Source organism: Jatropha curcas, chromosome 6 (assembly GCF_041381405.1).
Source record: "Jatropha curcas cultivar XTBG-Jc1 chromosome 6, XTBG_Jcur_1.0, whole genome shotgun sequence".
NCBI lineage: Eukaryota > Viridiplantae > Streptophyta > Magnoliopsida > Malpighiales > Euphorbiaceae > Jatropha > Jatropha curcas.
Window position 1 is genome coordinate 26696923 of NC_143156.1, and position 112075 is coordinate 26808997.

Genomic DNA, 112075 nt, shown 5'->3' on the forward strand with positions numbered 1-112075 from the left:
TCGATCAGAACTTGTGAGTCATGTTTCCACCATAAAGCTTGGAACAATTTATTGTATTGGTTTTCTTCCTTTTCAACATCGTGTGAGTTCTGCAATATGAATATGGATATTGATTGGCACAGGAGTGGGAGATGATTAACGACTTGAGAGCAGACATGGCAAGACTTCAGCAAGGAATGAGCCACATGCAGAGGATGTTAGAGGCTTGCATGGACATGCAACTTGAGCTACAGCGCTCTGTCAGACAGGAAGTGTCTGCAGCTCTAAATCGATCAGCTGGTGAAAAAGGTTTGGAGATTTGGTGGTTTCCACCATTTGGCCATTCGGTTCCTTTTAGTTAGAGTTATGAGGTTTTGAGGATTATTTTCGTTCTAATTTTGATCATTCACCTTAAACCGTGCCATTGTTTTACAGGCTTGGGTGCCGAGTCATCTGAAGATGGATATAAATGGGGTCATGTAAGGAAAGGAACATGTTGCGTTTGTTGTGATAGCCATATTGATTCTTTACTGTACAGGTATCCCTCATTCTATCTTAACAAGGAGTGCATAATTGAATTGAATGGTATTTTGTTTTACTGATTAGTTTTTGTTCAAAATAAATATTATGCAGATGCGGTCACATGTGCACTTGTTCAAAATGTGCAAATGAATTAGTCCGAGGAGGTGGAAAGTGCCCATTGTGTCGAGCACCGATCATTGAAGTGATCCGAGCATACTCCATACTGTAGAGTGATCCAGATGAGATGGAGGGAAGCGAGAAGTTCCTCAGGATCTTATTTGTAGAGTGTCTAGTTGTTGCCAACAGTTTTTCTGATTATATGTGGGAATGTTATGCAATGTATAATTGGATTAACAAACGGCACCTCAATTCTTCATTCTTCCGTAAATAAAATGATGTTTTGTTAGAATATTTTTTACTTCATTCCCCTTTACCAATCACTAGTACAAGAAAGATAAAGGTAAGCATTATCTTTCCTCTCATAAGCATTTTTTTTTTTTTTTCCAATCTTCCAATTAAATCATCCATTTCAAAAGATTAAAGTGGACCAAGCTTGGATTCTGGGTGCTGAACGAGCTTTAGATTTGATCTCTCTGAAAACATTATCTTAGATCAGCTTTTTGATTGCAAGTAACATTCTAAATGGTTTAAAGGCTCGTTAGGATGTTTTCCAATGACTTGCTCTGAGGAGGAAACGATTAAAGAACCACAGAATCAATCAAACGGGAGAAAATTAAGGAACTCCTATTTAGAAATTCAATTAATTTTGAAACCGAATAAACAAACTAACATCAAATTTAATTGAAAAAGACAAAGCCCAACCTTTACATCCAGAAAACCCTAAATCCCCAAATTTCTACTGAAATCATTCTAAACCCTAACCCTAACCTTAACCCTAAGAGCTAGTAAATTTGGTCACGGCTTTGGTTCCTTCAGATACAGCATGCTTAGCAAGCTCACCAGGCAACACCAACCTAACGGCAGTCTGGATCTCGCGAGAAGTGATGGTTGGCTTCTTGTTATACCTAGCGAGCCTTGAAGATTCCTGTGCAAGCTTTTCAAATATATCATTGATAAAGCTGTTCATGATCCCCATAGCCTTACTGGAAATCCCGATATCAGGATGGACTTGCTTCAACACCTTGAATATGTATATCTTGTACGTCTCTACGCTCTTCTTCGCCTTCTTCTTCTTCTTATCGATCGCGCCGCCTTCTTTTGGCAGTTTCTTCTCTGCTCTTGGCTTCTTCTCCGCCGGCGCTTTTTCTGCCGGTTTCTTCTCCGCTGGCTTCTTCTCGGCCTTTGGCGCCATCAGGAATTTTTCTAAATCGTAAAAGAAAATCGGTGATGCAAAGTAATGAAGAGGTGAAAGATTGTGATTTTGCGATTGTGATTTTGCGATTGCTTATATAGAGGAAAGAGGTGAGAGGTGATTGGTTGGTTTTGAAGAGACACGGATTGATGCCATGGACGGTGGGTATTATTGGATGAAAATGGACGGTTAGATATGCGTAAATTAGAAAACTTTTGGGGCGGTCTTTAGGATTTTGGGGCTTCCCGGGTTATTTTTGAAGAGCGGGAATTTGGGTTTTGGTTTTGAACCCATAAGCCCAAATTTGAATTCGTTTGTAGTTGGGAATTTTGAATTTCGTAATGGTTAAAAAATAACCATAAATAAAATGGTTATAAAAAATATTAAATTAAAAAAATAATTTTGATAGCAATTATTTTTATGAAGTCAATGAAGTTCAAAATAATATAAATGTAAATCAACTAGATAGGAAAAAGCTCCAAAATGTAAAACGCAGTTGATGCAATCAATTGAAATTTCTATCAGTTATCAATCACTGATTAAATAGTTTATCAAACACATATAACATAGTTATTAAGTAGAAAATATGTATTACTTTGCTTTTAAAGTATTATGTGTATTTAGCCAATAGCTTTGCCAAAATAGTAAAATCAATCATTTTATAATTTCAACTCATTTTTTAAATTTGTGTCACAAGGTTTTAGATCATTAACGAGGAATCTAATATGTGGATTGTGGAATTTGTTTTATGAATGATTGAATAAGGATTTTAATTAGTAACTGATAAAAGCTTACTAAATTTATCAAATATATTATGAAATTTTTTCCTCTCAGTTATTGCTATTCGTATTTATTTATTATTGATTTTTTAAAATTAATGTTTTTATATAACACATTAAAATATAAAATACTCTCTCCGTCCCATTTTGTTTGCATGGTTTGACAGAACACACATATTAAGAATTTAGTCAACGAAAATTATTGTACTTTCTCAACCTTAACTCATTAAGATATAAATAAAAATTATTGATTTAATAAACAATCATAAAGGTTATTATGGAAAAAGTAATTATTTAAATGTACAAATTTAAAAACTTTACAAATATTTTGTGACATTTAAAAAATGAATCACAAGCAAACAAAATGGAACGGGGAGAGTAATATATTTTGTTCTTATATATATTGTTGGTGAAAATAATTATACAAGTAATTATCATTTTTATATTTCAACAGCGATGCAGCTGCAATTGAAATTTTATCGAATAATCAGTATCATTAGCTACCAATTATCACTTATAAACAATTAACTAGCATGTATAGTTGAAATTAAATAAACCCTTAAGTGCTAGTATAAAAGAATCCAGTTCAGAATACTAAGCATAACTTAGTAATAAATATATATACGATCTGACAATAAATCTAAGTTTGAATCTCCGTTCTCCGATCTGAAAAAAAGAACCTAGTTCATTAACATGTTGAAGTGTCGAACTCATCGGATTAGTTTAACAACCAAAATTGAACGACAGTCAGATGAATACCATAATTGTTAAGAAAAATATATTTAATGGTGTCAATTGATAAAATTAAAATAACTTATCATAATTTAAGAACCAGACAAAGTTCATATTTTTTCTATTAAGAATCCAATTTACCCTTTCTGTCATAAGTGCCAAACATTAATCCTAAGCAGAGGTTGGTTGATTTCTATAATTTTAGTTTAATTCTTTTTCAATATGATTTTTTTTTAAATGTATATAGTGTCTAATAATAATATTGAACATACTTTGATTTCTTTAATTTTTTTTTTTAGTTTTATTTTTATAACATTTAATTATGTAAATTTTTATTGTTCCATACAAAATTGCTGGAAAATAAATAGGATGAATTCCCATTTTTGGCATGGTTTTAATTTATGTGTTGTTCGGGTTATGTTGATTAGTTTTCATCTTACCTTAAAAGAGGTTTTCTTATCAATTATGAGCATTAGATTCCTTGGATGTATTAGAGAATGGCTCTTGGCTTGGGTTTAGTTTCACGAGAGTCCATTACCTGACTAATACCTGCTTGCCCTCGGAGGCAAATGGGCTGTCTGAGGGGGGTTTGCATTACAGAAAATCGAACTCATGATCTAAGCTACAACCCTGCAAGTGTTATTTGCCATTAAGCTACTCCATTCTCGATTATAAAAATAAACAAGCTACTCATATAACACACACACGCGCACACACGCACACACACATATATATATATGAACTAAATTAAATAACGAAATCTTATTCTGAAAATTCCATCTCATTTTAAATTCAAAGCCAGCCAAAGATGATCATAAAAAATAAAAAAAAATAAAAAAATTTAGAATTCCATAATAGACGAAAGGGAGAATTAACTCTTACATTGATCTGCCTTTAGGTGCTGAGCTGCTGATACACTAGAAACAATATTAATTTCTATAATATATTGCTATAGAAGCTATACATAATAATCTGTCAAGGCTGTTTTTCTCTTTCCATTCATTTTTGGAATAATGTCTATGAGTTACTGTCACCATAAGCAATATTAGATACTTTTTTTCTTGCTTCAAGATAAGACTAGCTATGGATGTTATTGTTATATTTGTTCAGTTGAATAGAACTTGGTGTTATGGGATCTACAAAAATTAAATTTGGTTGAAAAAATGTTACTTGGGAGGGCTATAGGCGTCGACCACCAGAAATCAGCTCCTTCCATTGCTAACTGCTCTGAGTTTTAGCACAAGTTGCTCACGCTCGGACTCGACCTCTGCACATTTAAGGCTCATGTGGAAATAGCTGTCTCGCAATTCTCTCAACTCTATCTCCATTGATGATAATTTACCCTCATTCAACAAGCTGAAAACAAGCACTTGTTACTGTTAGTGTTGCTAGACAGAGATCAAGAATGAGTTTATTTTTCTAAGAAAGGTAACAGTCTTTCAACAAGTTGTGTCAGAAAACATATTCCACAATCTTGAGAGTATTTTTGGAAGTCATCCAATTCCTTTGTTATCTGATAAACAAGAAATCAACCCCTCAGCTAATGTTTTGATTCCAGTTACTTACAAAAGTGATTTGGGGTTTCAGTTTCAATTCCAACTACAAGAAAACTGCAAGTTCACATTGATTTGCTCTAAACTTGGGAATGGAATGTAGTTTTGGTATTAGAATTCTATTTCTTGATTCGATTCACAAGGCATCCAAAATTTTTTTGTCGTATATTTTTTTTTTGGATTTATGTCGAAACAATATAATATTTTTAAGTATAATTCTTAAATATAATCAATAAATTCGATTTACATAGTTAATAAAGAATACACTTGGAATAAGATTCTTTTGATTTATATATGTATTTTCACTCTTATTTAATTTTCAAGGTAAGTCGAACATGCTCTGATATCTATCTATCTATCTATATATATATAGATTGTTTAACCTTGAGCAGTCATCAATGTTAAATGTGGAGCCAACTGTTTTAATATGTCCTGCTAATGTTATTTATACAAACTAATCTAACTAGACAGGTAAATATCTGATTAAGTGAAATGGTGTAAAAAGTGACATGAGCGCATGATTATGTAAGACATGAATATTTGTAAGATGTTTGCCCAAAAAAAAAAAAAAGTAAAGCGAACAAACAAACATTTTTGCTCACCTTTTAAGCTGTGTTTTATACATGTCATTTGCCTCCAAAGTCTCAGCTAGTTCATTTTCAAGTTGCTCGATTTTTAATGAAGGATCAATTCCCATAACCGTGGAACTTCCAGGAACAAATTTTGTTTCGATATCAACCTGAAACACAGAAGAAAGACAAAAGTTATACATAAAATTAATCAACCAAGTTTTGAGAATTCTGTGGGAGAATTCCTTTCCAAAACTATTTCATTCTCGTCCTTTGTTGAAAAAAATTGCAGCTAAAAATATAGAAAAATGAAAGGAATTAAAAGATGCAATATTAACAATCCTCAATTGAACGTGAGACGGAAAAAGCCCATACAGACCTGTGAAGAAGTGTTACTACTAATTGCATTGTCTTCAGAATAAACGTCAAGACTTGTGTCGCTGGAGTTTGGTGAATCCTGTTTTGCTGCTTTCCTCTTCTTCTTGAGCTCAGCTTCAAAAGCTTGTGTTCTCCTAAGGTACTCTTGCTTCTCTTCCTGAAGTTCTCTTATCTTCCTTTGTAATTCACTATTTGCTCTCTTAACCCGGGAAAGCTCATTTTTCAGCTCAGCATCCTCAGCTCCAAGTGCCTCTCTTGCAGTTAAATCCCCTTGAAGCCGCAAAACCTTTTCCTCAAGAGAAACTTTACTGCGTTTGCAGCTCTCTAATTCATAAACAGCCCTTTGCATATCAGAAATCATCTGTAGAAGTACCATTTTCTCGGCCTTCAGCTCTTCCTGATCTCCTGAGAGAATCTGATGTGAAACTTCAAGTCTTTGGTTTTCAAATTGGACCTCATCGAGGGATCTCTTGAGGGACAAAATTTCATCTTGAAATACTGCTGTTTTCTGCAATTGAACCCTAAGGCTGGAAATTTCTTCTTCTAGTTGTAGCCTCACATATGCTGAAGCCTTCAGTTTTAAATCAAGCCCCCGAACAATGTTTTTATGTTTTTCTTCATTGGATTTCACATCTTCCAACAATTCCAGTAGCTTTTCATGGTCTGCCATCAGAACATCCAGGTTTTGTTTGGAAGCTGAAAGTTCATCCATAAGTCCTAACAGCTTTGTTTCTGATTCCATTTGGAGGGTACTGAGATTACTCTCAGATAATTTAAGCTTTTGCTGGATTTCTTGTAGTGAAGCTTTGAGCATAGCTTTATCTGCACGTAGTTGAGATACTTCAATCATAGCTGCTGAACCAGTTCTTTCTTTTTCTTCAGGAGTTGCAGATATATATTCAGTAAGACGTGCGATCTCTCTGTGAAGATTCTCAGCTTCAACCTCCTTCTCCAAGTACATCTGATTCAGCAGGCTCTCTTCTGTAACGAGTTTTTCTCTATAAGTTTTGTTTTCTTGAAGAAGTGCATCTAGTTCTAAACCAAGGGCTTTCTCTTTTGTTGTGATTTCTTCCAGCATCAAAGCATATTTTCCTTCAAGAGATTCAATTTCCTTCAACACATCAGAAAATCCATTTCGTGATTCCCTCAGTTCTGCTTCCAAGATTGCACAATGCCCATGCAACTCCAATTTTTGCTTCCTTAACTCTATTATTGATTGCTGAAGCAAACTACACTCATCAATAAGGCTTTCAGCTGTCATTTGTAACTTTACATTTGCTATTTTCAGATATTCACACTCACTTTGAGTTTCTAACCACTGCTTTTGCATGCCTTGTAACTTTTGTTTTCCATCACTTTTTTGTGCTTCCAATTCACTTTTCAATCTATTTATCTCTTCCTGTAGATTTATAGCACTTGACTCCGAATTATGTAATTCCAAGCGGCTCGTCTCCCTCTCGTCAGTCAAATACCTCAATTGTGCTTCCAAGCCAGATATTCGTTCTGATAACCATACATTTTCTTTTTCTAGTTCAGACAAATGAGCTTCTACTTCACATTTGCTGCTTTCCAGCTCCAGTAACTTTGATGGAAGAGTATTTTCGGTAGGAAGATGGGAATTTATCGTGCTATTAAGAAACCTTGTCTCATTTTGTAATTCATCCAAGCCTGTAGATGTCATTATACTACTATTAATCACCATTGTTTCATTACAAGAATCATCCAAGCATGCAGATGTCTTAGCACCTTCCCTTATCATAACTTCCACGTCTTCCTCTAACTGCGTTCTTTCATTCTTAAGATTAGAAATCTGCGTTTCCAACTCCCTTTGGCAATTCCTTAGAGATTTCACCTGTTCTTCCGTCAACAAATTATCAGATTTAAGCTTCTCTATTTCAGATATCTTCTCCAATATCTCCTTACCCGAATCTGTAATTTCAGGTTTAAATTTCATTTGCAGATCTTGTCCCAGATTAGAAGTTCTCAAAGCATTTTCTTCTAAATTGCAAGTTTCCAATTTTTTCTGGACCTCACCACCATTTGCTTCTCTTGCACTGACTTTTCCATTTCGCTTCAGTTCAACTTCCAGTGTGCCAACTTTCGCTTCAAACAAATCCTTTAGCTGGACAAAGCTGTTCAAAATAGCAATAGCTAGATCTTTTTGGCTAAAAAAATCTGTAGCATTTGGAATCAATGTATTATAATGGTAATTTTCAGCAGTTGAAGGAAAATTAATATCATACTGTTGTTTTTTGGCATTGGATAGACACAACTGAATCTGTTCATGCAACTCGGACAGTGTTTTGGATATTTCAACAGCATCATCTGATTGAGAACTCTTGAATTCTGCCCTCATGTCAGCAAACTGGCCATTTTTCTGAGTTTCCTTTTCTTGGTAAGATACTAACTGTTGTTGTAGTGCAGCAATCTCAATTTCCTGCTCTTCTGCTCTGGCCTGACATTTACAAAGTTCATCATTAAGATAACATGTTTTGTCTTTGTAAGCTTGTAACTGAACCTCCAGGTCAGAACATTTTTTTTCAAGACCTATAAATTGGTTCTGCAATTTATCGGTGGACAGCCTTTCGATAAGCATTTCTTTCTCATTCAGCTCCTCTTCAAGCTTGCATATTTGGGATTTCATTTTGCTTACTGTAGATTCAGAGGTAGAGAGGGAGTCATTCTCCAGAAATCCATTTGATAAAGAATTAGAAGAGGCACCACACCCTGGAAGATCCCCTTTTGATTCTTTGAGCTTAAGTAGAAGTTCTATATTTTCATCTGTAAGCTCATTGCAATCTTTTTCAAGCTCCTCTATTCTCTGTTTCAGAACTTCAACTTCTTTCATCAGATTGTTATTGTCTGCATTTTCGAGACCATCAGCCTTGAGCGCCTCAGATAACCTTGCTTCCAAATTGATGATTTTTTCTTCTTTTACAGATAACTTATCTCTCCATTGTGCTTCAAAGTCCATTAGAGTTTGAGTCTTCAAACTTCTCTCATCCTCTAATTCACAAGTTTTTTCCTCTAGAGATTTTTCCAGAAACTGAATGGTACTCTCTAAATTCTTTGCTGATTCTCGCAACTTCTGTATCTCCAGTTCCAGGTCCCTCTCACCATCTGGTTCTAAACCTGAAGGTAAATTCACTAATTCATGTTCCACTTCCAGATATGAATCACAAGAGACTTTGCTTATATCCTTCACAGGAACTTCCTCGTTTGGCTTTATCTCCCCATTTTCTTCAAATCCAAGGCCATATTTCCCTAGGTTTTTGTCTTCAGATTGCATTTTTGAAAGATTAGCAATTTCTTTTTTCTGTTTTTCTATGGTATCTTCTAGTTCCTGAAGTATGGAAACCAGCTCAATGTTTGACTCTTGAGTTTTCTTTAGCTGTAGAGCCAAGTCAGCATTTGACTCTTTCTGGAACTTCACTTCATCTTCCAATTGTTTTTGAAGGTCGTCCATTTCTTTCGCCTGATAATTCAAAGTTTCAGCAGATTTTTGCTTCCCTATTGATTCCTCCAACAAGAACTTCATTTCTTCAATCTGCTGTTTCAAGCCATCACATTCTGTGCGTGATTCAGTGACCTCGATTTCTAGACTTTCCTGGCGGTTTAACTGATCTGATAAGTCCCTCCTCAATTTTTCCATATCAATCATTAACTTTCTAGCATTTTGTTCCCACATCCTCGCTTCTGCTCGAAGTTCTTCGATTGTAACTTCTGCAGCTTCTAGAAGGTCCTTAGATGAACCTGCATTTCGCAGAGGTGAAGAGGCAACAGAGCGATAAACTCGATTAGACTCATCCCTTTGATTCTGAAGGCTGCTTCGGGAGGTGGACACCTTTGAGTTAAAGGATGAGAGATTCGATTTAGAAGAATCATTAAAAGAATAAGATCCATAAGGATAACTATTCTGGGAGTCAGTTGAATCTTGTCTTCCAATGTGGTTGTTTGCAATGCTGGTCGAGTTATTTCGCGGAGAATCCCTTCCCAGTGAACCCTCCATTGATTCAAAGCTATAACGTGAGCCAGATGCTGAGAAACTGAAATCCTGTGGCAACAAAGAGAAGTATGTTTTTAGTTGCCAGTAAGTGCATGTAAAAACTATCAGAATAGTTTGAACATAGTTGGAATAAGGATGCAACAAAATAATAAAGCATGAATAAATCTTTTTAAATGCACTGAAGAAAATTCTTTAACCATCTTTCTCCAAGTACCAATGTCATATACTAATATCTCCTCCCCAAACAGAGAATCAAAAACATATTTAAGTTATTGCTGACTGAATCATTTAACAATAGAAACATCCATTCAGAAGCCCAAAGCTGAGAATAAGTTTCCTGATTCTTAAACTACCAGATATCTTTAGAGCCTGAGCAAAGCCGAAGTCCTGATTGGCTGGTATAGCTTATGGTATCATGACTTTATAAGGCAGGCTCATAGAATCTGCAAAAAGTAAGGCACTTAAAGAAAGGGCTCATAATCCAATATATGGCTAAGAATATATAGCCAAATGGTTTATAGACAAATACCAGTAGCCATATGGTTGAATGTAGAACGCCAATTGTCCCATTTACTCATTAAAAATAAACTTGCGTCTAATAAATAAACATATAGTTTTTCATCTTTTATTTAGGTATTCATCATCTATTCTTGAGCTTCAAAAATCAAATTCAAGAAAGTCATGAAATAAATTTAAAAGAACAACAACACAAATTCACTAGCACAATTCTATAAAAGGTGAATTATAATATATGGGATGACATTACTGTCCATGTGGTTGGCTGCAGATGGTCACCTAATAAACTAAATTGTACAGATTACAATTACAGTATAAGAACTTGAGTTAATGCAAGTGTACCTTGCTATGTAGTTCTCCTCCACTAGATGAACTATCCAAATGGTTACTAGAAGAGGATCCCACACTTTTAGTCAATGAACTATCAGATACATCTGATTTGCTTTCCACATCATCATAGTCAACATTCTCATCCTCCATGTATGAACCTGTGTCTTCCCACTGCTCCTCCCTTTAAAAAAAGTGACTTTATCTCTTTCAGAACAATTGAAACCCAGTGGTATAAACCTGAAATTTTTTAATTGAACCACAAACCTGAATTTCGGTCTTGGTGTTAGGCACTGAATTTTAACCTGCAAGTTAGAGATCAGTTAGTAGCAAAGAACTCCATCTATGCAAACAAAAGGATGGGTACTCTACGAACAACAGTATTTTGGTGGAAGGTTAATCTGGCGTGTCATTTTGGATGCTTGGAGACAACTTGGCTTATGCGTTGAGAAGTAACAAAGGACATCTATACTCTAATTTCGTCGTGATTTTGATAGTGGATAACATACCAAATTCTTTTGCAGTAATATTTTTCAAAGTGCTAGAGTGGACAAAAGATATATGTCTATTTCTCCATGTTGATAGTGGTGTTGGAAAGATATGTGAGATAGGTTAAGGATAGTTGGGCGAGGAAATCTAATAAACTTTGAGAGATTGTTAAGATTTTTGCATGTAGTACTAGGTGACAGAACTAAGAGGAAAACTTTGCTTTTCAATATATTACTATAGTGTAAATGTATATGCATTATAAGACCAAGACAACGACTTGATAAGATTTACAATAGCAAAAATGATAACGTTTCTATTTACATGATTAGCTACAAAAGCTAACCAGATATACCTACATAAACTGACCAGATATGAATTACTTAACAGTAAGGACAATTATGGAGCAAGTGTCACACCCTTCTCCCTGACTCCAGCTTAAATTAATCACCCTTGAGATCTGAACAGTTTTTTGACAAATTCCATGCCTCTCTTTATCATAAATAGTGATCGAAAAAGTACGAGAATAATGAAGGTTTCTTTTAAAGTGTATGCCAAAAGGGTTATGAGAATAAGGCATAGGTTATGACTTAATCTAGAGTCAGAACACCTTTCTATATAAATTGTGCTCGATGAAAAAGAGACTGATAAAATAATTTGTATTGCATGATATTTTGTAAACTCTGGCATCATCAGTGTTGTCTACCTATTGCAAGAACTTGATTGATGACTCACTTGTAAGATGGTCCCATGGTTGCACTTCTTCAGTGGTAATGAAACAGGAATAGCAGTTTTTGAACTCCTGTAGCTTGCCAAATTAACAGTAGCCTCTCCCAGGATGCTAGATTTAGTTGATCCCTACAAAATCAGGGAATTCATACCAAATCAGATCTCAACCATAAATTAAAATTCAAAAAGAAATTTCTTCCTTTCATTTAGTTATTGCCATTGAGCTAGTAGCCTAGCGGTCAAGTGCCTGCCTTGTAGTGCAGGAAGTCAGGGATTAAACCCTGACAGGCTCAATCCCATTTAAGTACTTCGAAAGCACCAAAGAAAGGAATATTTAACACAAACATATCACGTCACCATGGAAACAACAAGCTTGAACAAGCATTCTTCAATTTCTTTTGAAGCATCACGTTGGGACATCCAAATAGATTCAGACAAAGCCTCTGTCCATTGACAGTTTCCATTTCTTACTGATGCTTTCCCTGATTTGGTGAGAGCTTTCCCTGTTTCTACAGAAATTAAAGACACATAGAGCCTGTCCCATCCTTTTGGTACCTGCCATTGCCAAAATCATAATGCAGAAAACATTGAGAAAACATCAAACCTTCAACTTTCGCGTCATAATGAAAATGCAGAACAACTTGGGCATTGAAAGGGGCAACAACTGTGCGAGATTTATTACCATCATCTTTTGGTTACTAGCCCATGATAGAGTAAAGACACACTATAAAGAGACAACAATCCAAAAAAATCAGAATGCAATAAATAAAATTGTCAAAAAATTAATTAAAAAAAATCCAGAAATAGGCGATATAAAACCCAAAGATTTGAACATATTCCTCAAGCAAATTATTGGAGGGTGTAAATTAAAAATGTACCCTCTGCTTAGATATTTTCAAAATCCATGCCCAAACAAGTTCTCAACCCATTAATCAATGTAATATAACTTAGTCAAAGAGTTTCATTTAAAAACAAAATCTGAATCTTCCCATTTCAAATACTATCTATCCAAACCCAATCTACAAAATTTCTGAATGGTCCTTACATATCATTGATCTTGCTTACTAAAGATTCACTAGAATTTACTAAGTATAAATCTACCATTGCAATTTACTAGAATTTGTTGGAACAAACTTTAAAAAGAAAGTTTCAAGAGACAAGCATTACTTAAAAATTAATGAAACAGATTATATATATAAAAAAATAAACATGAGAGTGTGTTGTGGCTATAGACGAGAGAGATACCTGAAGAAGCTGGAAATTGGAGAACTTGAAACTGAGTTTTTCTCCAGATTTCTCAGACTTAAGCTTACCGTGTAACCTGAACATTTCCTTTTCTCTTCTCTTCTCCTCTTCCGTTTTTAGCTTTTCGTCTTTCAATTCCTGGTAAATAATATGAACTTCATTTCCTATTGTTCTCCGCCATTAGAAGACAATCTCACATCACATGCCAAGGGAGAGAGACAGAGAAAATGAATTGTGTAATGGGGAGCTTCAGCTGTTACTTATCGTTGTTGGTTAGAGTTAGATATAATATATTACTAAATATTTTAATTCAATCCCATTCGAGTTTTCGCTTCAGTTAGAGTCCTTGAATGCTGTATATTTATACTTTCCTCCCCCAATTTATGTAATCTTTTAAGCTTTTTCCCTTACATTAAATTCTCTGACTGGGAAGGAATGTCATGTCTCAATTAGTACTAGATTAAATTGTATTAAATTGTTTATATTTTGATTTAATGGGATTTAATCAACTTTATTTTCTTTCTATGTGCCTACACAATTTAAATTTTTTTTTTTAAAAAAAATAACAAACCTATTTTTATGAGAAGCAGGGTGTAATGCAGAGGAAAGCATAATAAAAACATCCTATAATAATAACCAGCATTTAATTAATAATATATAAAGATTTAATAAAAAAATTATGAATATAAAGATACACATTTTGACAATTTATAGATTTATAACAAAAATATTTTACGAGAATCCAACTCAAAGGCATGTCGCCATGAAAAAAGATATATATAAACTAATAAAAAATTTAAAATACTTTCAATTAAATTAAATGTGAATTCATAAATTAGACGAAAATATACATATAAATAAAAAGCGAACAAGTGTTATTTATAATTTGGTTCGAAAATTTATTAACAATTAAATTCAACTCAATTGATCAAACCTTGATCATTCCTACGAAGCAATCAAGAAACTATCATAATATTTTTTAAGTTTATAAAAAATGAAATTAGTTTTATTACCTAAAAAAGAAAATTATTAGTATAATCATGGGAAATTTAAAAAAAAAAAAAAAAAAAGAGATTGAGACTGTGGAAGAGACAAGCAAATGGCGGTGGGAGAAGGAATCTTAAAATGTAAACATAAATAAAAATACAACCAAGCATTTGCATAATTGAATGTGAAGGTATAAACTCAGAAAATCACGTTCACTTGTTCCCTCCTATGCTTTCCGTCTTAAACCCCACCACACATCACCAATTTAACCTGCTACGCCTACTCGCTTCTACGCTTTTTTCTTTCTCTTTTTCTTTTTATTTAATGACAACGCAAATAGCTCCAACAAGATCGTCATCCAAGAAATAATTTATCTAAATAGAAGGCTTAATCAAAATCTTCAAACATAAAATTTCATGTACGGCCTCATTTGGAAAAGCCAAGATGTTTTTCAATTTTATGTTGGCACCCCATATTTCTTCTAATTCTTGTTTGTTTCCACAATGACAATGTTTTACTAATTGGTCCTTAGATTATGTCAATTGAACAACTTGATCAAAATTTTTTTTTACCAAATCAATCCTTGAACTTTTAGTTTTGGGTCAGTTCAGTCTAATACTAAATCCACAACATAAATTCTAAGTAATTACACATAAATTCAATGCAATAAATTGTGGATAAACAAAAGAAAAAAAAAAAAACATTTTATCATAATAGACGGATTGATATTTCACTTTGGAACTTTTAGAGTTTTTAATTTGAATATAGCAAAATAAAGTATAAGCATTTTGGTAAAAGAAATTTAATTCGACACTTTTTGTGGAATTATTTGAAAATTCTGAGGGAAATTGATTTAATTTTTTTTTTTTATAAATGAATTAAAAATAATTGAAATTAAAAGTTACAACTCCAATCAATTTTAGGCACCCATTTCTACCATTCTACAAAAAAAGTATGGAGAGAGAGAGAGAGAGGCAAGAGGCAAATAAAAAAATCAGCCGACAGCGAGAGGAAAAGGAGCAGATACAGAGAGTCAGAGAGAGAGGAGGATGAGCGATAAAAGAAAGAAGAAGAGGGAAATGGAGAAGAAAAGAGGAGTTGAGAGAAAAGATAAAGAGTGGGCTTTTTGGTAAGAAATTTAAATTGTATACGTTTGCGGGATGCATCTAAAGTTTCATTCTTGAATTTTGTAGAATTTAATTTAATTATATATAATTTTATATAACTGAATTTGTAAGAATTGAAATTAAAGGTGGCAAAATTTAGGGGTGAGAACGTGTGTGCTTCGGTGCGGTTTGAAAAAATTATTCAAACCAAACCAGAAATTATTATTTTTAATTCAAATTAAATCAAATGTAATAAATCGGTTTGATACGGTTTAATTTGCATTTGATGTCATTAAAATAATTTGATAAATTTCGTTAATTTTAACTAAACAAAATAATGAAATGGGATTTAGTTTGATTTGATTTTGATACACTTATTAATTTTTTTTAATAAGGATAATTCATTCATTTATAAAGAGGGATATATAGAGATTAAACTTGTATAAATCAATTCACAAAGCATCTTAAAAATAAAGATACTCTACTAAACCCTAACACCAAAATAACAGAAAAAAAAACATAAACAATAATCGAAAAATAAGGGTGTCAGTGATGGCCGCTGCCTCTTAATTCAATTTTTTCTTTTTAAATTTACTTATTACATAACTTTTGAAAAAATATTATTTTGTCTCTTCTATCTTCAATCTAGCTCCATCCTTAAATAAAAGAAAATAATTCACAACCATCACTATCATCACTGTTGGATCTTGAGAGGTATTCTTAACCCCATATTAAAGCAAGCCATCGAAAAGAATATTGATGATAAATTAGTGCTTTATATTTTAAATCAATAGTAAATAAGTCATAACTCAACTAACCAATTAATATTATGTGGATACCTAATTAATTACCCATCACAATATTACCTACACCACCACCACCATCACCAATGTCACCATCTTTACCTCCTCCACTACCTAAACCATTAACCACTAGCATACTCCATCATCATCAGTCATCACCACCATCATCAAAAAATTTTATTTTTTATATTTTCTCTATAGTAAAGATATGAAAGTCCAAAAATAATAAGTTAGTAGGAAAAAAATTTTTTGACTTTAAATTAATACATGAAGATCCATATTTTTAAAAACTAACTATAATGTACTTAACTTATGATTCCGTTAATATATTGATGATTTATGTTAACATACTGACTATATTTTAAAGTATGATTCCTTTTTTTTAAGGGTTTATTGCTAATTAAAGATATGATATTTAATTTTATTTGGTTAGAGAATTTTTACAATGTAGATCTTCAACCAATGTAGCCTAATAATGCAACATATTTCTATGCTATTAACACATAGTAACGAGAAATCATCTGTATACATTATATGCTGCAGTTTTTGAAAAAACAATATAAGTATAAAAAATTTAGGTAAATTATTATCGTTCCATTCAATTAAAGAACTAGTTGTTACAATGTAAAAATTTATTTCTTTTATCAAAATCAATCCTAAACAAAAAATTTAATATCATCTTTTTATTTTTAATTTTAATTTTATTATTCAAAAGAATATAAATAGTTTTTTTGGTATTAATATAAATAATTTTTTTAGTTCTATGTATGTATGATCTTTATCTTTAAGAGTATTTGTAATCCTTGTTAATGAATTATATTTCTCAAAAATGAAAATTGAAAGAATTGAGAAAAGCTGAATGATTCTTTACGTTCCCAGTTGGAAAAAGTGAGAAGCAAAAGAAAATTGACATTTGACCCATAAGTTAATTTAATATTAATTCTTGTTCCAGGTTACAGGACCAAAGAACTTTGACCACACAATGAAAAAGTCTCACCCACCCTAGTTTTATTGTATTAGCTTTCCAAATTTCAAAACTTTTTACCAAAAAAAAAAAAAAGTAATTATTATCATTATTATTACTCCCCTCCTAAAGTTGACTTGTGTCTTGCCGTTGACTTGAGTATAGAATTGTATGCCAAATTGAGAGTGCACAACTACTGTAATTATCACCCCCAACAGCAATTCATGTTGAATTATTTGAAAGTTCACTCCTAACTTAAGCAATGACCTAATTATATTTTAGATTCTTAAGTTTACAAAAATTGGTTGATTTCCAATAATAAATTATGGAAAATGAGCACACTTTTGAATGATTCACTTTCTATAAATTTCAATTAAGAAATTAATTCTCAAAAAATTTGAATATTAATTCTGAATTAATGAAATATTAATATTACTTAGATCAACTCTCGGATAAAAGTGAAATTCAAATGTAATTCTCATAACAATAGTAACTTTAAATTTTAAAACTCATTTTATAAGTAAAATTCATCTAGAGTATTAAAATAAGTCTTCAATGAAAGTGGAAGTTTGAATCTTCTTTGAAGCCTAAAATTCAACTCATTTTAGGTGCCTTCAACGGACCGTCAGGGAGTGTCTGCGTGTTGTTCTATAGAATAATTTAGGTTCACATGAGGACTTTAACTAAGACTTGAGTGCCAATTGACCACTCTATTGAAACGTTTACAGCTTAAATAAAAAATTAAAGGAAGACATATTTATAAGCACTTGAAAATAAATATATTATTAATCTTTTTTTAATATTATCAGAGCGCTTTACTATTTCATGGGTCTATCTGACACGGATTCGGATCAATTGGACCGGATGGTTTCGACAAAAATAAAATATTTTCCTTAATATTAACACTCATACAAAAACTAAATAAAGGACAAGGCCTTGAATTTATAAACCTCAATCCTGCTAGATTTAAACCTAACTTATTCTTAGTTAATAATCAAATGAAACTTAATCAATATATTAAATAATATATAAAACCATTAATAAGGTATTGGTTGAGGTGGTAAGTGACCTCAACTCTTGTAAGGGTAAGAAAATAAATTTAATTCTTAAGAAGCGCACTTTACTGGGAGGATTTTGAGAGAGATTACACTTCTCGGTTACACAATATATATATATAAAAGACTAAATCTGTGTATTAAATATTCTCATAATATCTTATTTGGAAATAATTATAAATTTGTTAGTACTTAGTAGAATATTGACAATCAAAATTGTAATACAAAATAATTCAAACTGGTCCTACCCCTTTTATTCCATAATTGTTCAAGAAATCATTTTATTTTATAATTATCATAATTTGTTGAATACTATTAATTATTTTCTTCATTTTCTTTTATCATATATAATTTTTAGGTCACTGGTAGACTTTATAAGTCTTGTTCAAAATTCATAATGTGGAAATTAAAATGCGTATAATGTTGAATCATAAATTTTTTATTTATATATTTTTAAAAAATTATAGAAGAAAAATGAATTTTAGGATTTGAATTTTCAAAATTTGAATTTGTTGATGAAAATTAAAATATTTTCAATTAAACAATTTATTATTATTTCATTTATCATGTTTAAAAAAACGTACGGTAGAGGAATGAAATAGGAGTTTCCTTTTCCTCATGATTTGTTTTAACGTAAGCTTAACAAGATAAATTAATTTATTATTTTTGTGGTTAAGCAATGGTGGAGCCAGACCCCAAAATAAAAGGCAAAATTTTTAAAAAATTGGAAAATCAAATAAAAAAAAAGGAGTAATTTTACTAGATTCAAGATTTGTTTTGCGACCACCAACCATTCAGCCACCTAAAATAGTCTAAGAGGCAAAACCTGAATGCTAGCTCTACAGAAAATTAGTTGAATAATTTTTATTGTCATAATAACTTGTTTTTACTATTTGAAATATTAAATAATTATACACACTAACGTATAGCTTATTCGTAAGTGCATTTACGATGACCTGTCAATTGATTCAAATTTAAATTTCTCTTCCACAATAATAAAAAATAATTATTAAAATAAATATATTTTAGTTGATAACTTTCTTTGACAATTAAAAAAAAGAAAAAGAAAGGAAAAACATAATTATAATACAAAACAAAGGAAGAAATAATAAAATTAAATACTTGAGAAGCATTATATTATGCAAAACAGTACATGCCATTTATTTTCCATGCAATTACATAATAAAGATTTTCTGAAGCTAAATATTTATTCTGTATCTATCACTTTCCAACAAATCAAATCTTTCCCAGCTATATACGTTATGTGTATATATATAAATATATATATGTATTGATATTAAATTTCTTCTGCTAAAAAGTCAAAATTAATGTCTAGACCTTTTATATATGGAAATGAATTTTCCTAGAATCGAGGAAGTTCTTGCTCTTGTGTTCACAAGATGTAATATACTCCATAAAACTTGCAAAGTCCGTATCCTTATAACGTCTTGGATTGTCTTCATTTATGAGTTTTGGCGACGGTCGAATTGTGCTACTAAAAGGTAAACTATGTAATGAAGCAATGGAGATTCTTGACTTTGAAGGATTTACAAGTACTCTGTGGACTACACTTTTGTATCTTCCATTGCTAAATATCTGAAAGAAAAAAGAAAAAAAAGACTATTATTTTTGTCTCATTATAATAATCTTTAACAGTAAATTGCTAATTATTATGCTTTAAAATATTACCACATGGTAAATTCAAGCGATGTTGGGATTAATTAGTGAAAGTCAATATCTTGAAGAGAGTTTTAAAATATAAACGCTTTTATTATTAAAGATATTAATCTTTCATCTAACTGTTAAATAAAAATAAAGAGGTAGTTTTAAAAGTAACCATAAAAAGGAACATGATAAGTTGTCAGCTTAAGATAAAATGCGTCAAATCACTCGTGAATTGCTCGAAATTCGATTCAAAACTCATTTCATAAACTTAACAAGTCGAGCTTGAACTTGCTTATAAAGCTCATTTAATAAATTATTCTAGAGTGGTGGAGTCAATATTTTGGGGAGGGTTTTAAGTATAAACATTTTTAGTCCTAAATAGATTAGTCGTTCGTCTAATTGTTAAACGAGTATAAAAAGATATATTTGAAGGTGCTAAAAAATTAATGCATAATTAGCTGTCAGCCAAAAGTAAAATAAGTCAAATCACTCGTGAGCTACTCGAATTCAGTTTAAAATTCATTCAATAAACTTAACAAATCGAACTTGAATAGCTAATTATAAAGATCCTTTAGTAAACTATCATGAACTCAAGCTTATATATACTTAAAATTGTAAATTAACATAAAGATTAAAGAACTAACCTCAAGATGATCACCCACATTAACAACAAATGAGTTAGGAATGGGTTCCACATTTACCCATTTCCCATGATGGTGAATTTGAAGACCCTTAACTAATTCATCTTGTAGAAGAAGTGTAAGAAAGCCATAATCAGAATGAGGTGGCATCCCAACAGTTAGCTCAGGTTCAGGGCATGAAGGGTAGCAATTCACCACCATTATTTGGCTCCCTTCTTTAAATTCTTTCAAAGAATTACCGTTTTTATCGGTCTCCATCAACCCTAAACTCTCTATCACTGCTTCCACAAGCATTAGATACAATGATTTTGTTTGCTTTGAGTAGTTAACCGCCGCTTCCCTGTTAATAATATTATAATCAACATTTGTTACAATTAAAGAAATACTCAATATATATACACATTTTATTATATGAGTAGATGAGCATAAAATAATTATAATTGAGTTTGAAATAAATTATTAGATATTAAAACAATGGTTTGATATTATTTTTTGTATTTAATATTTAATAAAAAATATATTTTTGTAAATTGTTCCATTAAGAATTTCAACATGTAAATTGTTCCATTTTTTCTGATAAATAATTTCAAATTTCAATTAAAATATTGCACGGCTTCTCTCAAAAAATGAGTCAATGGGACAAGTACAAGAGAGTGACCTTAGTCCTGAAGGGGAAGAAGGCCAAAAGGGAAGAGTTTCTGAAAGGGGATGACAATTAAGCTTCAGAAAATCTCTCCAGCAAAAGACTCTATCTTTGTTTTGGTTGAAACTGGTTCCACATCTTGCAGGTGATTGCATGTCTTTTGACATGTATTTTGATCTCTCCTCAAAAGAGAGCTCAAAAAATTTCCTTCCCATTTGAACCATGTTACCGATAGCTTCTCTTGAAATTCCATGGTTTATCAACTGCATAAGAAAACTAATAATTAGCAATAATTTACCAAGAGCAAGTTTATGTATTTGCCACCAGCAGAATACTTCACGTGATTATATTTTCAAATGAATTTTACTTGTAAGATCAAGAATTTAAAATCAAAAATTGTCAAAAATTGTCACTGTTGGAAAGATTTTAACTTGAACACCACCTTTGGCTCTCGGGTGATGAAATCAAAAAATGAAAGAATTAAAAAAAGACTAACCTGAAAAAATCCATATTCTTCACAGGCTTTGGAGAGGGAATTGAGAACTTGAACTCTATTAGGGCCATTTAATTGGGCAAAATCAAGAATGGGTAACTTGAGTTTTGGAAAACCATCTTCCTTATTTCTTGAAATAGGGCGATCTAAGATTGGCAAGATATATTTTGTAGGTACTTGTGTTATCCCTTTCTCACATAAATGCTTAACTCCTTTATGATAATCTTCTTCGTCATCATAATTAGATTGAAGTGGCACACCCATGGTAGAAGTAGAAGAGAATGTGAGTCGATAGGAATGTAAAGAGAAAGAGAAGAGGAGTGATAAGCTGATAGAGAATAATGAGAGAGAGAGGGTATATATAGGGAGTATGGAAGTGAAAAGTTTGGCGGAACACCGGCTCTGGTTTTGCAATAATAAGTCTAATGAACTGACTTTAATGGTTCTAATAATTTAATTTGAAATGGACTGAATCAAAAAAGACCATTGACTTGATTTAGTCAAAACAAGAGGCCGGTGGCCATCCAGTGAGGATATTAGCTTTCTGTATCGTTGCATGGCCCTCTCCAGCCTCTGATTTTGTATATATAAAATGGCAGGATTTAGACGTGAGAAATATAAGCCATCAATATCCTGCTAGAATATACTTAATTCAATTAATTATTTTAAAAATCACACACTTGCTAAACCACTAATAAAATCAAATTGAATAAATGGGATTGTGGAGTATTAATCATTCAATGTGCCCATGCCTTGTCTCACCTTCTTCTCTGTGGGTGAGTGTGGGCCTTTTGAGCGAAGGCTATGTCTGTCTTATTTGATAACAATAAGACATTAATTGATAGAAAGAGATGTCTGATTATCTTTGTTTTGCAAGAGAAGAAGTTATTAATAGTAATGTACTATTTCTGGACCTTTTAGAATATCTATTCAACGTATTTTGAACAATCTAGAAATTCTCAATTTCTATTTACCAACCAATTCTTCCTTCCCTTCCTTTCCTCTCGTGTGCCGATTAAGATGATCTAAACTGTTTGGCATGTGAAGATCCCTCTTTTGTCTTTTGTTTTCCATTCATTGCATGCTTTTATATATATTTATATCAATTTGTCATATCTATTTTGAGGATGAATCTCATTTTTCATGCATGGATTTTCAAGTCAGTTACTATCTTTTTTTTTCTCTTTGCTCACGTTTTTTAAAACCCATAAATTAAGTAGTGTCAACCATTTATATAATATAATCTAATAGCTATAGGTTAGGAAACACAAAATTTTAATTTCTTTTGTTTGACATTTTATAAATTATATAGCGTGGCCTTTGAAGATCATATAAATTAAAGTCTTCTTGATTTAAAAAAAAAAAAAAATTTAACAATTATCAATATGGCTCCATTGGAGATACATTAGGGCGATGTCATTGTACATGCGGTATTATATTTTAGTTTCATGTATAATAACCAGTTGCACGTATAATATTTTAGTTTCATCACCAACCACCATTTAATTTTTTAGTTGCATGTATAATAAATATTTTTCACTTGTATACAGAATTTATATTCTATAAATAATTTTTTTTATATAGTAAATTGTTATATATTCAAACACCATCTAAGTTAGAAGTTTAATGTACTGAGGGACGGAATTAAAAATCATAATTTATAAGGGGAAAGTAATCTTTGAATTTTCAAGAGAAAAAACTAAAGTTTAATAATAATTCTTTTGCGATTAAGGTGTTCATATAAGTAGAAGGTGAGCAAAATATCGATCAAACAAAAAATTTAACCCAACTGAATTCATGATTGGATTAATTTGTTCCCAAGAAGTTTTGATTGTTATTTTAAACGGTTTGAACCATAATATAGTTTATTTTCGGTTTGATTTTGCAAAGATTAATCAATTAAGTTTAAAAGTGAATCAATTTTAAAAACAATGTGAAACCAACTAAATCAAATAGTTTGATTCTAACATCAGTTTTGGTTCATATCAATTTCATTTCTAAAATTTTGATTTATTTTTTTTGCGTCTTGATTCAGTTCGACTTTAAATTGAACCAACCATTTGTACCCTCTATATAGAAAGTATCTAGCTATTGGCTTGGACTTAGATCTAAGCGTGTTGTACCTCCTTTATTATCTTTTTCTTTTATATGTTCTATTATTCAAAGTACGTAGCAATCTCGCACTTTTAATTATATCCATAAATATTTTAATGTATCAGAAAGACGTATTTACATCGATGGTAAATGTTTTAAAAATTTAGCAATGATAATTGGGGTCAACAGTATAAATAAATATAATTATTGTCAGCTACTAATTTAACTCCTTGCTTCAACCTTTACATATATATATTATTGTATATAATATAAAGTAATATGAACATTTTTAACATTAAAAAAAATGCATGTCAACTCTATAAAAGGAGAATCATTAAACAACCCCCTACTATATGAAATTTAAGTACCTATTTACTCTCACCCGCTTCAAACACTAAGCAAATGAATGTTGTATTTGCATATAATAATAATAATAATAATAATAATAATAATAATAATATCAACTCATGACCACCACATACCTGTCCCATATATGCATGCTGAGTTAATGCATCATCTAGTTGACATAAAATAAATAACAATATCTTTTTTTTATATTTATTTGTTTTGAATTTCGGATATATATATATATATATATATATATATATATATATATATATATATATATATATAATTTTTTTTTTTTTTTTTGAAATCATCCTTTTATATTATTTGACTTCATCACTTAATGGAGTGAGGTTGGAGTACTGAGACTTGATTAGCTATATATATAATCAGGTTTGTCATCAAATGTTGTATGATATACCCGATATTTTGTGGGGTCCCTCCGACATGTGGGACCCATACACATTTGAAAAGAAAAAAAAGAAAGAAGAGATTCAAATGTGTGGGATCCACACACGTTTGAACGAAGAAAAAAAATATAGGCACGTTTATTTTTTTTTAATGGAGAGTGCCAAAAAAAGAAAGAAAAGGGAAAAGTAGACGCGTGATTAACGCGTTCACTGTGTCCCCTTCTCCTTTTTATAGGAGAAGGATTTTCACTTCAAAGCGTACAAAAACAAAAGCATAAAAATACATAGAGTGTATAGAAAATTTTAGGAAAGGGTTCCTAAAATTGGGAAAGAGAGAAAAATAGTGAGGATTGAAATTTTTAGGGTTTTTTTTTTAAACACTTAGAGTACCACTATTTTTGTAATCTCTTTTGTACCTACTATTTTTAGTAGAAGAATTATTCGGAGTTTTTATCCCGTGGACGTAGCCCATAACAGTTGAAGGGTGAACCACGTAAATTTCGGTATTCTTATTTTTTCATCTGGCATTTACGGTAATTATTTAATTTTTACCGTGATTATTATTTCTGGTGGATTCGATCGTCAATATTCAATATTTAATTATTGGAGGTATATGTGATAATAGTAATTTTATTTTATTTTTACCACCGGTATTTTTTCATGGGCCCCACACGGGATTAGTTAGAATCCCAACACGATATGTTTTAATATATATATATATATATATATATATATAAGTCAAAACATAAATAAAATCTTTTTGTATTTTTTATAAAATTTTTTAGAATTTAAATTATTTCTTTACATTAGGGTGAGGCCAAAATGAAATTTTTATATATTTTTTAGTATAAAAAATATTTAAAATAATAACTAATTAAGTGAAATTATGCAGCAATTACTTAAGTGGGAAATTAAAGCAATTCTCATAATCTAGTACTCCCTTTATTCAGTTAAATTTAACATTTTTTCATTTATATAGAAATTAAGAAATTGGTTGAATTAGAAAAGAACAAAAAAGGATAATTGAGTAAATTTTTATCAATTTTCTAAACAATTAATGCTCACTTGTCGAAGATATGAGGAGACTTCAGAAAGGTTTTGTAGGTTAAACTTTTCTTAGGTCTATTATGGTGCAAGGTTTTGTACGTTATCTCTCTTTTGGGTACTCATTATCTTTCTCAGCCTTCGGAAAGAATGAACATATGGATTTTACATGATTTAGTAGAGACTTCATATCCAAATTTATCTTTGCAATTCTCAGAGCATAGCTCTCCTTTTCTCACCAGAATATTGTTTTTATTTTCTAAAGTGATAAGTTATCGGAATGGAAAGAGGTAGCCATTTTGAAATTTCAAAATGTGGCCTTTGATTATAGAATTTTTTTTTTTTTTTGGTAAATCACCTTGCATCCGACACAGTTGACTTACTCAAATTTGGTTTTTGTAGAGGCCCATTATGGGAAAGACCCTCTTAACTCAATTTTTTCTATTCATAATATAAAATTCGAATCTTGAACATTGCTTAAGAAATCCAGCCGTTCATTCTATTGGATCAACTGTTAATCGGTTATAGATATTTTTTTTATCATGCATTCCATTTGCAAGACAATAACAACCAGAAATATTGTGGAGAATTTTAGTTTTGTTATTACATAATTTATAATTAATATAATAATGAATGAAAAATATCTAAGACGGAGAAATGATGGACTTGGACCAACAATTATAGCAATTTCTATATTGAAACCCCTTTGGTGTTAGGTTTAGAGGGTTTGAAAGTGTTGAGCCCATTTTATAAACTATTTTCATGGGCTTGGGTTAGTTAATTAGATGGAAAGTGGTTAGATCTATTGATATGGATTTAACTTGGAAATTTCATCTTTTTTTATTCATTCAGCAGCGAACGAGCCGAAATATAACGGTAGACTATATAATAAGAATAAACTTTCTCTTGATTCTCTAAATTAGTGAAAATTGATAGTCAACTGATCTATTGGTATGGGTTCCTTGGCCTCAGCTTGTGTCTAAGAATTAGTGTTTTTTTCTATCTTTCTTTGGGGTTTTATTGTTTCTATTGTATTCAAAAATATTGCATAATCCATAATATAATGCAATTAATTATATTTTCAATGTAAATATTGCATTATTAATTACAGTTAAGGCTCTTTATTCTTTTTTGTAGAACTTTATCCTATTTGGGGCGTAATTACAGTTAATGCTCTTTATTCCTTCCTGTAAATGCGTTTAGCGAGGATTGAACCCGAAAACTCTTCTCGTATACCCAGTCACAAACCGTAGATATTGCACTAATATTTATAATTACATAAAACTATATTCTATTATGATTTACTAAATATAATTTTAGGGCAAAAGAATAAACAATATGTTATTAAACTTTGTGAATTAAGTGTGTTCTCATTGATTTTCTTACATTTAGTAAAAAATATAAAAAGTTAGAAATCTTGAATTCTGAGTTATTTTCGCGTGGATTTAGCCTCCTATGTGTCAAAAGAAAGCATGAGTTGGAACTTTTCCTTTTCATTGTCGTTTACGAATACGAGCGAAAGTTTTCTATAGTCGTGTAATATCTCAAACTAAAAGCCCAATGTAAGGCCGGGCTCTTAGGATTATGTTTCTTTTTTCCTTTCGAGGAAAGTGTGGCCCAAAAAAATAAAAAAAAAAATATTAGCATGAGATTCGAATTGATCCGCTTCCATGAATATTTGTCTATTTTCATAATAAATTTATTTTTGAGGAGCAATTGCCATCCCTCTCTATATATATCCAGTCCACTACCTTATCTTTTTGAAGCATACAAAGCAAAGAGCCTGGAGAGAGAGAGAGAGAGAGAGATGGGTTTCAATGAGAAGCAAGAAGCTTTGGTAAAGGAATCATGGGAAGTCATGAAGCAAAACATTCCTCAGCACAGCCTTCGGTTCTTCAGCAGGTAAATTTTTATTTTTATTTTTTTATAATTAATTAAATTTCAAGAAGATGTAAAATATATATTATTTAGCTATTTTGAGATAGATATAAGTAATGATTTTTTTTTTATATATATAATGAAATTAAAAAAAAAAAAAAACCTGCAGTATTTTAGAGATAGCACCTCCTGCAAAGGATATGTTCTCCTTTCTCAAAGACTCTGATGAGATTCCTCAGAATAATCCTAAGCTCAAAGTTCATGCTGTTAAGGTTTTCAAAATGGTCAGTCTTTTAACATTTTTTTCCATTCTTTTTCAAATTTTCATCCAACTGAATAATCTGAATTGAGTTAATTAGTTATACAAGAATTTCAATAAATTGTAAAAATTAAAAATATTTTAGGAGCTTTAGAGACTAATTTACGTATTAAACAATTGCTAATTGATTCAGTATAGACTATACTATTTAAAAGATGCTTGATCGCGTATTAATTGATCATAAAGTGCATATGCTATATCATATTTAATAAGATATGTATTTTTTTGAAGAAAATGATTCATATTTTTTTTTTAAATAAAAAAACTTATCACTATGAAAAATCATCCATGTGAGGCTGACATTATAAGACTTAAAAATTATTAGATTTTTCTTTGTTTTCTCCATTTACTTATATATATTGGGTATGTACACTTGATAAATTTAATAATAGCAATCAAACATAATTACGAGTATGCATTTTTATTTGACCTAATTTGAAAAAAACAAACATACAATTTAGATTTCTTATTAAAAATTATATATAATCATGTGAGTCAGCAATGACATTTTCTCCCTTTAAATAGACATGTGAGTCAGCAATTCAACTCCGGGAGAAGGGTGAGGTAGTGGTGGCTGATACTACTCTCAAATATTTAGGTTCAGTCCATCTCCAGAAAGGAGTTCTTGACCCTCATTTTGAGGTACTTAACTTGTATATAATCAATTTTTCTTATTAAAAATTATTAGTATTAGGTTTTGAATTTCTTTTATTATTATTATTATTATTATTATTATTATTAGGTAGTGAAAGAAGCACTGTTGAGGACAGTTAAAGAGGCTGTTGGAGAGAAATGGAGTGAGGAGATGGCTTCTGCTTGGTCTGAAGCCTATAATCAATTAGCTGCAGCCATAAAGGCTGAGATGAAAGAAGTTGCTCCTGCAACTGAGAAATCTTGAAACTTAATTTCATTATTCATAATTTATTTGGATATTTCATCTTATTTATTCTTAATAATTATGGCAAGAGAGAGTTGGTTTTGTGATTGTTATGATTGTTGAGATTAAGAAGCGGTTGCTCCCATATCCCAGCAGCCATGGGTTTCTGCATTTCGAAAATGTTTCTGCTTGTCTGTCAAGGATACATGATAAAATTGTTAAATTAGGAATGGGCCATAGAATGGCTTGGGACATTTATTTATCATTGTCTAAGTTGAGTAGCCCAAATATTACATAATGGGCCTCTCATTATAAAACTAGTTGCTGATGCCTCGAAAGCTAGCTTTCTTTTACTGGAAACGTTGAGCAGTTGATCTAACTTTTTGAATTTAGATAGAATGGTTCTTTACTTTCCTGTGAAATGTTTAATTAAGAAAAATGAATTAACTTATCACACAAAAATTAATTTTAATTTAAAACATGAACTTGTCAAATTAAACATTTCCATTCTACATCATAAATTGTTCTTTTGACTAATTCAATATCAATCCAATAATTTAAAAACATAACATATTCGTTTCAACATAAATAATTGAATGCAAATAGTTGAAAATATGAATTTAATAAAAAGGTAATTTTCCTCCCACTAAAGTGCATTTCTCAAGAAACAAATTTATGTTCTTATTTTTATAGGGGTTCAGATTGCTTACCGTCTAGACCAATCCCTTATCGATGAAAAGCCAAGTATTTTAATTTTTAAATATAAAATTGGAAGTGGATAGATGGTGGGATGATGATCCCTACATGCTAGCATAGAAGCAGACACTATTAAACCAAATCAATTATAGGATGGAGATTGGAGACCCAAAACTTTGACATGCAATGATCTTGCAAGTACGATTTCTTTTTATCCTCCAAATTCTATTATTCATATGTCATGCAACCAAAGATTTTCTTCTTGGCCTGTCTTGTTTCCTTTCCTCTTAATTAATTTATTACATTCCTTGCACTTTCCTCATCTTATAGAACATCTCCTAGTGTTGGGATTATACTAATTAAAAAGCTCAAATTAATAATTAATTATAAGGCTATAATATACTATGAGAATGGTTTAATTAAGTAGTAATTGCATTTGCTTTTTAGACTAATTTTTTTAAAATTTCTGTCTATTCTGGTTTTTTTATTTATTTTTTATATGCACCCAACCAATAATTGATTGTCATTTGAAAAAACTATCACTTTTTATTACTATTTTATCCATTTTTTCCCAATTGAAAAAATACTCCTACTTTTTTATTCATGCCAATTGTCATTATTAGATTTGTAGCTGTATACACTCGGTATAAGTAAGGTTTTTTTTTTTCTCCATACTATATATAATTTTTGCTAATTCTGGTTATTAAATTCTCGGAATATATACGTACAATCAATATAAATAAAATTTTTTCTGTAATATATTAAATTTTGAATTTAATTTTCGTGATTAACGGTGAAGGATAAGTTTCGATATATATAACTTCAACTTTGTGATGCGCCCTTGAATTCATTAGAGAAGGGGATGTAATTTCGATAAACACGCAAAATGCTTGAATTTTTTGTACCAATCAAAAAATAAATATAAATTATATATATAAAAAAATCTATTATCATGATTAATTTTCTGTTCTTATGATATTTGAGAAAAGTGTTTTGAGTGTTCAATCAAAATAGTGGCAATACAGTAAGTTTTACATCTTAGGTTAATTCATGATTGCTTGATGAGCTTTTTGTCTTAAGAAGTATCTACCAAATAACAACATTGGTAAAGTGAGCATCTCGAAGTCCGAGAAATGGGATTCTGAATACCAGAAACACACTTGATGAGTCACAACAGATTTTGACAGATAACGTTCTCGTCTTACCTCATAAGACAAAAGGGATGCGTTTCAGTGACAAAATGATGGATTTTGGGATCTCTTTTCTTCCACTTTTTTCAGATTTTCTTTTCCACATCGTCCCCTTTTCCCATCGTTTTTCTCTTTTCTTTTCTTTCGGCAATAAAGACTGCAAAAACATACCCATATGCGCAATGTAGAATGTGATATTATTCAGCCTTAACACTGCGTTTTTGGACGTTAGGCTTTTCCTTTTTAATTTTACGAATATAATATTAAAATGCCAAGCAATAAATTGACCATCTAAACCGATTGGATCAACACAAATAAGCTGCATTTTCAGTTCATAAAGTGACCATTTAACTAAAGAAAATAGATAAGTGTAAATGAATTGCATTCTCATACGAATTTTACTTGCGTTTTTAGAAAAACTTTATATATAATGTGTTCATTTAATTAAATAGGATAGATAAATGGAAATAAACTGCATTTCCAGGTGAAGTTTATCTATAAAGTGATCATTTTACTCAAAAATGATAGATTAATGGAAATAAATTGCATTTTAAACGAATTTTATTTGTATTTTAAGAAAAGCTTTATATATAATGTGTTCATTTAACTAAATAGGATAGATAAATGGAAATAAACTGCATTTGCACACAAATTTTACCTATAAAATGATCATTTAACTAAAAGAGATGGATTAGTGGAAATGAACTATATTTCTAGATAAACTTTACTTGTAAGATTAAGGAATTCAAAATCTGAAATCGTATCGGTGGGGTAACTTTATATAAATTATAGCACACTCTACCATAGTGTGAAAACACATGCAAATCAAATAAATAAAGTGATGATTTAATTTATAATATGGAGTAGGAAATATGCTAAAGAAAGATGTGATAATTAATACGAAGGACAGACCGTTTTTCTTTTTCATGATCTTATTCTCGTTCAAGATAGCTACACCAAGTATAAAAAGATTCTCCTTTTTGGTTGTCTAGACTTTAGAGCATAAGCATATATAGACCATATGGTAAAATATTAAAAATTGACAAATAAAATAATAAGTTGTTGGTGCTAGATTCCACTCATTTATGAACTTTGATTCTGATGCATCTAAACGTTTTGTCTTCAGATTGGAAAAATAAATTTGATGTGATGCATCTAAAAAATAAATTTATTTTACAAAATAATGTAAATTTTTTTTATTTAATTACATTAATTTTTTTTAAAAAAAAAATCTCTAATTTTGAAGTCTGGCTTCGCTTCTAATTATAGTGGTTTGCTTCATTTTAAATTTATAATTATATCATGCATAATATATGCTAATTTACTCTACATTAATGAATAATATATATTTAACTTTTTGATTTGACAACATGCTTTTTAATTAAAAAAAAAATAATTAAGATCTAGATGCTTTTCAATTTATTCCGTCAAAAAAACAAAATGGAAACAAAAGAGTAACTTAAGTTTTAAGCTCTCTCAAAAGCTTCACTTTTTCTTGATTAATTAATAATCAATGTCATAGAATTGAATAATTAAAACTAAGATCTAATCTATAATTCCTGTTCATGGCATCAATTATAACACGTAAAGGTCAAGGCAGCCAGCCACTATACGTATACATACATACACATGTATAATCAATTATTCCATGCTTTGAACCTAAGCTTGCATGGCATGGCATGGCCATGTGAGTTGGTTGAGAGCAACAGTGGCAAATAGGAGCGGACATTTTCATATGATGATTTATTTGTGGAATATTAGGCTTCTTCTTAATAATTAATTGTCTAGCCAATGTTGGAAATGGGTCATCTTTAGATGTAACTTTGCCCCCATAATTTAAATTTTGTACATCACCAATTACTTGCATTTCGATACTAATTTTTAGAAAATGATAATACAATTAATTCCATCCACATAATATTATAATGGCTAATAATTCTACTTTTTAATTAAGTATTTTTTTCTTATATATATTATTATATGCCTTTCATGTTGACCAATCAAAAAATATATAATCCATTCCACATGAAAGTTGTAATTAAAATGAATCCAAAAGTAGAATTTTAGGTAACTTATATATTATATATAAATTTAGGAGACAATTAGACGTTATTGCTAAATATAATTTTATTATATTACTGCAAAACATTCGTCAGTAAATACCAGTTGCCAGAAATGGGATGGACATGGCGGTGAAGGTTAGAGAGGTATCAGGCAAAAAGCCAAAATTTTGAGATAATAATAATAATAATATATATATTTAAGATAAGATTAGTATTTGATAATTTTTCCAACAACTTGACATTTAACTTTCCACCTAATATGAAAGCTATCTTCAGAAGCATTACTACGGTAGATTGAGATGCTTCTTAATTTCAATTCATGTGAACTTTTGTTGTTATGGATTTTTTTAGATGAAATTCCTTTTTTTTTTTTTTTTTTTTTTTTTTGGAGTATGGTAGTGATGAGCAAATTTATTAGTTGTGGATAATTAATTAGTTTTATTTTTTGTTTATAATTTTAAGTGTATTTTTTCGCAATGACTTCCTACATTCATTAATATTATTGGAAGACCCTCGAAAAAAATCAAATGATGGTTAATGAGAAAAAAAAATATTATTCTTATCAATTCAACTAATTCCATCGGATAAGGCATTGTTTTCTAACTTGTTACGATATAAGACATGTACATGTACAAACAATTTTAGTTGAGATATGACAAGATAGAATTAGCTATGTGTATGATCATGGTTTGAAAAGTGAGATGCTAAATTCTTATTTCTAGATGTGGATTGAGTTTCCTTTTCCATATTTCCTCACCAAATGTTTTTTTTTATCTTTTAAACTTTACTCACCAAATATTCAATTATCTATTTATTTTTTTTAATTTATTAAAAACCAATAGATCGAAATAATACTGCCGCCTATACTATAAGAGTACAGAGTAGTCCCCCACTTAATTTAATAAAATTTCTATAGTGAAAAAGACTTGAACTCAAGACTTCTTATTCCTCATAAAAGATCATTTATTTATTTAGTTTTATTGGGACCATATATATAATTTGACATATAGGTCATTAAGTGTATACAAATGAAATGCAAATGATCCCTTACCCAAGTGGTAAGGGTGATACCCAAATTCGATTCCTGATAATATAATATTTAATTCTTTCTTTTTAATGAATTGTATTGTTCTCAATGGATTTTATGGATTTTATATATTTTAATGGACTTTTAAATTGGTGTAACTACTTACGAATAATCTAGAGTATATAAAAATTCATTTGTATATAATATTAAATGAATAAAAAAGAAAAGCATATACAATTAATTTTGTTCGAAGGGACACATAATATTGTCAAATCATGATAAAAGACAAAAAGACATCACACATTCAACATTAGAAGCCATGACACACCACATTGCCTAATTTTGTGCTTATTGATAACTACAAACCCTTCTCTCTCTCTCTCTCTCTCTCTCTCTCATGCACATAAACGCAAATCATTTTAATGTTTAATTACTAATCCCAAAGCCGTGTAAAGCACTCAAAGCTAACATGTCAAACCATCTTAACAATAGTTAACTTAAGAACTAATAATAGTAATTTATTCTAAAATGACAAGATTGTGAATAACAAGACAAGCTACCAACCTCATCTACCATATCCTCATCTCCCTCAGCAAATCCTAGTTTTAGTCTCCTCATTGATTAAATATAATCACAATTAATTAAAACTATAATTGCACCTATACACCATACAAATTCATTAAATTCAAAACAATTACAATTACCCAAAATTCAATATCAAAAACAAATGCAAGAAATAAATTCTGGGTATATATCTAATTATTTGAATGGATTCAAATAATTCAGATTAATAAAACAATTATTAGATCGATCCATACAATCTGAAATTAAATTTCTGATATATCACAAAAAGAGAGAGAGAGAGAGAGAGAGAGAGAGAGAGAGAGAGACTGTATGCAGCTGCATACCTATAACAACATGTCTTGGCAGTTAAGCGTGTAATACATACATTTCCTTTTTTTAATGAACCATATTTCTTACAGAGCAATATCATCATAGCTTAAATTTAGAGTGGCAAACGAAAAAGGAAGGAGGAGAAGAAGAAGAAGTAAAAGGTAATTATATGCTGCCGTTTCATTTACAAGGGCATGCACCGTCTCTTTGGAGCAACCGAATCAAAACTTGACCGAAACAAAGATTCCACTTCTTGACTCTTCACGATCTGAAAGAAATCAAATTCTGATAACTTTCTTTTACAAGAAGGCATCCTTCTCGGTTTCCTTGGCGCCGGTGGACAAGATAAAACGGCAGGAATCTTGTGTTCCTCAGATGTCGGAGTTCGACATCCGTCATCACAGTCACTATCGCGGTTTCCATTTTCTCTTCGAATTTCGACGTCGTCGGATCCACTGCAAGATTGTAGGGTTTCAACCTTCGTAGAAGGAACTTGAATTCTCGGCGAACCTTGGCGTAATTCAAGATCAGCAGACATTATCAAGAATCAAGAACCAAGAAACAAGAAACAAGAATAAAAAATCAAGAACCAAGAACCAAGAAACAAGAAACAAGAAACAAGAATCAAGAATCAAGAATAAAAAAAAAGAGAGAGGGAGAGGGATGGGAAGGAAAAAAAAAAATATATGGTGTGTAAAGATTTGTAGGTATTTATGTGTAAGGAAGACAAAAGAGAAGATGAAGGCGTGTTTGGCAAGGTAAGAGAGAGGGGTTTGTTGGATACTTTTTTTTTTTTTTCCTCCTTGTATTCTTGCAATTGTATCTGGTAAGGAAAATGACATGGATGTATTAGTCTGAAAGGAAAAGGAAAATTGAGTAGAGAAGAGAAGAGTAACAGAGAATATAAATATATAAGGTTTTAATTTGTTTTCCTTTTTGTGAATTGCTGAGTTGGGAATTTATAAGCTTTTTTTTAGCTAAGCTCACATGACACTTGGCAAAGCAATTGGTTAAGATCTAGCTCTAGTTATATGCTTTTTTTTCAGAAATGCAGATTTGGAGGCATGTTACTGTCAAATATTTGCTTTTTAATTAATTATTATTATTAAGAAAAATATAATTAAGAAATTTCCTTAGTAATTATATATTATTATAAATAATTTTTTGATAATAAAGAGCGGTAGTATCTGCTAAAGTTTTTAATATACAGCTCATCAACTGGCTAAAACACCTTGGTTGCTTTTTGCTTAAGTGTGTCTTGTGAGCTAAAAGTTAATCATCCAACTAAGCAATCTTTTTTTATACTATAGTTTTTTTTTTTTTTAGAATGTAAATTAATTATTTTTTTTATATAGTGAAATATAATTTTTTCATAAATGTATATAATATCTCATCAACCATTTTCATTAAGAAATTTATAACCCATTTATTTTTTGTCAGAAAATAACCTCCCATTAGTAATTTTACCATTACTCTCACACACTTTTCCCCCTTTGTTAGTTAGCTATATTTAAGTGGCATGATTACCTTCTTATTTTAGCCATTTCATTTCATTTGCAATTAAAAATTTTCAGATTTAGTAGAAATATAAACTTAATTTTGCAATATCACTCTATGTATACAATTTTATTATAATTAATTTTGATCCTCGACGATTTATAATTCGAAAAACTTATTTTTATTTTGAAAACAATGAGCTAATGCCGCATCATCAAAATATGACCATTCTACTCCCTATATATGAAGTCGTGTTAATTTAATTTCAAATTGTTAGACCTGAAAAATTGAATTTGTTTGCTATAAAAGAACAATTACAGAAGCAAGAAGAAGTCACAATTAGAAAGTACACGTGTGACCTGTGGAAGGTTGAGAAAATTGAAGTGGGTTAAGTATGTTGGTTAAAGAGAAGGTAAGATTGTTGACAGGCCACGTGTCAGTGCTGGCTCGTCAATGATAAGTTAAGTTCAAAGACAGAGACACATAGGATAATAGTATTTTTTTTTTTTTTCAAAAAAAAAAAAAATTTCCGGATCTGATTTCCGGTTTCATGGACTAGTTCTACTTTTTCTAGATTCATATTCTGAACGTGACGTTTACGACGTTATTGGCAAAAAGAAGATAACTGTATTGATGGTAAATTACTGCTCCACGCGCTGCTTTCAACTGTGCAAGACATTCGCTTAAATATCTTCCATAATTTCTGTAAAAAATTATTAATTATTATTGGAGTAGCTAGATCTCAATCCTCTTGTATATTCTTGTCCGATAGGCTTGCAAGTGGAGTAGAATCACTCTCTATTAGCATATATTCGTGTCGAGTAGAACTTCAAATGGAGTAAAGCACTCTCTTTCAAATTAAAAAATGGTAAATTTATTGAAGTAGTTATCTCAATCGTCTTATATATTGGCGTGTATATTCATATATATTCGTGTTAGGTATGTCTACAAATCGGGTAAAACACCCTACTAAGTTTTAAATGGTTAGGCCTACGTATAAAAAAGATAAATTGTTCTCTACCAAATTTTAAAAGGAGAAGTCCATCTACAAATGGGCAGAGCACTTTCTATCAAGTTTTAAAAGGGTGAGCTCACAAATGAAAATTATCACGTTAGTAGAGTCGTCTCTTGTATGAATTCTGCAATACTTGGCCTGGATATAGTCGAAATCCAGTGGAATTTCAGATACTGGTGGCTATATACTAAGAAGAATGAGCTCACAAATGGGATAAAATGCTCTCTTACTGAATTTTGAAAGTATTCCATACTCAAGACTCAAATTCAAACCCTTAAAAACTATTATGAATAGAATGGTATTGCAAGAGTATAAGCCCCTCCCTTGGCTTGTCTCCTAACATAACGAATGAAAATATGTTAGAAATAGGTAGCGAGCTTTTCTGGACATACTCATCCTAATCCAATTCATTTAAAGGGATTTGAGTATTAATTAAATATGTATGAATCATATATGAATATCAAATTTATTATCTGTCATGGATTAGGTTTGATATAGATTTAAAGCTATTCAATATTTTAAACTCATTGTGTGTATGTTATTATTGTGAATTTTTAATTTATATTTAGATGTTTTGAATATAAATTAGTTTTTTTTCGATATTCTTTTATTTATATTAAATGGATTTAGTTCAAATAGTAAATAACCGTATTAATAGATTTATGACAAATATCGACAATGAAATGAATATCTTAAATGAAATTAGAATGAGTATGAATAATTTAAAATTACAGTGTTTTAGTAGCTTCATGAGTGCTTTAAATAGATTTAGAACAATAAAAGTGATGAAATTATTCGAAAGGATATTCCAAAAATTAACAGATACTCTTCCCGTTTCCATATGAAGTTAACTAAAGGTTCATATTATAAGATTTGAGACCACTTATGCTTTTATTTATAAAGATTGATTTATCTAGACTTCGTTTATGAGTCCATTCATGAGCCAAATTAATGAAAAGTTTTTTTTTTTTTTGTTGAAATTAGGTATTCCTAACGAGAAGAAAATGGTAAAAGTAAGAATAATTTTTAAAAAATTTTTATTTTTGTCGGTTTGGTCCATATATAGATTTGATCTAAACAAGTATGTTCCGTTTTCATATAATAATAATAATAATAATGTTTTTTACCTTAAATATTGAAAACGACTAATAATATCTCATCAAATAATAAAGCGGGTAATGAATTGGTAGTTAAATCTGGTGTACCTAAGCTAGCTAATCACTAATTCAACTCATTCATTTGTGTTTAGTACCATTAATAGCATGACTTCAATGAAATGACAATCTAACCTCATAAATCAATGCAATAAATAATTTTCTACACTTATTAACGCATGTGTTTCCTTTCCCCACCATAAGTTCCGAACCTTATTATCAAGATCTTAGTATTAGAAACCGCTTATTTCAGAATATATTTACATTTAAAATAATATTGTACATATATATAATAGATGATAATATATAAAATTAATTATACCTTTAATGATCATTTTTTTACATTTTAACAACAATTGTTATTAAAATTTTATTAAATAACCAATATGCATCACTAACAACTATGGTCTACCCCCCACCAACAATCAACAACATCTGTAACTACTACGTACAATGAAACCAAACAAGCCCTAATTATAAAAAGGAAAAAAAAAAAAAAAAAAGTCTCATTGAGCTTGCAATAAACTGCTTATTGGCTATGTTGAGAATTTTTAACTAGTAATTGGTTTGAGCAATCTTGATTAAGATTAAGTAATTAGAACCATATATATATTTATAGCTAAAGTTTCTTGATTTGAATCTTAGAAAATCTCATCCTTTGAACCTGAAATTTGAAGTTTCATACCTTATAATCTAAATGTTACTCAAATGCCTCCTAGCTTGTAGAATGTGCAAGAAACAATATACTGATTTACCAAACGGGCTCAGTTAAAATTATTTGATTATTTCCTTTTTTTTCAAAAAAAAAAATGATTAGTTTCCCACTCTCATGAAAAGCGCGTAGAGACAAATGTGAAATAAGAAATATGAAATAAGCATAGGATACCATGTTAGAGTGATGAATACACCAATCTACCAAAAGATTTTTGTGTTATAAATTAAGAATATGAGAATATGGATTTGGTTTTACCCATTACGTGATGAATCTTTCCACGTGAACTGTCTCCCTCACCCACTTCTGCATGCTTCGTTTGATTTTCACCTTCCCCCCCTAATTAATTATTATTTTCCTATCTATTTTAAACCCTTAATCCATAATATATCCTGATTCATGCAACATCCATTCCCGTTTTTTTCCATGTTCTTATCTCCATTTCATTAAAATAATTTTTTTATGCTAAGTTTGATTTTACATATCCAATCAATTATTGAATAACTTAGTTCATTGCATCTGTTTTATTTCATGCATATTGAAATAAAATTTATATACGTATTTCCACGTTTGAATTCTCATGATTCAATCAATCCATAATGTTCTTTTTTTTCTTTTATTAACTTATATACGTATTTCAACGTTTGAATTCTCGATAATATTCAAATAAAATTTTAATAACAATTTCGATTTCAAGTTTTAAATATCTAATAATACATGAAAGATTCATTAATTTCGCAATACAGTCTATCTTTACTAATAATAATAAGATAATAACAATAGCTTCAATAACGGAAACTTAGGTGGAATAAGATAATTGAGATATTTTGACCTACTCTGATGTGTTGACAAGTATCATTAGTGAAAATTGTGCAATTAAGTATAGTCATTTTTGCAATGATTGTCATTAACTCAAATGCAATCAGAGGTCAAAATACTTAATGTCATTCTCTGCTTTTTGCAGGCATTTCTTCTTGGGTGAATAAACAACAAACATCACATTACAATATTCAAATCTTTAACCTAATTAACCACCACTTTATTCCTTATGTCAAACATTGCTTAAGAATTTTAACCTTTTCTTGCTTTTTCTTTTTGTTATATAATAATACATAATATATTATTTTTTTGAATATTGTCTCTTAGAGGGAAACTACGTAAGAAGCCTAATTGAGCTTAATTAATTAATTAATTAATAGAAAGGAGAACAATTAAGTTAATCAAAAGTTCAAAACTGCAGTAGATCTGTTAGCTTTTTTTGTTTTTTACCGGTATTTTATTTCTCTTTAATTTCTTGCTTCAGACACAATTGCATTGCATGCACTATCGCTAATCTCATTTTATAAATGATTCTAAAGACATATTCTCCTAACATGACAGATCTAGAAAAAAATATATATAATAAAATATTGTGAGAAGGATCAATGATGTACTCGTTACAGTAGTAAGCAGTCTCAATTCTTATAAAGATTAAAACACAAGTTAACTAGGTATCAATTAGAATTGTAAGCAGCCTCAAATTTCGTGAAAGTGATAATGCAAATTTGATACTCGAGAAGCGCATTTTACTAGAAAGTAAAAAACTTTTACGTTTTATGCCTGTGTATTTTTATATGTGCATATACCGCTATTCTTTGTATCAAACTGACGTAATAATATTAAAATTTAAACATTTAATGGCTCACTAAAAATTTTACTATTTAAATCAATTTTGTTTTTCACTTTGTATATTATTCGAATTTGAATATTAATTCTACTTTTATATGCTTAATAAAGAAATGTTGTTGTGTTTTTAATCAATAATCAATAGATCATTGAAAGTAAAATGTATTCTTAGTAAAATTTTCTTATAAAAGCAACAATTTTGAAATTTGGAATTATCGTTATTAAGAAAATTTTGTCCGAACTTCATATTGGTCGAACATAAAGACAAATATAGTTTAAAAAAAAATAGTTGTTTAATCCAATTGATATATTTTGTTTGGAAATTTCGAAATTACCAAAAAAAAAGAGAGTAGTGATAGTATAGTAGTTGATGATTGCTTGGCCATTTAGCGAAAAAAGGGTAGCTGCTACAGCTGGAGACATTATTGGGCTATCATGTGGATGTTTATCAGTTTTGGTTTTTGGCTCTCTTGCACATGGCCCTAATTAACCATCTCCATCCAAAAGAAACAGTCATTTCAACAACCATCATAACCATACAATGTGTGAATCACACGGAACCTTCCCAAACAATAACTTTTAGCAATTTGATGTATACTTTTTTCTAAATTAAGTTGTTTTAGAGCTTATTTCGTAAAATTAATTATTTTACTAATTGTTAATTGTTTAACTAGTATTTCATTGATTATTTTAATGGTTTATAATCCATTTCTTCAAATTTTAAAAATTAATTAGTACTAAGCTATGTTACCGAATACTATAAATAATAAAAATTAATGTTTTGACTAAATTAACATGAAAAGTTATTGTCGAACATGCATTAATAGTTGTTAACGGATTAATTAGCGTTTCATCAAATGTTAAAAGGAATAAGCCTTTAAACTCTAAACATTAGTATAAACACTATATTATCGAAGAATAATAATAAAACACACTTAACAAATAACTGATTGTCATTTAGCAAAAATTTCACTATTTATTATTACTATTTTATTCTTTTTTCAATGGACAGAGACGCATTCTTATTTATATTAAATATTATTATTATTATTATTAAATTTGATCAATTATCATTATTAAATTTGATAAATGAATCATAAATGCAACAATTTCTATTCAATAAGTGACAATTTATAAAATCATAAATTTTACACGATTTAATATTACTATACAGTAAAATTGTTGATAATTTAATATTTAAACATTCAACATTATTGCCATGCCAATTGAACATGTTTAATTATTAAATGTTTGATTTAGAATTGTTATGACATGTAGTTTTGCTTCTTTTGGTGCATAAATTAATTTAATTCATTAAGTTTTTTTCGTTAACTAATATTTTGTTAACAAAATGGAGATTTACAAAGTGAAAAGCTAAAGCAATTACATATAATTTGCTATACTAAAAGCCCCATCAAAGGAAATATTCTAATAGAGATTGATTCAGAAACAATTTATATTGCCTCTCTTAACATTGAAACCTAGGTAAGTTTATACATTACTCGAGGAAACGAAGAACTGAAATGAACTACTTAACGGCCCTGCAAAAATTATAAACAACAGATTCAACAAAACTTCACTAGGACCAAAATTTTACGAAAGCATCTACAAACGACTTAATAGTTCCCCACAGCGGGTTAGTTTCTGCATGCTTCTTAGAATCTCCTTCCCAAGATTTACTGCCAATAATTCATGCAAAAGACTAATCAGTAAAACGTGTTCCGGTTGACAATTTAGAGGAAATTGAAGATTGGAGGTGAAGTTGTACATATACTTACAGATTAATTCTGTCTAATTTTGGATTGTTTGCTTTCTGAGAGCTGCCACTAGGTTGAACATTAGCTTTATTATTATTAGTAACCTCTTCTTGGGATACTGTCTCGCTGCTATTGATGCTGCCATAATTGCCATTTAGAGATCCAGTTTGGGTCCCATTTGGTGCATTGAAAACCTGCAAAAGAGTTAGTAGCTCAGCAATTATTCGAAGCCAAAATTTTGACAGTATAGACTTGGCCTTTATTTTCTGATTTGTCTGGTTAATACATTCACTCAAGTAAAAATATGTGACAAATTTCAAGCTTTACATGTCATAAAATTACCCCATTTCCTGCACCATGCATTACTTCCAGAGCTTGATTGAAATTTATAACTAAGCACAAGACAGATTGAGAGAATGCTTCATTGACCAACTGCTGTATAAGCTACTAAAGCCAAGAAAGCCGAACCCAAGTGATTATGGAAAAAGAGAGAGAGAGAGGGAAAAAAAAACACTCATTCGCCAAATATGTGCAAGTTAATGGTGAATCTTAAAAACTGCACACAGGCACTGCAAAAGGGTCGGGTCAGTTGTCGGGCATAAAAACAGCCTAACAGCAAACTTCCACTCGCCATAATATTAAGGCATTAATTCTTAGCATACCTACACAACTATCCAGCATATTATATGACCAACTACACAACAATTCTTTCAATATCTATCAAATAAGCACACTGATAGTCAGCAATGACAAGTACATTGAAGGGTTATGCGCATCACACTTGCACCAAACCGAGCAAAGTTGTTGATCATGTGTTTCGAAGTAGTCAACCAAAGCAATACATTGCAATCAAAAAACAAAATCCTAGAATGCATCTGTTTCCTGAGAAACTTTGATATTTTCATCCAATACACAATTCCTGTTCTGTTTTTCAATTTGGACACATGTTTGTATCATAATACCCAATAATAGCATTTGAATTTTTGATAGTTTACCAAATAATTAACTCAAAAAACTAAAAAGATTCTTTTTGCATTTAGCAAACATAAAATTAACACCTCATTAAATATCATGGACATCCAGGCTAACCTACGTAACCAAGATTTAAATCAGATCTTTAACTAGTTTTCACCAATTTAGTCGCTTCATCTTCCCTGTTATTTTCATATTTGATTTGCATATACTGAGTTAAGTCCACCTCCCCTCCCCACCCAAAAAAAAGACAAAAAAAAAAAAAAAAAAAAAAAAAGGGCCTTCTCATATAAGCCACACATACATACAAACTTACCTTAGTTTCAGCAATTGCCTTATCATTGTGGGATGATTTAACCTCAACGTCTATGGCAACCTGAGTATCATGCACTACACAATCCTTAGTAGCAATCAAATTTGAGCTTCCTGATGGCAGATCTGCTGCGGTTTCCAAGGCTTTCTCATTCACCAAACTGGAGCCTCCTTCCAATGAAGGACCTGCTAGTTTTTCCTCCTCTTTATCATCCACCAAACAGGAGTTATTTGACAAATTCATTCCATCTGGATTAGAAGCAACGGATCCTGGTCCCAGGGGTACCTTTTCAACATCTTTTTCTACTAAGGTTCCACTTAAATCCCTCAATGTGCTGAAAGTTTCATCCAAATTGTCAGGTAGCTGAGTAACAGGTCGTAATGGAAATGTTTCTACAATCACATCTGCCATTTGAGTTACTTCAGTCCTAGTTGCGGCTACTTCTTCCGCATTTTTCTTTGGTTCCTTTGCTTCACTTACTTCAGCCTTTGCAACATTTATTTCATCAAATTCTACATTTGTAACAATTACAGGTCTCCCATTAATGACTTGTTCATTGTCAAACCCCAGCTGTTCTGGCTTAGCATAATGCCTATCAGAAATTAAATATAGTTCTTCACCCGTATCAAGAAGTTGATCAGATTCAGAAGGGCTTCCATTTGTTGATATGGAAAAAGAACTTCCAGGATGTGTGGAAATTGTACCCAGTGGCGATTCCTCTAATAGCTGATCAGCATTCTGCTCAAATGGCAATGACTTAGCAGGACCCAACACTCTATTTTCTTGGATTATTTCTCGAACAATCTCTCTTACTGTGTAGAAAGACCCACCAACTTCCTTGTGCGTGAGCCTTAGAGAGGGGAAATTTCCATTGTTTAAACTCTGGTACCTGCAAGAAAGTCTTTTTATGACGTATGCAAGATGCATATTTGTCTATGATAACTTGGCCTATGGCAGCAGAGAAAGGCTAAGAAGAAGATTATCTGAAGAATGATCTCATATCACATGGTAAATCTATCGGCTGTTACTTTGCATTTCATAAACCTAATAATACGTATAATGAAGATACCATAGAGGTTTCTAATCTTTGAGTTATAAATTATTTCACTCTAGTATGCCAGTGAAAACATCCCTAGTGCACCTACGAAATTCTCTCTTTCCAGATCAAGAAACATGAACTCCATATAAACAAAACGAATTCCATGAAACATTCACCAAGCTCATTTACAACACAGTCAGAATCTATCTTCAAGCTGATTATATGCAAGCATATGACACAAGCAGACATGAGAGCAACTTCTAGAATGAGAGGCAAACAGAAGAAATTTTACATTCAATCTGTTATAAAATAGATGGGAACGAGGAATATCGGAATCAATTAGTGATGCAATGTAAGAGTAGCAACTATCTAGGGAACATATAGAATTAATTAACAGGAAGAATTTAACTAAAGAGAACCATGCAAATTACTTCTTTATGAAGGATTCAACCATTTCCTTCCTCTCCTCCTTTGAACGCCGAACGCGAGTTTTCCTTCCTGCAGACTCATTGCTCTTGGCAAGGGCATATGTTTGGCGAGCCCAGCCACCCTTTATAGCATGCATGATCCAAACACCCCCACCCCCTCTCAGCATGCACACCTGCATGTTGAAGGACTAAAATTAGAACGCCAAAACCAAAGACAAAACAAATCACTTTAAATCTAGATACTTTCATGCAATCAAACAGCCATGAACATTCCCAAATCCAAACAAAGCTGGGCAGCAATAATTTCATGAGTGAAACTAGCAACATCGAAAGATGGCTTCCCAGTAAATGAAACAATTATCATATGGGATAATCAAACTACATAGTCGACAAGACAAGTTTTCAAACTACATATATACCTCCATATCAAAAGTGCATATTGTTAGCAGATAGGGAACATCAAAAGTGCATACAAAAACATCAAAAAATTATCTCAAAATTCAAAGAGAAAACAAAAAATACTAAATGATTAATGACATCTAAGCCCATTTCTAAAAGAGAAATATAAGCAAAGGAAATGCATTCACACTCTCGTGCAGCCACACATACAAATATAGAAAGAGAGAGAAAGAGGTACTTTTTCTGGTTCCAAAAATAAGAAAAATAAATCGCAACCAAGGTAAATAATTGCGCAAAAGCCCAATTGCATAGCGATGTAAGCTTTTCCAATACCAAATGCTGAACCTTAAACAATTCACATGACACTTTCTTCCTCTTCCCTACTTCAAAATCAAACAGCGCAATAATTTAACCCAATAAGACCGCATATCCTCACTACCAGCAAATCCCAGACAGAAAGTGGTGGGAAAACACTGATAAACATAATAGAAGGGAAAACCAGAGAATTCCGATAAAATGTAAAAATTTCTAGTTAAAAAAAAAAAGAAGCAAAGAAAAAGAAGAGGTTGTACAACCCAAACACATGCATAAACATGACGATTGAGAAAATAAAAAATTAAAAAAAAAAAAAAAAGCAATCTGATTTTTTTTTTTTTTCTGAAATCCATGTTACATGCACAAGTAAGGAAGAAGACGAAATCTACCAAAAAAAAAAAAAGGATATATCGAGGGAGATGATACCTGATAATTCTTGAAGAACGAGTCAGAGAAGGAAGAGAATGGGCATAGCATATAGATATGGGTTTTGGAGCGACTTAAAACCCTAAGCACTAAGCAGTGTAATGTTCCAAACTGTAGATAGTAATATTTGTTTGCCAGCTTGTATTGTATGGTAAATTTAAAATTTAAAAATAAAATAAAATTCACGACCTAACTGGATTCGGGCCGGACTTCTTTATCCGAATTAAGCAAGCTAAGCATAAAATAATTTGCCGTAGGCCCAACATTGTCTTTTGTGTAATTTTGATTAGTTGAGAGTAAAGGTACAAAAGCGAAAACAACTCAATATTATATCATATGATTAGTTGAGAGTAAAGGTACGAAGACCAATTTGCCCCTGTTGGGTTGCATTGGTGGGCCTATTCTATTGGGCTCACTCATATTTGAAAAAGTTCAAAGAATAAGCAACAAATAAAATTTCATGGGTACTTTTATTTCTTTATTATTCATATTATATTTGGAAACATGGAGACCTATTTAATACTTGTTATTACAGTAAGATTATTTGGAGAAATTATATATAATTCATATTAAAAAGTTATATTAGAAAGTGAATATGTATATCATATTGATGAGATCCAATTTAAAACTATATAGTATTGCCATTATAATATATTTTCTATTTTAAAATATAATATAATTATGGATTAACAATTTCCTTCTTTGAAAGTTTGTAAATAGTAACCAAAAATTAATATTATAGTTCAGCAATATATTTACTAATATAATAAATTTTCAAACAATTATTAATAAAATTATTACACTTATAATATGATTAAAAAAATACACTTGTAGTAAAATAAAATAAGTTTGAATGGATTAGTAAATGACATTGTTCATTAGCCTATTAAACAAAGTATCTTATGAGCCTTCAAGATTTGTTTGTTCACGAGTTTACTAAACGAACTCATTCACGAATCTCATAAATGAAACAGTTCACGGGTATTATTAAGCCAAATTATCTCATGTTTAAACTTGATTCATTTATTTAAATATGTATAAAATTCTATATCAACTTGATTCATTTGAAAACCAAAATTAAATCGAACTGATTTATTATCCAGTTGAATTTCAAATAGTTCATAAATAATTTAATTTATTTGTAGTACTAAAATTTTACTTATTATAAGGATGTATAATTTATTTTTTTATATAAAATTTTTCATCTATGATTAAATATTATGAAAACAAATCAAATACATATGTCAAATTAAGTAAAATGTTTTATTAGTTTACTCCGATATTTCAAAATGACAGCAAGGAGTTACTAAGTAGTAGCTACAGAGTGCTCTCATGGAAGGCATTTCCAATAGCATTTCACTGTATTAATGAATAAATAAATAAATAAATAATATTTATAATAATTTTATTTTATCGTATTACGCATGTTGAAGTAATTAAAAATATTAATTATATTTAACATTAAACTTAAAAGCCATAATTTGCTTGCACTTGTTTATACAAAAAAATTATTTAAGGAGCGACTCTAATACAATTGAGTTAAACAAAAATTATTAATAGGAAAATTACTTTTTAAATTATAAAATTTAAGTCAAAGTAACCTAAAAAAAAAAAAACCAAACTAAGAAGTTAATTATCCAAATTTCTTTCAAACAAATCCAAAATTTTTAGCTCAACTTAAGTTTTATAATCAACATTATAAACAATAAAAAGGCCAATGTGACAATATATAAATTCCCAGCTTCTTTAAATTTTTATCTGAGATTGTATACAGCACATCAATTCTTCTTTAGGGATAAAATGTGAACCTTATTTCATTTTTATTTTACCTACATATGAAACTCGAGCGTTTGATTGATAATGCTAATATATTTGTATTCCAAACGACACAAAGATCCAATTAGTTGATTTTTAAATAAACATATATTAGTTTAAAAAAATTAAAAAACAAAAGAATAATTTGTAAATTTGTAATAGAATTTTTCGTACATTATTGATTTCTAATATTTTCTTTTAAACTTAGTTTTAATGTTTGAACTTTGAAGTTCAATTTCGATTTTTTTAACCCATCGTGCCAAACCTTCCAAATTGAATTAAATCATATTCATAGGTTTGATTAGTTTGAATATTTTTTTATTGTTTAAATATGCTAAATCAATTTTTTATTGTTGAGTGAATCCAAGTCATTCATATTAGATTATGCTTAAATCTGAAATCTTATTTATTTTTTTGTTTTCGTATATTTTTATAGTTCTATTAAAAACCCAGATGGATGAGAATCAGTCGTAAACACTTAGATAGCAATTTGTTTTAAAAAGTTTATTACATTCAACTACAAACTTTTTCCAGACACAAAAAAAAAAAAAAAAAAAATAATAATAATAATAATTCTTAATAGTTAATTATTATTTTTAAATAACTATAATTAAAATAATGGCACAAAATTATTAATTTGAAAAAAATAATTTTATTGATATAATTAAAATATAATATAAATACAAATTTGAGTTAAAGGAATCAGCAGCACTTCTCCTGTACCAAATACCTTTAGCCTGGAATTAGCTATCAGGCTATACATAAACATAAATCGGTTGAACCAAACACCTTCCAACATGTACCATCATTTATATAGATCTGAGGCTGCAAGTTCAAACCCAACTATTTTGATAAAAAATAATGGTGAATATGAAATTACCTACCTCTATTACCCAAAATTATATTATTCTTATGAACAAAATTGCCTCTATGTTGCCGTAAGAATGTACAATAATGAAAGAATACATGTTTTAGTACCTGGACCGAATAATTTGAATGGTGATAAAGAATGTCTACGAATGACGGATGCCATACTCTACGAGGATTGAAGTTTTCGTCAATGACCTTGGATTCTAATAAGCTGCGATATCAGGGGAAGCTATTTTTCTCCTCCCTCCATTTCACAAGTGTACATATTCAGCAGAAATGGGAAAATGATGACTCAATTTGTAACGAATTAGATTCCATCTGCGAGTTTCTTCTCCATTTCCTTAAGTTGAGCAAAAATACAGTTTAGTAGCTTCCTTAGGTGTCAAGCATTCCAAAATTGTGATGCTTCATAGGATGTCCAGATTTATAAAGCTTCTTATCACCCAAGCGGTTTCTGTTCATATTTGTTTTTATATCTTAAGTTGTGTTTCTCTTTCATTTTCCTCTTTTTGTCCATCTTCTGCCTGTATCTTTGTTCCCTCTCCCTTTCATAAATCCCTTGCCAATGCACTTCTCCAGTCAACGGCCACAACCATCTATCCCTTGGAGGGTCACCATCGTCTGCAGCCTCTGCAAGATCTTCATCTATAGCTTTCAACAATGTAAAATTGAAGTACTTTGCCCAGATAATTTCTTTTCGTAGTTCGACTGGGTGTTGCTCTTCTAAAGAACCATTTTGCGGATCTATGTAAACCATTTTTCGTGCACTGTGGTATGCCCAAACATTTACAAGGAGTTCTAATATCCGACAATAACAATGTTTTCCCTGTTGATTATTTAAACAAGAAAATTTAAAAATCCTTGCATTTACAGTCTATTTAGAATTGCTATTTGAACTGCAATTGAGAAAAACTTTGCCAAAATGTTTATAGGAATCCATCAAAAAAAGTGTTTAGGGTGAATTTTGGCATGTACTAATGATAAAGCACCAGAGTAGCAAACACACTTTCAAGCTGCTTTTTCCAATGACATCTAAAAGGATGCTTTTTGAAAAGAAGGTTCTAACTTGAATGCTAAACAGAATCTATAACATTCACTATAGGATTGGAGCACCTTACCTCAAGCTCTGAGGAGCTCAACAAACAAAAGTTTGCTTGGCTAGAATCGTTATGCAAGGCATCAAGGGAATCTACAAATATCCTGCAGTTCAAATATAAAAGTCAACATACAGTTACTAGAAATTGTTTTAGCTGAAAATAAGACTCTTTAGGACAATAGGACTGACCGTGCAAACATAATGAACTCTAGAAAGGAAGGGGTAGGCATAACCCAACTATGCATGGCAGACCAGTAGCTTCCATCTCCTGGCATTGGGGGAAGAGCGTCAACATGGGATGGTGGTAATGAATACATCCGCCGGAAGGCAGCTTCAAAAGCATTTCTATATGGCATTGAAGAAGCCAAAAAGCAGTCAACTCTACAGCACATTTCATTTTCATGTAATACAACAAATGCTAATAAACTAGGAATACCATAAACTACAAAACATGTCTGAGGATAATAATTATACAGCATATAAATTGCATCTGCACTATAATTTTGGATTTTTTTGCAAATGTCTCCTGAAGCAGGTCAAAAAAGCTTTCAAATTTATGATTTCAGCAACAAAAAACACAGTAAACTCTAATATAGCTGACTTCTAGTGGCATCCAAAAACTATACTTCTTTTGTTTTGGTATTAAACTGACTCAATATTGACAAGGCCAGACAGCAAAGGAGGCTACATATTCATAAAATTAACAACTGTAGCTCAATTGTAAGTGTCAAATTGTAAGGCATGAGATGAGAAGTATCTTGTACAAAATCATTGACATCCACAACTTGCACATAAGCAATAATGAGGCAGTAAGACCTTTCATACAAATAAACATCTATTTAATATGATGTACCTGCAGTTTCCTCCATTTAAGATGTCACACATGGACCAAAATGTTAGGTCATTATTACTTCCTGTAATTCCAACATCCGCATCCAAGTGTGCCCAGAAGTACATTACATCTCCTCTAGTTCCTCGTTGTATCTTTTCCTCCAAAGCCTTTTCAGCATTACTGGATAATGAAACCTGATGCGAGAAAAAGAGGCCAACTGAGTCAGCAATTTTGAAAATTCTAAAACCCTCTTCAGCATTACACATAAGGTAAGGTCAGTGTTCTTAAAGCACAATGGTAAACTGCATTGACTCTTTCTTGCCTTTTTCTGGGAGAGAAGGAGAGAAGGAAGAGTATTAATAACTGATGGGTTACTATACCATATACCAATTTGGTGGGTTGCTACCAAACAGAGCACAAGGAACATGTGTGATACAATTTGGTGGGTTGAGCAATTTTTGTTGATCCAAATTGAAGTTCATTATTGAAATTCAATGATGAGCCAATAACCACAGGTAAATTGGAAAGTAAAATACCACCAATTTTCAAAAAGGAAAAAAAAAAATTCCACCAGCACAAAAGATACCTTCCTACCAGCAGCACGCCATGATTGAAACCCTATCCAAGGTCTCTTGTGTATATTATCCACCTTGTTGGCAACAGAAAACATCCCTCCAATCTCACAGAGGATATTCCGATAGTAAGCATCACTCAAGATGGGAAGCCGGGCAACTGCATCCACGTCATCTGATCTTGATCTCCGTGCTCTTGTGGACTAACAGATACAGATTTAGCATGTGTAAAAAAAAAGTTGTCTACTGATAAAGTAGCCTGGCCAATTGTGTTAAGAAATTGCAAAACAGTAATAGTAATTGAATATTTTAGATCTAAAAACAAAAACAAACCATAGCACATGTATTTCTCTCCCTTATTTTCTCAACATTTTTTATTTTCATCAAAAGAATTGAACCACAGTTTAATCATACACCGAAGACAATTCACACACGCAAACACAGAAACTCAAACTGGTAATTACCAAAGTAACTATATTTAAATTTCAATATAAAAATTTCTTTCACCATGTAACTTGAAAGTTTTATTAAGAAATCAATATTTCAAAATAATACTATTTTATGATAAAACAAAATGGTTGAAATAACATTTGACATGAGATGCCAGTAACTTCATTTATTTGAATGGAAAAAAAAATAAAATAAAATGGTTATACTTTTGAAATTTAAATTTCTAGAAATAAAAATACTTTTTCACTTACAAAAGCAAATTTAAAAAGAATTTTGAATTCTCTTTTGGAACATATCAACAAATATTTATGATTTGGTTATCCTCAGACAAAGCAGGCTAACTGCCCAAACTGAGTTGATAGGTTTATCAGTTACCAGCCAGTCCAGCAAATTCAGGTCAGTTTCATAATGCTCTTATAACAAGAGGGAACTTGCCACCAGTTCCCAATAACAAGGTCTGACCAGCTGGTTTAGTCTAGTATGGTTGCCAAAACATGGGAGGAGGCAATTTAATAAACAAACTACTTAAAAGCATTAACCTGTGGCACAAAAATACATTCAAAGGAGGGACATGCAATGTCAGACACATATATCATGTAACGTCACACATACACATTCTAGACCATCTCTAATATGTCTAGGACATCAAATGATGTCCAATAAAAACTTTGAAGAGAGAAAAAAAAAAAAAAAAAGATGAACAGGCATGTCTTCTGTGGTCATCTTTGATATGTGTTTTTCAGCTGCTTCATATTTATGAAACAAGATGCATAACAAAGAGAGAGGGAGCAAAACTGCAGAACACTCTCTGACACGCACTATACAAGGAAAAGGTACTTTTAATTTTCAAGCATATATGACAATTTTTAATTGGCATAAACATAAACACATTTTATAAATGGGTTTCCTTTGGTGTTTTTACTATTATGAATAGTTCCTAGCTCCCTATGGAGCTGTTTTTCAATACGTGCAGAAATGACTTTCTTGTTATACGGCCCGATTTTAGTAAGAATGTTGACTCGTGTCTTAGTGTATCTCATAGCAATAATTTAGGATTTTTTTTAGTTTTCTATATTTGTAGTTTCCTATTTTAGGATTGTACAGTCTTGTTTGTAACAGATTAACAGAAAAATTATATTTTCTTCCTCTGTTGACAAAGGACATTGGAGGTTTTGATTCCGAATAAATTATTTGTCCATATACTTTTAAATGCTTTGCATGTTAAGTTAATAAAATAAACACATAACACACAAACACAAATTTCTTTTTCAATATGTCATGTCCTTATTTTCAAACAATCAATGTGTTTTACGTCTGTGTCACAATGTCTCTAACCAAAAAGCATACAAGACAGAATAAGAACTATAATTAACATTGACAAAAAAACCATAATGCATAAATAATATGTATATAGACAGAAGAAACTTACAAGACTTAAACCACGATACAAAGATCCATGGTGCAAAAATGGCCAGGCCCCTGCTCCATTATATATCTCATAAATGCATACTGGTTGGCCAGTCCTCTCGAGCTCTCCCTCATCTCTTTCGTTTGCTTCGAACTTAAGTTTCTCAGATCTTCTAGCATTGCGATACAAGTCATCCCAGACACCAGGGCTTTTATCCATTCTTTCTTGAAGCTGCAAATCAGTTAATAACTCTCCATTTTAGCACAGTGAAAGTCTGGAGTAACAAGGAAGTAGGCATTGACACATAGGACCTTAGATTGAACTGTACAACCAAGAAAATTGTGTACCTCCTCCATTTCTAGGCTCTCATATTCTTCAAAGCTATCTATCTCCCTTAAAACATCCCAATCTGATTCAGTTGGGAGATCTGGAACTAGAATTTCAGTTCCATTCGCAGAGATGTTAGTCGAATCAATAAGATTGGTCAACTCTTCCTCAAGAAAATAAACAACACTAGATCCTCCGTAAGAAGAATCCCTCCCATCCATGCCTAAAAAGTTGTCAGTTCCTTGGGCTATTTCCTTCCTAAATAAGTTCCACTCCCATTCCTTCTGTTGAAGCTTGGACAAAGGACCTGGCAATAAGGCATCTGATGGAAAGCTGAGTAAATTCTCCAACAGCCTTGCATAACCAGTTATACATTCTGATACAAACATGTTCCTAGCAAGCAGTCTTCCAGAGGAAGCAACAGTTTGAGCAAATCCAGAAAGTTTTCCATCTGATATTAAAAGAGAGAAAGCCCTCATCAAAGCTTCAGGGTTATGTTTTTGGAAAAGTAACCCATAAACTCCATCAATAAGCTGTAATTGCAGCAAATGCTTCTTTAGTGTTTAAAAAATATGAAAAAGAAAAAACAAAACAGAGAAATTCAGAGAAGCTAATTGTAATTTACCAGGAAACAATCAAAGACCAAAAGCTCTAATGGACTTACATATTTCTTCATTACAGGAACATCAGGAGCAACGACAAGAACTCCAAATGTCATTGCTCGGATGATTAAAGGAGGAAAACCTTGTTCATCTTGAGAAGAACCATAAATAACAATGTCGGCCATTAACAGTACACTATTGACATCACCATTCAAGCCATAGTGCCTCACAGAACCATGAAGAAGCCCCAAACGAGAAGCAACTCCCTATACAAAAGACATACATGAATTGACCATCATAAGATTAAACCTAGTCTAAAATGGAATTTTCAAACAAAAAAAAGTAGTTCTTAGTTCTGTTACTTTCATCTTTTTGAGACTGATTTTCAATAAATTTGTTCATTCTTAAGAATTTTTAGCAATTCCTCCAAAAAAAAAAAAAAAAATTCTTGAATGTTCATTGAGAAATTGAAAGTGCAAACATAATATTTCAGAAAACACCAGGTAGCAAGCACTAGAACTGATATGTTTTCATTATGAGAGTAAAACTCAGTTTTCATATGCTAATCTCTGATGAATTCATATCATGTACAAAGTTTCAGCTCCTGCCCTTGCCCAATCCCCATCCCCCCCCCCCCCCCCCCCCCCAACCAACCAAAAAAAAAATAGCACAACCACCAAACCACCACCTGTCAATGAGAAATTTACAACTAGCTTTCATGAAAAGTTCACTGCTTCATCTGATAAAAGGAGACACCTTTAAGCATGTAGAATGGAAAAGAGAAACTAGAAACATAATATTATACCAAGGAAGAACAACAGAACAAAGCAGTTTTCTACCTGCAAAGCATCACCATCAGTAGAATTACCACAGAGGAAAACAAATTTAACTGAATCCTCAGCGTCATGCCTCCTTGCATATTTTACTAGTAGAGGTCCTAGGGAATGCATGGCCAATGCATAGTCCCATGACAGCTCATCATAAAAGAAAGAACTCCCAACAACTAGAACCACCACATCATCATCAGTGAATCCATTTTGTGCTCTTAGTTGATGCTTGGCATGCGTCTTACTGTAGCTTTCAGCAGCCCACACATCCACTGGTGATCCAGGGATAACAAAGAAGTTTCCAGTGTCAAGCACACTATATAGCATCTATACAAGAAGGAACATAAATAAGATAAGATACAGCATAAGAACATATAATACAAGACTGACTAAAAATAAAGAGGAATATCAAGCCATAATTACCGGCAGAGTGAAATCTGGAAATACAATAACATTGGCTCTATTAAAATATCTTCTCCAATGAGACACAAGATACTCCCAGCCCATTTCCCTGTACACTGAAAGACGACTTGCAAGGGTATCCTCTTGGATTATCCATATAAGTGGTATTGAACAAAAGGGCTCCTGCATAAGGCTGCATAAATATAAAACTCACTAATCACAGCATCTCAAACTAAAGCAACAGATATACAGACCTTCATGTTTACACAAAAACCTAGCAAGAGAAAGATACTGATGAAAGCACTATCAAACAGTTGCACCTTAGTTTATCATCAAAATTTTCTGAACTCATTTCAGTTCACCTCTCCTTATGACTACCATTAAAATTTTGATAAAAAGACCAATCATATTTTAGTGGAATATATAAGGTATGTAAAGGTCATAATTTCACAAATAAACATAAGACTGCAAAATAGTTTCTTCATGCATAAAAATACCTTGATGCGCACAACCCAGATAATAGCAGGTTCTAAAACTAGAGAACATGAGAGACAACCCAGGCACAGTACATCAAGCTGAGTCATTCTAAAGAACATAATACCTCACTTTATGTCGGGTTATAGAAATTTTATTATGAGTGAGGAATTAGAATTCCACATTTGCTAGTCTCTTGTGTTTCGATATGACATACAAAGCAAAGGTGTCCAAAGCATGTAAAATCAATGCATTATTTAACCTCATGAAATCTAATTTGTTTGAAAGATATCAAAGAAAGTAGATTAGATATGTTCACAAGCAAACCAAACACAAACCAGACCATTTATCTAATAATGAACTCTTGAGTAAAACTATAAGCCTCAGTTGCTAAATAGAGTATCAAATCCACCTACCTTAAAATGGCCTCTTTGCCTTCAAGTGAATCAACAATAACTCCTTCAAAACTGTGTTATATGAACATGCTAATTAGCCATATCTAGGACTTTAATAAACAGAAATACTATCTTAAAAAACAAAAGTTCTTGACACAGACATATTTCTGAAACAAAAACCAAAAGGACAGATTAAGTTTAAGAAATACCATAATACATCAAAGAGAAACATACATTGACCAATCAATGCGGCCATATTCTTCTGGTTGTAAAATTGATATCTGACCACCAATTTGATCCCACACTGATTGTGCTTTCCCACTCTTTATGGCATAAATCTGTCAAAGGCATATGAGGTGCATAAGCTTTTCCAAACTAGCAGTTGAAACTACAGGAGTAAAATAACTGGTCCACACTCCTTCCCTCCATTTTCATGCCATGATTCTTTTTGAAAGGGAGCTAACTAGTTAAAGTGACGAAATGACAAATTTGTGTTTTTATTACAAATATCAGACCAACCATATAGAAAATAGCTGGAGGAATTCACCTTAAGCACATAACCAAGTTTTTGCAGATTCTTCATCACAGTAACCAACATCAATGATTGTGGACCTATCTTCATGTCTCCTAAGATCTGCCAACCATGCAAACAAGCATCATTAACGTAAAACATGTACAAACCACTTTTAAGAAAAATCAAAATATGTAAACACAAGCTTTTCATATGCAGGTGTATATCAGATGATCCAATGAACTCAACACTTTGTTTTTGAGTTCGACCACAGATTCCACTACGAAATCATTGAAAATGATGATAAATTACTGCATTGAAAAACATAAGCTGCTGCATTCTTGAATATTTCAGCACAAAAGACAAAAAACAGAATGAGTCAAATTCTTAGGACTTAAAATATCTCATAAATAAATCAACAATACATCATCACCACAACAAGACTATGGATTAGGCCATTTTATAGTTAATATATTCCAACAGGCACAAAAGAACAAAGGCATGCTTTATTCTCCTCCTTAGCAGAGGTTTAATTACAGAAGAAAATCTTAGACACTGCCTTAAACTTCATCCACTAGACAGCATGCTAATTCAATGTGGTGTAAAATTAGATTTGATCAACTTCTATGCTAAGTGAGAAACTAAGCATTTAAAAGATTAAGCTTGACCTAAGTTCAGCAATTATATTTCAAGGCAGTACCTCACAATTTGTTTCATTAGAAACTAATTCTCATTAATATATAATCTGATCCTTTTGTACAGAAAAAAGCACCGAATTCAAGGATAGTAAATGTAATATATCTCTGGAGACAGCACTGTTGACCATACAAGACATTCAAATCTGACCAACTAGCAAGTATAGTGCTCAATTAAATGGAATTCTATGACATCTAGAATTTCCCAAATTTCATCGCCTCTTATCTTTCAAAGATTCTACCCATGGTGACTCAGCTTCTTCAACATCATATCATATGCTCTTTATAATGTTTCTCAGTTCGATTTTTAGTAGGCCAGTAATGCTGCAAGTATGAGAGTTAAGTGGTTGCTTCCATATGTAAATATTATCGCATAATGCCTTCTTGAAAAAAGAATAAATAAAACAAAAATGCATTCCCCAGATGTTAACAAACCATTTGCATCCATTACCCCGAATAGCATTGGAAGAATCAGAGGCAGTCTTGGACAAGTATAGTATTTTCAAACAGCAGTGTTGTGTTTATTAGTTCATAAATCTTAGAAGAGCAGATTGAACTTAAAAGACAACTTTATCCTGATTCTCTAGTACTTGGATTTTCTTAAATGAGAAAGGGAAAAAAAGGGGGCAATGAGAATAGTTCAATTCTTTCTCTTCCAACTCCTTGGATAGATCAGAAATCAAAATCCCATGTTGTTAGATGCTACTTCCAGACTTCCAGTTCTTGAGAATCAGATAGGAAATAGACACTTACTTTTAATCTTTTTTCACGGACATAGTCAGTTATGGAATTAACAACACTCTACGACTGACTTCAGGCTACTTGTTAAGTCTTAAAATTTAAAAAAGAAATTATCAGATGCTTTCAATATATATCATATATCTCAAATAAATGATGGGTGATGGTCCCACCTTGAATTGCACTTTTGGGACCCACTACTTGTGACCAGAAGGAGAGTACCAGTATGGTAATATTTCTTCCTTAACTAAGATTGACATGAACCAACCAAAAAATTAGGATTGACTAATTAATAAAAATCAGATAGTCCTTTATGAACACAAATATATAAATAATAACAGTCTAGACGAGTGTTATTAGTTGCCAGACCCTATCAGTTTCTCTTTATTCTCCTTTAAAGCTATCAAGTGAAAATTAAAGGACAAACAACAGTCTTAGTTTCATGAATAAGTTTCCTCACCTGCAAAATTAGCAAGAAGTTCCTTCCTGTGCCCCACAACTAGACCAGTAGGAAACAGAGGATTCCCAATAGACATTGCTTATGCATTTAAAGCCCATCATGCTACTCATCTTTTAGCACATTTGAAATATCATAACAATTATAACTAGGATACCTATAAAATATTCCTACCTCTCCAACTGCGTTTCCCTTCATAGGAGGTAAGAATAAGGAAGATGTCTTAAAAGGCTAACACCTTTTTTGGTCATTATACTTTATTTGTTTTTCAATTAAATTGTAACACATTCTTTTAACAATGAAGTCCTTATAGTTTTAGAACTGGTTACCATCACTCATCAAACAGGATTATCCAATGAATGCCACCAAAAAATGTCAGATTCATTTGACTCACCACCATATTTCTTTTTTAAAAAAAAATAGTTCTACTACTTTTTAGAATGACAATTTCTTTCTTCTTTCTTTCCCTTTTTTTTTTTTTTCGGTTCCCCGCTACCAGTTTGACCTTTGTTCTTTTTCTTCTTTCCTTTTCAGAACCAGTTCTAACTCGCTACTTGCTTTCTTTAACAATTCAAAATTCAATATTATTTCTCTTTTTTTTAGGAGGGCGGAGGTGGAAGTGGGAGGAATAAGTAATCAATTATATTGCATGCCCAATAAAAAAATAATAATAAATAGAAACCAGAAAGCAACAGTTTCTGCAAAGAAAATTAATTATAACTAATAACAGCAGCATAACCAGTTATAGATAACTAAAATTCTAGGTGGATGTCCATGCTCAGAAAGCAATCTTTCAAGATTTTTTTCTTCCTGCAACACCTCCGTCAATTTATTTTGTAAATGTTGCAGGTTGTCTCCCACTTTTAAATATTATTTTGCCATGTTCCCTCCAAATGGTCGAGCTTTTTAACACAACGGAAGAGTTTAGGATAATTAGTTCTCAACATAAGGGGTTGAATATGGTCCAAACAATATAAAATATTCGGTATTAAAGAAAAAGGTTAATTATATTTATGGTGTCTAACCTTTTAATTTTTTTCTATTTTGGTGTCCAAATGGAAAAAAATTTGCAAGTAAGATTTTGAACTATTAAAAAGTGGCAATCAAGTGTATTTGGCTAGATTTTCTTGCCAGAAAATTAAAATGATCATTTTAATCAATAAATAATATCAAATATAAACATTCATTTAGTTGATCTCTCTTTTTCCAATTTTTTTAACTTTTTATTGTATTATATCTCTTCTCATAAAAAAAGTTTCAAAGTTCCTTTTAATTTACTTTTCATCCCAAAACAAAATAAGAGAGAGAGAGAGAAAGAGAGAGAGAGAGAAGAAAGAAAAGTAATAATCTAGAGAAATAAAAAAAAAAAAAAGTAAAACAATGGGGCAAAATAGTTCACTTTGATTTTTTGGTGAAGAATTCTAGCTAAATGAACTTGATTGTACAAAAAATATTAGTTCAGACACTTAAATGCAAGTTTTTTTCATCCAGACACCAAAATAGAAAAAATTAGAAAATTCAAACACCAAAAATATAATTAACCCTAAAGAAAATCTTAGAAATCAATTTCTGAATCAAAAGTGAAAATCCAATACATTTTCCAACTATTATGTATCCTTAACTAATAAACATACTTTACAAGAATTCTAAACAAAAAAAGGAAAAATCAAAAACTTCCTAATTAATCAACATAAAGAAGGAAAACTAAAAAGCTTCATAATATAACTTGGATGCACTTGCATCATTCTCCTCAGGTCAGAAAAGAACTCAAAACCGATGAGAAAAGTGTAGATGTATCAACAACAACAATAAAATCAATTCACCTAGAGTCCCTATTAAGAATAGCACCTGCTTACAGCTATTGTAAGAGCAAACAAAATCACAAGGCATTCAAATCATTCATCTTTTTCTTGGGCAAGCAAGGTTGGTTCAACACAAAAGGCTTTTACTTATCTCAATAAGCCTTCTACCAATTAGCATGTTGCTTGGAGATGTATTTCAACTCTATCTGGTAATCTGCTTGGTTAGCTAAAGCTGCGCTAGAAATGAGATTAATTGCATGGTTGATATCTCCTATTGCAGGGACTTTTTTTTGCAACTAAATGCCACCAATATCTAAAAGCAAATTCTTTTTTGAAGAACAATAATCTTTCATTGTTTTCTCATCTTCAACATTCCAGTCTTCCTATTGAATGACATTATTTTCTCCACGGACAGGTACTAGGTTAATTTCTTGCTCTTCATAATAGTAACCATGATAGATTGGTTCCATAACATCCTTGTTGCTACCTTCACCAAGTACTTCCTCCGTCCCAAAAAGATAGTCAATATTTCCTTTTTGGTTTCTCAAAATATAATCCACTTTCCTTTTTTGCATTATAGTTAATCCTTAAATTGTCTACTATACCCTTATTATAATTTATCTTATTTTCAATAACCCTCATTAATTCTTACTTATTATTCCAATATAATAATTGCTCATGTGTTATTTAAGATGATCATAACAAGGAAGTTATATGAATAAAATTATCCTTTAACTATAATAATTGTTATTTCTTAATCCGTGTGAAAATAGAAAGTGGACTGTCTTTTTAGGACAGAGGGAGTATTAAAGACAAGAAACTTCTTTCTCCTTTCACTCTTCTTAGGGTCATCAATTTGTTCTTCCCCAAGTGCTACTTCTTAGATCTATGGGATATTCATCAAAATCAAGAATTACAATGGAAACTTCTAAACTAAGATCAACTCTCACTAATAGCTCTTTTAATCTATTGCATTCAGATTATTCACGAATCATGGAATTATGAAACAAGCATACTCCTCAATGGGCATGTTTTTTTGCTTCAAACGATAGAACTTCTTATACAAATCCATCATATAACCAGAGCAGGCAAAATTGCTTTTGTAGCTTAGTTTTAGTGTGCTCTTAACTGCTGATTTTAGGCTTGCCTTGAGGGCACATTGCTCTTCAACTCTCTTCCACCTTTGAAGTGCACCTTCTGATTTTCAAGCATGGTTTTTCGTTCAAAGTAATTCTCTAGACTAGCTTCCCAATCTAAATATCCTCTGCATGTAATTTTTCATCATTATTAGCAACTCAAATCTTCACCAATCAAATCAAGAGAGTGTAGCAACTGCTCTCCCTAAGGACAATACAAATACATAAACTGATCTTCACTCTTTAAAATTCTGAATTGAAAGAGAAAATACAATATATAAACCAATTATTGTTGTCCTATTTATATACTGGTGAAGATAAATCCTAATTCTAGACTGAAACTATTCCTGATTAGTTAATTAACTTACTTTATCAGAATAAGAAACTTAGATAAAGAAGGAAAACTGAAAAACTTCCTAATTAATTAACCTACTTAATAGGAAAGAAATCCTAAATGAAGAAGGAACTCAAGAACTTCCAAATTAACATACTTTAAGGGAATTCTAAATAAAGATGGGAAACTAAAAACTTCCTACTTTAACTTGGATGCTCTGCATTATTTTTCATTTCCCTCAAATTTTTACAAACGAACAGCATCCACTGCTTTCTAATTCTCTCAGATTTTCTCATTATGGAGCCTTTGTATAAATTAGAGCTTACATGCATAACTAACATCAAACTTTAATTTAAGAATGGCACTTGACAGAACAACCTATTGCCTACAATTCTGTCTCTCTTCCAGTTTGTAGTCAAATAGTTTGCAACTTAAGTCTTCATTTAACGTTTCCATACCATATCATATCATCAGCAAATTTTTATTTCTAAGCGCGCGTATGTAGTGGATTTTCTTCACTTACAGCTAATAAAAAACTTCAATATCTTCTCAAAATTTTCTCAATTCTCTAATAATCCTTGCTTCCACTATTAATTTCCTTTAGAATCCCATTGAGGAACAACACCTTTTAACTAAAAAATGAGTTTCCATAAGCAACACTATGGAGTCAAATGTAGCCAAAACCAATTACATACAATGTCATAATTCAGATAAACCAATTCAAAACTAGGAATTAAAATAACTTACAATTGCGAGCCTCGGGGCCCGAAGCCCCACTCTAGCCCCTTGCAATCTGAGTTGATCAAGCCCATGACCCTCTGCAAGCTGCTCTGATCTTATCCCTGGAAAGAATTTCAATGTGCTCCCGAACCTCAAATCCTCTCTAAACGATTTCCGGTAATCACTCCACCCCTTAGTAGACAGTAATTCGGTGATCGAGCTTTGTAACACCATCGAAGCCATTGCAAAAGCAAAAGCAAAAACAGCAAAGGAAATCACAAAATAACGCAAATAAACGCCTCTGAACGGAAACCAAGAATATGAACCCTTGCGATTACTTCTATTACTCTTGCGTCCAGAGGAGCGATCTAAAGGGGATATGGTGGCTCTGTTTTGATCATTGGAAGTATTGTTGGTGTTGCTATGCGCAGTGTTTCGCTTAAATCGCACTCTGTCTCGGATCGAGTGATAACCTTGGTCATTGTTGTTATTCACATTGCCGCCATTAGTGCCACCATCGGCGGCAGATGTGGTGGCAGTGGTGGCGGTGGTGGTACCGGCTTCGTCGATTTCAGGAGGAATAGGACTTCGGCCCATAAGGAAGGGGATTTTCTCGGGAAAATGAGGAAAATTATTGAAGTGTTTAATCGGGACTATTTGCGAGAGTGAGCATAGAGCCTGCGCCCGCGTTTGTTCTTCTTTTGAGCTGTGTTCGTCAACTCGAACGAGAGTGATATGAAAATAGATTCTTTTTTTTTAATTAAGAAAAACTTTCATTATTTATTTATTAATTAATTTAGAGGTGTGGCGTATGCGAGTGAACAGTACTGACGCGCCAATTGGAGAAGTCCTACTAGCTAAGCTACGCCAGTTGCAATTGCGGTTCTTCAAAGAGTTATTTAATTTCTTACTTAAAAGTTTTTTTTTTTTTTTTTTTTCCAAACCGCGTGTATCTGAACTGTATTAACAAGAATCGACTAATCCGACTCGGTACTTAATTACAATTAAGGATTTCTCTTTGCATTTGTGTTTAATAAAGTCAAATTTAAAATCTTTTTTTACATGTTTAGTCTACCTTGCCAACTGAGCCTCAACTCCTATCTTACTTAAAAGAATTTTTATTAAAATCTAAGACACCTAATGGTATAATTGGATTTAGGGGTGGCCATATTACGATTTCGGGAACCGGAACTGTCGGTTCGAACCGATCCGAAACCTTAATCGGAACCGGGCCGAACTGAAACCAGAGATTTTTGGTTCGGTTCCGGTTCCAGATTTCTAGAACCGGAACTGGCGGTTCCAGAGAACCGGTCAGAATCGGACTGGAACCGCCGGTTCGAACCGGCGGTTCTAGCCATTATAAACTGTCAAGTTTGTTTTTTTTTTTTTTTTAAAATTTTGTTGTGAAATCTCTTAATTACCCCTCCCAATAGCCATAAAACAGCTAAAAAAAATAATAATTCAAGCCCTTTTTTTTTTAATTATGTTCAAACTTTTTTAAACAAAACATAAATTCAGTTGAAATTTTTTTAAAAAAAAAATAATTATGTTCAAGTCTTTAAAAAAATAAATTTAATTGAAGTATTTTTTTTTAATTTTTTAGGAGTATCTTTTAATTTTTTATGTTCAAATATATATTTTTTTTAACCGGTCTTCAAAATTTAAAATTTAAAATTATGTTCAAACTTTTTTAAACAAAAAATAAATTCAGTTGAAATTTTTTTAAAAAAAAATAATTATGTTCAAGTCTTTAAAAAAATAAATTTAATTGAAGTATTTTTTTGATTTTTTAGGCGTATCTTTTAATTTTTTATGTTCAAATTTTTTTTTTTAAAACCGGTCTTCAAAATTTAAAATTTAAAATTATGCGATTCGCCGGAAAACCGATTGGAACTGTTGGTTTGGTCACCATACCGAAACCGGAACTTTTCGGTTCGGTTCCGGTTCCATTTTCTTTAGAATCGGAACCGCTGGTTCCAGAACCGTAGCCACCCCTAATTGGATTTGAATATTCTAATTTTATAGATGTGATTAGACTGGAACATAGCTCCATCTATAATCAAATTAATGAAAATAAAAATTTTTATTGAAATCAAATATTTCTAATCATATATATGAATAATTTTAAAATATTTTTAAAATAATGTTTGTGATTAATATTTCTCAATTTCGATGTTAGTATTTTCTTCTATATTGCAAAAGAGACATAAGAATGAATTATATACTTTTTTTGTCTTCTTAAATATTTATCACATTTTAAAAAAATACTATGTTCCAAAATATTTGTTATGTGATTTCAAAAAATAATAAATTTTTTTCATGTTTATCATCTGTATATGACTTACAATTATTCCTTTAATTCTTAAAAACTTTAGCATTTCAATATATTAAATTAAGAGTAACATAATCAATTTATTTACTCAATAATTTATTATAATTTAAATAAATTTAATAATTTTTCAATGAACACAAATTTTAAAAGGGACAAAGATTTAGAAACAGAGAGAGTAAGTTTTACTGGCCCAAAACCATAAACCGAACCATCTTTTGCCATCATCATAAATGAGGGCTCCATGACCATGTGCCTCCTGTATATCCTCGATTAATGAAAAGGAAAGTATTTGCCCACCTTGACCTCTAACTAGGATTAATGGTTAATCAATGTCCAACACAACATCTAAAATCACGTGGTTTGTCATGGGAATGATAGGGAAAAGGAAGTCAAACCAATTTTTAATTTACTAAACTTGCAATTAAGAAAGTATTAATGAGATATTAAAGCAAAGATGTAATTTTTGGCCCAAGGAATAAGTAGTTTAAGAGCATCATTATTAGATATAGTTTTTTATCGGTAAAATAAATTTAATTTTATTAGAATTAAAATGGTTTTATTATATGGTCTAATTCATAATTTGCAGGTAGAAAATAATTCTTCATGACTTAATCCACCGACGCAGAGCATTGACCTCCATTCAAGTAAAATGGCTTTGCGGCATGTTGTAAGTGGGCAACCCATTTTATACATGCTTCCTTTGAGCTACTTGGAAGTTTGGTCAATTCAAGAAAGGTCAGATCATTGGAAGTTTAGTTTTTTAAATTTTAGTATAGACTTTCGTACCAGATTTTTGTACATGTTTTGAGACTTGAGACCAAACCTTTAGGCACTGAGACCAACCAAAATAGATTCAGTCATATCCAATGGCTTCTGTAACTTCATGTTCAATCTACATGGTTTATGCATTGCTATAGTTTAAGAATTTAATGCATGTTTATAGGGTTAATTATAATTTTAGTGTCTAAATTATGGAAAATGTTCTATTTTGATGTCTCAACGAAAACTTTTACAATCGGATGTTTGAATTCATTAAAAATTTTCAATCAAGTGTCTGTGGTTTACATGACATGCCGAATATACAATTAATCCGACGGCTAACATTTCAAGTAGGAATTTTTTCTGACTTAGAAAAATATGTTGAGTTGTCAACTGTAATTGGGCATTTTGAGTGAGATCCAGAAAATAAAAGTTACTAAAATAACATTGTCTTCTATCGTTCAAATTTATAAAAACCATGGGAAAGTTAGAGATATGAGAGAGATAGAATTCGTTGATAGACAAGGATTGAGGTTTTATTAGTGCTTTAGAACTCTACAATGCTGATAACTTTTTGATTTATTTGTATTGTATAAAAAAAAAATAAAAAATTTAAGGTTGCTATGCAGGCCAAATTACAGAGGAGGAAAAGTAAGAAGCAGCAGCAACAATATAGGTCGCCGACAGCGGCTGCGAACTACAAGGTGGACCCCCAGAAAGAGAAGCGGTTGAATCCTATTACTATTCGCAGGAGGAACCTTTTATTCCCAACTCTCTTTGCAAGGGCCAGATCATGTTCGATAATCCTGATGATTAGGTTCAAGTGTCCGATAATCCTGAAAAGATAGAATAGTTGATGTTGCTACAGAGCAGCCTACAAACAACGATAACAATATTTTCTTTCAAGCTTCAATTTGTTGTCTCTGTCTCTTTCTTTCAATAATTTTCAGATCTCTAACTTCAATTCGGTTGTTTTTGTAAATTTTAACAATAAAAGGAAATGTTATTTTAGTAATTCACTTTTTTGGGTTCCACTCAAAATAATCAATTTTAGGTTGACAACTCTTAACATATTTTTTTAAGTCAATAAAAATTCTAACGTGACGTATTAGCTACCGGATTAGTTATACTTACGACATATTTGCAAATGGTTTCAATTGAAATAGAACATTTTCTCTGGTTCAAACATTAAAATTATAATTAATTTTATAAATTCTTGTGCTCATATCTTCAATAAGGTGCCATTGGGCAAATGATTAATACAAACTATTTATGCACATGAATTGTAAATATTGTTTCTTATTGTTGACACACTTTAAATTTTTTTTTTACAAACAGCATCATTGTTTACCGAGAAACACGCTCATCATTATTTTAATTTACAATAAAAAATAATTGAATACAATAATTAATAAAATATAAAATTTATTTTCATGTATTCATGTTCTTTTCTATAAAATTTAGATAAACAATATTCATAAATCCCAAAAAAGAAATTGACAACAATTTACAAGATTTAGTTTTATTATGAAATAAGAAAATATCATTCAACAATAAAAACAATAATAATGATTTTGGTAGAAAATAATGATTTTCTATTAAAAAAGAAACAATATGTAAGCATCTTGTCTAACCAAATAAACATCTTATTAGTTCAATTTTAAAAGACAAGTTTACTTCATTATTTGTCTGAAAAAACAAAGCGAATGTTCAATTAACTTTTAATAAAACAAAACAGACGACTCCAAAGTGCCACTCCAAGCTCATAGGAAAGATTTATAGACATGGAATAACTCTTTATTGATATTTTATTACGTTTTGCAAACAATAATTTTCATGATCAATACATTTGCAAAACTTTCATGATCAATACAATAAGGTAAGCGAGAAAACTTGCTCATATAACATCTCATTACATCTTTACGTGCAGAGACCTGTATGCATATTCTTATCATTTTACTCCAAGTCGGGATAAGTTTCGAGAAATCGTCTTATTTTCAACTGTTCATCCTTCGTTATAACTGGATTATCACCAGTCAGCCTGCTTCGCACTGCCGAGTTAATAATGTCCACATCTTCACTCACAGCCTGGTTCAAGAGTAGAAAAAAAAAGCACCAAAATAACATTTTGTTCAGAAATGCAACACACGAGCACTCAACATAGGCTGATAAATGCAGGTACAATATTGATTATAAGACTTAAGAGGCAACTAAGGTGGATTTATAAATGCAGGTACATCTAGACTGATAAACCACTAAATATTTTTATGAGGGAAAATATTAATATTGAGGACAAATAGCATACTTTTAAAAATAAAAGGTTTTTTCATATTTATAAAATCCATATAATATAATACAATAAACTCTCTATATTTGAAGTCACAGAAAAATCAGAGAGGGTACCTAAACCTGGATACCCCACTAATGGTTGGCAGGTGGCTTTCCCCTTTGGGTTCACAGCAAGACAGGTTCCCCATTAGAACAGGGCAAAATTGACATCTCTAAGTGGATGTAGTTCAATGTTGGTTTTATAGAAAGCAGCAATCTTGCCAAAACTCATGTTACCAAAGTATTTTGTAACATTTGTCAGCTTTGAAAATTGGCAAACTGCCCATTTATTTGACTAATTGCATTTCATAGAACCTAGCTAATTCTGAAATGATATTTGTAGGCCAAAAATAAAAGAGAGAAAGAATCAAATAAATAAATAAAATAAAGGCACCTAGTTCTTATCCACCAGAACAACAGAGACCACTTTTCTCTTTAAAACTACCAAAGCAAATAATAATTGAAGATTGGTAAAGGGATTAGAAACTGAATTTTACTTGTACATAATTGTTGACATGCCCATCTTTGTTCGGGGAGGTCATAAGCTCATGTTCATTACACGTCCATTCACCATCAACTATGTATTTGTATTCATAGCATCCTTCCTGTTGGATCAAGAGTGAATTCCTTTCATGTTATTTATTTCATTTATAAAAGAGCACCTTGTATCATAGAAACTTAAAATATCTATATTCATATGAAAGTCCATCTCTGTGACTTGTAAGCACACTTCAGATATCCTCACTGATTTGGGCAGATCACATGGCATCTAAAGAGTTCTTAATGAGTCCATCTTGGTATTTTATTTGCTTTCTTTTTTTGAGAAGTTTTCTCTCATATTACAAATATATCTGGCCATGATAAAAACATATGTACTAAACATTTGAATACAAGATTCATGCAGTTGATATATTCTACAAAAAAGTAATGCTAAAAACAAGAACTTGACTTTAGAAGCATGAAATCTCTCATATTAGAGACTGGGTCCAAAAGTTCATAGTAAAGGTGCAACTAAAGGGAAATGCCAGAACACCAATTGTAAACATAGAACAATTTGAATAGAAAGAATGCAGAACCATGTGTAGAGCAGAAGATGTGAAACATAAAGGAAAAGTGCAGTCAAAAGAATAAAAGAAGAAAAAGTGAAACTTGAAGGCAAATTTCTTCCTTGAAAATTTGCAGCTTGCAAATGAAGTATTCTTGTTCACAAGAAAAGGAAAAACAGAAAAAATTAGAACAAAGAAAGACTTACCAGCAATTCTCTTTTGAGAGTCCACAAACCGTGTTCCTCGTCCAATTTTAAAGGTATTCTCTGGAAATAAAGAAATAATTAATATGGAAAAGAATAATAGAATGGTAAAGGATTTGAAGGACAAAGAAAACAAGCATCTATCTTATTCAGAAGAATATCCTATTCCAGTATCAGCATTCTCATTTCTTTATCCAGTAAAATTTCTTTTATTATAAAAAAAGGGTTTACTTTCCATGTGGAAAATAGGGTCCAAAGCAACAAATCAATCCTTCAAAAATAAAAATGAACAATCCTCATCATGATGCAAAATTGTGCGAATTAAATCATGATCTATTATTCCTCAACTGTAATTTATGCAGCCACAGCGCAGGCACTCCACTCATTCTAACTCACCCTCAAAGACACCACAGAAGTTACTGATAGTTACTAGTTAATGGATTCTAGGTTGAGGAGGTTAGCTGTAATTTATACAGCCACTGTGCAGGCATTCCACTCATTCTAACTCACACTCAAAGACACCATAGAAGTTACTGATAGTTACTAGTTAATGGATTCTAGGTTGAGGAGGTTAACCATGCCAGACATACTTTGAACTGGGATAGCTGAGAGACCTGCCCAACACATCTCCAGCTTTCTCATAGTTTCATCATTACTCATTTTTCCAACTAGCCAGACAGAGAACAATCAATTTCTTTGTACTGGAGTGTGACCACTTGGTTGGACATGTGGAACCACATGCTTTCTTACAAGCAGCATTTGTGAAACATGCAGGACATGCACTAGAGTGGCATTCACCTTTAACAAATATTATTATTTTAAAGTTGTCATATGTCAAACACGCAAAAATATGTATATATTATGCAACACAAGAAAAGCTCTCATACACAGAAAAGTACAGGAAATCAAGGTCTTTACATGGAAACTCATATGACATCTTGTTTTACTGAAGCAGTGAACTTTGTTGTCTAATGTCCAAGCAGGATCAATAGCATCCATAGGTTATCAGAGACAAGTTCACAAACTATTCTAACAATGCCACATTAAGTCACCCAGAAAGTGAATTCATACAACAATATTACCTGGCCCCATCCAATATCAAGCCCAGAAACTTCCACTGTAGAGCAGTTGTCATCTTTCCATGTCAGAGTAACAAGCTTCTTTCTGTGACCTGTCAGCTTTCAATAAGAGAATGCGATAAATCAGTTTGTATTGTGTAAAAATCACAAGGCAGAAAATGTTACATCATAAAGCTTGCAAAGAGAACAAAGCAGTTAGATGAAATCATCAAGTTATTTCTCGTACTAAAAATTTTCATTTTTTTTTTTTTTTTGCGCCATAGAGAACTCCCATAATTGATCAGTCACTGAATAGGCCACATGGATCTCTCTAAATCCATCAGCATTTGCTTTTGCACTGGCTCTCATTTCTTATTCTTGAACCAACTCAGTTATGCACCCGTAACAAATGAAACTATTGGAAATATCAAAATGGCAAAATAGTAAACAACAAATATATAGCATTTTGCCCGGAAAATAAAGTTACCATAAAGAAATGACTGGGAATTATGCTTATTTATTGAAATACTTTTAGGAAAATGAGGCTTATTTTTTTATGAAAATTTCATGAAAAAATAAGATTAAGATAAATTTTGCATCTTCCATGTGAAGGAATATCCATTTGTCCCAAGTTTTATAGATTATCCTCTAAGTTGCCCCCATCTCCACTGCTGAAATTCTTTCAGAAGAAACATTTTCCTTAAGCTTTGCTAACTCCCGCATAATTAGCCAAATGAAGAATTAGAGCATGAGGGAAAATGTGAATCACAACTGCCCAACTACTGTGTGATGTACGAAACCTACTTGTCTCAAAGTCTCTGAAAGTTAGGTTCCAAACAAAATGGAACAACAAATTATGATGTAATACATGTGTAACCGGTGAAGTTTGACAGCAATTTAAAATATAAAGGCCCTTTCAGACACCTCACCTAACAAATAATGCATTTCAAGTATGAAATGTGCGGCTGATTAAAAACAATCACAATTACAAGCTGTATAAAGTTTTTTTTTTTTTCTCTTTTAGAAAAGGTCTGTCATGAAAGTCATTCAAATGAACAAAGTGAGAGAGAGATAGAGAGAGAGAGAGACAGAGAGAGAGAGAGAGAGAGAGAGATCAAATGTGCAAAAGGACAACAATATTCAAGGATTTCACAACTCACTATGTCAGCAGTCGCACTTTTTATAGCATCGATCTTAGGGAAGCATGGGCGCTTGTTCTGCAAGAAAAAAATAAACAATAATAAACTAACTAAGATGCCAATTAGCTTCTCTGTACAATAGTTCTCTCTCATTTAATTGACTCAATCCTCTTCGTCACTATCTTCATAAATACCAAGTCATGAACACAAGATCTGACACTGAACGGGAATATAAATAAGAGTTCCATCATCTGTTGAGGGACTTTGCATGGATGAAACACGTCAGTTAACATGATTTGCAATTGGATGAACGGTATATCTAATTGTTTTAACATGTGCCTGTATTCTGCACACATGAAAATGCACAAATGGTAACTCTGGCAATAGTTTATTATATAATCTCATCCAAATTTAATACTGTTATAACATGTGAACTGATATCTCAATTAGTAAGCAAGAAAAGATCGACAACCGCCACATAAGCTGCCATCACCAAAGATAGACCATTGTTTTAAATACTGGATATTTTGACATCAACAAGATTTCAGAGTGTTCTGCAATTGTGTATCTCACATTGCAAATTGAAGTACGCAACCAACGCCAATTATTACAAGCTAATTACAGGACACAGAAAACTTATTGAACAAGATGTTACAATAAATTTAATTAGAAATCATCTGCTTCAGAGTAACATAGTCTTAAAATCTAATATTCCCGGATATTTGTAATTGCTTTAGGATGTTACCAATACATTATACATGTCACCTTCATTGAAGTTAAAAACTAGGTTAAAGGAAAGAAATAAAAAAGTTACCAGAAGCAAATCATGAGCATCACCAAGTTTGTAGCCCTGAACCCAGAACATGTATGCCACCTGTAATTCATAACAAACACTCAGTTCATTATCAAGGAGAAATTAATCAACTACACCATGAAAAAGTCAGAACATGTGAATTTAGCCTTATAGCACTCAGATAAGACCTAATAGTTGGTCATAAGGAGCAAGTAATCAAAAGATATTGGCTAAAAGTATTAGGCAAACTACAACATTTTTAACAAAGAAAACTGAAATGCATACCGCAACAGCCGGAGCTCTTCCTAGTCCAGCTGTGCAATGTATATATGTCACACCTCCATTTCGGTTTATTGCTTTGTACAATTTACTAACCACTGCCGGAAGCCGTATCCGTAAATCAAATGCATCAAAGTCCCTGCCATATCCAATATTAGTTACTGCATTAGAAGTCCTGTATCAAGTAAAAATTTGCACTCTACAGAAAAAGAGATGCACATGTATATCCATGCACACACCAACATTGTGCTCTTTAGCATGGTAACTTAAATTAATTGATCAGAAATTGAACTGAGTAGGAAGAATAATTTAAAGAGTAATTTCACAATAGAACAAAGGAATGGGAAAACAATGAACACTAGAACTTAATAAGACTAAAAAGGTGGAAAATGAATTACCACTCCTAACAAAGTCCCAAAAGGTGGCAAGGAGTGAAAACAACAATAACTCAAAATTGATAAAAATAAAAATACAAAATAAATAAATCATCACCAATTTTTCAGTGGAAAAAAGTTTTAATATCATCACCAATTTTACAGAGGAAAAAAGTTTTAACTGTAGAAATGAGTTTACTATCCGCCAATTTTTTCCTTGCTTATTGATTTAGTTAAGTGGTTGTGGAAAAACTGAAAGAAGAATATCACAATAGGAATGAAAAACACGGTGTTGTCATGACTTGCCTTATCTCTGCACGCAAGTGTTGAATGTCACTGCATTTCTTGGCATATTCTCGAATGGCATTGATATCTACCCCAAAATATCTGGGTATAATAGTCAAGGTATACTATTTTGTCACATGCTAAAAATTCTTGAGGACTCAAATTTCCAACAGTTACATATCAACCAAACAGAGACCATATAAAAGGAAGCAAACTTAGTGTTCTTTTTTTTTTTTTTTTGTGGCAAGTCTAATCTCAAATGGAACTTAAAGACGGTCATTTGGGATACTCCAAGTCCGGGTCCTGCTGCAAGCAATATATGGTTTTCACTCCTACTTCTCGAAGCTTGTCAACATCTTCAGGAGTCTAGCAATTAGGAAACAAATAAGAAATCAAAATAGAAAAATAAGAGATAATCATGAGCGAAAAGATTAATTCATAATTTATTTGAAAAATAATCACCTGCAGGCATGATCCTACAATTAAATCTGGAGAAATGAAGTTGTAGTTCATTCCTAGTTCATGCCTATAGGTCAAAACTGTACTAAAACAAAATAGGACAAATGATTAGTAGTGTTAAGGATAAAAAAAAAAAATGGTGATACACTTCAAATGAGAAGTCTTGAAAAGCATAACTATCAACCTAAACCATATAAATATTGAGAAATAAACCATATAAACATTAATCTCATGCATTTGTTGACACAGAAAAAAACCATGAAGGCCTGAGTATTATTCCCTCTATCAAACAGTAACTTTTCTTTGATCACATGAAACATTTACAGAACCACAAGCATCAAAAAAAAAAAAAAAAAAAAAAAAATCATTCAGATGCATACCCCAAGAATAGAACACATTTGACCCACCAATTCCTCGCACTTAAAAAGGGACCTAGGGAATTTTGGAATTACCAGCACCCATAGCTTCTGTCATGTTATGGCTATATGTCTCAGATTTTTCCGTGTCCTCCTTCAGATCAGCACCACTTGTGTCTGCACTAGCTGAAGAACCAGAAATTGCCTACAAACAACAACGTCAAATAATCTTTTCTTAGAAAAGATGCAGATTTATTGAAGTGGAACGGATACTGATTTCTTCAAATAAATTTTTTCCACGGAAAAAAAAAAAAACAGCTGCTTTAATTACCATAATTGCCTACCAACTGATCAAAACCAAATTGTAATCATGTAGGATTTCCAATTATGGCAGCATCTATATAACCATTTTTTTTCATTAAAACAACCAACAGACCAGCTAAAAGAATGAGCACTCTTATGTCAAATCCAGTGCAGAAAAATCTACATTGGTTGATTATGATGGAAAATTTAAAGAAACATAAACATTGTCTAAGAAAAGGTTATGGAATAGAACAAACAAAAGCGAAAATATTCCAGAAAATCTAATAAAGTAAGATATTTACTGAAAAGAGAATAATGGGGAAAAAAAATAACTACTTCAGAGTATCTAGTTTTCACTGCTTGAAAATAACAGCACATAATCCATCTAAAAAAAAGTGAGAAATGAGAATCAAACAACAGATATAGAAATTCCAAAACAAATTCAAAATCTGCAGATTCTTCAAAAGCTACCTTTACAGCCAAGCTTCGATACAGATCATTAAAATTCTTCATTGCCTGCGTAAAATCAGTAATCAACTTTTCAATAAAGCTAAATAAAACTAAATGTATATACACATAAAAACACAAGAATTGAATAAAAACTAGGGTAAGAGGATATCACCACCATATTAACAGGAACAGAAAAAGGAGGAGGATGAGAAGAAAGCTTTGTTTGGTGCCCTTTGAAGCCTTGCAGAGGCAAAGAAGAGGATCTGAAATTCCAACAGTAAATTACACAGTTGTTCAAATTTAAGGAAAAATAAACAAATTATGAGGATATAATTATAATGACCTTGGGAAATAATGAAGGCAATTCATTTGATGAAGAAGAAGAAGAAGAAGCAGAGAAGAGTGAAAAATATCTGAGAAAGTACTTTTCGATTGATTTGATTCTTTTTTCTTTTTATTTTTTCTGGGAGGGTGGGGCTTATATAGTTTTAGTGGGATGGGGATATAAAGGGGATCGCCTTTTGAAAGATTCTCCAAAATGCCATAATAGGAAACTTGTGGAAGATGCTTACTATAAGTGGGGCCCGCAGCACGGGATATTGAAGTGACGCACGTGAATTTTGGATCGGACTTTATTGAACCCGGAAATTAATGCAAAACTAGTCGGATTCATTCAATGGACGGAACGCGGAACTTCTATTGCTTAATTTGTTAAATTGATATCAAGACATGAGGTTTTGATTAGTAAGTGCATTTGGTTTAACTATTTATAAAATGTTTTTATTTTTTGTCTTTTTTTGTAAAAGTTGTCGATTCATAAAATGGTAGGTCTATTGACTATTTATAATAAGATCCTACTATCGATATTTTGTGATATATTTAAGGGATAATTATATTTTTATGAATTTTGTATTGATTGAGTGTATCAAATTAGGTGTTTTCGGCTAACTTGGCAATCCAGACTAGTGAACGTACAATCGTGGGATACGCTTTTTTTTTTTTTTTTTTTACACATGTCAACTGAAGAAAACTAGAGATGATCAAATGATTCAATCCGTTGGATATTCTCTTCAATTTGAATGGAGTGATAAAATTTGATCCGAATAGTGGTGAATCGGATAAGGAATATAGATTGGATACGATATAGCATTATGTGATCCGAATTCGATCAGTGAAAAATAATTTTATTTTTTCTTATATTTCTAAAATTGTTGATTATAATTATAGATGTGCAGTTATCTTTGTTTTTTCTCCTTCTTTCTTTTCCACTTATATTTTAAATTATTGTCTCCAACTCTTCACCATTTTCACATTTTTTTTAATCTCTACTTCAAACAAAAGAATATAAGTCGAACATTATGATGACTAGCATGATTTCTTTTGCGCTTAATAATTTTTAAAGTCTCTTCTAATTGTCATAGTATAAAATATTTCAATTACTGTTAAGATTTTTTTTTATTTTCAAGCACAATAAATAATATGAATTTTTATTAAATTCTTATTTTATTTTTTTTAAACATAATAAAAACGGATAATATTCGATCCGAACCAACCCGCTTCGATATTTGATCTAATCCGAATCCCAACTGAGCCGATATAAACATAGATACATAAATAATTTTTGTGGATCGAACGTAAATTTTATATAATCCGATCCGAATCCGATCTGATGAGAACAAAATGAGGTCCAAATTAACCAAAACTGATGTGGGCTTTATGAAAATTGTCTCTTTTTTTTTTTTTTTTTTCACCTTTCATTTATTATTGCCCAACAACTACATCACATAAACAATCTACCCTGTTAATCACAGGTCTCCGATCCAGCATCTAGTGGCCAAAATGGATTTCTCAGTCAATTTATTTCACTACCATTCAAAAAATAATAATATTTTGGAGAACAATCAAACGATCTTTTCCAATAATAATAATAAAATCTGATACAATAACTAAAATCTCTCTATATAAAAAGAATAAAATAATGCATCTTAATATATATATATATATATATATATATATATATATATATATATATATATATATATATATGGAAGCTGAAAAAAAAAAATTCAAGCCCTTCTCTTTGTTAAGCATTTAATTTTTCTTTCTTTAGAAAATTTTAAATTTTTCCTTTATTTTTTTTTTATTTTGATTGGTTGTTTCAATTTAATATTTAGTATATAGTATCGATAATTATTAACTTTTTTAAAATCTAATCTAATCTAATCATCTAACCTACTCTAACTTTATTTTTTAAATATTTGAGTTGTTTTAACTTTTAAATACCAATTTTTTCGTTAAATTTAATTTTAATGGTTTTTCTAATCTATATTTGCAGAGGGAACAATTAATTAAAGGGAACATGCAACTTTTCTATGTGGATCAGCAGCGTGCGGTGTATCTCTCATCTCTCAGAAATATGAACTATCCACCATTTTTTGTGTTGCATATTTTGACTAACGAGGGTTATTATTTCTCTTTGTTTGAACAGGTTCCAGGAGATGAACAGGTTATCAATGTGTAAGTGCTATGTAATTTACAGAGAATGATGCCTTTTTATGATATTCATATGGTTAATTTGTGATTATTATTTCACATCACACGTTATTTCTATGGTTGTTGTCAGGAACTAGAAGATCCCCCCATTTTGATATATATATATATATACTTCTATTTTTAGATTTATTCTTAAATTTTAAATAGATAACTAAGTACATTAACCATAAAAAATTACTTTCAATACTACATAAATGATTCTTTTTTCTCTTTTTCTCTCTCAATTAAGTGAAATTTCTCTCAATTAAAATTTTAATCATGGGATATTAATTTAATGTACATGCTTTTATGTGAAAAATAAAGTGTTTAATTAAAATTTTTCGTTTAGCAAATGACTAACAATTTATCTAACAAGAGGACATTCACGTTGAAGGATTCCCATTAAACATATTTAATTATTTTTACAGAGGCTTTTACAATAATTCGGTAATGTATGATAGTAAAACCAAGGATTCCGGAATAATTATTATAAACTGCAAGATCAAGTCATATATTTTGTAAAACCAAGGACTTAAAAATAATTTTTCCAAATCATAAATGAAAGTTAAAGGACAATTCCCATAAAGTTCACATTTTCTTGGAAAAAGATTGCTCTTTTTCTTTGTTCCATTTTCTTTTTTTTTTTTTTTTTTTTTTTAATTTTTGGGTTTTAGAATTTCTATGGACAGGAGTTGAGGTGTCTGATTAAATGGGGCTTTGTGTTAGCAACGGAGTCAAGGGTTATACTCGTAGCACAGGTACCCATTTATTCTTTTATGTTTTAGTGTTTAAGTTTTTATGTGTTTTCACAATTAGCTGTTACTGCTTTTCCTTGATTGAGATTGAAATCAGTCGCCTTCTTCTTAATTTTTACCCTAAAGATGCTTGAGCTGTTCTTTTTGTCTTTCCCTCGGTATTATTCACTCTATATGTTTGCTGTTGCTATGGCTTTCACGAATACACTTAATGCTCTTGACAAGAAATTTAAATTTTTAGATGTATTGTTACTTTTTGTAAATTTCAAGATAAATTTCTAAGGTATGTATTTCTATAGTTGATTATTTGATAATTTCCCTTGGATTCAATCAGAATTTGTGAAAATTTGTCAGTCTTTGGTGATGATTTAGAGTATTGGTGTCTGAGGAAAAGTGTGTTTATATAATTTAAATTATGAAGATATTCTTTGAGATTATGTATCATATTGATATTCTGCTCTTCAGGACCTATTTGACAAAAATTGATTATTCTAGTATGAGAGTTAGTAATTAGGCAATGAGAAGGATAATATTTTTAGAGTTTCCTTTCAGACAATTTTTATTTCATTAATTTATTGTCTTGTAGAATTGAATTCAAGAAATGTCAGAAGAGATGGGAAGAATCTTGGTTTTGAGTTTGAGATATTGCAGTCACCAAATTTAAAGAACTTTAGCTTCATTGAACTGAATATTGCCACTAGAAACTTCCGATCAGACAACGTACTGGGTGTAGATGCTTTTGGGCAAGTTTTCCTTGGGCGTATTGATGGCATGGCGATTGCTGTGAGGGGGTTTAACCAAAGGTTCCTTGGTCAGGAGGAATGGTTGGTCAGTTTTATGGTTTCAATTTCTTAAATTGGTTTTTCCAGCTATTTATGATAAATTTTTCTTTTCAATTCAGGGGCTACTTATTCGGTTGAGGTCCTTAATTAGAGGGAGTTCATACTTCTCTCTCAATTAGAGGGACCTTGGCAATACAAGATATATATGAAATGTGAATCCAGTTCTTCTCATTTACGTTAAATGCATTGCTATCTTTACACCGATAGTAGTGCTCAATCCATAGAAATAGCCATTGCCCATTAGGAATTTAGGATATCTAAAAAGTTCACAATATTTAGTATCAGTAAAATGATTATATTTTAGACCCCTTTTCGTGCCCAGTGTGTTTAAATTTTAAAAGATTGAGATGAGCTAAAAATAGTTGATTGTAGCGTTCTTTGGACATGAAGGCAGAGATCAACTATCTTGGAAAATTGCAGCATCCTAATCTTGTTAAGTTGATTGGTTACTGCTTTGAGGATGACCATCAGCTTTCGGTTTGTGAGTTTATGCTTTATGGCAGCGTGGAACAGTGGTTATTGGGTTGTGAGTTCCATGTTATCTTATTTGTATTAACTCGACTACTGCTTTTAGTTTATGCATAAACATGCTCAAACGTTAAGCGAATCTTGATATAGGGGGGTCTGGGATACATTCTTGGGACATTCGCATGAAAGTTGCTCTCGGTGCTGCAAAGGGGCTTGCATTTCTTCATAGTGCTGATGTGAATGTCATTCATGGGGACTTTAAGACTTCTCATATACTGCTTGATTCAGTATGTAATTTACCTACATTACCTGATCATTTTTTCACAATATATTTGAATTTAGGACTAACAATTAGTTGAGTATATCTGCATTTGTTGACCTACCTGCTACATTTGCTCCATATTTGTAGAACTTCAATGCAAAGCTTTCTGGTTTTGCTTTAGCTAGGGATGGGCCAACTGATGATGAGAGTTACGTCAGTAGTCCTTTCAGGGGTACTACTGGATATGCTGCACCAGAGCGTCTAACCACAGGTATCATTTTCATTTGTGGCTTCTCGTAACTCTGATTGATATTAGCTTGCTTGATATGCTTCAATTTTCTGGTTCAATGTACTTATTTTTACCATTTTCTCTATGCACTACAAATGTCATGTTTGAGCAATTTATTCTTCACTTGTTTGAGCATTAGAAGTGTTAAACATATCCCTAATCCTAGGAAATATAATCTGAGACTGCGCAAGGCAAAGGGGTGTTAGAGAGGACGAGCACGAGTGAAAGCTTCCGTTGATGGAGAGATATTGTGAGTAAAAACTGCATATCATCGATTCTTTTGAGGCATTACCATTGAAATATTTGCAAGTGAATCCTTTTTTTTTATTTTATGAAGGTTAATGAAGGATCAAAATTTGTCTAAAATTCGCAGGTTATAGTGTAGAGGGTAAAGGATAGTCGGCCTTGTATCAAAACACTCACCATATTAGCAAAATTGCCCACCATTCCTTCACGTTAAAGTTTGTGAGGAGAACAATCAAGTCTAACCTGATCAGAGAAACTTTATTTTTAATAATATATTTGTGTTACTCAACCTCTAAGTCTCACAGCATAGTTCAAAATAGGGTTAATAATATATGTAGTTATTAAGTTTTTTTTTTTTTTTTTTTTTTTTTTTTTTTTTTTTTTTTTTAATGGCTAAGTAGGAAAAATTTGAAATTAAGTACTACCTTTGTTCTATAATACTTGTAACGTTTGGAGTTTCAAGTCTCTTAATAAAATCATTAAATCTGTCTAAGTTACAATAAATTATTAAGTAAATTGACTGTATTATCCTTAATTTAATACTAATTCTCTAAAAAGATCATTAAATTGAAGTAATAATTATTGGTCATATACAAAGAGTGAACATAGAAAAAAGTATTTATTACATCTTGAAATCACAAACATGACAAGTATTTTAAAACAAACTATTTTTTTAAATGTGATAAGTATTATGGAACGGAGGTAGTATATGAATTAATAATGTTTGCACAATTAAGTGTATTTAGTTTGAATCTTAAAGGAAAATCAAAATGAACTATTACCCTATGATTTTGCTTTATTGATTTTTTTAAGATTATCATATTCCTTCTTCTTATTACACTCTCTCTCTCTCTCTCTCTTATATTATTTTCAAATTGAAAGAAAACTGGAAGAAATTTTTTTGACTTTTTTAGAAAGAGATATAAAATAGTAAAAAAAAGGAAAAAAAAAAAAAAAAGAGATGGATTGAATGTTTATGATTGATATCATTTATTAAGTAATAAGATGGTTATTTTAATTTTCCGATAATTCACTTGATTGCTACTTTTGGATAATTCAGACATTCATGATTGCTACTTTTGAATAATTCAAACATTCCATTAGAAATTTTTTTTCATTCAAACATCCAAATAAAAACCATTAAAAAGTTTAAGCACTGCAAATATAATTAACCCTTCACAATATTCTCTCCACGCTAATACTAATTATGTGGTTGTTAGACCAACTTATGGGGTTGTGGCTGTACTTTGCCTATGGTTTATGCAGTATAATACAACAATATTGTTATATTGTATATGGATTCTGGTCACTTACTAAATTTTGATATTGAACAGGCCGTTTAAATGCAAAGTGCGATGTATACAGCTTTGGAGTTGTACTTCTACAAATTTTATCCGGCAGACGAGCTATAGAGAGTTTAAATGCAAAGTGCGATGTATACAGCTTTGGAGTTGTACTTCTACAAATTTTATCCGGCAGACGAGCTATAGAGAGTACTGCGCTACCTAAGCACGAGTACATAGTGGAGTGGGTAAAGTCTTCCCTGACAAACAAAGACGGAATTTTCCGAGTTTTAGACGGACGTCTTGACGGCCAACACTTTATTAAAAGGGCTCGAAAGTTGGCTAACCTTGCACTTCATTGCTTAAATGATGAGCCGAATTTCAAGCCAGACATGGAAGAGGTGGTTACGGCATTAGAGTCGCTTCAAGAATCAAATTAAAGCATGTGTTTATCGGAGCAATGTACAGTTTCTGCTTTGCATTTTGCTTGTAATATTTATCACTTTGTTATTATTGGTATTATGACAATGTTACAGGCAATAATTTTCCTTTCAGTTGAGGGAGTAAAATTTTCTTACGGTGTTCTGTTCATACACTTTACAGTTTGAGGTTAACGGTATGTATTTAATACATCATAAAACAAATTTTGAAAAATTGGTTTTTCGCATTTTGCTTGTAATATTTATCACTTAGTTATTATTGGTATTATGACGATGTTCTAGGCAATAATTTTCCTTTCAGTTGATGTAGAAAAATTTTCTTAAAGTGTTCTGTTCATATACTTTACAATTTGAGTTTAACAGTATGTATTTAATACATCATAAAACAAATTTTGAAAAATTGATTTTTCGCATTTTTCATTTATTTCCCTACCACTTCTTGCAACTTAGATAAAAAATCAATCAATATAAAGTTTGAATTGAGATACTTCTTACATTCTCAAATACTTCTTTCCAAATATTTTTCAAGAAAAAAAAAAGTATTTTATTTTTCGAGAAGAAACGGTGAATCAAAATTTTGTTTTTGTTTTTGCTTTCTGCCTTTTTGTAGAGCTGAATGGTATGTAATTTAGTAAGGATTGTTGAAAATGAAAATGTTTCAAGACAAAGGTTGTATGACATGGATATGCTTCCCTTACTTCAATTTTGGCCTCTGTCATCAAATGTTCATGGATATTGGAACCAATCTGCTCATGAATAAACTCAAATGCTCAAAATCTATCTTCAATTTTTTCTAACAGTTCAATGCATCAAATTTTTCTGCCATGAAACAATAAAATTACAAAACAAACCTGAATGGGGTAGTTCAGTGGCAAAGAACCCTTGCGAGATTGATCACCATGACTTAGATCATGGATTCGATCTTTCGCAATGCAACCTCCCCTGGACCAACCCCTTTGTCTACGAGAGCAAGTGGAGAATAATCGTATCTGTAAACTGTTAAAACGGACATAAGCCTGCATACCTCGTTCAAGTTTCAAAGGAAAAAAAAACAAAATTACAAAACAGTTACAGAAAATAAAAATAAATTTTACGAATAAGAAACTGAATAACAAAACTACTTAGCAAAATGAAACACAACCTTTAAAGAATATGATTAGGCAAAAGGAACAAATCTCAAAATCATATATGCAACATATGAAGATTTAAAATTTTTAACAATAGCTTACATCAATACAATTATAAAACCATTTAGTCCAAGTAAATGTGCATTTTGCATAAGTAGCGGGAATCAATAGATTGTAAATAATCAATTATGTTCATATATATAAGCTATGCAAACAATTTTAAAATATCTAAATGCAAAAGTTTATTAAGGCTCATGCAAAAATTTGTAATTAGCAGACTCATAAATTTATTTTATAATTTAATTATAATAATCATCATCATCACCAAATTAAACGTCATCAATCCTAATTCATAACGAAAAAGCTCATTAAAATAATCCCATTTATATGTTTAGATTAAATTATTAGACAAAACTTGACAATTTTATTTGATTTCTCTCCCTTAAAAGTAAAGTTGAAATAAAAAGTATTTTCTTTAGTTGATTAAAAAATTGTAAAATCTTAAAAGAAAGATTATCTAATTGAATGACAACGAAATAAAAAGTTTATTTTAATTAATAATTTAAAAATAGAGGTCTTAATTTGTAAATTTCACCAAACTATAAAAATTAAAAGTAATTTACCTTATACAGCTTTATGAAATCTTTAATTGATTAAATCCAGTACAAGAAAATCAAATTATAAAATACTAGTCGTCGTCCTGCACTTCAAGTGGGGATTACATGATGTTTGAAAATAAAAATGCTATTTTTATTACAACAAATAATCACTTTTAATAATTCAAATATTAAATATATTATACTTACTAATTTCCAAATAAATAAAAAAAAAATTATTTTTTCGTAGATTCCTGCAAAATGATCAATATATTAACATATACGTACATAAATCAAGTTTATAATTAATCTTAAATTTTTTATTTTCTAGAAATATTTTAGTAGGTTTTAAAATAATTTTTATAAATATCAGTTATATTGAATTCATTTTGAATAAATAGTTTAAAATATGGGCATAAATCCAATAAAGATTAAAAACATAAAAAAAATTTCATTAAAGTTTGCTTTAATTTGAAATAGGTCAAGACATACTATTATCTCCATTCATAAAAGAAAATATACATATCAATTTAATCATACATTAGTTGATCATCGAGCAGTAAATATACTTTATAATTCATCATCATCATCACATTGATCAAGTTCAAATTTATTAAATGCCATGAAAATAGTTTTATATTCTTTGCAAGTAATCCATTTCTTTTTGTTGAAAGTATGATGTGATTTTTTTTTTTTATGGTTTCATTTATATTGAAATAAATGTTTATAAAAATTTCGTAAAAATAGGAAAGTAAAAAAAAAAAAAGAAAATGAAAGAGAAAATATTAATGAAATTATTAATTATTTATAATAAGAAAGTGAAAAAATTTTAAAATATGTGATATTATTATTTTTATTAATTATTTAAAAACTAAAAACATTAATGATATTAATTAATTCTCTATTAACAAATTATAAAATAAATTGATAAAATGATTTTTCATGTATAGGGTGTTGGAAGATATATCAGACGGTATAGTGGCACTGACTACAAAAGAAGGTAAAAAATTAACTTTATATAAAAATAATTTTTTAGCCGTTATATTTAAAATTACGTTTACATTAATAATAATTGTACTTGTCTCAAATATAAATTTACTATGCAGGTTCTCATTGCATGGACATATTATATGCAACAAAAGATGATCCAGAGTGGTTGGTCTTACAGAGGAACACAGCACTTGAGATTATAAGTGGATGGATATTAACTTACTATCAAGATCTCTTTGGAATTAATTAATTAATTATCTTTCTTTAATTCACATTCTTTTTATTTTTTTCCCCTTTTATTAGCATTTTATTAGAATTAGATTAATTAAATTATCAGTAGAATTCAGTTAGCTATAAATACTTTGGATTTTTCTTTTGTTTTTTTTTAATAAATTCGTGTCTTGTTAAAAGCCATTATTATTATTTTTTTAATTTTGTTTATTTTGGTGTTCTCTTTCATATTTCTTTTGGCTGGTATGTTTTTGTTTTGGCTTTTCTTGTAGATTTTTGTTTTCGTAGTATCATAGTTTTTTGTTTTTCTCTGTTTTTCTGGTGCTTTTAGAGGGTTAGAATGATCATATGCAGCGATGCTGTTTTTTTTTTTTTTTTTTTTCTCCCTATCGTCTCTTTTCGAAATCACTATTATATTTTCATTTTTGTTTTTAACATTTTGTTCAGAAATGCAACACATGAGCACTCAACATAGGCTGCAATATTGATTATAAGACTTAAGAGGCAACTAAGGTGGATTTATAAATGCAGGTACATCTAGACTGATAAACCACTAAATATTTTTATGAGGGAAAATATTAATATTGAGGACAAATAGCATACTTTTAAAAATAAAAGGTTTTTTCATATTTAGAAAATTCACATAATATAATACAATAAACTCTCTATATTTGAAGTCACAGAAAAATCAGAGAGGGTACCTAAACCTGGATACCCCACTAATGGTTGGCAGGTGGGTTTCCCCTTTGGGTTCACAGCAAGACAGGTTCCCCATTAGAACAAAAATTGACATCTCTAAGTGGATGTAGTTCAATGTCGGTTTTATAGTGCAGTCAAAAGAATAAAAGAAGAAAAAGTGAAACTTAAAGGCAATTTCTTCCTTGAAAATTTGAAGCTTGCAAATGAAGTATTCTTGTTCACAAGAAAAGGAAAAACAGAAAAAATTAGAAAAAAGAAAGACTTACCAGCAATTCTCTTTTGAGATTCCACAAACCGTGTTCCTCGTCCAATTTTAAAGGTGTTCCTCGTCCAATTTCTTTCTGGGAAATAAAGAAATAATTAATATGGAAAAGAATAATAGAATGGTAAAGGATTTGAAGGACAAAGAAAACAAGCATCTATCTTATTCAGAAGGATATCCTGTTCCTATATCAGCATTCTCATTTCTTTATCCAGCAAAATTTCTTTTACTATAAAAAAAGGGTTTACTTCCCATGTGGAAAAGTAGGTCCAAACCAACAAATCAATCCTTGCAAAATAAAAATGAACAATCCTCATCATGATGCAAAATTATGCGATTTAAATCATGATCTATTATTCCCCGGGCTCATATGGATTGATATTCCAAATTACATAAGGCAAAACAACTGCAGCAACCTTTGTATGTCTCCTAAAACAATCTTTCTCAACTTCCAGCCAATAAATAGCAAGAAAGTATGAAATGCTTGAGCTGGAGATTCCAGATTTTAAACAACATACAACTGCAATTTATGCAGCCACTGTGCAGGCACTCCACTCATTCTAACTCAACCTCAAAGACACCACAGAAGTTACTGATAGTTACTAGTTAATGGATTCTAGGTTGAGGAGGTTAGCTGTAATTTATACAGCCACTGTGCAGGCACTCCACTCATTCTAACTCACGCTCAAAGACACCACAGAAGTTACTGATAGTTACTAGTTAATGGATTCTAGGTTGAGGAGGTTAGCTGTAATTTATACAGCCACTGTGCAGGCACTCCACTCATTCTAACTCACCCTCAGAGACACCACAGAAGTTACTGATAGTTACTAGTTAATGGATTCTGGGTTGAGGAGGTTAACTGTGCCGGAACTTTCATCAACAATCCTTAATCTCCAGCATCTGATTTCAATAAGCAAGGATGAAGAAATAAATTATTTCTACATGACAAATCCAAAAACAGAAGGCTGAACACAGCTTCAAGTGGTGTGATTGAAAATGAAATGTTTATCAGACATAATGGGTCGGAAATGTCTGGATGTTATAAACATCAGATATTTCTGATGTCCAAGTTTTATACATTCAATTAAAAGCTGTGATATACATGCAAATGCCTTGTATGTATACTTGTTTATTTAAGGAAAGTATGTCCCATGGAAGTGCACCTTCACATGCATTTCACGTCTAACGTGCAAATTCATTCTGCACCGGGATAGCTGAGAGACCTGCCCAACACATCTCCAGCTTTCTCATAGTTCATCATTACTCATTTTTCCAACTAGCCAGACAGACAACAATCAATTTCTTTGAACTGGAGTGTCACCACTAGGTTGGACATGTGGAACCACATGCTTTCTTACAAGCAGCATTTGTGAAACATGCAGAACATGCACTAGAGTGGCATTCGCCTTTAACAAATATTATTATTTTAAAGTTATCATATGTCAAACACGCAAATATATGTATACATTATGCAACACAAGAAAAGCTCTCATACACAGAAAAGTACAGGAAATCAAGGTCTTTACATGGAAGCTCATATGACATCTTGTTTTACTGAAGCAGTGAACTTTGTTGTCTCATGTCCAAGCAGGATCAATAGCATCCATAGGTTATCAGAGACAAGTTCACAAACTATTCTAACAATGCCACATTAAGTCACCCAGAAAGTGAATTCATACAACAACATTACCTGGCCCCATCCAATATCAAGCCCAGAAACTTCCACTGTAGAGCAGTTGTCATCTTTCCATGTCAGAGTAACAAGCTTCTTTCTGTGACCTGTCAGCTTTCAATAAGAGAAATGCGATAAATCAGTTTGTATTGTGTAAAAATCAAGGCAGAAATGGTTACATCATAAAGCTTGCGAGGAGAACAAAGCAGTTAGATGAAATCATCAAGTTATTTCTCCTACTAAAGTTTCTTTTTTTTTTTTTTTCCATAGAGAACTCCCATAATTGATCAGTCACTGAATAGGCTACATGGATCTCTCTAAATCCATCAGCATTTGCTTTTGCACTGGCTCTCATTTCTTATTCTTGAACCAACTCAGTTATGCACCCGTAACAAATGAAACTATTGGAAATATCAAAATGGGCAAAATAGTAAACAACAAATATATAGCATTTTGCCTGGACAATAAAGTTACCATAAAGAAATGACTGGGAATTATGCTTATTTATTGAAATACTTTTAGGAAAATGAGGCTTATTTTTTTATGAAAATTTCATGAAAAAATAAGATTAAGATAAATTTTGCATCCTCCATGTGAAGGAATATCCATTTGTCCCAAGTTTCATAGATTATCCTCTAAGTTGCCCCCATCTCCACTGCTGAAATTCTTTCAGAAGAAACATTTTCCTTAAGCTTTGCTAACTCCCGCATAATTAGCCAAATGAAGAATTAGAGCATGAGGAAAAATGTGAATCACAACTGCCCAACTACTGTGTGATGTACGAAACCTACTTGTCTCAAACTCACTGAAAGTTAGGTTCGCAAACAAAATGGAACAACAAATTATGATGTAATACATGTGTAACTGGTGAAGTTTGGCATCAACTTGAAATATGAAGGCCCTTTCAGACACCTCACCTAACAAATAATGCATTTCAAGTATGATATGTGCGGCTGATTAAAAACAATCACAATTACAAGCTGTATAAAGTTTTTTTTTTTTTTTTTTTCCCTTTTAGAAAAGGTCTGTCATGAAAGTCATTCAAATGAACAAAGTGAGAGAGAGAGAGAGAGAGAGAGAGAGAGAGAGAGAGAGAGAGAGATCAAATGTGCAAAAGGACAACAATATTCAAGGATTTCACAACTCACTATGTCAGCAGTCGCACTTTTTATAGCATCTATCTTAGGGAAGCATGGGCGCTTGTTCTGCAAGAAAAAAAAAAAACAATAATAAGCTAACTAAGATGCCAATTAGCTTCTCTGTACAACAGTTCTCTCTCATTTAATTGACTCAATCCTCTTCGTCACTATCTTCATAAATACCAAGTCGTGAAAATGCACAAATGGGAACTCTGGCAATAGTTTATTATATAATCTCATCCAAATTTAAAACTGGTATAACATGTGAACTGATATCTCAATTAGTAAGCAAGAAAAGAACGACAACCACCACATAAGCTGCCATCACCAAAGATAGACCATTGTTTTAAATACCGGATATTTTGACATCAACAAGATTTCAGAGTGTTCTGCAATAGTGTATCTCACATTGCAAATTGAAGTACGCAACCAACGCCAATTATTACAAGCTAATTACAGGACACAGAAAACTTATTGAACAAGATGTTACAATAAATTTAATTAGAAATCATCTGCTTCAGAGTAACATTTAGTATTAAAATCTAATATTCCCGGATATTTGTAATTGCTTTAGGATGTTACCAATACATTATACATGTCACCTTCATTGAAGTTAAAAACTAGTTTAAAGGAAAGAAATTAAAAAGTTACCAGAAGCAAATCATGAGCATCACCAAGTTTGTAGCCCTGAACCCAGAACACGTATGCCACCTGTGATTCATAACAAGCACTCAGTTCATTATCAAGGAGAAATGAATCAACTATGCCATGAAAAAGTCAGAACATGTGAAATTTAACCTTATAGCACTCAGATAAGACCTAATAGTTGGTCATAAGGAGCAAGTAATCAAAAGATATTGGCTAAAAGTATTAGGCAAACTACAACATTTTTCACAAAGAAAACTGAAATGCATACTGCAACAGCCGGAGCTCTTCCTAGTCCAGCTGTGCAATGTATATATGTCACACTTCCATTTCGGTTTATTGCTTTGTACAATTTACTAACCACTGTGGAAGCCGTATCCGTAAATCAAATGCATCAAAGTCCCTGCCATATCCAATATTAGTTACTGCATTAGAGGTCCTGTATCAAGTAAAAATTTGCACTCTACAGAAAAAGAGATGCACATGTATATCCATGCACACACCACCATTGTGCTCTTTAGCATGGTAACTTAAATTAATTGATCAGAAATTCAACTGAGTAGGAAGAATAATTTAAAGAGTAATTTCACAATAGAACAAAGGAATGGGAGAACAATGAACACTAGAACTTAATAAGACTAAAAAGGTGGAAAATGAATTACCACTGCTAACAAAGTCCCAAAAGGTGGCAAGAAGTGATAACAACAATAACTCAAATTTGATAAAAATAAAAATACAAAATAAATAAATCATTACCAATTTTTCAGCTGAAAAAAGTTTTAATATCATCACCAATTTTACAGTGGAAAAAAGTTTTAACTGTAGAAATGAGTTTACTATCTGCTAATTTTATCCTTGCTTATTGATTTAGTCAAGTGGTTGTGGAAAAACTTAAAGAAGAATATCACAATTGGAATGAAAAACAAGGTGTTGTCATGACCTGCCTTATCTCTGCACGCAAGTGTTGACTGTCATTGCATTTCTTGGCATATTCTCGAATGGCATTGATATCTACCCCAAAATATCTGGGTATAATAGTAAAGGTATACTATTTTATCACATGCTAAAAATTCTTGAGGACTCAAATTTCCAACAGTTACATATCAACCAAACAGAGACCATATAAAAGGAAGCAAACTTAGTGTTCTTTTTTTCTGTGGCAAGTCTAATCTCAAATGGAACTTAAGGACGGTCATTTGGGATACTCCAAGTTTGGGTCCTGCTGCAAGCAATATATGGTTTTCACTCCTACTTCTCGAAGCTTGTCAACATCTTCAGGAGTCTAGCAATTAGGAAATAAATAAGAAATCAAAATAGAAAAATAAGAGATAATCATGAGCGAAAAGATTAATTCATAATTTATTGAAAAATAATCACCTGCAGGCATGATCCTACAATTAAATCTGGAGAAATGAAGTTGCAGTTCATTCCTAGTTCATGCCCATAGGTCAAAACTGTACTAAAACAAAATAGGACAAATGATTAGTAGTGTTAAAGAAAAAAAAAAATGATGATACATTTCAAATGAGAAGTCTTGAAAAGCATAACTATCAACTTAAACCATATAAATATTGAGAAACAAACCATATAAATATTAATCTCATGCATTTGTTGACACAGAAAAAAACCATGAAGGCCTGAGTAGTATCCCCTCTCTCAAACAGTAACTTTTCTTTGATCACATGAAACATTTACAGAACCACAAGCATTAAAAAAAAAAAAATCATTCAGATGCATACCCCAAGAATAGAACACATTTGACCCACCAATTCCTCGCACTTAAAAAGGGAGCTAGGGAATTTTGGAATTACCAGCACCCATAGCTTCTGTCATGTTATGGCTATATGTCTCAGATTTTTCCGTGTCCTCCTTCAGATCAGCACCACTTGTGTCTGCACTAGCTGAAGAACCAGAAATTGCCTACAAACAACAACATCAAATAATCTTTTCTTAGAAAAGATGCAGATTTATTGAAGTGGAACGGCCACTGATTTCTTCAAATAAATTTTTTCCACGGAAAAGAAAACAGAAAAAAAAACAGCTGCTTTAATTACCATAATTGCCTACCAACTGATCAAAACAAAATTGTAATCATGTAGGATTTCCAATCATGGCAGCATCTATATAACCATTTTTTTTCATTAAAACAACCAACAGACCAGTTAAAAGAATTAGCACTCTTATGTCAAATCCAGTGCAGAAAAATCTACATTGGTTGATTATGATGGAAAATTTAAAGAAACATAAACATTTTCTAAGAAAAGGTTATGGAATAGAACAAACAAAAGCGAAAATATTCCAGAAAATCTAATAAAGTAAGATATTTACTGAAAAGAGAATAATGGGGAAAAAATTAACTACTTCAGGGTATCTAGTTTTCACTGCTTGAAAATAACAGCACATAATCCATCTAAAAAAAGTGAGAAATGAGAATCAAACAACAGAGATAGAAATTCCAAAACAAATTCAAAATCTCCAGATTGTTCAAAAGCTACCTTTACAGCCAAGCTTCGATACAGATCATTAAAATTCTTCATTGCCTGCGTAAAATCAGTAATCAACTTTTCAATAAAGCTAAATAAAACTAAATGTATATACACATAAAAACACAAGAATTGAATAAAAACTAAGGTAAGAGGATATCACCACCATATTAACAGGAACAGAAAAAGGAGGAGGAGAAGAAAGCTTTGTTTGGTGCCCTTTGAAGCCTTGCAGAGGCAAAGCAGAGGATCTGAAATTCCAACAGTAAATTACACAGTTGTTCAAATTTAAGGAAAAATAAACAAATTATGAGGATATAATTATAATGACCTTGGGAAATAATGAAGGCAATTCATCTGATGAAGAAGAAGAAGCAGAGAAGAGTGAAAAATATCTGAGAAAGTGCTTTTCGATTGATTTGATTCTTTTTTTTCTTTTTATTTATTCTGGGAAGGGTGGGGGTTTATATAGTTTTAGTGGGAGGGGGATATAAAGGGGATCGCCTTTTGAAAGATTCTCCAAAATGCCATAATAGGAAAATTGTGGAGGATACTTACTATAAGTGGGGCCCGCAGCACGGGATGTTGAAGTTACGCACGTGAATTTTGGATCGGACTTTATTGAACCCGGAAATTAATGCAAAACTAGTCGGATTCATTCAATGGACGGAGCGCGGAACTTCTATTGCTTAATTGGTTAAATTGATGTCAACACATAAGTGCATTTAGTTTAACTATTTATAAAATGTTTTTATTTTTTGACTTTTTTCGTAAAAGTTGTCGATTGGTAGGTCTATTGACTATTTATAATAAGATCCTATTATCGATATTTTGTGATATATTTAAGGAATAATTATATTTTTATGAATTTTGTATTGACTGAGTATATCAATTTTTTAAAATTTATAATTAGGTGTTTTCGACTAATTTGGCAAATTAAAAAAAGTGAACGTGCAATCGTGGGACACCCTTTTTTTTTTTAAACATGGCAGCTAAGAAGACTAGAGATAATCAAATGATCCGATTCGTTGGATATTCTCTCCGATCCGAATGGAGTAGATAAAATCTGATCCGAATAGTGGTGAATCGGATAAAGATTTTAAAAATAAAATTTGCACGGATATAGATTGAATTCGATCAGTGAAAAATAATTTTATTTTTTTCTTATATTTCTAAAATGGCTGACTATAATTATAGATGCGCAGTTATCTTTTTTTTTTTCTTCCTTCTTTGTTTTCCATTTATATTTTAAATTATTGTCTCCAACTCTTCACTATTTTCACATTTTTTTTAATCTCTACTTCAAACAAAAGAATATAAGTCAAACATTACGACGACTAACATGATTTCTTTTGCACTTAATAATTTTTAAAGTCTCTTCTAATTGTTATAGTATACAATATTTCAATTATTGTTAAGAATTTTTTTTATTTTCAAGCACAATAAATAATATGAATTTTTATTAAATTCTTATTTTATTTTTATTTTAAACATAATAAAAACGGATAATATTCGATCCGAACCAACCCGCTTCGATATTTGATCTAATCTGAATCCCAACGGAGCCTATATAAACATAGATATATAAATATTTTTGTGGATCGAATGTAAATTTTATATAATTCGATCCGAATCCGATCTATGATCATCCCTGATGAGAACAAAATGAGGTCCAAATTAACCAAAACTGATGTGGGCTTTATGAAAATTGTCTCTTTTTTTTTTTTTTTTTTCACCTTTCATTTATTATTGCCCAACAACTACATCACATAAACAACCTACCCTGTTAATCACAGGTCTCCGATCCAGCATGTAGTGGCCAAAATGGATTTCTCAGTCAATTTATTTCACTACCATTCAAAAAATAATAATATTTTGGAGAACAATCAAACGATCTTTTCCAATAATAATAATAAAATCTGATACAATAACTAAAATCTCTCTATATAAAAAGAATAAAATAATGCATCTTTAATATATATATATATATATGGAAGCTGAAAAAAAAATTCAAGCCCTTCTCTCTGTTAAGCATTTAATTTTTCTTTCTTTAGAAAATTTTAAATTTTTCCTTTATTTTTTTTATTTTGATCGGTTGTTTCAATTTAATATTTAGTATATAGTATCGATAATTATCAACTTTTTAAAAATCTAATCTAATCATCTAACCCACTCCAACTTTAATTTTTAAATATATGAGTTGTTTTAACTTTTAAATACCGATTTTTTTATTAAATTTAATTTTAATGGTTTTTCTAAGCTATATTTACAGAGGGAACAATTAGTTAAAGGGAACATGCAACTATTCTATGTGGATCAGCAACGTGCGGTGTATCTCTCATCCCTCAGAAATATGAAACTATCCACGATTTTTTGTGTTGCATATTTTGATTAATGAGAGTTATTATTTCTCTTTGTTTGAACAGGTTCCAGGAGATGAACAGGTTATTAATGAACAGGAGATGAACATATTTCAATACTACATAAATGATTCTTTTTCTCTTTTTCTCTCTCAATTAAGTGAAATTTCTCTCAATTAAAATTTTAATCATGGGATATTAATTTAATGTACATGCTTTTATGTGAAAAATAAAGTGTTTAATTAAAATTTTTCGTTTATCAAATGACTAACAATTTATCTAACAAGAGGACATTCGCGTTGAAGGATTTCCATTAAACATATTTAATTATTTTTACAAAGGCTTTTACAATAATTTGGTAATTTATAATAGTAAAACCAAGGATTCCGGAATAATTATTATAAACTGCAAGATGAAGTCATATATTTTGTAAAATCAAGGACTTAAAAATAATTTTTCCAAATAATAAATGAAAGTTAAAAGACAATTCCCATGAAGTTCACGTCACATTTGGCTCATTTGGATATTTTAAAATTTTCTTTGTCCTCATCATCTGTCGCGTGTGGAAAAAAACGTGAGGCCTACTATTGTGTATTCAATTTTAATTGCAAATTTAAACTGTCCATGCCTCGATTACTAGCGTTTTTCATTTATGCACTAAAGATATAATTATATCTATTGGAACAAGATTGCTCTTTTTCTTTGTTCCATTTTTTTTTTTTTAATTTTTGGGTTTTAGAATTTCTACGGAGAGGAGTTGAGGTGTCTGATTAAATGGGGCTTTGTGTTAGCAACGGAATCAAGGGTTATTCTCGTAGCACAGTTACCCATTTATTCTTTTATGTTTTAGTGTTTAAGTTTGTATGTGTTTTCACAATTAGCTGTTACTGCTTTTCCTTGATTGAGATTGAAATCAGTCGCCTTCTTCTTAATTTTTACCCTAAAGATGCTTGAGCTGTTCTTTTTGTCTTTCCCTCGGTATTAGTCACTCTCTATGTTTGCTGTTGCTATGGCTTTCACGAATACACTTAATGTTCTTGACAAGAAATTTAAATTTTTAGATGTATTGTTACTTTCTGTAAATTTGAAGATAAATTTCTAAGGTATGTACTTCTATAGTTGGTTATTTGATAATTTCCCTTGGATTCAATCAGAATTTGTGAAAGTTTGTCAGTCTTTGGTGATGATTTAGAGTATTGGTGTCTGAGGAAAAGTGTGTTTATATAATTTAAATTATGAAGATATTCTTTGAGATTATGTATCATATTGATATTCTGCTCTTCGGGACCTATTTGACAAAAATTGATTATTCTAGTATGAGAGTTAGTAATTAGGCAATGAGAAGGATAATATTTTTAGAGTTTCCTTTTAGACAATTTTTATTTCATTAATTTATTGTCTTGTAGAATTGAATTCAAGAAATGTCAGAAGAGATGGGAAGAATCTTGGTTTTGAGTTTGAGATATTGCAGTCACCAAATTTAAAGAACTTTAGCTTCATTGAACTGAATATTGCCACTAGAAACTTCCGATCAGACAACGTACTGGGTGTAGATGCTTTTGGGCAAGTTTTCCTTGGGCGTATTGATGGCATGGCGATTGCTGTGAGGGGGTTTAACCAAAGGTTCCTTGGTCAGGAGGAATGGTTGGTCAGTTTTATGGTTTCAATTTCTTAAATTGGTTTTTCCAGCTATTTATGATAAATTTTTCTTTTCAATTCAGGGGCTACTTATTCGGTTGAGGTCCTTAATTAGAGGGAGTTCATACTTCTCTCTCAATTAGAGGGACCTTGGCAATACAAGATATATATGAAATGTGAATCCAGTTCTTCTCATTTACGTTAAATGCATTGCTATCTTTACACCGATAGTAGTGCTCAATCCATAGAAATAGCCATTGCCCATTAGGAATTTAGGATATCTAAAAAGTTCACAATATTTAGTATCAGTAAAATGATTATATTTTAGACCCCTTTTCGTGCCCAGTGTGTTTAAATTTTAAAAGATTGAGATGAGCTAAAAATAGTTGATTGTAGCGTTCTTTGGACATGAAGGCAGAGATCAACTATCTTGGAAAATTGCAGCATCCTAATCTTGTTAAGTTGATTGGTTACTGCTTTGAGGATGACCATCAGCTTTCGGTTTGTGAGTTTATGCTTTATGGCAGCGTGGAACAGTGGTTATTGGGTTGTGAGTTCCATGTTATCTTATTTGTATTAACTCGACTACTGCTTTTAGTTTATGCATAAACATGCTCAAACGTTAAGCGAATCTTGATATAGGGGGGTCTGGGATACATTCTTGGGACATTCGCATGAAAGTTGCTCTCGGTGCTGCAAAGGGGCTTGCATTTCTTCATAGTGCTGATGTGAATGTCATTCATGGGGACTTTAAGACTTCTCATATACTGCTTGATTCAGTATGTAATTTACCTACATTACCTGATCACTTTTTCACAATATATTTGAATTTAGGACTAACAATTAGTTGAGTATATCTGCATTTGTTGACCTACCTGCTACATTTGCTCCATATTTGTAGAACTTCAATGCAAAGCTTTCTGGTTTTGCTTTAGCTAGGGATGGACCAACTGATGATAAGAGTTACGTCACTACTAGGGTCATGGGAACTTATGGATTTGCTGCACCAGAGTATGTAGCCACAGGTATGATTTTCATATGTGGCTTCTCGTAACTCTGATTGATGTTAGCTTGCTTTGTATGCTTCAATTTTCTGGTTCAATGTACTTATTTTTACCATTTTCTCTATGCACTCCAAAGATTATGTTTGAGCAATTTATTCTTCATTGTTTGAGCATTAGAAGTGTTAAACATATCCCTAATCCTAGGAAATATCATCTGAGACTGCGCAAGGTAAAGGGGTGTTAAAAGAGAACGAGCATGAGTGAAAGCTACCGTTGATGGAGAGATATTGTGAGTAAAAACTGCATATCATTGATTCTTTTGAGGCATTACCAATGAAATATTTGCAAGTGAATCCCTTTTTTTTGTTTTTTATGAAGGTTAATGAAGGGTCAAAATTTGTCTAAAATTTGCAGGTTATAGCGTAGAGGGTAGAGGATAGTTGGCCTTGTATCAAAACTCTCACCATATTAGCAAAATTGCCCACCATTCCTTCACCGTTAAAGTTTGTGAGGAGAACAATCAAGTCTAACCTGATCGGAGAAACTTTATTTTTAATAATATATTTGTGTTACTCAACCTCTAAGTCTCATAGCATAGTTCAAAATAGGGTTAGTAATATATGAAGTTATTAAGTTTTTTTTTTTTTTTTTTTTTTTTTTTTTTTTTTTTTTTTTTTTTTTTTTTTTTTTTTTTTTTAATGGCTAAGTAGGAAAAATTTGGAATTAAGTACTACCTTTGTTCCATAATACTTGTCACGTTTGAAGTTTCAGGTCTCTTAATAAAATCATTAAATCTGTCTAAGTTACTATAAATTATTAAGTAAATTGACTGTATTATCCTTAATTTAATACTAATTCTCTAAAAAGATCATTAAATTGAAGTAATAATTATTGGTCATATACAAAGAGTGAACATAGAAAAAAGTATTTATTACACCTTGAAATCACAAATATGACAAGTATTTTAAAACAAACTATTTTTTTAAATGTGATAAGTATTATGGAACAGAGGTAGTATATGAATTAATAATGTTTGCACAATTAAGTGCATTTAGTTTGAATCTTAAAGGAAAATCAAAATGAACTATTACCCTATGATTTTGTTTTATTGATTTTTTTAAGATTATCATATTCCTTCTTCTTATTACTCTCTCTCTATCTCTCTTATATTATTTTGAAATTGAAAGAAAACTGAAAGAAATTTTTTTGACTTTTTTAGAAAGAGATATAAAATAGTAAAAAAAGGAAAAAAAAAAAAAAAGAGAGAGATGGATTGAATGTTTATGATTGATATCATTTATTAAGTAATAAGATGGTTATTTTAATTTTCCGATAATTCACTTGATTGCTACTTTTGGATAATTCAGACATTTATGATTGCTACTTTTGAATAATTCAGACATTCAATTAGAAATTTTTTTAGTTCAGACATCAAAATAAAAACCATTAAAAAGTTTAAGCACTGCGAGTATAATTAACCTTTCGCAATATTCTCTCCATACTAATACTAATTATGTGGTTGTTAGACCAACTCATTGGGTTGTGGCTCTACTTTGCCTATGGTTTATGCAGTATAATACAACAATATTGTTGTATTGTATCATGGATTCTGGTCACTTATTAAATTTTGATATTGAACAGGCCGTTTAAATGCAAAGTGTGATGTATACAGCTTTGGAGTTGTACTTCTAGAAATTTTTTCCGGCAGACGAGCTATAGAGAGTACTGGGACACCTGCGCAAGAGTACTTAGTGAAGCGGGTAAACAAATACGGAATTTCCGTAGTTTTAGACAGACGTCTTGACGGTCAACGCTTCTTTCTTAAAAGGGCTCGAAAGTTGGCTAACCTTGCACTTCATTGCTTAAATGATGAGCCGAAGTTCAGACCAGACATGGAAGATGTGGTTATGGCATTAGAGTCGCTTCAAGAATCAAATTAAAGCATGTGTTTATCGGAGCAATGTACAGTTTCTGCTTTGCATTTTGCTTGTAGTATTTTATCACTTTGTTATTATTGGTATTATGACGATGTTCTAGGCAATAATTTTCCTTTCAGTTAAGGCAGTAAAATTTTTTTACAGTATTCTGTTCATACACTTTACAATTTGAGGTTAATAGTATGTATTTAATACATCATAAAACAAATTTTGAAAAATTAGTTTTCCGCATTTTTCATCTATTTCCCTACAACTTCTTGCAACTTTAGATAAAAAATCAACCAATATGAAGTTTGAATTGAGATACTTCTTCCATTCTCAAATACTTCTTTCCAAATATTTTTCAAGAAAAAAAAATATTTTATTTTTCGAGAAGAAACGGCGAATTAAAATTGTTTTTGTTTTTATTTTTGTTTTCTACCTTTTTGTAGAGCAGAATGGTATGTAATTTAGTAAGGATTGTTGAAAGTGAAAATGTTTCAAGACAAAGGTTGTATGACATGGATATGCTTCTCTTACTTCAATTTTGGCTTCTGTCATCAAATGTTCATGGATATTGGAACCAATCTGCTCATGAATAAACTCAAATGCTCAAAATCTATCTTCAATTTTTCTAACAGTTGAATGCATCAAATTTTTCTCCCATGAAACAATAAAATTACAAAACAAACCCGAATGGGTAGTTCAGTAGCAAAGAACTTTTGCATTAAAAACTCTTGCATGATTGATCATCACGGCTTAGATCATGGATTCAATCTTCCGCAATGCAAACTCTCCCGGACCAGCCCCTTTGTCTCCGAGAGCGATTGGGAATTAATCGTGTTTCTGAACCATTAAAATGGACACGGGACTACATACCTCGTACAAGTATCAAAGGAAAAAAAAAAAATTTCAAAACAAGCACAGAAAATAAAAATAAATTTTACGAATGAGAAAATAACAAAACTACTAAACAAAATGAAACACAACCTTTAAAGAATATGATTAGGCAAAAGGAACAAATCTCAAAATCATATATACAACATATGAAGATTTAAAATTTTTAACAATAGCTTACACCAATAGAATTATAAAAACCATTTAGTCCAAGAAAATGTGCATTTAGCATAAGCAGTGGGAATCAATAGATTGTAAATAATCAATTATGTTCATATAAGCTATTTAAACAATTTTAAAATATCTAAATGCAAAAGTTTATTAAAGCTCATGCAAAAATTTTTATTGAATTTTTATTTTATAATTTAATTATAATAATCAAAGTTATTGAAAAAAAAAAAAAGATAAACAGTTGACTGAATAATAACTAACTAAACAAACCTAAAAAAAATAGTGCAATAAAACTCAATGGTGGAAATCAAACGCTAATTAAACGTCATTAATCCTAATTCATAAAGAAAAGCTCATTAAAATAATCCCATTTATATGTTAAGATTAAAATTATTAGATAAAACTTGACAATTTTATTTGATTTCTTTCCCTTAAAAGTAAAATTGAAATAAAAAGGATTTTCTTTAGTTGATTAAAAAATTGTAAAATCTTAAAAGAAAGATTATCTAATTGAATGACAACCAAATAAAAAGTTTATTTTAATTAATATTTTAAAAATAGAGGTCTTAATTTGTAAATTTCACCAAACTATAAAAATTAAAAGTAATTTACCCTATACACAGCTTTATGAAAAATTTAATTGATTAAATTCAGTAAAAGAAACTTAAATTATAAAATACTAGCTGTTTTTCTGAGCTTCGCGTGCCAATGTTACATGATGTTTGAAAATAAAAATACTATTTTTATTATAACAAATAAATACTTTTAATAATTCAAGTATCAAATATATTATAATTACTATTTTCCAAAAAAATAAAATAAAAAAATAATATTTTTTCGTAGATTCTTGCAAAAGGATCAATATATTAACATATACATACATAAATCAAGTTTATAATTAATCTTGAATTTTTTATTTTCTAGAAATATTTTAGTAGGTTTTAAAATAATTTTTATAAATGTCAATTATTATTGAATTCATTTTGAATGAATAATTTAAAATATTGGCATAAATCCAATAAAGATTAAAAACATAAAAAAAATTTCATTAAAGTTTGTCCTAATTTGAAATAAGTTAAGAAATACTGTCATCTCCCTTGACAAAAGAAAACATACATATACTTTATAATTTCATCGTCATCACCACATTGATCAAGTTCAAATTTATTAGATGTGATGAAAATAGTCTTGTGTTGTTTGCAAGTAATTTTTCTTGTTTAGAGAATTTTAAATTTTTTCTTTATTTTTTTGTCTTTTGATTGGTTGTTTCAATTTAGTATGTAGTATATGATACCGATAATTATTAACTTTTTTAAAATCTAATTTAATCTAATTATATAACCTACTCAAATTTTATCGTCTAACCTGATCTAACTTTAATTTTTAAATATTTTGAGTTGTTTTAACTTTTAAATACGGATTTTTTTATTAAATTTAATTTTAATGGTTTTTCTAATCTATATTTGCAGAGGGAACAATTAGTTAAAGGGAACATGCAACTTTTCTATGTGGATCAGCAGCGTGCGGTGTATCTCTCATCCCTCAGAAATATGAACTATCCACGATTTTTTTTGTTGCATATTTTGACTAACGAGGGTTATTATTTCTCTTTGTTTGAACAGGTTCCAGGAGATGAACAGGTTATTAATGTGTAAGTGCTACATAATTTACAAAGAATGATGCCTTTTTATGATATTCATATGGTTAATTTGTGATTGTTGTTTCACGTCACACGGTATCTCTATGGTTGTTGTCAGGAACTAGAAGATCCTCCCATTTTGATATATATATATATATATATATACTTTTATTTTTAGATTTATTCTTAAATTTTAAATAAATATACATAGATAATTAAGTACATTGACCATAAAAAATTACATTCAATACTACATAAATGATTCTTTTTCTCTTTTTCTCTCTCAATTAAGTAAAATATCTCTCAATTAAAATTTTAATCATGGGATATTAATTTAATGTACATGTTTTTATGTGAAAAATGAAGTGTTTAATTAAAATTTTTCGTTTATCAAATGACTAACAATTTATCTAACAAGAGGACATTTACGTTGAAGGATTCCCATTAAACATATTTAATTATTTTTACAAAGGCTTTTATAATAATTTGGTAATGTATGATAGTAAAACCAAGGATTCCGGAATAATTAATATAAACTGCAAGATGAAGTCATATATTTTGACTTAAAATAATTTTTCCAAATAATAAATGAAAGTTAAAAGACAATTCCCATAAAGTTCACATCACATGTGGCTCATTTGGACATTTTAATTTTTTTTTTTTTTTGTCCTCATAATCTGTCACGTGTGGAAAAAAAGTGAGCCCTACTATTGTATATTCAATTTTAATTGCAAATTTTAAACTGTCCATGCCTCGATTGCTAGCGTTTTTCACTTATGCACTAAAGATATAATTATATCTATACTTAAATACAAATATAGCCAGTAAAACCAAGTAAGATTCACTTGATTTTTCTCGAAGGTATGACAGCAAGCACCCTGAACTAAAGTATTGACGGCCGACTCCTTGTTGTTATTGGGCAACTGATCATCGCGAAACAGCAAGTCCGCCTCCAGTGAGTTGCTCAAAGTAGTTTTTTTAACCTTTCTTTTTCTTGTTATAATATTTGCTGCCAAATTTTAAGAAAGAAAAAGGGATTTCTTGGAACTAGATTGCTCTTTTTCTTTGTTCGATTTTTTATTTTTTAATTTTTGGGTTTTAGAATTTCTGCGGAGAGGAGTTGAGGTGTCTGATTGAATGGGACTTTGTGTTAGCAACGGAATCAAGGGTTCTAATCGTAGCACAGGTACCCATTTATTCTTTTATGTTGTAGTGCTTAAGTTTTTATGTGTTTTCACAATTAGCTGTTACTGGTTTTCCTTAATTGAGATTGAAATCAGTCGCCTTTTTCTTAATTTTTACCCTAAAGATGCTTCTTTTTGTCTTTTCCCCGGTATTAGTCACTCTAAATGTTTGCTGTTGCTATGGCTTTCACGAATACACTTAATGTTCTTGACAAGAAATTTAAATTTTTAGATGTATTTTTACTTTTTGTAAATTTCAAGATAAATTTCTAAGGTATGTATTTCTATGGTTGATTATTTGATAATTTTCCTTGGATTCAATCAGAATTTGTGAAAATTTGTCAGTCTTTGGTGATGATTTGGAGTATTGGTGTCTGAGGAAAAGTGTGTTTATATAATTTAAATTATGAAGATATTCTTTGAGATTATGTATCATATTGATATTCTGCTCTTCAGTACCTATTTGACAAAAATTGATTATTCTAGCATGAGAGTTAGTAATTAGGCAATGAGAAGGATAATATTTTTAGAGTTTCCTTTTAAACAATTTTTATTTCATTAATTTATTGTCTTGTAGAATTGAATTCAAGAAATGTCGGAAGAGATGGGAAGAATCTTGGTTTTGATTTTGAGATATTGCAGTCACCAAATTTAAGGAACTTTAGCTTTAGTGAACTGAAGACCGCCACTTCAAACTTCGAATCAACAAATGTAAGGAGTAGATATGGTTCTGGGTTAGTTTTCAAAGGGTGGATTGATGGCATGGACATTGCTGTGAAGAGGCTTAACCATGAAAGCTTCCTTGGTCAGCAGGATTCGTTGGTCAGTTTTATGGTTTCAATTTCTTAATTGTTTTTTCCAGCTATTTATGATAAATTTTTACTTTCAATTCAGGGGCCTATTTATTCGGTTGAGGTCCTTAATTAGAGGGAGTTCATACTTCTCTCACAATTAGGGGAATTTGGCAATACAAGATTTATATGAAATGTGAATCCAGTTCTTCCCATGTACTTTAAATGCCTTGCTATCTTTGCACCGGTAGGAGTGCTCAATTCATAGAAATAGCCATTGCCCATTAGGAATTTAGGATATCTAAAAAGTTCATAATATTTAGTATAAGTGAAATGATTATATTTTTGACCCTTTTTCATGCCTAGTGTGTTTAAATTTTAAAAGATTGAGATGAGCTAAAAATAGTTGACTGTAGTGTTCTTTGGACATGAAGGCAGAGATCAACTATCTTGAAAAATTGCAGCATCCCAATCTTGTTAAGTTGATTGGTTACTGCTTTGAGGATGACCTTCGGCTTTTGGTTTGTGAGTTTATGCCTTGTGGCAGCTTGGAAAAGCATTTATTCGAGAGTGAGTTCCATGTTATCTTATTTGTATTAACTTGACTACTGCTTTTTGTTTATGCATAATCATGCTCAAACGTTAAGCGAATCTTGATATAGTGGGGTCTGCGCCACTTTCTTGGGACATGCGCATGAAAGTTGCTCTTGGTGCTGCAAAGGGGCTTGCATTTCTTCATAGTGCTAATGTGAATCTCATTCATGGGGACTTTAAGGCTTCTCATATACTGCTTGATTCAGTATGTAATTTACCTACATTACCTGATCACTTTTTTCACAATATACTTGTCACATTTGAAGTTTCACGTCCCTTAAGAAAATCATTAAATTTGTCCAAGTTACAATAAATTATTGAGTAAATTGACTCTATTATCTTTAATTTAATACTAATTTTCTAAAAAATCCATTAAATTGAAGTAATAATTATTGGTCATATATAAAGGGTAAACATGAAAAAAAGCATTTACTACACCTTGAAATCACCAATGTGACAAGTATTTTGGAATAAATTATTTTTTTAAATGTGATAAGTATTATAGAATGAAGTTAGTATATGAATTAATAATTTTTGTACAATTAAGTGCATTTAGTCGGAATCTTACTGGAAAATCAAAATGAACTATCTACCCTATCATTTTGCTTTATTATTTATTTTAGATTATCATATTCATTTTTCTTATTACTCTATCTCTCTCTTATATTATTTTGAAATTAAAAGAAAATTGGAAGAAATTTTTTGACTTTTTTAGAAAGAGATATAAAACAGTAAAAAAAGGGGGAAAAAAAAAAGGAGATGGATTGGATGTTTATGATTGATATCATTTATTAAGTAATAAGATGGTTTATTTTAATTTTCCAATAAACTAATCCGACCAAATGCACTTGACTGCTACTTTTGAATAATTTAGACATTCAATTAGAAATTTTTTTAGTTCAGACATCAAAATAAAAACCATTAAAAAGTTTAAGCACTGCAAGTATAATTAACCTTTCCCAATATTCTCTCCATACTAATACTAATTATGTGGTTGTTAGACCAACTTATTGGTTTGTGGCTGTACTTTGCCTATGGTTTATGCAGTATAATACAACAGTATTGTTGTATTGTATCATGGAATATGGTCACTTATTAAATTTTGATATTGAACAGACCGTTTAAATGCAAAGTGCGATGTATACAGCTTTGGAGTTGTACTTCTAGAAATTTTATCCGGCAGACGAGCTCTGGACCCGAATATGCCACCTGAGCCAGGGTTCATAGTGGAGTGGGCAAAGCGTTACCTGACAAACAAACGCACAGTTTTCGAAGTTTTTGACACACGTCTTGACAGCCAACACTTTCTTAAAAGGGCTCGAAAGTTGGCTAACCTTGCACTTCATTGCTTAAATGATGAGCCGAAGTGGAGACCAGACATGGAAGATGTGGTTATGGCATTAGAGTCGCTTCAAGAATCAAATTAAAGCATGTGTTTATCGGAGCAACGTACAGTTTCTGCTTTGCATTTTGCTTGTAGTATTTTATCACTTTGTTATTATTGGCATTATGATGATGTTCTAGGCAATAATTTTCCTTTCAGTTGAGGCAGTAAAATTTTCTTCTGTTCATATACTTTACAATTTGAGGATTTAATACTGTAAATTTACATGCTGTAATCAAAGTTGAAAGTAGTTGATTCTTTGTGGATAATGAAAGTGAAGCACTAGCAACTCTCATTCTAAACAAGCTTCGTGCCGGAATAAAGGTATTATTGCATTTATCTCATATACAACAGTTATATATGTGTGTGTATATATATATATATATATATATATATATATTGAGAAGAACAACAGTTATGTTTAAGAGTCATATGTTTACAATAATTCGGTAATGTATGATAGTAATATAGATGATAGTGTTACATAAATTGCCAATACTTTTATAATCTTAGGTGGATTAAAAATTAATTCATGAATTGACAAAAGTGTCATATGGTAAGTTGGAGATAATATTTTGACATGATCGTAACTTTTTACAACTGTATTTTATTTTAATTAAATTTTTTCTAATTAATAAGATAAAAACTATTTTTTATTTTTTTCCTTTCTTTTTTAAGGTAATTTATTATTAATTTAATATTTAATATTTTATGCAATTTTTGTATTTTAGGTCAACGAGAAAGCAACGGTGTCATCCATATATGAAGCTTAAAAATATAATCTAAACAGTTTTAATAATTACTTCATCGAAGTTTTAGCGGTTAGAAAAATACAATAATACAAAGAATTTTGGGTAACTTTCCATATTATCAAATAATAAATATAATTACTTTCTTTCTTTTTAACTTTTTTTCATTTCTTCAATGTTGTTTTCGACTTATTTTCTGGTTTTGGCAAAAAAAAAAAAAATTGTTCAAAAGAAAAAAAAAATCTAAGTCTTATTTCAATATTATTTTTTTAAACTTCAATTTATTAATTTATAAGTAAATAATATAAAAGTATAGTAAATATATCAATAATCAATTTAAGTTATAGATTTATAATGTTGTATTATTGTAAACAGTGACATACTTTTTTTTTATTATTATTACAAATCACTTTAATATCTACCATTGTTGAATTATACTAAATAGAATTTTGATTGTTCTTCCTAAAATTTTATAATTCATAATAATTTACTAAACATAATAATATAATCAATTACAAAAATTAATAGAATAATATTTAAATATCCACAGACGAAGTCCAGTTTTTCAGACTAGTTTGATATCAAACTTAACATACGAGGTAATCTTGCATCGTAGATTAGGAACGATCAATATTCACCTCTCATTAGAATCCCGATTCTTTGAACCAGGATCCAAACCAGATGACAAAGTCCCAGTTGATAGAGTCTATAACATTAATATTAATCCAAGAAAATCAATGGTCGGGCCTTCTCCCTGAGTGTTGCTCGTCTTCATTACTGACACCGCCTTCTTCTATAGGCATCCCAGACCAATAAATCAGGCATAGACTCATGAATATCTAACCACTTTTCAACACAACCCGAATGAAACTCATGTTTACACGACATCTCCTGAATCTGGCCGCTGATACTCATCTCATCCAAACAAATTGGCAGTCCTCAACGTAATCTTTAGCCACTATTATTCTTGACATTGCGTTTATTGACTCTTTCAACGCTGATAATATCAAGTTTGTCGGCCTCAATCGATAATTGGAAAAGGGTGACAAAATTGATCGGTTACTTAAAGATAGCGATTTGAGGATGGGTTGAGGCTTCTTGGTTCAGTAAGCAAAATGATATACCATCCGCACTGAGCAAAATGATTTTTGAATATTAATTTTTATGGCTGGATTGGAGATTGGAGATTGGAGATTTACGGGTAGATTATTTAGGAGATTTGGTTGTTACTCAAAATATCTATAATGCACAGACACTTTAAAAGGTTTAGCATATTAGTGTCGTATTTATGACGGACATGACACTTCGGACAACTATTTTATTTTAATTTTATTAATTTAAGAGACTTCAAAGATACTTTAAGATACTTGTAAAAATTTTATAAAACTTTTAGATAAATTTAATAACAAAACAATTCAAATTGAGTCATAAATATAAATTAGATAAATATATATATACTTAAAATAAAAAATTACGATATATATAAGATGAAAAAACCTTAAATCATTATGTAGCGTTTATAATTTTATTGCCAAATTTAAAAATTAGATTTTTTTCATGGTAATTTTTGACTTCTATTAAGAAAAACCTATAATATTATATTGAATAAACAAAAATATAGAACATTGCAAGAGATTAATTCGAATATTTTGAATGTGTTGGAATTTTTGAAACTGTCAATTTATCTTTAGATGAGTGAGATGGAGACGATAATATTTAACGATGATGTGGATTTAATTAATGACGTTGAAGTAAAAAATTAATTTTTTATTATTTTATATTGAATAATTATTTACATATTTAATTTTTTAATAAATTATATATTTTTAATATAACTTGTCCTAAATATATTGTCCTATTTTTTTTAAAATTACCGTATTTTGTGTACGTGTCATATCGTGTCCCATCTGAGTCCATGCAACCTAGCAAAATAATAAGGGTAAATTATTTTCGGGTCTATAAACTTTTACAAATTACATGACTTCCTCCTCTCTATTTATAATAATTATTCTGGAGTCCCGAATGTCTCCATCTAAATTTTTAGCCTTTCCATTAAAAAAATTAATTTTACATAAAAATACCTAAATACCCTTGAAATGTCATACAAATGCCACCCAACAAAAGTCAACCACAGTAAAAATATTAACATAGAAACAAAAACAAATCCAAACTCATACTAAAACCCAAATAAAAATTATTTAAAATATAAATAAAAGGACTAAAGATGATTTAAAATGAAAAATTTTTTTGCCTCCTCTAGCAAATCACCACCGCCAGCAACACCAAGAGCTTCAATCGCTGCAAGCAAACAAAATTCGCCTTTCACCTGCCTCTGCTTCTTCTTCTCTATAATTTCATGAAGTTCTGGGTCTCCCAAAGGAAGTGGTTGGTGTTATAAATTAATCTCAAATAATTCCACAATAACCTAGATCGTGCAAACCACTAGATTCAACAAAATAGATTGAATAAGAAAAGGTTGCGTACCTGACATCGTTGTTCGTCGATCTTGATGTATAGAATTAGGTTTGCAGCCTTCTAGAGAATTGAAGAATCGATTTAGCGGAAGCAGTACGAAAGGAAAGTAAAACTAAAATCGTATTCAACTCTTCTGGGGACCACGACCTTCATATACCTGTAGCGTTAGTACAATTCCTATTTCGGTCCTTTAATAAATTATATAATGGTCTCTACACTTAATATCTATAATTAGTTGATACCTCAATAGTCAATTATTCACAATCAAGACCACATTTGAAATTGACTTTACAATTAGACTGCTGTACATATTTAATTTTACATATTAAGCCCACAATAGAAAATTAAATCCAACAATCTCCCACTTGGGCGAACATATGTTAAATAAAATACATACACCAAAATGAGCTCAACAAACGCAGTCATACAAGGTATCCAAAAACAATCTCGTCCATTAGTTATATTGATAAAGAGCTGAAAAAACATTCGCCATAGATCTCATGACTAAGTTCATCATTAACTACATTACCAATACCCCTAAATGACATAGATTCATTAGAGAAGTGTAGCATGAAAACTACATGCAATGTGATCATCATGTCTGTTTCCAACTGGTCACCAACAAAAGTGAGATCAAGCAAAACAATAATAATACAGAGTGTAACCATCAACCAAAATGAGTACTCAACAAAATTTCATTAACATAATAAAACATATCCAAAACAAAATAGAGCATTCAAAAACATAATGTATACATAAAGAGCAAACTCCCACTAAAACTAGACAGTCTCAAACAAAACGATACCCATATGAGCGGTGTGCTCATGGAAAACTTTCGGTATCACTGCCTTTGTAAGCGGATCCGCAATCATCGAGTTTGTTCCAATATGCTCTAAGGATATCTGTCCACTCTGTACCCTCTCCTTCACAGCCAAGAACTTAATCTCAATGTGTTTTGATCGAGAAGAGCTCCTGTTGTTGTTGGAGAACAAAACGACTGACCTGCTGTCACAATACAACTTCAGTGGTCTTTCTATTCCACCTACTACACGCAGCCCAGTGACAAGGTTTCTCAGCCAAATAGCTTGATTGGATGCCTCATAAGATGCTACAAATTCAGCTTCCATGGTGGAGGTTGCCACTAGAGTTTGTTTCACACTCTTCCAAGAAATGGCACCGCCGGCCAATAGAAAAATGTAGCCAGATGTGGATTTTCTACTGTCTTGGCATCCAGCGAAATCAGAATTAGTATACCTAATGATCTCAAGCTGATCTAATCTCCTATATGTGAGCATATGTCCCTTAGTCCTCTGAAGATATCTCATGACTCTTTTGGCTGCTTTCCAATGATCCATTCCTGGATTGCTGAGATATCTACCTAACATGCCAACTATAAAAGAAATGTCTGGACGAGTACAAACTTGAACATACATAAGACTTCCTACAGCTGACGCATAAGGAACCTTTTGCATTTCCTGAATTTCAAGTTCACTCTTTGGACATTGTTGATTACTAAATTTATCACCTTTTGCAATAGGGGTATCCAATGGTCTAGAATTCTGCATACTAAATCTCTTGAGCACTTTATCAATATAGCTCTTTTGTGATAATCCAAGAATACCTCGAGAACGGTCTCGATGTATCTGAATCCCTAAAACAAAAGAAGCTTCACCTAAATTTTTCATCTCAAAATGCTTTGAAAGGAAAACTTTGGTTTCATGCAGCAAGACTTTACAATTAGTAGCAAGAAGTATGTCATCCACATATAAGACCAAAAAGATAAACCTACTCCCACTGAACTTATGGTACACACAATTTTCAACAGCATTTGCCTCAATACCAAACGAGACAATTACTTGGTTGAATTTAAAGTACCATTGACGAGAAGCTTGCTTGAGTCCATAAATGGATTTCTTTAATTTGCATACCAGATGTTTTGGATCTCCAATTACAAAATTTTCTGGTTGCACCATATATATTATTTCATCAATGTCGCCATTGAGAAACGCAGTCTTAACATCCATTTGATGAAGCTCAAGATCAAGATTTGTAACTAAGGCCATGATTGTCCTAAAAGAATCCTTCGAAGAAACTGGAGAGAAGGTTTCTTTATAGTCAATCCCTTCCTTTTGAGTAAAGCCTTTTGCTACAAGACGTGCTTTATATCTTTCCACATTACCTTGAGAATCCCTTTTGGTTTTAAATATCCATTTGCAACCAATGGGTTTCTTTCCTTCAGGTAATTGAACAAGATCCCAAACTTGATTGTCTTGCATAGACTTATACTCTTCGTTCATTGCCTCAATCCACTTATGAGAGTTAGAACTCTGCATGGCATGATAGAAACTAACTGGATCATCATCTATCATGTTCTACAGTATCCTCATGTTCCTGAAGAAACACTATATAATCATCTGGAATAGCACTTCTTCTTTCCCTAGTAGATCTCCTCAGAGGCATTTGAACAGGCTCTAATTCTTGAGGTTGTTGAATTTGTTCTTGAGGAAGAATAGCATTGTCTTGAATTGGATCTTGAACAGAAGCAACTGGAGTCTGTACGCTATCAGAAACAACAAAAGGAATGAGAATCGAATCATCCTTACTTGATTCCTCTTCAAAGACAATGTTTCTTTCTTTATTTCTCCCTCCAAAATCAACATCCTCAAAAAATGTTGCAATTCTCGTTTCAAAAAAGGTTCTGGAAGTAGGATTATAAAACTTGTAACCCCTAGACCGCTCAGAATATCCAACAAAGTAGCTGCTGATAGTTTTGGAGTCCAGTTTTGTTTCATTCGGCTTGTAAAGCCTTGCTTCAGCTGGACATCCCCAAACATGAAGATGCTTTAGACTAGGCTTACGTCTAGTCCAAAGTTCATAAGGTGTTTTAGCAACTGCTTTAGATGGAATCCTATCGAGAAGATAAGTTGCTGTCTTTAACGCTTCACCCCACAGAGACTCTGGTAAAGTAGAATGACTAATCATACTCCTTACCATATCCATAAGAGTCCTATTACGTCTCTCAGATACACCATTCATGCTGGGAGTACCAGGCATTGTATATTGAGGGACAATTCCACATTCCTGTAGGAAAAGCGCAAAAGGTCCTGGACGTTGTTCGCTTGAACCATCATATTTACCATAATATTCACCACCACGGTCAGATCGAACAGATTTAATCTTCTTTCCTAGTTGATTTTCAACTTCGGCTTTATAAGATTTAAACACGTCCAAAGACTCAGATTTTTCATGAATGAGATATAAGTAACCATAACGAGAATAGTCATCAATGAATGATATAAAATATCTTTGGCCATTTCTAGCTGCAATATGGAATGGACCGCAAATATCTGTATGAATTAGTTCTAAAACATTGGATGACCGAATGGCACCTAGTCTCTTTTGTTTAGTCTGTTTTCCTTTAATACACTCAATACAAGAATCCAAACCTGTGTAATCAAGTGTATCTAAGATACCATCAGAAACAAGACGCTCAATTCTTGATTTGGATACATGACCCAAACGTCTATGCCAAAGTACAGCTGAGTTATCAATATTCAACTTTCTTTTGGTACCTCTTGTAGTAACATGCAGGGATTCATGATAACTAGTATCAATGTCTAACATATATAGATTATCACATTCATTCAAGCAACCAGTACCCAA

The 112075-nt window shown here is 31.1% G+C and overlaps 12 protein-coding genes and 1 pseudogene across 32 annotated transcripts in view; 5 read left to right on the plus strand and 8 right to left on the minus strand.

Moving 5' to 3' along the window:
* LOC105648580 (RING/U-box superfamily protein) overlaps positions 1–912 on the plus strand; it is a 4950-nt gene extending 4038 nt beyond the window's left edge. For both annotated transcript variants that reach the window (XM_089723342.1, XM_089723343.1), the window contains exons 5-8: positions 1–13; positions 123–288; positions 415–517; positions 613–912. The exon at positions 1–13 is cut by the window's left edge and continues 294 nt beyond it. In XM_089723342.1, the coding sequence (XP_089579468.1) occupies positions 1–13; positions 123–288; positions 415–517; positions 613–730 (400 nt within the window). In that variant the 3' untranslated portion in view covers positions 731–912. The remainder of the gene's footprint in view (positions 14–122; positions 289–414; positions 518–612) is intronic.
* Positions 913–1234: 322 nt separating this feature from the next.
* LOC105648572 (putative histone H2B.3) lies at positions 1235–1892 on the minus strand. The gene has a single exon (XM_012235005.4). The coding sequence runs from the start codon at positions 1811–1813 to the stop codon at positions 1397–1399; it is 417 nt and encodes a 138-aa protein (XP_012090395.3). The 5' UTR covers positions 1814–1892; the 3' UTR covers positions 1235–1396.
* A 2264-nt stretch (positions 1893–4156) lies between these two features.
* LOC105648564 (uncharacterized) lies at positions 4157–13405 on the minus strand. 3 transcript variants are annotated; one of them, XM_020684559.3, is made up of 9 exons: positions 13134–13405; positions 12246–12443; positions 11895–12017; positions 10941–10978; positions 10689–10857; positions 8068–9878; positions 5826–7956; positions 5480–5616; positions 4157–4680 (listed from the first exon to the last, which is right to left on the minus strand). In XM_020684559.3, exons 1-9 carry the CDS (start codon positions 13215–13217, stop codon positions 4527–4529), a joined length of 4845 nt encoding a protein of 1614 aa, XP_020540218.1. In that variant the 5' UTR covers positions 13218–13405; the 3' UTR covers positions 4157–4526. The 3 variants fall into 3 exon arrangements, with proteins under 3 accessions (XP_020540218.1, XP_012090382.1, XP_089579467.1); XM_012234992.4 differs by having other exon boundaries at positions 5826–9878; XM_089723341.1 differs by lacking the exons at positions 12246–12443; positions 13134–13405 and having other exon boundaries at positions 5826–9878; positions 11866–11950.
* Positions 13406–19180: 5775 nt separating this feature from the next.
* Positions 19181–21874, minus strand: LOC105648554 (putative 2-oxoglutarate-dependent dioxygenase SLC1). Its single transcript, XM_012234980.4, has 4 exons — positions 21494–21874; positions 21013–21260; positions 20358–20694; positions 19181–19644 (listed from the first exon to the last, which is right to left on the minus strand). The coding sequence occupies exons 1-4, from the start codon at positions 21752–21754 to the stop codon at positions 19390–19392; spliced, it is 1101 nt and encodes a 366-aa protein (XP_012090370.1). The 5' UTR covers positions 21755–21874; the 3' UTR covers positions 19181–19389.
* A 5248-nt stretch (positions 21875–27122) lies between these two features.
* Positions 27123–28817, plus strand: HB2 (hemoglobin 2). Of its 2 annotated transcripts, XM_012234968.4 has the most exons (4): positions 27127–27285; positions 27431–27545; positions 28106–28222; positions 28323–28817. In XM_012234968.4, the coding sequence occupies exons 1-4, from the start codon at positions 27191–27193 to the stop codon at positions 28476–28478; spliced, it is 483 nt and encodes a 160-aa protein (XP_012090358.1). In that variant the 5' UTR covers positions 27127–27190; the 3' UTR covers positions 28479–28817. The 2 variants fall into 2 exon arrangements, with proteins under 2 accessions (XP_089579573.1, XP_012090358.1); XM_089723447.1 differs by lacking the exon at positions 27431–27545 and having other exon boundaries at positions 27123–27285.
* A 5431-nt stretch (positions 28818–34248) lies between these two features.
* SIM (cyclin-dependent protein kinase inhibitor) lies at positions 34249–35276 on the minus strand. Its single transcript, XM_012234957.4, is given in 2 exon segments — positions 34249–34526; positions 34528–35276. Coding segments are annotated over 2 exon segments (357 nt in total). The 5' UTR covers positions 34866–35276; the 3' UTR covers positions 34249–34507.
* Positions 35277–41808: 6532 nt separating this feature from the next.
* LOC105648523 (DNA binding protein) lies at positions 41809–46169 on the minus strand. The gene is made up of 5 exons (XM_012234946.4): positions 46020–46169; positions 44883–45052; positions 43416–44301; positions 42149–42321; positions 41809–42049 (listed from the first exon to the last, which is right to left on the minus strand). The coding sequence occupies exons 1-5, from the start codon at positions 46068–46070 to the stop codon at positions 41950–41952; spliced, it is 1380 nt and encodes a 459-aa protein (XP_012090336.1). The 5' UTR covers positions 46071–46169; the 3' UTR covers positions 41809–41949.
* A 2294-nt stretch (positions 46170–48463) lies between these two features.
* Positions 48464–63226, minus strand: LOC105648510 (UDP-Glycosyltransferase superfamily protein). Its single transcript, XM_012234926.4, has 14 exons — positions 62510–63226; positions 56637–56723; positions 56324–56427; positions 56111–56161; positions 55242–55413; positions 54831–55145; positions 54054–54257; positions 53410–53922; positions 53084–53293; positions 51219–51407; positions 50654–50826; positions 49990–50145; positions 49823–49904; positions 48464–49530 (listed from the first exon to the last, which is right to left on the minus strand). The coding sequence occupies exons 1-14, from the start codon at positions 63077–63079 to the stop codon at positions 49144–49146; spliced, it is 3213 nt and encodes a 1070-aa protein (XP_012090316.1). The 5' UTR covers positions 63080–63226; the 3' UTR covers positions 48464–49143.
* Positions 63227–67348: 4122 nt separating this feature from the next.
* Positions 67349–75148, minus strand: SEX4 (dual specificity protein phosphatase (DsPTP1) family protein). 3 transcript variants are annotated; one of them, XM_089722921.1, is made up of 14 exons: positions 74990–75148; positions 74822–74909; positions 74668–74712; positions 73990–74098; positions 73541–73617; positions 73368–73444; positions 73100–73180; positions 72426–72558; positions 72162–72221; positions 71369–71425; positions 70233–70328; positions 69154–69213; positions 68399–68506; positions 67349–67661 (listed from the first exon to the last, which is right to left on the minus strand). In XM_089722921.1, exons 1-14 carry the CDS (start codon positions 75013–75015, stop codon positions 67530–67532), a joined length of 1149 nt encoding a protein of 382 aa, XP_089579047.1. In that variant the 5' UTR covers positions 75016–75148; the 3' UTR covers positions 67349–67529. The 3 variants fall into 3 exon arrangements, with proteins under 3 accessions (XP_089579047.1, XP_089579046.1, XP_089579048.1); XM_089722920.1 differs by having other exon boundaries at positions 74819–74909; XM_089722922.1 differs by lacking the exons at positions 74668–74712; positions 74822–74909; positions 74990–75148 and adding an exon at positions 74225–74363.
* A 2651-nt stretch (positions 75149–77799) lies between these two features.
* On the plus strand, positions 77800–81877 carry LOC105648487 (putative serine/threonine-protein kinase PBL10). 6 transcript variants are annotated; one of them, XR_016321320.1, is made up of 7 exons: positions 77800–77936; positions 78520–78761; positions 79148–79301; positions 79394–79530; positions 79653–79776; positions 79961–80044; positions 81375–81514. XR_016321320.1 is itself a non-coding variant. In XM_089722923.1 (6 exons), exons 1-6 carry the CDS (start codon positions 77888–77890, stop codon positions 81761–81763), a joined length of 1095 nt encoding a protein of 364 aa, XP_089579049.1. In that variant the 5' UTR covers positions 77800–77887; the 3' UTR covers positions 81764–81877. The 6 variants fall into 6 exon arrangements, 4 of the variants coding, with proteins under 4 accessions (XP_089579049.1, XP_089579050.1, XP_089579052.1 ...); XR_016321321.1 differs by lacking the exon at positions 81375–81514 and adding an exon at positions 80168–80377; XM_089722923.1 differs by lacking the exon at positions 79961–80044 and having other exon boundaries at positions 81375–81877.
* On the minus strand, positions 81479–92073 carry LOC105649706 (phosphoglucan phosphatase DSP4, amyloplastic-like; annotated as a pseudogene). The gene is made up of 14 exons (XR_016321319.1): positions 91942–92073; positions 91774–91861; positions 91623–91667; positions 90939–91047; positions 90505–90581; positions 90333–90409; positions 90072–90152; positions 89399–89530; positions 89134–89193; positions 88492–88548; positions 87362–87457; positions 85673–85747; positions 82615–82779; positions 81479–82509 (listed from the first exon to the last, which is right to left on the minus strand). The product of XR_016321319.1 is annotated as a phosphoglucan phosphatase DSP4, amyloplastic-like (transcript).
* Positions 92074–94584: 2511 nt separating this feature from the next.
* Positions 94585–98672, plus strand: LOC105648464 (putative serine/threonine-protein kinase PBL10). 6 transcript variants are annotated; one of them, XR_016321323.1, is made up of 7 exons: positions 94585–94775; positions 95377–95618; positions 96023–96158; positions 96251–96387; positions 96510–96633; positions 96817–96901; positions 98254–98337. XR_016321323.1 is itself a non-coding variant. In XM_089722927.1 (6 exons), the coding sequence occupies exons 1-6, from the start codon at positions 94745–94747 to the stop codon at positions 98550–98552; spliced, it is 969 nt and encodes a 322-aa protein (XP_089579053.1). In that variant the 5' UTR covers positions 94585–94744; the 3' UTR covers positions 98553–98672. The 6 variants fall into 6 exon arrangements, 4 of the variants coding, with proteins under 4 accessions (XP_089579053.1, XP_089579054.1, XP_089579055.1 ...); XR_016321322.1 differs by lacking the exon at positions 98254–98337 and adding an exon at positions 97027–97239; XM_089722927.1 differs by lacking the exon at positions 96817–96901 and having other exon boundaries at positions 98254–98672.
* A 3316-nt stretch (positions 98673–101988) lies between these two features.
* LOC105650383 (putative serine/threonine-protein kinase PBL11) lies at positions 101989–105379 on the plus strand. 4 transcript variants are annotated; one of them, XM_037635118.2, is made up of 6 exons: positions 101994–102204; positions 102338–102421; positions 102997–103241; positions 103645–103780; positions 103873–104009; positions 104921–105379. In XM_037635118.2, exons 2-6 carry the CDS (start codon positions 102373–102375, stop codon positions 104927–104929), a joined length of 576 nt encoding a protein of 191 aa, XP_037491046.1. In that variant the 5' UTR covers positions 101994–102204; positions 102338–102372; the 3' UTR covers positions 104930–105379. The 4 variants fall into 4 exon arrangements, with proteins under 4 accessions (XP_089579064.1, XP_089579062.1, XP_089579063.1 ...); XM_089722938.1 differs by lacking the exon at positions 104921–105379 and having other exon boundaries at positions 101989–102204; positions 103873–104149; XM_089722936.1 differs by lacking the exon at positions 103873–104009 and having other exon boundaries at positions 101990–102204.
* Positions 105380–112075: the final 6696 nt, after the last annotated feature.

Coding starts and splice junctions, on each gene's coding strand:
- LOC105648487 (XM_089722923.1), top strand. CDS start 77,888: ATGGGGCTTTGTGTTAGCAACGGAGTCAAGGGTTATACTCGTAGCACA. Junction 77,937..78,519: donor GGGTTATACTCGTAGCACAG/GTACCCATTTAT, acceptor ATTGTCTTGTAG/AATTGAATTCAAGAAATGTC. Junction 79,777..81,374: donor ACCAGAGCGTCTAACCACAG/GTATCATTTTCA, acceptor GATATTGAACAG/GCCGTTTAAATGCAAAGTGC.
- LOC105648510 (XM_012234926.4), bottom strand. CDS start 63,079: ATGGGCCGAAGTCCTATTCCTCCTGAAATCGACGAAGCCGGTACCACC. Junction 51,408..53,083: donor TGTATCGTGGTTTAAGTCTT/GTAAGTTTCTTC, acceptor TGTATCTGTTAG/TCCACAAGAGCACGGAGATC. Junction 50,827..51,218: donor GGCGTGCTGCTGGTAGGAAG/GTATCTTTTGTG, acceptor TTCTCGCATCAG/GTTTCATTATCCAGTAATGC.
- LOC105648464 (XM_089722927.1), top strand. CDS start 94,745: ATGGGGCTTTGTGTTAGCAACGGAATCAAGG. Junction 96,159..96,250: donor GGAACAGTGGTTATTGGGTT/GTGAGTTCCATG, acceptor ATCTTGATATAG/GGGGGTCTGGGATACATTCT. Junction 96,634..98,253: donor ACCAGAGTATGTAGCCACAG/GTATGATTTTCA, acceptor GATATTGAACAG/GCCGTTTAAATGCAAAGTGT.
- LOC105648523 (XM_012234946.4), bottom strand. CDS start 46,070: ATGCTATGCCCATTCTCTTCCTTCTCTGACTCGTTCTTCAAGAATTAT. Junction 45,053..46,019: donor CGTTCTTCAAGAATTATCAG/GTATCATCTCCC, acceptor TTCAACATGCAG/GTGTGCATGCTGAGAGGGGG. Junction 44,302..44,882: donor GTTGAATCCTTCATAAAGAA/GTAATTTGCATG, acceptor ACTTTCTTGCAG/GTACCAGAGTTTAAACAATG.
- LOC105648564 (XM_012234992.4), bottom strand. CDS start 13,217: ATGTTCAGGTTACACGGTAAGCTTAAGTCTGAGAAATCTGGAGAAAAA. Junction 12,444..13,133: donor CCAATTTCCAGCTTCTTCAG/GTATCTCTCTCG, acceptor TGGCAATGGCAG/GTACCAAAAGGATGGGACAG. Junction 10,979..11,894: donor ACCATGGGACCATCTTACAA/GTGAGTCATCAA, acceptor TCTAACTTGCAG/GTTAAAATTCAGTGCCTAAC.
- HB2 (XM_012234968.4), top strand. CDS start 27,191: ATGGGTTTCAATGAGAAGCAAGAAGCTTTGGTAAAGGAATCATGGGAA. Junction 27,286..27,430: donor AGCCTTCGGTTCTTCAGCAG/GTAAATTTTTAT, acceptor AAAAACCTGCAG/TATTTTAGAGATAGCACCTC. Junction 28,223..28,322: donor TTCTTGACCCTCATTTTGAG/GTACTTAACTTG, acceptor TATTATTATTAG/GTAGTGAAAGAAGCACTGTT.
- LOC105650383 (XM_089722936.1), top strand. CDS start 102,373: ATGGGACTTTGTGTTAGCAACGGAATCAAGGGTTCTAATCGTAGCACA. Junction 102,422..102,996: donor GGGTTCTAATCGTAGCACAG/GTACCCATTTAT, acceptor ATTGTCTTGTAG/AATTGAATTCAAGAAATGTC. Junction 103,781..104,920: donor GGAAAAGCATTTATTCGAGA/GTGAGTTCCATG, acceptor GATATTGAACAG/ACCGTTTAAATGCAAAGTGC.
- SEX4 (XM_089722920.1), bottom strand. CDS start 75,015: ATGAATTGCCTTCATTATTTCCCAAG. Junction 73,618..73,989: donor GACAGAAGCTATGGGTGCTG/GTAATTCCAAAA, acceptor GTTTTAGTACAG/TTTTGACCTATAGGCATGAA. Junction 67,662..68,398: donor ATGTCAACAATTATGTACAA/GTAAAATTCAGT, acceptor CTCTTGAACCAG/GCTGTGAGTGAAGATGTGGA.
- LOC105648572 (XM_012235005.4), bottom strand. CDS start 1,813: ATGGCGCCAAAGGCCGAGAAGAAGCCAGCGGAGAAGAAACCGGCAGAA.
- LOC105648554 (XM_012234980.4), bottom strand. CDS start 21,754: ATGGGTGTGCCACTTCAATCTAATTATGATGACGAAGAAGATTATCAT. Junction 21,261..21,493: donor AAGAATATGGATTTTTTCAG/GTTAGTCTTTTT, acceptor TTTCTTATGCAG/TTGATAAACCATGGAATTTC. Junction 19,645..20,357: donor ATGTGGGTGATCATCTTGAG/GTTAGTTCTTTA, acceptor TTTTTCTTTCAG/ATATTTAGCAATGGAAGATA.